At 47.3% G+C, this 144,179-nt stretch overlaps 2 protein-coding genes across 11 annotated transcripts; both read right to left on the bottom strand.

The window, feature by feature from the left end:
• Positions 1-83,765: 83,765 nt before the first annotated feature.
• COPRS (coordinator of PRMT5 and differentiation stimulator) lies at positions 83,766-113,524 on the bottom strand. Of its 7 annotated transcripts, none has more exons than XR_004972865.1 (8): positions 113,349-113,524; positions 109,723-109,789; positions 107,702-107,752; positions 107,394-107,615; positions 106,204-106,440; positions 105,494-105,577; positions 105,025-105,238; positions 83,766-83,784 (listed from the first exon to the last, which is right to left on the bottom strand). XR_004972865.1 is itself a non-coding variant. In XM_036340593.1 (5 exons), exons 1-5 carry the CDS (start codon positions 113,445-113,447, stop codon positions 106,271-106,273), a joined length of 609 nt encoding a protein of 202 aa, XP_036196486.1. In that variant the 5' UTR covers positions 113,448-113,523; the 3' UTR covers positions 106,004-106,270. The 7 variants fall into 7 exon arrangements, 3 of the variants coding, with proteins under 3 accessions (XP_036196486.1, XP_036196487.1, XP_036196488.1); XR_004972864.1 differs by lacking the exon at positions 83,766-83,784 and adding an exon at positions 103,602-104,088; XR_004972862.1 differs by lacking the exon at positions 83,766-83,784 and having other exon boundaries at positions 104,040-105,238.
• Positions 113,525-115,723: 2,199 nt separating this feature from the next.
• Positions 115,724-142,258, bottom strand: UTP6 (UTP6 small subunit processome component). 4 transcript variants are annotated; one of them, XR_004972895.1, is made up of 20 exons: positions 142,072-142,258; positions 140,506-140,590; positions 137,364-137,405; positions 137,032-137,124; positions 134,209-134,256; positions 133,531-133,594; positions 131,953-132,071; positions 128,282-128,359; positions 127,256-127,337; positions 126,696-126,777; positions 125,413-125,597; positions 124,789-124,868; positions 124,354-124,431; positions 121,199-121,378; positions 119,993-120,073; positions 119,688-119,797; positions 118,857-118,923; positions 118,554-118,714; positions 117,856-117,928; positions 116,861-116,930 (listed from the first exon to the last, which is right to left on the bottom strand). XR_004972895.1 is itself a non-coding variant. In XM_036340872.1 (19 exons), exons 1-19 carry the CDS (start codon positions 142,161-142,163, stop codon positions 116,773-116,775), a joined length of 1,797 nt encoding a protein of 598 aa, XP_036196765.1. In that variant the 5' UTR covers positions 142,164-142,257; the 3' UTR covers positions 115,724-116,772. The 4 variants fall into 4 exon arrangements, 3 of the variants coding, with proteins under 3 accessions (XP_036196765.1, XP_036196766.1, XP_036196767.1); XM_036340872.1 differs by lacking the exon at positions 118,554-118,714 and having other exon boundaries at positions 115,724-116,930; positions 142,072-142,257; XM_036340874.1 differs by lacking the exons at positions 118,554-118,714; positions 118,857-118,923 and having other exon boundaries at positions 116,849-116,930.
• Positions 142,259-144,179: the final 1,921 nt, after the last annotated feature.

Below are 144,179 nucleotides of genomic sequence, written 5' to 3'. Positions count from 1 at the left end.
CCCTGAAGGGTGTCCTGGATCAGGGTGGGGGTTCCCACTGGGGTGCCTGGCCAGCCTGGGTGAGGGGATGATGGCTGTTTGCAGCTGGTCACACACCCTTCAGGGTGGGGGGTCCCCACTGGGGTGCCTGGCCAGCCTGGGTGAGGGGCTGAGGGCTGTTTTCAGGCTGGGGGTGACTGAAGCTCCCAACTGCTCCTTTTTTTCTTCTTCTTTTTTTTTTTTAATTCTGGGCCAGCTTTAGCTTTGAGGCTTGGCTCCAGCTCTTAGGCCTCAGCTGCTGAAAGTAGGTTTCTGGCCTTTGCTTACAATGTTGCAATCCTGCTGGCTGAAGCCCGGTGGACTAAAGCAGGTTTCTGGGGTTTTGTTTAGCTTCTATATTTGTTACACAGTTGCTTAGAGTTGCAGCTCAGAGGCCTGCAGTGGCAGGCGGGGAACGTTGGAGTCCTCCGTCACTGAAGCAAGCAAGCCTCATGTTAGTTTCAAGCTGCCAGGCTGCCGGCCGCCATCTTGGCTGGCAGTTAATTTGCATATTGCCCTGATTAGCCAATGGGAAGGGTAGCGGTCGTACGCCAATTACCATGTTTCTCTTTTATTAGATAGGATGGGACCAGTATCATATATACGGTCCATTGTTGGCCGAAACGTCATTGTGTAGCACATGACTTTACTGAGGCGGGCTGGTGGGGGGGAGGGGGGCGTGGAGAAACCTTGTGAACTCAGAATTTTATATCCAGTGAAAATACCTTTCAAGAATGAAAGTGAAACAAAAACATTTTGAGATCAATGAAAACTAAGAGAACTGCTCATCAGTGGACCCACCTGAAAGAAACCTTAAAGGAAGATCTTCAGAAAAGAAGATGGAAACTCCAAATGGAAACTCAGATGATCAGGAAGGAACCAAGAACATGAGAAATGGCAAATGATGAGTAAATAGAAAAGATTGCTGCCCTTTAATTTTTTAAAAAAATGAATATGACTAATGCACAATTATAACAGTACATTGTGGGGTTCGTAGTGTACATAGATGAGATATATTTAACAATATATCACATAATGAATGGGGGGAGGTTATGGTTACGGGCCTGTAACATTGCAAGGTTTTTACATGTTATAAGAAGTACAGTAGCTCACCAGTGTGCTGCAGTCAGGAAGTGGCGGAACAAAGCATGACTCATGTCCAAATCCCATTCTCTTTCTTCTGCTTCAGACAAGAAAAGTGAGTGCTAGGAGGAGAAAGCAAGACAGAGGAGAGAGTGTGACAGCTCCAAGTAGCCTCAGGGGCCCGCAGCTGCTGAACCCAGACGATTCCCAGGCCTCGGAGTCTGGCCCAGGGAATGACAGGGCCTGACGTGCCAGGGCAAGGCCGGCCGCAGGGAGGGAGGGGAGCGAAGCCCCACCCTCTCATCAAAGCTTGGAGTCAGGCCTTGCTCTGAGCAGCCGAGCCTGTGCGAACGTGACCTCCAGAGGCCTTAGGAAGGTGCCTATTGCCACAGCGAATCCTGCCCCTGCCCCCTGGCCAGGGAGCGGCCAGTTCTCTATGGACACTGTCTCGCCAGCTGTCCAGGCTCGCCAAGGCCTCTGAAGAAGATCTGGACAAAGCAGGTCGGAATGTGCACGGGAGGGAGCTGGGGCAGGGCAAGGGTGCTCTTCCAGCACCCAGCGCCTGTCTCAGACCCGCAAGTCTGTCCCCTCACGCCATCCACGCAATGTACCTAGATGGAGCCCCAGGAGCAGCCCTGCCATCCCTGCTCAGCTGCACCTTCAGAGCTGGGTGACACCCCTCCTCCATGTCTGAGCTCCAGGGGCCTCTCTGAGCTTCTTGGTTCTGATACCCCCAACCTCGTCCTCCCACCTAGGTGAGAGCTACTTTCTACAGTTATTTTCTCTGGGTTTGCCTCAGTATTCCCTCGTTTCTTTCTCTGCCCTGTGGAAGCAAATCCTTGTATGAAGTGTCCTCTGTTGAAATCCTGGCATGATTGCTGTTTCCCTGACAGGCTACTGCTGAGATAGAAAGAGACAGAGGGGCTTCCCCCAGGGGCTGCCATGGCTTCCGAGAGACAGAGTGGAACAGAGGGAAGGGCATGGGCTGTGGTGGTTCTGAGTCCAAATCCCAGCTCTGCCTTTCCTCCCTGAGTGACTTTGGGCAAGCCTCAGTTTCCCCACTTGACAATAGGGTTGATAACAACCCTGACTAGTCAGTCTCTTTGGGTACAAGAGACAAAAACAGAGTTTGAGCTAGATTATGCAAAAGGGTGGAATTATTCTGGAAAGTTTCCAGAATAATAATTATTAAGTACAAAGGGTAAGAAGGCAGGAGTAGAGAGCTTGCCTCACATGTAGCTGGAGCCAGACCTCAAGTCCATTCGGGACCTTGATCTGCTCCTCAGTCTGTGGACCTGGTTCTTACCCAAGACCCATCTGCCCATGTGGCAGAGGAAAATGGCCTCCAGTAGCTTCCAGACTCTTGCCCACAGAAAGGAACAGTTCCTCCTGGACAGACCCAGCTCGGGAGTTTCCAGGGGAAGGCTCGGACTGGCCAGGACGGGTCACTGTGGCCTGCAAGCAGGGACACATGAGGGATGACAGCCATGAGTCAGCTATGCCATTTCCGGGATGACTATCCCCATTTTACAGATGAGCAAGCTGAGGCCCAGAGTGGGAGGGGCCTGACCAGTCACATGGCTTTTATCTAAGTAACAAAGCTGGGTACTGTGTCATTCACAACCAGATCATTAGCAGTTCTGCCCGTTTGGCAGAGAGCAGCTGGCTGTGGGTGCGGGTAGTTCTGCAGAAGGGAAGGAGGGAAGGAGGCCACAGCTGCCTCATGCTCACAGTGTGCCAGGTACTGGCCAGATGACCACGGGAGAGCCCCGGGGAAGGAGCTGTGGGGCCGACCCCGTTTGAAAAAGAGAAGAAAATGGGAGTCCAGGTGTCACAGCTCAGCGACAGGGCTGGGATTCCAACTCGGGCCTCGAGGGTTCTCTGTGTTATCCATCACAGTGTCAGCGTGCCAGTCCCCTCGGGAAATGTCTTGCTCAGGATTGGATGACCTCCCCGGGCTCCACTTGCCCTGTTCTTGGATGCTGGCAGAGCATAAAGCCCCTGTGGGGTCGTGGCATTTGAAAAAATGTTGGGAAGAGTACAGAGAAGCTAAAAAGGATGACGAAGGGACCAACAGGGTCCTCCGAGGAAGGGTGAAGACAAATGAGTTGTTGAGTTGCTAGGAGAGAAGGCGCGGAGAGACCGGAGCTGAGGTCAGACTTCACTGGCAAAGGTTGGTGCCGTGGAGGGAGGGCTCCCAAAGGCCCAGCGAGCTGCCCCTGGACAGGCCTTCCCCAGCATTGCCAGGCCGCCCACGCACTTGATGCGGCTGCTGTTTCAGGTTCAAAGTGGTGTGACCCTGAAAGAGGCGGGCTGGGCCCTCCGGGTGGCCCTCGCTGAGAGCTGGTGCCTCCACCCCCTGGCCCACTGGCCTAAAGTCACATTCAGTCTGTGACCTGAGGGGAGGTGAAAGGCCCCCCCTGTTTTTCCGTCACCTCTCAAGCCCCTGCAGTTGCTTCCCGGGTCAATCCTTTGCACAGACGTAAGAGGCCAGTATTAAAACCCAAGTGCACAGGTCATCCTCGGCCAACAGTGAGCAGCCTGGCTCCAGTCTGGGCTTCACGCCAGGTTTTCTGAGGGGCCCTGATTAGTCGCTGTCCCTTCCTGAGCCTCAGTTTCCTCATCTGTCAAGTGAGTACACCAGCGACGTGATGGTGAGAGTGAACGGTGGAAATGAAGACGGACTAAAATCCATGTGACCTTGAGCAAAGAGGAATGAAAAGCTCAGGTGTATCCCAGGTGGAGAAACCAGTGCCCAACAGAGGGTGAGAGCGAAGGAAATGACAGGCAGAATAGGAATGGAAAGTGTCAGAGTTCATAAAGCAGGTAGGCCCCATTGGCCCGGAGAAGAAAGAGGGCCCCCTGGAGAGAATATCTCAGTCTGGACACCTCGCCTTCTGCAAGATCAAGTCCAGACCACCCTTCTGATCTGCTGACCTGGCCCTGGCACTTCCCCTGACCTACCTTCAGCCACACTAAATTACAGCTCCCTGAACATGACACTATTTCCTGCCTCCATACCTTTGCATAAACTGTTCCCTTTACCTAAAATACCTCCCTATCCTAATCCCATGTCTTCCTGGAAAACTCCTACACAGCCCTCAGAACCCGTTTCAGTCATCTCCTCTGTGAAGTCCTGTTTCTTAGCAGAGGCCCCTCCCTGATCTATTCACCAGGGTTGATTGTTCCCTTTTCTTTGTGTACCAACCCACCTAATATTTCCTCCAAGACAGCAGCAGTTCTCAGCCCTCAGCTGTCAATCGGTTGCATCAAAATCTTCTAGGAGTTTTTTTTTTAATGTTCAAGCCCAGCTCCCACCCCAGAGTTCAACTTAGGGAGTCTGGGCTGGGTCCAGGTGCCAGAAATTTAAGTAGATGCCCCAGATGCTTGTGATGTGTCCCTTAAAAGCAGGGCCTTCTCCTCTCTGCCAGGGCCTGGCTCAGAGGAGAGCTCAGTGAATGTGGAGGCAAGCAGAGAAGGGAGGAAAGGAAGGAGGGAGGAGAAGAGGGAAGGTGAGAGGAGAAAGAAGAGGGAGGATGAAAATGAGCATAATCCAGTGACAGGCAGAAAGTGCCCCTGTGCTGAGCATTCTGTGTGTCAGGCGCAGTGCTAGGCCCCCCACACCCCCGAACTGAGCAAAGGGAGGCCCCTGCTTCCTCAGAACTTGAGCATCAATGACTGTCCCTTCCTTAAACCACACGGGATGAGTTTCCCGTGGCTGCTGTAACCAATTTAACCACAAACGTAGTGGATCAAAACAACACTCACGATCGCACTGTCCTGGAGGTCAGAGGAATAACATGAGTTTTAGGGGCTCGCATGGAGGCATTTGACAGAGCTGGTTCCTTCGGAGGATCCCAGGGAGAATATGTTCTTGGACTCTTCCAGCTTCTGGGGGCTGCTGGCATTCCTCGGCTTGTGGCAGCGCCACTCCAATCTTCGTTTCTAGCGTCACCTCACCTTTTCCTCTCGCTGACCTCCCTTCTCCTTCTTAGGAGGACCCTCGTGATCACACTGAGCTCACCAGGACCATCCAGGAAAATCTTGCACGTCAACACCTTTAACTTGATCAAACCTGCGAAGTGCATTTACCATGTTGGTAACATTCACAGGTTCTGGGGGCCGGGAGGTGGACATCTTGGCGGTGGGCGCATTATTCTGCCTTAAACAACTGTCAGACCTCCTCAGTCACACCCCCACAGCAGCTCTGAGGCTTCTCGGCGTCTCCAGAGACCAGGTCTCCCATGGCCGTCCCTGCAAAGCCCAGGCTGTGACCTGCCAGCAGTGGCCAGTGACTTCTCCCACTGGCCATTCCTCAGCATGACCTTCAAGGCCCCATGATTAATCCTCCCAGTGTCAGGGGATGAAGGAACAGGGCCAAGGTCAAGCTGCTCCCTCCAGCCCGGAGCACATGCTCACCATAAAACTCACTGCTCATAAAAGCCAGGCCAGAGGTGACCGCTTGGTGGCAAGAGAAACCTGGCAGGGCGGCCAGACAGACGTGGACAGAGCACTGGCCAGGCAGGCAGAGTGGGTAGTCATTGCAAAGGAAAAGAAAGCTGGAAAAAAAACAAAAAACAAAAAACCCAGCCAGCTTTCTCCGAAAACAGTTCTTCCCTTGGCCCCGAGGACCTGCCACCCTGCTGCGAGCTGAGGCCGCCTCGATGGATGGTCACATGTTCTGAGCCTGTCAGTGGCTTGTTGGAGCAAGCTGAGTGACAGAGGTCTATTCCTGCAGGTGTCCAGGTCAGAGGGTGAGCCCCCAGGGCAAATGGAGCCGCCCTTGACCTGCCCATCATCTCTATCAATGCAAAGACTGAGCTTTGGACATGCAGGTAGGGGGAGACCAACCTTCTGGGTCTTCCTGGGACTAAGGCCCTCCCTGAGGAAACTGGGACAAGTTGGTCGCCCTGCTTGTAGGCAACCATACAAACCCCAGCAGTGGGCTTGGCTACCGTCCACCCTCCAGCCCTGGCCGAGTTGGCGGGCTTCCTAACCCCATCAGCTGGCAGGGTTCACAGTTGAGAAAGACTATCCATGTGAAGCAATGCCTGTGGGTGACAGTTGGTGCAAAGGGGCCCTCTCCATCGGGGCTGCTGAGTCACTGGTTCAAGATCTGAGTGATTCGGGAGCTTGATTTTTCTCAAGCCACTGGAGGTTGGGGAGTGGCGGTGGGGCTCAGGCTGGAAGGAGAGAAGGAAGGAACAACTCCCCAAAGTTAAGATCCCACTGCCCATTCAGAAGCCTACAACGGGAGCATCCCTTTCCAGGGTCAAGGACACACGTGGGAGAGCCCAGGACGTGCTGCTGGAGGGAGTGTGGTGTGGCAAACATGGGATGCTGGGCGCAGACAGACCCTGGAGTCCCTGCTTCCCAGCCTAGCGGCCGTGAACAAGCCCCCTGGCATTTCTAAAATTCTGTTTCCTCATTGGCTAAAAGAGGCTAATTAGACCTCCATGCAGCGTTCAGATCAACAATAAACAACCAACATCTGAACTTGCCTAATACCCGGGAGGTGGTTCCTGTCCCCTGGCCCAGACCTGGGTCAATAGGAAAACACGTTAGCAACCAGAGGCTGCCTGGTGAGCCTTAAATTAGAACAAAGGGAGCAGGACAAATGCAGCGCTGGGCCTAGCGCCCTTCCTGCCCCGGCCAAGTTCTCTGCTTGTCCTTCTCCAGTACCCTCACCGGTCCCTGGCGCTCCCATCCTTCCGGCATTACCTCATGTTGGCTGTGTGACAGATGATTAGACGCTCGTTCCATTATATGACACACAGACACTCTGCTAGGCATGTGGTTTTTTAACACAATTGATCTCATTTTACCATCCCAGCAACCCTTTAGAAAGGGTAGGTGTTACCACCCCCATTTCACAGATGTGGAAACCGAGGCTTGGAGCGGTTGAGGAAGTTACTTAGGGTCCCATGGGTTCAGACCCAAGTTCAATGCTTTCCCCACTGAAGCAGACTTGTGACACTGGTCATGATCGTGGGGAGTCCCCCTGCAGAGAATGTATAGGAGCAGCCCAACCTAGCTGACTGGCCATATTCACATAGCACCGAGAAGGCACTCCCATCCTTTGGGCAACTTCCTGATTGACAATCCCAATTACTCGACTGGTAGAAGGTTCTTTTCAGAAGAATATGGGCCTCACTCCCAGTCTCCTCTCAGCTGCTGAAAGATAACGTGCTGGTTCCCATGTCTGACTTACCCTCCCACATCCCTCACCCCTGGCACTGTGGGCCAACTCCCCTCAGCTGCTAAATATGGAAGTGACAACTCCAGCTTCCTTTTATGAGAGAAGAGGAAATTTATTCGACTGGGCAGAATAGGATAAACTCTGGTAGGAGTATGACACGTGTAAACTACCGTCAGGGGAAAGTCCCAGACACATGGCTGGCTGTGCAGGACTAAACCACACAGCCCAGCTCTGTACTATGGTACCGCCCCCGCAGGCTGGGCATCCTGTGGGATCCAGCCAGAGAAGGGTTCATGGTCAGGCTCTGGACTTGTCCCCCCATGGAGGGCTCCAGAACTATATATACTGACTTTTGTAAAGTGGGAATTTTGAAGCCCAGAATTGACCAGCACTTTGGTCCATGAAGAAAGCACCAAAGCATGTGTCACTGGATGTGGTTGCACATCTGACCAGTGTCACCGCAAAGGAAGGGAGGAAGGTAGGGAGCAAAGCAAAGCAGGGGCAAAGGTAATCCCCCAAACTCAAAGGGTACGTCAGTGATGCTCACGGCAGCGTCCCTGGTAGGTCCTGGGAACAGCCTGCCTGCCCATCAGTGAAGGACCCATGAGATGGACTATAACGGCCACACCCATTTCATAGAACTCTCTGCAGTATTAAAAAAAAATGACAGTCCAGGCTGGTGTTCTCAGTGGTTAGAGCATCAGCCCACAGACCTCAGGGTCATGGGCTCGATTCCCAGTCAAGGGCATGTACCTGGGTTGCCGGTTTGGGACACAGGCAAGAGGCAACCAAGTGATGTGTCTCTCACATCAATGTTCCTTTCTCTCCCCCGCCCCCCCCCCCACCTTCTTCCCTTCCACTCTCTCTAAAAATCAATGAACAAAATATCCTCAGGTGAGGATTACCAAAAAGAATAAAAATAAAAGAGAATAGTATGGAGACTCCTCAAAAAATTAAAAATAGAACTAGCATATGATCTAGCAATTCCACTTTGGGAATTTATCTGAAGAAAATGAAAACACTAACTCAAAAAGAGATCTGCACTCCCGTGTTCATTGCAGCGTTACTCACAATAGCCAAGATGTGGAAACAACCTAAGTGCCCATCGGTGGATGGATGGGTAAAGATGTGGTACATACACAATGGAATATTAGCCATACAGAAGAAGAAAATGTTGCCATTGTGACAACATAGAAGGTATGTTATGCGAAGTGAAGTAAGTCAGACAGAGAAAGACAAACACCATATGATCTCACTTATATGTGGAATCTAAGAACACAAAACAACCCAAAACACAAGCTCAGAGATACAGAAAACAGATTGGTGGTTGCTAGAGGCAGGGGTGAGGGGTGGGTAAAATGGATTGAAGGTGGTCAAAAGTTACAAACTTACAGTTATAAATTAAGTAAGCCCTGGGGATGTAATGTATAGCACAGGTAACTATACCATATACTGTATGTATTTATATATGGTATAGTCACCATATATATATTGTTATCCTATATAATAAAAGGCTAATATGCAAATTGTCCCCTCACTGGGAATTCCACCAGGAATTCGACCAGGGGGCGGGGCCGGCCCACCAACAGCCTGCAGCCCCTGCCCCTGTCTGGCCCCCGCCGATTGTCCCCCCACCCTGATCAGGGCGGGCTGGCCAGACCCCTTCCATGCACGAATTCATGCACCAGGCCTCTAGTATATATATATAACAATACTGTATTGCATATTTGAAAGTTGCTAAGAGTAAATAGGTCTTAAAAGTTCTCATCACAAGAAAAATTTTTGTAATTACGTATGATGATGGATGTTGACTAGATTTATCATGGTAAGCATTTCAATATACAAATATTGATTATGTTGTACACCTGAAACTAATATAATGCTATGTGTCAATTATAACTCAATTAAAAAAAAAAGAATGAACATGATTACATGGATGGGAATGATCTCTAAGACCCATTTATTCTTTAAAGCAGCTTGCAAACCAATATGTACAGTGTATAATTTATATTTAACAAATTAGACAAAGCAATTATATGTACATATTCAAAAGGATTTGGGAAAATACAGCAGAATGATAATAGAACCCCTATTATATCTCTGGAGAGGGAAGTGAAATTGGAGTGGTGGTCAAGGGGGAATTCATCTGTAATATTTGGATTTGGATTCATGTATTAAGCAATTAAAATAAATGACTTTAAAGAAAGACAAGTGTGATCTCCTGCTGGCTAAGTGCATTTCCAGCAGAAAAGAGCTGGGAGTGGGAATGGGGCAGGTGCCTTGGGATGGACCTCAAAGAGCTGGCTTCCTTCTGTCCTGGGGCCTGGGCTGAACACAGCTCCCGGAGCCTGAGACCTTGCCTACCCCTGGGTCAAGTGGCAAGTGCTTCACACCAGGGTGTGCCAAAAAGGAGAGAGAGTTCCCCTCTACTAACACATTCCCCTTGTCCCTGTCCGATTCCAGTGTTGTCTAGTCCGTCACGCACACCAGGGCAATGGTGTCTGTGAGCACGCACTGAGCTGGTTTGAGTTCTTGTGCAACGTGAATTTCTGTATTACAGGAGGTAGAGGGTGCCTCGTCCATTCTCTGCTTCAGCCAGCTTGGCCTCTGCCTGGTAGTACTGTACCCTGGGAGCAGGACGAAGAAAGCCAGGCATAGAGAAGAGAAAGGAGGGTCAAAGAGCTATCCTACTTTGCAGCCTTGCAATTGTAGCAAAGCAAGAGACAGAGAAAGGAACAATCACTTGGAGTCAACATTTACCTGGTTGAGGAGTGAAGACCCATAGCAGGGGGCACAGGGCAAGGAGCTGAAACTGTGAGGTCTGGAGTGCTGGGACTGGAAACAGCAGTCGAGCTGGATTTCAACTTCCATGGGAGAACAGGGTCTCATTGATCCCTCTCTCATGGCGGGGAGGGGACCCACGACCAGATTCCCTTTGTGACGTGGGGAACCGGAACTGAGGTCTCCCACTAAAGAATAGAAATTGAGCCCAGCCGGTGTGGTTCAGTGGTTGAGTGTCAGCCTATGAACCAGGAGGTCATGGTTCGATTCCCGTTGGGGCACATGCCCGGTTTTCAGGCTCCATTCCCAGTGTGTGGGCAAACAGGAGGCAGCTGATCAATGATTCTCTCTCATCATTGATGCTTCTCTTTCTCTCTCTCTCCCTTTCCCTTCCTTTCTGAAATCAATAAACAAAAAGGGGGGGTGGGGTGGGCAGGAATAGAGACTGAAATTCTTAATAAGAGAGGCAGGAATCCGTGGATCCCAACCGCAAAATAACCAGGAGTGCCAACAGAGAAGAAAGCGCCGAAGCTGGCCCAGGGTCTCTGCTGAGCTATGGGGACTGTGACCTTCCACTCTGACAACTGCGTGGGTACAGGGGACACAAGATAAAGCGTAGGACCCACCAAGGTAGGGAGTTTAATAGGACACCCCACATAAAGCTGGGTCTGCATGGGTTTTCTCCGGGGACTCCAGTTCCTCCCATATTCCAAAGATGTGCGGTCAGTTAGGTGAATTGGTGTCTCCACTGTCCCAGCCTGGGTGAATGTGTGTGGGGGGGGGCCAGGGGGAGAGGGGTGTGTGAGTGTGCACTGTGATGGAAATGTGTCCTGTCCGGGGTTGGGTCTCGCCTTGTACCCTGAGCTGCTGGATAAGAGCTGGCCACCCGCCACACTGAACTGGAATAAGTGGGTTGCAAACTAATTATCTTACTCGTTTTTATTAATCTTTCTTAAATGTATGTACAGTTCACATTTATTTCAGTGCTTACTATTGTGAAGTGTGTGGGGTCTTTATTTAGAAGTTTGGGGATGCTTTTGTGACCAGAGTGGAGCTATGGAAACTTAAATCTTAGTTTATGTCGATCGGCCTATGGCAGCATTGGTTTCATTCTAAGTTGTTTCTCTCAGTCACAGTTTCCAAGAACCTATGGATGACGTTAAGTGAGGACTTACTGTATCTGATAAAGGAGTTGTGTTCAGAAAAGTCATGGGCTAAATAACAATGTTTCCGTCAACCACAGACTGTATATTTTGACTGTGTTTATATCTATATATATAAAAGGCTAATATGCAAAGTGTACCCTCAGGAGTTCGACTGGGAGTTCAATCACTCGCTATGATGTGCGCTGATCACCAGGTGGTGGCGCAGAACGAAGGAAGGCCCCGGCCGGCAACCGGAAGGCCCCGATCAGCCCTGATTGCCAGCCAGGCCTAGGGACCCTACCCGTGCACGAATTTCATGTGCTGGACCTCTAGTCCTATATAATAAAAGGATAATATGCAAATTGTCCCCTCGAGAGTTCAACCGGGAGACCAGGAGTTCGATCACTTGCTGTGACGTGTGCTGACCACCAGGGGATGGCACAGAACATGATGGGCAACCAGTGCTAGTGGCAGGCACTGAGGGAGCAAGGGAAGGAGGAGGCAGGGAAGTGGGGAACCTGATTGGCCCTGATCGCTGGCGAGGCTTAGGGACCCTATCCATGCACAATTTTGTGCACCGGGCCTCTAGTAAGATTCTAAAAGAGCTGAAAAATTCTTATCGCTTAGTGACATCGCGGCTGTCAGAATGTCAGAGCACAACACATTATTCGTGTGTTCATGGTGATGCTGATCAAACCTACTGCACTCCCAGCTGGATACAAGTATAGTGCATACAATTTGGTACAGTACATCATACGCGATAATGATAATAACCAACTGGTTTCTGTATTTTCTCTGCTATACTTTCTTATTGCTATTTTATTGTACACTCTTTCTAGTTAAGAAAAGAAGTTTGGCCCTAACCGGTTTGGCTCAGCGGATAGAGCGTTGGCCTGCGGACTCAAGGGTCCCAGGTTCGATTCTGGTCAAGGGCATGTACCTTGGTTGCGGGCACATCCCCAGTGGGGAGTGTGCAGGAGGCAGCTGATCGATGTTTCTCTCTCATCGATGTTTCCAACTCTCTATCCCTCTCCCTTCTCTCTGTAAAAAATCAATAAAATATATTTAAATAAAAAAGAAGGAAAGAAAAGAAGTTTGCTGCAAAACAGTGAGCTGCGTTACCCGGGCAGCAGCCGCATACATCTGATGTTCGACATGTCTCCTGATGGCATCACTTTCTCTTCTGCCTGAGTTAACCTCGTGCTGTCTGTACAGGAGCCTGCTGTACAGGCTTGGAGCCTAGGAGCTAGGCTGCACCGTACAGTCCAGGTGTGTGTAAGCTACGCCATCTGGGTTTGTGTAGGTGCACGCTATGTTGTTCGCACAAGGACAAAATTGCTTAGCGACGCATTTCTCAGGATGTGTTCCCGTCGTTAAATGGCGCATGACGATATAGTAAGAAAACAGCTCAGTGAAAAAGGAGCAAGAGATTTGAACAGACACTTCCCCAAACAAGATCTACAGATGGAAAAGAAGCCCATGAAAAGCAGCGCACCATCCCTATGGAGGGGAGGTCGGAAGAAGGGCTGGGGGAGGGATTACCAAGGGGAATGTGGGGCTGATGGATTTGTTCATTATCTTGTTTGCAGTGTTGGTTTCATGGGTGTTAAAGATGTCAGAACTTATCAAAATGTACAGTGCAAATATGTGCAGTTCACTGTATGTCAATCATACTTCAAAATAATGCTTTTTTTTAAAAAAAAGGCTTCAATTAAAGCAGACATATATCATGTCTGTGGGCTGGCAAACTCAACAGTCTACACGACTTGATTTATAAATTCAATGCAAGCCCAATAAAAATCCCAGCTGCTTTTTTTTTTTTCTTTTGTGGAATTTGATGAGCTAATTCTAAACTTTATATGGAAAAGCAAAGAGCCAAGAATAATCAGGACAAATATAATTTTCCCCACAGTGTGGGAAAATTTGGTCAATGAAATATAAAGATTATTGTAAATCTGTAGTAATTAAGACAGTGTGGTGTTGGCTCAGGGACAGAACAATAGACCAAAGGAACAGAAGAGACAGTCAAGAAATAGGCTGTTGCTTTTATGGACACTTGAGGTGGATCTCAGAGCCAGAGGGAAAGGACAGACTTTGCAATAGATGGTGCTGGAACAGCTGAGCATTCTTATGTGGGGATGGGGGAGGGGGAGTGAACCCCTATCTCACACCATATGCAAAAATCAATTTCAGATGGAGTCAAAACCCAAATGTCAGAGACAACAATTTCAGAAGATAATATAGAATAATGTCTTCAAGATGTCAGGATAGAGAAGAAATTCTTAAGCATGCTCACAAAAAGCACAAATCATAAGGAAAAATATTAATAATCTCGACTACATTAAAATTTAAAACTTCTGTTCTTAAGAGAGCAAAAGGACAGTTGAAAGAGTGAGAGGTTTTACAACTCATAGAACAGATAAAAAAATAATATCAAAATTATACAAATAACAGACAACCCAATAGAAAATCGGCAAAAATTTTTCTAGGCATTTCATAAAAGAGGAAATCCAAATGACTAATAAACATATGAAAAGATGCCCAATGTCCTTAATAATCAGGAAAATGCACACTGGAACCACAAAAAGATATGACTACATATATACCGTAAAGACCATCAAATTCTAACACTACAGTCCTTTGGGAGTATGCAGAGCTACAGGAACTCTCCTACACTGCTTACAAGACAAATGTATTGGTGCACTATTTGGTGAACAGTTTGGCATCCTACATAATAAAAGGCTAATATGCAAATCAACCTAACGGTGTAATGACTGGACTGGTCGCTATGATGTGCACTGACCACCAGGGGGCAGACACTCAATGCAGGAGCTGCCCCCTGGTGGTCAGTGCGCTCCCACAGGGGGAGCGCCACTCAGTCAGAAGCCCTGAGCCAGCTCATGGCTGGCGAACACAGAGGCAGTGGCGGAAGCCTCTCCCGCCTCCTTAGCGACTGACGGCTTAGGCCTGCTCCCTGAGGGGAGTGGGCTGAGGCCATCAGTTGGACATGCCCCAAGGGCTCCCGGACTGCAAGATGGCACAGGCCAGGCTGAGGGAGGCCCCTGAATGCACGAATTTCATGCACCGGGCCTCTAGTTTTCTGATAAAGTTAAATATCATGATACCTAGAGACTTTCACATATATCTGCACCAAGAATAAAAAAAAAAATGTCCACAGAAGAGGAATACTATACAGCAATGGAAATGAACTAAGTAAAATTCTATGCAACATAGATGAAGCATACAAATACAACGCTGAGCAAGCAATGACTACAAAAGGACACATTTAGTATAATTCAATTTTTTAAAATGTATGTCTATGTCAAAATATGCAAAATAAATTGATATATATTTTTTACTTTTTATTGAATTTATTGGGGTGACATTGGTTAATACAATTATATAGGTTTCAGATGTACGATTCTATAATATACCATCTGTATATTGTATTGTGTTCACCACCCCAAGTCAAGTCTCCTTCCATCATCATTTATTCCCCCTATACCCTTAAATTTATATTGCTTTGGGATGAATACAAAGGTGTTAAAATCAAATGAAAAGCATTAGAAATATTACCCTAAAAGTCAGGATAGTAATTACTTCTGGGAGGAAGGAGGATGTTATCAATGGAAAGGGTGCACACACATTGGAGTTCTGCCAATATTCTAGGCGTTCAAGCCCAGCAAGCCTCTTCCCTAATCACGGAATCAAAATCCTTCCATTTGGTCCAGCGGTTCTCAGCCTTCCTGACGCCGCGGCCCTTTAATACAGTTCCTCACGTTGCGGTGACCCCCAATGTCATTGTTACAAATTGAACATAATTAAAGCATGGTGATTAGTCACAAAAACAATATGTAATTATATACGTGTTTTCCGATGGTCTTAGGCGACCCCTGTGAAAGGGTCGTTCGAACCCCAAAGGGGTCACGACCCACAGGTTGAGAACCGCTGATTTAGTCTGACTGGCCCAACCCACGCCATGTTCCGGGCACTGACAAACGCAACACTGACAAATGGAGGCAGAGCAGTTTTCTCCCCTCCCTCCGCCTGGAGGCACTTCTTCTACTCGCTCGCACTGAGACTGCTTCGGCTGGGTTTTGCCTCTGTGGTGCTCACTTCATTCCACCGGGTTTTCCAGGCCCCTGTCCTGGCTGGGCCCTGCGGCTCTTGGGGGAGCAGCATCAAGAACAGCTCTTCCTCCACCTGGAAGGCTGCCCAATGCCCAGGCACAGGCTCCCGTCCGCCAGGCCTGTGGCACACCTCCTGCCCCACCCGGGCTCACCTGTTTGGACTGCATGACACCTGCTGGCCCTCCCTTCTCCCGCTGACCTGTGTTCACAGGTGCCTCCTCCTATCCTGGGCCCCACACTCAGACCCCCAGCTTCAGCCTCGGCCCCACTGCTTGGAATCTCCGTGTCCTGGCCCTGACCTTGCCCAGCCCCTCCCGGCCCCCATGGGCCTCATGGGGACACCTATGCAGAAAAAGAAGAAGGAGAGGCACGGTTCCTTTGAGAAGCCAGCAGTTTGGCGTTTGGGAAGGTAGCTGTTGGAGACACACTTTGGATTCCTTTCCGCAGCTTCTGACAGAAACATCTAGTAGGGGAAAACCTTGCATCTACATGGGAGGCTGAGAAGCACCATCCATGTGCCAGAAATGACCAGGACTGTCTGGCAAACACAGAGCATGGAAGAGTAGATTAGAAAAGGACTTTGGGGACCATCCCCTAAGCCCCCTCGCCTGGGGGAAGCCCAGCTCTCCAAAAGGGGGAAGAATAATCAGACTGAATCCTCGGGAAGCAGGGTGTAAAACGGCCGAACGTAGCCAAGAAGTGGGCCCCTGCTCCCCGCCCCAGCCTTCTGAGGCACAGTGTGACCCTAAGAGAACCATTTCTGAACGCCATGGCGCGGCCGCGGGCCCACCAGCACCCATAAATATTTTTCTATTGACTTTTGTTTTAGTCCTTAATGCTATCCTGTGAACTATTTCAATAAACAGTGCGAGGCAAAGGAAGAGAAGTTTCAGAGAGCAGAATAAATCTTTGAAATGTTAACACAAACTCCCAGCCAGCTCTGCCTTGGGCTGCCAAGGAGGAGCTTGGGGCACCGAGGGAAACATGGGGCACAGACCAGGCACGGATGTGGCCAGCTGGGCTCTGCCAGCACCTCCCGCAGCACAGCCAAGTGGAGAGGAAAGGAAGGTTCCAGAACTAGGAGAGAAGGCCAGCTGGCGAGAGGAGGGGAAGAAGGGAGGCCCAGCCAATCGCAGAGTTGTGACTTGCCTCTGAGAACCCCTGATCCTCCTCCTCTGTGATATGGGCTGAAGCCCTCAGGCTGTGGAACCCAAGTGCCTGGGTTCAAATCCTGGCTCGACCACGTACTAGCTGTGCACCCTCAGGCCCCAATTTATCTGTAACGTGGGGGTAAAAACAGCATCTGCCCCGTGGGGCCCGATGTCGGCATTAAATGAGACAATCCGCGCAGTCACTTGGCGCAGGGCCTGGCGTGTGGGGAAACTGCGCCTGACATCACTTCGCAGGCCAGGCCTTGGGGGCTCTGAAAAGTCTCAAGGACATGCCACCAGCCAGCCTCCAATTTCAGCGCGTCTTTCATTTCCCTTTTCCCCAGTTCCCTCAGGGGTGATCAGGTTCTGGGAAACAGGGTGCCCACAAAACAGCACCGTGTTTCCACTCTCGGCTGTGTAAGATGGCGATGAGTACCTGGCCCCAGGCAGTCAATCCTGCTCCCGGGAGGGCAGGCCTTTCAGAACCAAGCCGTGGGCGGGGCGGCTGGGGACTGTGGGGTCAGGCGGCAGCGTCCTGTGGTGGAAGCAGCACAGCTCTGGGACAGAACCTGGGTCCCAGCTGCACCCTGTGTGGGCCCTGGGTGTGTCACGTCACCTCTCAGGGCCTCGATTTTCTCATTCATACAATAGACATGCTCATACCATGGCCAGGATGACTGCAAAAAGCCAACGCGAAAGGCAGTGCGAGGAGTCTGGCGTGAGCAGGTCCAACTCCAGCCTTGAGGAACCAGATGAATGGTGTCCTCACTGAAGTCGGAAGATCCACTGGGATTCCCAGCTCAGCTGGAACCTCCGGTAAACCCCTTCTCTGTCACGATCCAACTGAATAACATGCCTGAAAAGACTATCATAATGACAACAGTTTGCTGAGCAGCCTATGGTTTCCCAAGCACGCTTCCATGCTAGGCCTCACTGAAACCTCGGAAGCTCAGAGAGGTGACGTGATTTGTCCCGGGCCACACAGCAAGGAACTGGGGCTCACCCCACACCATCCCCAGGCCCCGGCATGGAGAGCTTGGCTGGGTCCTGCTGACCAGCTCCTTCCCCACCGGTGAGAGGGCCCAGGGGGTCCCTGCTGTTGCCACCCCAGTGTCTGTCACGGTGGGGCTGGGATTTGCGCCCTGGTCCGTCTGACTTTATCTACAAGCGTCAAGAATGGGATGGTACTCGTAAGTGCCAAGCACAGGGGTTCACCCCTGCCCGTCCTCAATGGCAGTCGGCAGAGTCTTGTCCGACTAGACACTCTTGTGGCCACGGGGCGTGTTTTCTGTGCCCGTAAACTTCGGTGACTGAGACGCACAAGACTCCACAGAAGACAGCTTTCGGACTGCAGCTAAGAAAGAACACTGAGTAAGATAGAGCAGAAATGGCCAGTGGCCCGGGAGGGGGACCCAGGGGCGACTGTAGCCCAGAAGTGGAGGGAGGAGAGTGCGCAGGAAGGAGTGGCCTTGGTGCCACACGCTGCAGAGAAGGCCTGGAGCAGCGGTTCTCAACCTGTGGGTCGCCAACCTGTGGGTCGCGACCCCCTTGGGGGTCGAATGACTCTTTCACAGGGTCACCTAAGACCATCGGGAAACACAGGTTGGCGACCCACAGGTTGAGAACCACTTGCCTAGAGGGTTAGAATGAAGATTTTGCAATTGGGAAATGCAGGAGCCATTGCTCCTGGCTGGCATGGCTCACTGGTTTGAGCATTGACCTATGAACCAGGAGGGTGTGGTTTGATTCCCAGTCACGGCACGTGCACGGGTTGTGGGCTCAATCTCCAATGGGGGAGGGTGAGCAAGAGGCAGCCAATCAATGATTCTCTCATCACTGGTGTTTCCATCTCTCTCCCTCTCCCTTCCTCTCTGAAATCAATAACAATATTTTTTCAAAAAGGAGCAGTATCCATGGGGTGTCGAACAGCAGTTCCCTGTGGGCTGAGGGAGAAGAGATGGGGGTGGGGTGCTCATCCCAGCACAGCAGGAATAGCTAACATTTGCGAAGCAGTTAACGCATGTCACCCACTGTTACATGTATGTTTGTTGATTATTTCAGTAAGTTTTCCCCACAATCCTGTACGATGTTCTATTGCCCTCATCCCACATGTGTTAAGAACAGGGGGGGTGAAATGATTTCCCCAAAGTTGCACAGCTAGGAAGAAGGAGAGCCAGGAGCTGAAGGCAATTCTCTTTGACTTCTTAACCCAAGTCTTCACCAACGGGAGGGAGGTGAGACTAGAGGAGAGGAGGCTAAGGCGGTGGGACCCGGGACCCAGGCCACAGGGCTGAGGACACCCCTCTCTGGTTTCTACCCAGAGGAACCCCTTAGTCTGAACCAAGACTTTCTTTGAGGGCTCGGACATAGTTTGACAGACTGAACACAGTTCTCTGTCTCCTGGTTCTACAAAGAGCCCTTTGGCAGTGTGCACTGTAAAGAAGCTTCTGGAAGAGAGAGGAGCCCAGAATACATTAATGACAAAACACACCCCCCTTTTATATGAGTATGGCGTTCAGATTTCCATCACAGCTGCGGGCCTTCCAACCCGCCCGGTGGACACGCATGGAGTCCTCCCCACTTGGCAGCTATGGACGCTGAAGCTCGGGGATTTTGTCGGGGACCGAGGCATCAATCAGAGGCCACACTGCTCTGCCAAGGGTAGGTTTTCATCTTGTTCTCGCTGATCACTCATCTTGGTCTCCCTGCCAAGAGGCCACGGAGAATGAGATCAGAGGGAAAAGTCCAGGATGAGTCATTCATTCTACATTCATGTGTTGCCCACCTACTAGGAGCAGACCCTGATCCAGGCGGAGATTTAGAGACAGAAAGACAACAGTCCCCGCCTCCAGGCTGTGAGACAGAGGAGGACACAGACAATGACTTGTTCTCCCACAAGTGCCGGGGGAAGCCAGGGGCTTGGAGGAAGGACGCTGGGAGGAAAGGGGACTTCCTTCGGGGAAGGAAGGCTGCTCTCTCCCTGGGGCTGGAGCAGGCACCCTCACCCCCTGACCATGAGCGGCATCTTCCCCACTCCTGGTGCTTTTGTCACAACAGGCGGCCTAACACCCAAGACGCTGTGGGTGTACTGAGGCCCCATACAGCCCGGGTCAGCAGGCCCTATGCTTTCCCCGGTCTTCCTGGCAACCTCAAGGGCAAACCCTGTCCAGACACTGCTAATGGCCTGAGCTTTGAGGAAGAACCTCCACCCAGCACGCGTCAGGTCCCTGCTACCAGCTCTCTGTGACCTGGGGCCGCTCCACTCCCACCCCTGAACCCCGATTTCCTCATCTGTCCAACACAGTCTGGTCCACCCCACGAAGCTGGGGTGACAATGCAATGAGATGGTGTCGGGGGCTTTTCTAAGACTTCTGGTGAATTCCTACCCTTGAGGCTCAAGACGGTCATCGCCTCTCCCCAAAGGCAGCGGACGAGTTAATTCTTAAGCTCCGGGCCGTGGGGAGCAGCAGAGCAAAGGGCAGGTCTGGAGGCCTCTTTTGGAAATGACAAGACCCATTTAGCAATCAATTAGCACAGTCCCCAGGCTCCGGGCCTGCAGCTCGGCAGAAAGAATGCGCGGCACCGCGCTGATTGGAAACAGATGCGCTGGCAAACAGACCTGGCCGAGCGGGGCCGGGATTCCTGGGCACCCGGCTCCCGGCTGGGAGACGGGCTCCGATATTACATTCTGGGCATCGACATGGGGAGGGAGGCCAAGGAAACCAAGCTGAGCGAGCAGCCTGCCTGGGGAATGTGTACCTTTGAGGGGATTCAGAGGCGGGAGAGGGAAGAATGTTGACTCTGTCAGAAATTATCGGGGATAAAATTAGTCCAACCAAACTCAGACTATGACTTCTGAACAGCAGATGCCGATGCCAATGCCGATCGTGACATGGCTGACACATGAGGACGTGAGTGACTCGGGAGCCGAGCAAGTTTGCTGGGGGCCTGGGAGCTCTGGGGCCCTGGAAAATCCCCCGCGGCCAGCAATCTCATTTATGGAGCTCTTACTGCACACAAGGCTCTGCGCCAAGCCCTTTATATACCCTCTTACTTATCACAGCTACCCTGCTGTGATGCCCATTGTGCAGATGGGGAAACTGAGGTGCTAAGAGGTTCAGTAGCTCACCCAAGATGGCACAGCGAGTCAGCAGTGGATCCAGGACTTGTCTGACTGGATCTCTAAGTCCAACTTTGTCTTCTTTAATAAATGGAAGGGGAGTTTGAGCTCCTCCCCCGCAATCTCAGCACCACAGAAAAGCTCACTGCCATGTCCCTGACAGTGGTCAACAGCCCTGTCAATCCTGCCCAATGACCAAGCGCTTACCACCGCCCAAGGCGGTTGGCTCTAAGCGTGGACCACTCACAAGGCCAGCCATACTTAGGTCTGTGCGGCCCAAAGCTGGGTGCCTGCAAGCGTGGCGTTCCCCCCAGCGGTCCTGCTTCTGCCCCCCGGATTCCCTCAGTCGGTATCCCTTTCCCTGGGCCCGTGTAAGGCCTGGCCATGACCCCGTGCTTGTTTTTCTCAGCTGTGCATTCTCTGACAGCCACTCCTTGCAGTCAGCTGTGCAGCTCCCACCTCATCGCCAACACCCCCCCCCTTCCAGCCCACAATGGCCCTGGTGGCCCCAGATGTGGACCTGGGTCAATCGGGTCTCCCATCCCCTTGCAGCACAAAATGAAATACCCTCTAAAATATTGCTTTAATACGGCTCGTCTGCCATTGTAAGAGTGATACAGTCTCGCCATAGGAAATATTAGAAATGCAGTGAGCAGAGCAAATGTACTTCCCTGGAGAGAGGGAAACCACCTATTGTTTCACCTCTAGCCTTCCTTGCTGTGCGTAATTGTTCCCTGGCTCCATCTACAACCTTTGCGTCCTGCATTCTCTCTTACCGTGAGAGCACGAGCAGTTTGCTGTGTTATTAGAAAGTCTTTTAAAATGTCATGTGTAATAGTCTCGTAACAGTTAGTGGAATGGACAGAGCTACTTTACTGTTTCTCTCGCTTGGGACGCGGCTATACATCTACGCCTCCTGGTCTTCCCCACTCCAGAACCTCGGCTTTGCTCGAGGTCTCCACAAGATGTCACCTACATACTAGGGGACAGGGCCCTTGGTCCTAAACCTGCAATCATGTCATGCCCCCACCCCCGTGTTTGCACCAGCAGGCAAACCTCGCATCAGGTCGGAGCAGAGTGTGCCACTAACTCACAGACCAGCGCCCAGCCCTGCGCCCTTTCCAGTACCTTGTTTGGTTGTCTGACCTCATCATGCTACAGCTGGAGATTCTTTTAAAGATCAAGCTCTCTAGTTTCAGATCGTAAACCTCAGTCCAGAGAGGGCAAGTGAGTTCCCCAAGGTCACACAGGGGCCACCCTGGACCAGGAACTACGGGCTCCTGACTCACAGCTCAGGGCTCTCTCCACAGCCACCCCACGCTACCCAGGTGTGCAATTCCCAGACAGCTAGGGAAGGGACAAGTTGGGGCGAGGTTTGTGATTCTTGGACACGAAGAAGAAGAGATCAAGAAGGCCATTTTCAGCTATAGCAGCTGGCCTCTTCCCAAGAGTTCAAACGTAACCAAAGAGAGAAAGTGGAAATCAACAATGGCACAGAGGCCACAGATGAGGCCATGTGGACGCACACAAGCATTTCCACTTCCCTCGCTCACCACCCTTCATCTCCAGCTTCCTCTCTCCCTCTCCCACCATCTCCGCCACCACCAAGACCCCCCTGGGATCATCACACGTGCAGCTCTTGGGCTGGGATATTGGTGTCCCGAACCCCGGAGAAGGGAATGACAGGGCAGGACCACACTCCCCAATAAGGTAAGATCCAGAAGGCAGGGCCAGAGGACTTCTCATGACTGCAGGGATGGATTCCTTTGTGGAAAACACAAGCATGTGAATGAACACAGCAGCTGGAAATCACCTCTGCCCATAGTGAACTTCCAGAGCCTTAAGTCACTTCACTCCTCTGGTCTCAGGGTCCTCATCAGTAAAATTTATTTTTTTCAGTTCATTCCACAAACATTTCTTTATTATTTTATATGATTTTCAGAGGTAAGGAGGGATGGGAGAAAGGGAGGGAGAAAGATCAATTTGTTGTCCCACTTGTTTATGCATTCATTGTTTGCTTCTTGCGTGTGCCCTGACTGGAGACCACACTGCAACCTTGGTTACTGGAATGACGCTCCAACCGACTGAGCAACCCGGCCATAGTCCTGGGATGTAGCTCTGTGGATAATTTACTTATTGTTTCTTTTTGCAACAAGTTTTGAATAATATTGGGTTGTTATAAGTTGCAATATTATTTTCAGACTAATTATTCAAAGGATAAATAAAAAGATTATTTTAAATATAGATGTGGTGAGCTTTTTAACATTAACTGTCAAACACGCCTCTATCTTACTTTTTAACAGACTAGCTCCTGGCACCATACATTTCTCCTTCAATAACAATATGCTTCCAATATGAACATCATAAAACCTGTTATCATAGTACAACCTCTGACCCAGAGTGGTCTGACGCAGCGGGCAGCGGTATTATTCCTGGAAGCCACTCCCAAACCAGGATGGCTATGCATACCTTACCTATACGTGGACATGACCACAAACCACATAAATCTATGCCATCAGGCTGCATGGTCTGTTGTCTACATAGGACCACCCATCACTTCTTTGAGTCAGAGAATTACTTTTCTCAGTATGGCTCCAGGTTAGAGTTTGTCAATTCGAGAAACTTGAACAAGATCGGAAGGTGGATGGCAAATAGGGTAAAATAATAGCCTTTGTTGTGGATGATGATGTTGTTTGTTAATCCTCACCCAAGGATATTTTTTCCATTGCTTCTTAGAGAGAGTGGAAGCAAGGGAGGGAGGGTGGAGGGAGAGAGAGAGAAACATCAATTGGTTGCCTCCCGCATGTACGCCCTGACCAGGGCCAGGATACAGCCTGCAATCTAAGTAACTGCCCTTGATGGGAATCAAACCCACAACCCCTCAGTGAGTGGGCCAACGCTCTAACCACTGAGCCCACACCAGCCAGAGCACCGCCCCCCGAAGGTTGCAGTGGTCAAATATGTCTTCAAAACTTCTCACAAGCCACCACTTTGAGGTGCAGTAGTTCACAGCCTTTCCACAGACTCTTACTTCACAATCATAGAGTAAGACATGGTGGTTTCTCAGGTTGCCCCACACTCAGTGGCATCGCCCAGCCTCCCTGCCTGCCCTCCCCCACTCCAGGCCAGAGGTATAGATAGTTCTTGATTGATAGAGAGAGGCTAAGAGTCTGGCTGGATGGAAGGAACCTTGAAAGAATAACATTGGAAAGTTGGTGGCAAAGGTATAACAGGTGTGAGATCTGAGCTCTCCAAATGGGCATGTCTGTGTGGGGTTGCGTAGCAGAAGAGGCTCCAAAAATCAGAGAAGATAACTCATCCTGTGGATGTTAGTCAGCCTTTCCCCCGCCACCCCTGTGCTTGCTCACGGTGCTCATTGGCGACATGGCCATGGTGGGAGGGATGGAGATCATCCATGGGCTCGGCAATAGGGGCCCCCACTCACCAAGGCTGATCTGCCTGGAGCCCCTGCTGTGTCCAACCTGTGGACCTCAAAGGCCAACACTGAGCCCTGAATGCGGCACCATTTCCCTCAGGGACCAGCCCAGCTATTTGATGAAACACTGACGACATGGAACACATTCCATCAGAGAGAAACTGACAAGCTGATTCTAATCATCTGTATCGAAGACTACAGAACCTAGAGCAGGGGTGGGCAAACTTTTTGACTCGAGGGCCACAATGGGTTCTTAAACTGGACCGGAGGGCCGGAACAAGAGCATGGATGGAGTGTTTGTGTGAACTAATATAAATTCAAAGTAAACATCATTACATAAAAGGGTACGGTCTTTTTTTTTTTTTTAGTTTTTTTCATTTCAAACGGGCCAGATCAGGCCCGCGGGCTGTAGTTTGCCCACGGCTGACCTAGAGGTATATCCATAAAAATGTAAATTAGGAGAAGAAAATGAAAATTAATGGAGTAAGCACCATATTCAAAATGCTATATAAAGTACAGAGTAAATCCAAAGAAAATAGAAGGAAATCAAAGAATGAACCCAGTATTAACAAAATGAAAACCCAAGAAACAGTAGAAGAGGTCATCAGTTTTGGTTCTTTGAAAATACCAATAAAATAGACAAAAATCTGACCAGATTGATCAAAATATGAAAATAAATAATACTAGGAACAAAAGAGGGACATAACTAGATACAGCAGAAAATTTAAAAATAAGAGGATACCATGAATGAAATTATGCCAATAAGTTGAAAAAAATTAGATGAAATAGAAATTATCCCAGAAAAAAAGCTTACCAAAACTGGTTGAATAAGAAATAGAACATCTGAATATACAAATAATCATTAAAGAAACTGAATTTATGTTTTAAAACTCTACCCCCATATACACAAACATAAAACCTGGCCCAGGTGATTTTACAAGTCAGTTCTACCAGATATTCAAGGAATAGATAATCCAACCTCATCCAAACTACTCCACAGGCCAGGAAGAGAAGGAAAATTCCCCAAACTATTTTATGAGGTAAGTATAACCTCAATACCAAAAGGAAACAAGGGAAATACAAGAAGGGAAAATTATATCACAATCTCACTTTTCAGCAAAAATCTTAAAATGTTCACAACCCGCATACAGTATTATGTACAATAACCACCACCAACATACACCAACTTGGTTTATTTCAGGAATTAAAGGATGGTTTAACATTAGAAAATCTGTTAATATAATTCACAGGAATAGACCAAAGGAGGCAATTATATGACTATTCATTATACACAGAAAAATCCTTTGAAAGAATTCAGCATCCATTTATTTTTTAAAATATATTTTTTATTGATTTTAGAGAGAAAGGGAAAAGGAGACATAAAAACATCAATGATGAGAGAAAACCGTTGATTGGCTGCCTCCTGCACACCCCATACTGGGGATCGAGCCTGCAACCCGGGCATGTGCCCTGACCAGGAATCAAAACGTGACCTCCTGGTCCCTGGGTTGACGTTCAACCACTGAGCCACGCCGGCTGGGCCGCCATCCATTTATAATACAAATTTGAAAAATTCTTAGCAAACTAGGATTTGAAGGGAACTTTATAACTTAAATAAAGTGTATCTACAGAACCTTAGTGTGAACACCATACTTCATGGGTAATTATTAAAAGCATTCCCTTCAATGTCAGGATCAAGACCAGGCTGTCCATTATCTCCCCTTCTACTCACCATTATTCCAGAGGCCCTTGCCAGTGCCCAAGACAAGAAAGAAAATTAAAGCGTAAAGATTTGAAAGAAGTGAAACCTTCATTCTCTGCAGCTTATAGGATTGTCCACATAGAAAATCCAAGAGGAGCTACTACCAAACCATGGGAACAAAGAAAAGGGTCCATAAAGGTGCTGGATAAGCTACTAGTGAGCAAAAATCAACAGTGCTTCTACAACCAGCAATAAAGGATTTAAAATGTAATTTTTAAAATATTCCATTTACAATAACCCCAAATGTAAGATACTTCAAATAAAGCCAATAAAAATACGCAAAGACCTTTACAGAGAAAAGCATATAACTTTATGGAGAAACATTAGGAAAACAAAAAAAAATGCGAAATAAACTGTGGGAAGACTGAGGGTCATGAAGATGGTGAGCCTCCCTCCAGACAATCGGTAAATATGAAAAAGTGCAAACAAAATTTCAACTCTGTGTGTGCACACACCCACGTACCTGCAGCCTGACAAACTGATCCTGAAATTGTTGTGGAAGAGCAAGGACCCTAAATAGCTGGTTTTAAAGAACAGGTAGCATAGCTTACCCCACTGGATAGACAGACATTGTACGAATTAGAGTGATTAGCACAGTGTGGGATTGACTTGGAGATAGACAAATAAACCGACAGCCCAGAACGGAGCCCCACACAAGTCCAAGGCGATTGGAAGCCTCATGTGTGGCAGAGGTTACAGCTGGGGGAAGGGGTGATGTCTAGTCAATGGCAGTGTGGGAACACTGATTACCCAAATGGGGGGAGGTTTGGGGAGGGAACAGATTCTTATCTCACACAGTAGACAAAAGTCAATGTCAGACGAATTAAAGACCCAAATGTGAAAAAGCAAAATTAAAAACCTGCAGCAGGAAACAGGAGAAACACTGTATGAGCTCAGAAAAATATGTATGAGAGCAAGCATAACACATGAAGGAAAAGATTGTTAAATCTGACAATAGATAACGTCCTTCATGGAGTTAAAAGGTAAAACGGTGCTTCTTATAAAGTTAAACATACACCTTTCCCCACACGCCAGCAATCCCACTCTGAGGTATGTACCCACGAGAAATGAAAACATATGCCCACAAAAACACAGGTACAAGCCATTTTGTTCATAGTAGCCCAATGGAAATCTACTTGGCAATAAAAAAGAGAAATATATGCAACAACATAGATGAATCTTAAAATATTATGCGGAGCAAAAGAAGCCAGACACACTTACTATATGACTTCATTTATATGAAGTTTTAAATCAAGCTCAATTAACAGATGGTAAGAGAAGTCAGACAATGGTTGCCTGGGAGGGAGCATGAAGGATCTTACTGGGGTGATGGACATATTCTGTACATTGATGGACGAGTGGGTTATGTGCCTATATGCATTTTTCAATATACATCAAACTGCAGCAATTAAGATTTAGTATTTCACTGCATTAAAAAAAAAAAAACAACACTCCCAATTCCTCCTCTCCCTAACCCCCACCCCTTCCAAAAGACAAACTAGAGCCTGGGAGAAAATATTTGTCTGCCGGGGGATTCATGTGCAAAATCCATGAAGAACTACCACAAATCCATTCCGGAGAAATTCACCAAATAGAATAGGCAAAAGATATGAATAGGCAACTCACAGAAAACATGAAAATACGCTCAACCTCACCGGCAGCCCAGGAAAATCACAGGAGAGCACTTTCTCCCCGTGAGGGGCACAAGGCTTTTGAGTCCGGGGACACCGTGCGCTGGCGGAGCGTGAAACAGCCGGGATTCGGAGACACTGGGTGTGGGAATCAGGCCGGCGATCTCTAGGAAGAGTGAAGCTGCACATACCTCATAGTCCAGCAGTCCCACGCCAGGTGCGCGCCTGGTGGTCTTCAACTGGAGAACGCTGGCCGCTCCCGCGTGTGGGCAGAGGGGGTCCTCGCTGCAGCACTGTTTGTAACGGGGAAGAAAGGCGGGTGGATTAGGAGGGGGAAGGCAAACTAAAAGTCTATCATCTCTGCTAAGAAGAGAATGGATAGAGTCCGTGCAATGGAATAAAAATCATCACTGAAAAGAAATGATCCCAGGGTGCACATATCCGAATAAAATATTAAACAAAAAAGCATGTCACAGAAGAACACAAACTGTAGGTTTCCATTTATATAAAGTTTAAAAAAAAAAAACAACACAGGGAAAATAAACCACCTATAGTTTATGGATACAAATATATTTTGTATAAGTATTTTTTAAAATCAAGGAAATCACACGTGCAATTTGGGATAATGATTACTTCTGAGAAGGAAGGAAGGGGTGGGATGAGAGGGCTTCAGAGGGACTTTATTTTTATTTTTTTTAAATATATTTTTATTGATTTCAGACAGGAAGGGAGAGTGAGAGAGAAATAGAAACATCAGTGATGAGAGAGAATCATTGATTGGCTGCCTCTTACACACCCCCTACTGGGGATTGAGTCCACAACCCGGGCATGTGCCCTTGACTGGAATCAAACTCGGGACCCTTGAGTCCACAGGCCAACGCTCTATCCACCCAGCCAAGCTGGCTACGGTCAGAGGGACTGGAAAAGTAATGGTTACTTTCTTTTTCCTAAGTTGGGTGGTGGGTACACAGGTGTCCACTGTGTCATTAATCCTTGACATTACACATATTTATAAATATTAGCACCTGCTAAATATTTAAACATTTAATAAAAGCAAGTTTTTATAGAATGCATTAAAACTTAGAGGCCTTCAATCATTTTTATAATCTTATCTTTTAAAAAGCTTCTGAAGGAAATACGACAGGTGGTGAGATTGGACAAAGCTGGATATGGGTACACAGGTGTTCATCAGTCTCTTAAAATATAGCAGGCCCTCCAATGATGTCATTTTGTTCAAGGTCATTCCGTTGTAACATTGATGAGGGGCCCTAGGAGCTTAACTCCGGTTTCCATCAATTAGCCTACGGTACAACTGGTTTCCTTAGACATCATTTGCTTAGAGTCACAGAACCCATCAACAACATTAAGTGAGGACTTACTGTATTTAATACTAAATGTTCTCTAAAAAGAAAAATAACGCCCCTATTTAACAATAAGGATATTTCTGTTGTTGCATAGCCTCCCGTCTGGTGGAAGAGACAGGCGTTAATCAGATACTTGCTTTTGCCATATGTATAACTACCAACTAAGCTAAGTGCTCAAAGGGAAAGGAAATCCCTCCGTGGGAACATAAATAAAGGAATTTGGACCCAGACTGGAGTGTCGGGTTGGTAGTCAGAGTGGCAATTGGGGCAGACACGCAGACAGATGGGTTGGTGCAGGGGATGAGCCACGGCCACCTGAGCCACAAGGAAGACACTAACCTAGCTAGGAGGGGCAGGGCTGGGAGGGGCAGGGCTGGGCCCAGAAGCCTGCCCGCTGGAGCGGGTGAGTCAGCAGAGCTATGTCCTAGGATTTAGCCAAAGGAAGACGTCAGTAAGAGACTTCTGGGCTGTAGACAGAGAGATGTGAGGAAGGAAAGGTACTCTGGGAGCCTTTGACTAACTCAGGATGGCTGAAAGTAGGGTTCAGGGTGGTGGTATGAAGATGTGGCAGGAGACAAGTCCAAGAGACAGGAAGGACTGATCATGGGGCCTTGTATGCCACGCAAAGAGGGGATTTAAGGAGGAGTGTGGCATCATCTGAGGCATCGCCTGGCTGATAGAGAACTGAAGCGGGGGTGCCTGAAGGCAGAGCTCCCAGCTGGTGGCTGTGGCCGTGATAGGGGGGTGGGGGTGGGGGCGGGGCGCTGGAGGCCTGAAGTAAGATGATGAGAAGGGAATGAAGACCAGGCTGTCTGAGTACCGGGAGAGGGTGGTGCGTCGGAAGCCAGGGAGGTGGAGCTTAAGGATGTCATAAGCTACACAGACCAGTGGGACTTAGGGATTGCCCTGGACACGTCAACTAGGAGAGGAGAGCAGTTACTGTGGAATGAGGTTGGGGTGGGGAGGCGGGCAGAATCAGCCTGCAGTGACCTAGAGGTAACAGGGTGACAGGTAAAGACAATGAGCAGAGAGAAGGGCTAGCCCAAGGTGATGCTGGGGGCGACTCAGTGCCAATGGAGGCCGAATTCCAGACTGACCATCATTCATCAATGAACCATGATGGGGTCAGGGAGGATTTGAGAACGGGGAGCATGGGACAGAGTGGCCCTTCTATCTCTAAGAAGAAAGGGCTGGAGGCAGGGAGGGCAGGGGATGTGAAAAGCTTATAGGGAGGGACATGGACAGGAAGCCAAGGGGCCCCACTGGGGGCCTCTATTATATTTTCTTTTTTAAAACAATTCCAAATATATGTATATTGATTTCAGAGAGGAAGGGAGAAAAAGATATAGACATCAATGATGAGAGAGAATCATTAATCAGCTTCCCCCTGCAAGCCCCACACTGGGGATTGAGCCTACAACCCAGACATGTGCCATGATCTCCTGGTCCATAGGTTGACACTCAACCACTGAGCCACACCGGCCGGGCTCTAGTATATTTGCTTTATGACGTAAGCAACCAGAGCATCTGCTGACAAACTGTGGGTACCCGTGAAGGCTGGGGTCCTGAGAGAGACAGCTGGAGAAGGCAGCCTCAGGCTGAGGGTCGGGGCTCAGGGCTGTCTTCTAGACTCATCCATTCCCTGCCCCACTTGAGCTCATTCCCAAGCAAACAATATGAAAACAAAGGGCAATCACCCAGCAGAGGCCTCCCCATCTGCAGAGTAAGGAAGTCTCGGTCTCAAGGTTAATGGCGAAGAGGAACTTGCCCGCTGCGCAGGTCACGGGGTCAGCAGGATTCTTGGTAAACAAGAGGGGACAGTGGCACCGGAGCAGGGGATCGCTGAGTGATCTGGCCACAGGGTCAAGAGGAGGCCAAGGGTGGACAGGCCCTGGGAAATGACATGGGGATCATGTACCAGTGCAGATTGTTTTTGCATTCCAGGGGAGCTGGCGCCTAAGCCAAACTCTTCCTGCAGAAGGTTAGGTGGTGGGTGAGTCATTGTTATAAATAGACCAGCGATCAGAATGTCATCGGAAAGGACAGGGTCCCATAGGCGTAACCTTGGAGGGAGTGGGAGGCGCTGCGTGAATTGAGAGCTCGGATCTGCGAGCAGCGCAGAGGGAGAACTCGGGGGGCTGCCGTGGAAGAGGAAGCAGGCACTGGAGGAGGGGGCCTAGCCAGGGACACGCCTTCTGCGTGGCTGAGCAGAGCCCAGATCACAGCCCACCAACCCCTCGATCAACTGAGCTCTCTCACCTTCTAGAAATTCTTCCAAAGAATTCAAACTCTTTTAGGATTCCAAAATAGCCCTTCCACCGAGGCACCAGAGAACAAAATTCCTCAGCTGGCACCAGCTCACTCCTTCACCCACTGTTGACGTGCCAGGCCCTGGGCACACAGAGGGTCCCTGGCCTCCAATTCACAGTGACTCCGACACACATGCTCAGAGCTGTTGGGAAACCTGTTCAGGGAGAACATCTTCGTCTCAAGTCCTGTGCTCTCGGGGAATCTGAGTCCATCCACAAGGGGGTCGGGGGTGCCCAGAAGCCTTTCCGGACCCCACTGGCCAGGCTGGGTGCCCTCCTCGTTGCTTCCACAGGTCCCTGTATGTCACCTTATCAGGCCAGGACTGAGCTAAAGGCCCAAAGCTAAGAACAACAGGGGCTAAGAACCTGCTCCTGCCAGGCCCATAAACCACCACCCCCAGAAGGGACCCGGGAGCTATGGAATCTGCCCAAATTGCGTCAAGGGACCGGAAAAGGGGTTCGACCTAGTGTAATGGAGAGCAATGTGAGAAAATAAAAACATTTCCTGCGAATTGACATTTCCCAAGAAAACACACATCACGGGTTTACCACGTTGTTTCCACAATGGGCTTGTGGGCTCCTGGAGGGGAGGGGACGCCACCCCCTCTGTCCCCGGCACCCAGGTGGTTGCAGGCAGTGATGCTTGGAGGGCAGAACCGAAGCCCCAGGCCCTCTGTTCTCACTGCAGGGGTCCCCTGGGCTCCTCATGCTGCATTTCTTGTCTGTTGGACAAGCCAGTCCCTCAGAACCAGACGGGGGTCATCTCACACCTGGCACCCACCCCTGGGCCCCTGCTGTGGGCCTGTCCTGAGCTTCCCCCAGGCTCACCACTCTTTTCTTTTCTGGTGAGAGGTCCCGGGCCTGCAGAGCCTGGCCCGGATTGTGGAGCGGACATTCCAGATCTCCTCTGGGAAAGGGAGGGAGGGAAGCCCCCCTAAGGCCCACCGGCCGGAGGTCAACAGGAAGTGGCCAAGAGGCTCTGGACGACCAGCTGCGTGGACAAGCCCAAGTGTGTCTACTTTGGCAGGAGGAGGAGCGGGTGGCGGTCGCTGTGAGCGCACAGCCCTGGCCCTGGCAGGATGATGAAGAGGTCGGACTTGGACAGACAGGCTGTTGGCTGACCCACTGACACTCGGGGCTTTCCCAGGGCTTCCTTCTGACACTGCCCCACAGGGGGCAGGGCCGGGCCGGGCAGGGAGGTCCTGAGGCACCGGCCCAGTCACCACAGTGAGTAGGGGCTGGAGACCCAGGCCCCGCTCATGGCTCAGGACACCGAGGGGAGGCCTCGGGTTACCTGCATGCAGCCCTAGAAAGGCCCCCAAAGCCCCCCAACCTCATGGTCATCCTGGGGCCCCAGAAGGCCCCAGGACACAGCAGGAGGGCAGCACAGCCAGGCCGTGGCCCCTCCTCCCTTGTGGGAGCTTAGCTTAGATCTGTTTTCCAGATGAGTAGGAAATCCATGTTCCCCCGGCAGGGTCTTGTTCCACAGCTGGGAAAACAGGGCCAGAAAGGGGGAGGATGGGCCCAAGGCGACACAGGGAGTCAGTGCCAGGCTCAGGGGCTGGTCCTCAGGATGGCAGGTGAGGGGGTTCAGAGCATGTCACCCCAAGATGTGGCTCTGTGATATGCAGGTTGTTTTGAGCTAAAGGCAACTTTAGCCAGGGGCTCAAGAGAAACTTCTGCCTGTCCCTTAACCACCTGGAAGAATGATCAGCGATAACCTCTCTGACCTACCCACAGGGCAGGACAAACTCCTATTTACCAAGCACCTGCTCTTATCAGCCTTTTGACGCCCCCATGTTCCCAGTCTCTCTCTGATCCTCTTGTCCGAGTCGGCTCTCCGACTCTCAGGTTCCCATGCAGAGGTACGCATCCAATCTGGTTATTTTTCCTTGTTAACCTGTCTCATGTCTGTTTGCTTATTAGACCAGGCAAAGGGACCTTGAGGGTAGAGGAAAGGTTGTTCCTCCCCCACACGGGCTTGGGGGGGCCAGTGGAAGTTTCAGGAAGGGAGTGGCATGCCTGCAGCGGGCAGGGAAGAGACCAGCTAGGGGTGGCTGAAATGGGCTGCGTAGGTGGAGTGGGGAATGAGGCAGGAGCCGTGGGAGGGCTGGGGGAAGAAGAGGAAGGAACAGATATGCATTGAGCAGATGTAGATGTGGGTCTTGGCTGCTGCTGGCATGGTACCACCAAGCATGACATGGAAGGATGTGGTCTGATGAGCAGAGCGGCTAGAGATGATCCTGAATTTCTGATGGGGGTTCCTGAGAGGTTGGTGGGGTCATTACGAGGAACAGAAATGTCAGGGGGCTCAAATCCAGGCAGGTTCGCTTTGAGGAAGAGGAAGGCCAGACCCACATCCTATGGGGATAAGGAGGGATTGCGGAGTTAAGTCGACCCTGGGCTTTGAAGTCCACTAGACCTGAGCTCCAGTCCAAGCTCTGTCAGTCATGCTGTGTGGCCCTGAACACACCGCTTCCCTCTCTGAGCTCAGTTCCATCCCCTGTAAACTGAGGACGATAGTGCCCACCCACAGGGTGGTGAGGATTGAGGTGCCTCAGGTGAAGTGCTCGGTGCATTTTACGTGCTGATACAGATTTACTGTTATTCTATTGCTAAATGCCCAGTGCTTACTGTATATAACCTGATGTAATCCTCCCAGCAACCTGCAGAGCTGGCATTGCTTGTCCCCCGTTTACAAATAAGAATACTGAGGCTCAGAGGGTTTAAAGAAATTGCTCAGGGTCACAGGGCAAGCATTAGGGTCGGGACGGGGATTTGAACCCAGATTTTTCTGGCCCGAAGCACAAACTTTTCAGCATCAGAATGCACCTCCACTGCCTTCCTGGGGCTACAGGGCTGTCTCCTACCTCCAGGAAGGGGGAGTCAAAAGGCTCAGAAAACAGGCCATAGGCTCAAACTCACAGGCTACGAACCCCAGAATCCATGGTTCAGACAATTTCATTGGTCTCCAATGGGCCTGGTGACATTTTCCTTTTTTCTCTCCCCACTTTTTCTTTTCTCGTTAATGAGACTGTGCTCTCAACTCCCGTGAGTCACCGGAAAATATAAACTTCAAAAAAATTAAGAGGAACATTGCTCCTACGTAAGCCCCTATGAATCACTCACGACAGGTATAATGGACATAATTGCAGCTCACCCACAAGCTGGACCCAGAATCAGTCCTAAAGGCTGATTTCCACAGCGGAGCCTGGGGCAACTGAAACCAGGCTGGGGCAAGGGGCAGGGGGAATGGGGGGTGGGAGGGAAGGGAAGGGGGACTCAAACCTGAACCCGCACTCAGGCCCTGGGTCATCTCACTGGAGGCGCAGGGTGGGAGGAACCCGGGGACTATGCCCTGACACCAGAGACCCAGTCCCTTCAGAATTTTCCTCTCACCCACCCTCACCACTATCTCCTCCCCCTTCCCTGCTCTCATCCCACTCACTCAGGGCCCCTCCCTCCACTTGAACTCAACCTCCTTTAAACGCCTTGCTTCTGCACGCCCCACACTGGGGATCAAGCCTACAACCTGGGCATGTGCCCTGACTGTGAATTGAACCGTGACCTCCTGGTTCATAGGTTGATGCTCAACCACTGAGCCACACCAGCGGGGCACCACTTGCTTCTTAAAGAAGCCAGACCTAGCCCTGACCGGTTTGGCTCAGTGGATAGAGCGTCGGCCTGCGAACTCAAGGGTCCCAGGTTCGATTCCAGTCAAGGGCATGTACCTTGGTTGCAGGCACATCCCCAGGAAGGGGTGTGCAGGAGGCAGCTGATCAACGTTTCTCTCTCATCGATGTTTCTAACTCTCTATCCCTCTCCCTTCCTCTCTGTAAAAAATCAATGAAGTATATATATTTTTTAAAAAGCCAGACCTTTATTCCTTTAAGCCATCCAACCTAACAATACGTAGGGGGATATTCAATTCATAACAGTACAAATTGGGTGGTCCCTGTGTGCAGGGACAGCTGGGAGCTGACTAACCCCTCTCTGCTTCTCCTTCCTCGTCTGTAAAGTGGGACGGTAATAGCCTCTTCCTCACAGGGGCCGTGTGGCAATTAAGAGCGATGACGCATGCAAGGCCCTCGGTGCAATGCCTGTGTCCGGAAGTGCCAGCTATTATTAACACCATGTCCTCTTCGTCTTGGGAGAAGGGAGGGTCAGGAGCTCCCACGTAAGGCGGCAGCTTTCTCCCAGGAATCCCAGGGCACAACAGCTAAAATGTCAGAGCCGGCAGGTCATCCAGTCCCCGTAGGGAAACTGGGCCCCAAGAAAGGCAGAGACCAGCCCCCAGCCACCCCGTTGGCCAGTGGCCGAGTCAGGACAGGAACCCAGGCCTCCTGCTCCCAGGCCACTTCTCATTCCGCTCCAGCACATGCGCCCTCAGAGTCCCAGCGGTCAAGGGACAAGCTTCGTGCATCTCTGTAACCGGGGAGGGGAGGGGGGATCCTGGGAAACGGGATGCGCTGTGCACTCAGCTAATTCACTCCACGGTTCTCTAGCTCCAGGCCAAGGGCCGGGGCTGGTGGTCAGTGGATGTCAATGCCACTGGCAAAGGAAAAGAAAAGACCCCAAGGCTTCTCAGGGGAAGGCCTCTTCCTGGAATGGCTCGGAATTGTCACCAGGAAGCAGGGTTGGAAGACCTCCCTTCCAGCCTGTCCTCCCAGACCCCTCCACGTGTCCTGCATCCCTCCCTGCAAACCCATCAACACCCCTGGCCTGGAGACGACCCACCCCTGCCCTGAGGGCCTCACATTTCCTATAGCCTCATCCTTTCCCCCAGCGGTGATTCAGCAAATGCCCGCTGCACACTAGTCAGAGATGAAGGCATCACCCCTCGCCTCCTGGAGCTCCCAGGCTGGCTGGCTGGCTGGGAGACAGGCAGATGGAGAGGAGGAGGTGGGGACAAACACAGTGCAGCCGGGCTGCACACAAGTCGAAGGAGATGTCACCAGGAGAGGCCTGTTGTCCTCCCTGCTGTTCTCTCCTCCCCAAGCAAATCGGGCACATCCTTCAAGGCCCTGACCAAGGCCTGCTCTCCAGGAACACATCACACTCTCTATGACCATTTCACACCCCGTCCCCTCCCCTCCTCACAGCAGGGGAGGGGGGGGCCTGGACCTGCTGCAGGACCTACCCTGCCCTGAGCACAGAGCCATTGCTGACCTGAGGCAGGAGTTAACAGAGCCTGGGTCCCAGGCTGCCTTTGCCTGCTCCCTCCCACCCGTGATCCGATGCAGCAAGAAACTTTTAAAAAGCTTCCCCAGCCTTAGGCAGCGTGGGCTCCTGGGACACAGTAGAGGCCGCAGTTCTGTGTCTATGGGAAAACGTGTACCAGAAGCGTCCTAACCCCACCTGCCCCACTTACTGGGGAAGGCGCGTCCCGCCCCCATCAGTCAGGATTCCACCCCCTTGGCTGTAAACAGCAAAAACCTCAGTTAACATGGACTTTAACACATACGGGCTCACTTTCCTCACGTAGTATGTCTGGGGACACATAGTGTGAGCTGTTCCGGGTTGTCACCGAGGCCCTAGCCTCAGTCTAAGTTCCTGTCACCCTTAGAGTTTGAGTTCACCCCACCCTGGAAAGACAGGGGCGATGTATCCACATTGCTGTGAGGGGCTGTCCCTCAGGGACTCCTCACACCAGCAGACTCTCAGACCTGTAACAGGACAGGGCCAGGAGCCTTGGCCGGAATGGGACAGACCTCTGGGCTTCCTGCTGCCACTGGCAGGAAGGTGGCCACGCGTGGGCACTCTGGGGGTTGGCCTGGGGCTCGGTCGGGGTGCACTGACCGAGGCAAAGGGTGAAGAGGAAATAAAACCCACCCCAATGCAAGGCCGGTCTGCAAAGCCTGCTCTTTCCACTCGTCCACTCAGCTAAGCATTAACAGAGCCAGACGCAAGCTGTTCTAATGCTGGAGTCTTTCTCACTCCCCCTGGCTGCCTGGCGATTCCCTTCAGCCAGCGATCCGATCCGATCCAATCCGAGACAGCCGGACTCCACAGCGAGAGCAGGGAGGTTGGGCTCTGAAGCCAGGTGGGGCCGATCCCAGCCTGGACTCCTGGGGACTTTCCCAGAACTTCTTTGGTTCCAGGGCAGCTGCCACAGGGCCACCTGCCCAGAAAGTAGGCTGTGGGGGCCAGGGCAGGCCATGAGGGCCCCTTGCCACAGCTCCACGGCAGGGCTCTGGGACATACGTCAAAGGGAGAAAAGCAATTCAAGGAGTCCTGGGGCCAAGGCAAAGCAGCACCATTGGACTTGCCTTGAAACTGCCCTCAAGAAAATCTGATTAGCCCACCAGCAAGGCTCAGTGGTTGAGCGTTGACCTATGAACCAGGAGGTCACACTTCAATTCCCGGTCAGGGCACAGGCCCGGGTTGCAGGCTTGATTCCCAGTGTGGGACAGGCAGGAGGCAGCTGATCAATGATTCTCTTTCATCACTGATGGTTCTCTCTCTCTCTCTCCCTCTCCCTTCCTCTCTGAAATCAATAAAAATATATTTAAAAAGAAACGAAAATCTGACTAATACCCTCTTGGGGAATTGGAACCCACTGAGGGAGTTGGCTGGGCAGGGCTGGACCAAGGGAGATGTGCCCAGCTGACCTGCACCCGGAGCCCCCAGGCAGCCAGGCCTCTGGCTTCCCCCTCAGCGTCCCTTTCCCCAGCCCCCACCCCGCAATCATGCACGTGCTCTGGTGTCGGTACCGGCAGCATGGGAATGGACAAAAGAAGTTGTCATGTGATTGACAAATAAAGTTCCACTTCTTATACACTTAACGTCTACAGGCAGACATTCAAAGGGCATCTCAGTGTCTGCCCCCAATAGGCAGCAGCTTTTATGCCGTGTGACCATAGCCTGCCCCAACCTGCAGCAATTGGCATGTGACCCAGGTCAGTGAATAGACTGGCAAGCAACATGCCCTGGGGTAGACACAGGAGCTAAACCAACCAGACTCCTAACTAGAAAGAGTGCACTCTAAAATGACAATAAAAAGTATAATGTAGTAAATACATAAACCAGTCACAGTCGTTTATTATCATGACCAAGTACTGTGTACCGCACATGACTGTGTGTGTACTTCTATGATTGACAGCACAGCGGGTTTGCTGACACCAGCATCCCCCCCCACACACACACGTGGGTCATGGGTCGCACTGCAACACGATGACAGCTACGACGTCACCAGGCCATAGGAATTTTTCGGCTCCGTTATAATCTTATAAGAGCATTATTGTACACTCGGTCTGGCATTGACTGAAACAATTATGCAGGCCATGACTGCACTGGCTTTCTCTCTTCTTCCCATCTGAAAACTATTTTCAAAATCAGACACAAGTTGAATATTTGCAACAGCTCCAACCTGCCCTATGAGGAAGCTGTAGTGACAGCTACCATTGTCACCCCCAGGAGCTACTTCAATGCCTCAGGTGGGTCTTTTTCTATAGAAACTGAGGTTTTTAAAAAAGTTTATACATATGTAATATTTATAAATGTTAAAATATATTAAGCCCTGGCCGGTTTGGGTCAGTGGGTAGAGCATCAGCCTGCAGACTGAAGGGTCCCGGGTTCGATTCCGGTCAGGGACACGTACTTTGGTTGCAGTCTCCTCCCCAGCCCGGGCCTGGTCAGGGCTCATGCGGGAGGCAACCAATCGATGTGTCTCTCTTACACCGATGTTTCTCTCTGTCTTTCCTTCTCTCTGCCGTTCTCCCTAAAAATCAATGGAAAAATATCCTCGGGTGAGGATTAAAAATAAATATATATATATATATATATATATATATATATATATATATATATAATATATTAAATATTACATTTTAAATTATGTGTTCAACACAACATTATTTATAATGGAAGCCACCTGAGTGCCCAGCCACAGCGAAATAGCTACAGTAAAAAGGACATACACTGATGAATCATTTACTACATTTGAGCTGTCTTGCTCAAAGCCGACGGGGAAAGGGAAGTGGCCAGAGCTTCGACCTCTCACCCTCCGAACAGCCTGCAGACCATCCACGGCTCCCAATCGCAGGCTTGAGAAGAAAGGAAGGTAAAGAGCATGAGGATGTGAAACAAGCGCAGGACAAACCCCCGGGAGGGCTGCCAGGCAGCTGACCGTGACCTTCAAGGCTTCAGACCGTTTCTTTACGGGTGGAGAGTGGTCAAAACCTGAGCCTAGCTGCCACCTGCACCCGGAGTCCCCAGGACAGCCAGGCCTCTGGCTTCCCCCTCAGCGTCCCCTTCCCCAGCCCCCACCCCACATTCATGCATGTGCTCTGAGTGGCTGCAGCCAAAGGTTTGGACTTTACTTCCAGGTGCACGAGGGAGAGCCACCTGTTCTCTACCAAGGGAGCTAGTTTCCCATCCCAGCCAACACACCTTCTCCAAACCCATTTTAACCCGCTCTCAAATGGCACAGGGAAGACCTCGGGACCCTCAAGGACTCAGACAGAGACCCAGACAGGCAAAGCTAAAACATTCACTGACCCCAGGAGATTCCAGCCTCGACTCTCACCTAGGCCTCCTGAAACCCTTGCCAAGTACAGATGGCCATTCACCTGTGACAGGTGACAACGACTGTGGCCACCAGAACATGGCAGAGCTGGGATTTTAAACCAGGTCACATGGCAAGGACCCTTCTCTTCTCCCTGTGGCAGCTCAGCCACTTAGGCTTGGACTCCACCTCTCCCTCCCACACCGCAAAACCGGTGCGTGAGACTTTCCTGAAAGTTTCAAGGGAGAAAGAAGTGGCAATATGGTTGCTCTGCCCAAGAATTCAACAAGATGCGGTAATTTACTCAAACATGCGCGTCCCGGAGGAAAACCCTGCCTGGTTTTATAAAGCCCTTCCTCAGATACACCACTTGTACCTCGTGCTCCACATGCTTGGAATTTTAAGAAGAAAAAATATTTCTCACACCCAAAAAAAGAAAAATATGAGAGGTGATAGGTGTATTAATTAATGGTGGGAATGCTTTTACAATGTATTTCAAGTCACCAAGATGTACACTTTAAATATCTTACAATTTTGTCAATTATGCCTCAGTAAAGCTGAAAAACATGATACCCGAGAAGAAAAGATGAAAACTGAGATACTGTTCTGTGTGTTTGTTTGTTTTGGGGTGGGGTTGTTTTTGTTTTTCTCACAGAAGGAAGAGACAGCATGCACTGGGCAGTTACTCCGTGCCAGTTATTCACTGACGTAGGCCTTTTAAATGAATTACCTCATTTCAACCCAACTGCCAGATGGGAACACTGAGGCTGGGAGGCCCTCTCAAAGCTTCATGACATAAGTGGCAGGGCTGGTACTCAAGCCAGCCGAGGCCCCCTGTGTTAGAAAGCCTCTCTCTTCGCTCATTAACCAGCCATTCGATGGACCAGTTCATCTGGTCTGCCTGGGACTGACCTTCAGTCCTGGGCCAAGGCGTGTGGGTGGTCACTCTACAGGCAGTGGCCAGAGGCGGGGGGAAATGTCCTCAGGCCTGCTGGTCTTCACAGCGTTTGGGCTTAAATAAAACATTTTTCTTTTTGGTTCATCTGACAATGAAGCGAGAATAGCGTCAACACAGCCCGATTTCCCCATTTCTGGATTTTCTTTCTTCTTTTCTAACGGCCCTGAAGACACAAACCTCATCCTGAAGGCTCCTGAACTCCACCCAGGACGGAGGAGGGCTGGAAGAGGATACAGGATTGGTTGACCGCCCCATACTCCTTCTCAGAGAGAATGGGGTTTCTAGGGAAGTAGAGGGGGCTCCCAGAAACAGACCCCCTGGGATGGTTGTGCCCATTAATGAGCTGTGTGCCCTTTGGCGAGTCCCTGCCCCTCTCTGAGCCTTCATTTGAAATGGGGGAGTTTTATTTTTATTATTTTTTAATGTTTTATTTATTTATTTATATTTCAGAGAGAGAGAGAGGAAGGGAGAGGGAGATAGAAATATTGATCAGCCCAACAGGGAATCAAACCTGCAACCTTTTGGTGCACAGGACAACACTCAGACAACTGAGCCACCCTGGCCAGGGCTGAAATATGGGAATTTTAAATCATCGCCTTCCCTCAAGGAGTACACAGGCCTTGATGACCAGCCCCCTCATTCTACTTGAGGGCAGGGAGGCCAGAGAAGTCAGGAGGCGTGGCCTAGGGCACTCAGCAAGCTGAAGTGGGACAAGACATGTGTCAGCCTCCAGGGGTTTGTCACCCCCTCCACACTCCCCAGAGAAAAAGCAGAGTAGGCTAAGAAACAGAGTCTCTTCAACGTTGCTTTCTAAGCCGGTAAGGAAAATGAGCCAAATGCTAAAAGATTACAAATTCTGACCTGTAAAACAAAGCAGGGTATAATTCTGGTTTCCTTAGAACCTCATAAAAAGGGAGAGCTGAATCCTTGACCAAATATTCAGCAGTCCAAACCGAGAGGATGAGACCGATGTTAATCCCCTGCGTGAGGAGCAGGCAGACTGGAGGATGCGTGTTTCCACTGGCCTGCATGTTTCTCAGATGTGTGACTGGCAGGCAGCCTGGAGAAGAGGCCTGTGCCTCAGAGCAAAGCCATAACGAGGGCTCACTGCACGCGGATGGTGTGATGAGGTTAATTTGCTTAAAGTCATTCTGTTAGTGGGTGGTGGTCAAGAATTGAACCCAGATCTCAATTCAAACCCAAGTGCTCACTTGTTTTGCTATATAACCTCAGGAGCCAGGATTTGAAGGAGAAATCAGGGTGCCCTTTGATTATCCAGGAGTCTGCTCTGGACTCTCGAGGCTCCCTTCTGTGTCTTTCTCCTGCTACAGTCTTCCAGGCTGTTTCTTTAGCTTCTCCGTATTGGATCAAAACTTATTCATTCAGTCATTCATTCAAAAAATATTTAATAAGAATTTACTGTGACTCAGCTGGCGTGGCTCAGTGATTGAGCGTCGACCTATGAACCAGGAGGTCACAGTCCAATTCCCAGTCAGGGCACATGTCTGGGTTTCAGGCTCAATCCCCAGTGTGGGGCATGCAAAAGGCAGCCCATCAATGATTCTTTGTCCTCATTAATGTTTCTATCTCTCTCTCCCTCTCCCTTCCTCTCTGAAATCAATAAAATAATATTTTTTAAAAAGAGAATCTACTGTGTGCTGACTTCAAGACACAAGAGTGTGGTAGCTGTCACTCCCCATCAGGGAACTAAGCCAAACAAGCTAGCCTGGAGATGTGTCCACGGGCTGTGGGGTTAAGGAAGACTTCCTAGGGGAGGCAACGTTTGCAGTGGGACTTGAGTTGGACTTGGGCCCATCAATTACATTGTCAAGATAAAACACAGCTGAATTGTTTAGTCCTTACTAGCAGTTTGGGTCCCCTTTGCGGGGAGGATTCTGGGTCAGTACCACTGACTGAAACAAACTTGGGGGTTGTCTAAATATCCCAAAACCTTGCCCTGGCCGGGTTGGCTCAGTGGATAGAGCATCGGCCTATGAACTGAAGGGCCCCAGGTTCAATTCCAGTCAGTGACACATGACTGGGTTTCAGGCTTGATCCCAGTGTGGAGCATGCAGGAGGTAAGCTGATCAATGATTCTCTCTCATCATTGATGTTTCTAGCTCTCTATCCCTCTCCCTTCCTCTCTGAAGTCAATAAAAATGTATTTTAAAAAATAAAATAAATATTCCAAAACCCAATGTATCAGTCTCTCAATGGTCTCTGTGTCTCACATGTGTGACACCTGCCTCCACCAGAATTGGGAAAGCAGGGGAGAGAACACCCACCTCCCTACACCTCTGTACCAGCGATTACGCTTGGTACATGGGCCTGCGTGGGAAGTAATGCGGCTTCATGTGATAGCTGAAGAAACAGAAGCTGAGAGAACTTAGGTAACTTGCCCAAGGTCACAGTATACACAGGGCCGTGCCAGGATAGTAACCTAAAGCCCATTTTGTTTTTACAGCTCTACCTGCCTTCTGTGTGACAGACACTGTTAGATGCTTCAGAAACAAAAATCTCTGCAAAAAGACAACAACAAAAACAGTCCCATTCAGACATAAAACAGGAAATGATTCTAGCCCCACACTAGCTACCAGAGGTTCACAGAGGCCTAACATCAAAGACCTACTCACAAAGACCTACTAGACCACAGAGGCCCCTATGCAGCCAGGGTTGGAGTTGTGTGGCATCTCTGGTATTCTGGGTGGCGGGTGCCAATGAGGGCTGGCGAGTGTCCCAGAGGAGGTGACTTTATGCTACTGAAAAGGTCAGGAAGGGTATTGATAAGGAGTGGAGACATTGGAACCCTTACGTATTGGTAGAGGCGGTGTATGGAAAACCTGACAGTTCTTCAAAAAATTAAAAATATAATTCAACAATTCCACTTCTAGGTGGGTATCCGAAAGCATTCAAAGCAGGGTCTTGAAGAGCTATGTGGACACCCATATTCGTAATAGCGTCACTATCCACAATAGCTCAAAGGTGGAAACAGCCCAAAGGTCCACTTATGGATGAAAAGATAAAAGAAAATGTGGTGTCTACACACAATGGGATATTAGTCAGCCTCAAAAAGAAAAGGAATCCTGACACATTACAACATGGATGAACCTTAAAGACATTACGCTAAATGAAATAAGCCAGATGCAAAAGGACAAATACTGTATGATTCCACTTGTAGGAGGTGGTACATACTGGAGTAGCCAAACTCCTAGAGACAGGAAGTAGAATGGCGGATGCCAGGAGCTCGGGGGCCGAGGAAATGGGGAGTTGTTTGATGAGGATGGAGTTGCAGATTTGCAAAATGAAAGAGTCCTGGAGGTTGGCTGCACAACAATGTAAATGCATTTAACGCGACTGAACTGCATACATTAAAATGGCTATGATGGTAAGTTTTATGTGATATGTATTTTACCACAATTTTTTTTTTTTTCAATCGAAAGAGAGACAAGGAGGAAAAGTCGAGAAGGATTTGCACAAAGAGAAGGGAGAAGGAAGCCAACCTGTGGTCATTCCAGGTAGGGGAAATGGTCCTCCACTACTAACCGGGACCAAGTTTCTTCCTCCCCAGCTCAGCTTCACTCCCTCAGTTTCAGGCCTGATCCTCAAGCTCAGACTGCTGCACTCACATCCTTCCAGATTCAGAGTCAGCTGAAAAGAGCAAGTGTCAGTCCCAGCATCCCCCGCAGAAGTCCTGAGTTTCACTCTGATCGGACCAGCGTAGGTCCCCTGCCCATCCAGAAAGCCATCAAGGAGCATGGAGGCTTGGGATGTATTGTGTAGCTTCAGACTAGATTACAGGTTGAACTTCTGAAGCAGGGAGCAGAACTAACTCCACCCAGAGACCCAAAAGGGGAGCAGGGATGTTCCCGAAGAACATTAGGGTACCAAAGAGGTAGCATGGATGCAAACGGATACAGAGGTTCCAGAACTCAGTCAGCACCCACCAGTTCCATCTGCCTAAAGAGAACCTGAGGTTCAGAATGGTTATAGGGCTTTGCCCAAGGACACAGAGCAGTAAGAAGCCGACTGAGAACCCAAGTTCAGACCTTCTGCTCAAATCCAATGAAATAAACTGTGTGTTTGGGGAGGGTAAAAGGAAAACTAAAGCTAAGAGTTGGGTTGGGTGGTGATCGTGATGAAGGTATTCTTGGTAGGATGCACCAAGACAATGGAGTTTTGCAAGTCGGGAGGAGGAGGTTGAGTTTAATGAAGAAGGAAATAGGAAACTTCTGTGGATTTGAATAGAGAAAGTGACAAGATGAGAGCTAAGACCCTGTCAAGGCCGCAGTCCGGGGGCCTGGACTCCTATCAGATGGACACTCCCAGTTACGCCTTGAGGATATTTTCAAGGGAGAGGTTCTGCGTAGCATGCCCACTCCCCACCCCCATGCCTGGCTCTGGCCTGTCCTTGGAGGCTCTGAGGGCCCCTCCTCCCCCCAATGCTGTGGCTTTGGCAGCCACTTTGGAAACTGCAAGTTTTAAATGAATTTCCACCCCAGAGGAAGGGGAGAAGCAGGCATGTTCCACCAGCCACTTCTGAGCTCCCAACATTCATCTTACGCCTTCAGAAAAAGGATGAAACGCTCTTTCACAATGGAAGGGGGAGAGGGGGTGGGGGGGGGAGGAGGGAAGAGGACAGAAGAGGAGCAAAGGGAAAAAAGAACAAATAAGAGAACCTCATTTGATCTTAATCAGGCAAAGTTTATGTCTGAATTACACATTTTTCTCTTCCACGCTGAGAAAACCAATACATAAGGGAAAACAAATCACATGTTATTTATTTACTTCCCTTGAATTTCCTCTGATTGATTCCAAGAGGATTTAGCAGGCTCCCAAGACTAAACATCATGGTGACTGGGATAATTAGAGACAAAAAAAGGGAGGAAGACCATAAAGGTAGCCGAGAGCCGATAGAGCAGTGGTTCTCAACCTTCCTAATGCCGCGACCCTTTAATACAGTTCCTCATGTTGTGGTAACCCCCAATTTCATTGTTACAAATTGAATATAATTAAAGCATAGTGATTAATCACAAAAACAATATGTAATTATATATGTGTTTTTCGATGGTCTTAGGCGACCCCTGTGAAAGGGTCGTTCAACCCCCAAAGGGGTCGCGACCCACAGGTTGAGAACCGCTGCGATAGAGGCAGGCACCTGAGGAATGCCGATTTATACCCTGGGTACTCTGCTGGGCCCCATGTGGAAAAAATACCGGGTTTATATTCATGTTGTCTTCTGATGACATGAAGCATTCACATGTAACTGTGGCCACAAACTCTTTCTGGGACTAAACTCAAACTGAAATATATCACATGGGCTGACAAATTATATTTGAGTTAGAGAGAATAACAAGGGCAGTAAGCCCAAAGGAGTTTTGAAGGAGGCATTGTCCTGCCTGGCAATGAATGTCCTAAACAGCATTTTTATTGCCAGAAGAATAAGCACACTGGTTGACTGAATCCTGTGTCCATTGAGTAGGAAGATGTCGACCCCATCGCAGGCCTGGAAGAGTTAACCACAGCAGGATGGCAGCTGGGAGGTGCTGAGATTCGGAGCTAGCGGACCTGAACCTGGAGCTGCAATCTGAGTTGGAGCAGACATGGAGAGGACCACAGCCAGGTGGTCCTGTTCCTGACCCTTGAAGCCAGCCTGACCCAGTCACATATCACATCCCGGAAGGTCAAACACCCCCTTCTTCTCCATCCCTTGATTCTTTTTTTTTTTTAAATATATTTTATTGATTTTTTACAGAGAGGAAGGGAGAGAGATAGAGAGTTAGAAACATCGATAAGAGAGAAACATCGATCAGCTGCCTCCTGCACACCTCCTACTGGGGATGTGCCTGCAACCCAGGTACATGCCCTTGACCAGAATCGAACCTGGGACCTTTCAGTCCACAGGCCGACGCTCTATCCACTGAGCCAAACCGGTTCCGGCCATCCCTTGATTCTTGCATGTTTTCTACCAATTTTAAGATCCTGGCATCACCGTAAGTCTTCAGCGGTGGCCTCCAAGTTTAACCTCCAATGATTAGAGTGAACCTCTGTAGGTTGCCTTCCCACATCCACTCCCTAGTTCTCCCACCAGGAGTGGCCCTAAGTGCCCTTTGAGAGCACTCTAACCCATTCTCAGCCATGTGGTTTGGATGGAATCGACTCTACCGCAAATTCTAGGGTTGAGTCCTGTGATCCAACCCTCAACCAATCAGGGCATCACACTACCCTGACTCTGGTGGTTGGTCTCAGGGAAGGACAATGAGCCAAATGGCTGTTGGTCGGAATTAGGCTCTTCCACGAGATCATTTCAAGGATTCACACACAGGAGGCTGTGGTATGACTCGGATTATTCGTGATACAAAATCAAAAGAGTTCCCCTCCTGGGTTCTCATTGTCCCATCTCCATCCAGCCAGCCATGGAAAAAGTCCAAGCTTGTCTTCAGCAAGGTCAAGGCCAAGACCGGTGTCCAGAGCTTCTGCTTCATATTAAAGCTTAGTCCTGGGAACCCAGCACAGTCCGCATGGGCCAGGGTAGCTGCGAGACCCGCATGGTCGGGTGCTCCACACATGAGAGTGAGTACCAGTGCGTTACTGGACAGTAGGGTGGGAGAGACGGAGGGACAGACAGAGACAGACAGACAGACAAGAGCGTGCACACGCTCTTTGTTCCCCTGGGGTTTTAACCAGGAGTTTTTCAAAATAAGCAATCAACTTCCCAAGCTTGCATTGAGTCCAGCCCCCAGCCAATGATCTTCTTCCCAGGTCAGAGTGACAGGCCTGGGCCATTTTGACTTCTATTGCACCTGTGCTTACCTCCCCCTGCTCCCTCCCCCTTCCCGACAGCCCAGTACCAGAGGGGAAGGGAGGGGTGGTCATCCTTGGTGGGGCAAGCAAACAGGCTCATGCTCCCCAGCCCATGAGGCTCAAGAATGTCTGGCTTCCTTTGCTTCTTTTCTTTTATTAATATTTCGGCTAACTACAGTGACAAAATCAGGCCATTCAGGGCTAACAAAGCCCAGGCCTGGGATATTTGTCCGTGCTATCAGGGAAGTGGATTTTCTCTTTCTCCTCTGGCAAGAAAGTGGGAAGGATGTCAACCCCAGAGCTGCAGGCAGCCATCCTGTGACCATGAGGCTGGAGCCAGCTGGAGAAAGACGTGAACCCAGAACAAACAGAACTGTCAGGGGGGACGACTGGATGGAAGCAGTAACAACTCAACCGATGCAACGAGCCATGCTTGAAGGCTGCCTTAGCCCGGGACACCCTGATTCGTGTTCTTATTTAAACCAGTTTGGGTCCTAGCAGATAAGCCACCTTTGACCCCTCTGGATTAGGGTTACCATATTCTCCCCTCCTCTGTGACCTGGGCACTTTCTTACAGACACTGCCTTAGCCCCCCACCCACCCGTGTAAGCCTTTAGTATTTATTCCCTATTGCCTGAGGTAGAAACTTCCTGCTCTCAATTCCCACTTCAGATGGTGCTGGTTGAGCCACCCCTGGTCCTCCGAAGAAAGTAGGAAACAGCCCAGCCGGGGTGGCTCAGTGGTTGGGCATCGACCTATGAACCAGGAGGTCACGGTTTGATTCCCGGTCAGGGCACATGCCCAGGTTTCCGGTTGATCCCCAGTAGGGGGCGTGCAGGAGGCAGCCCAGCAATGATTCTCTATAGATGATAAGAGACAGTTGGATCAACAGGTAAAACACAGCAGCTAGCCCATCTAAGCAAGCCTCCGGAGCTTGGATTCGCTGATCTCAGAGCCTTAGACAGCCGGGCTGAGGGATGTCTCTGCGAATCCAGGCAGGTGGCACAGGGTATGCCTGTCAACAGGTAGTAAGGTGCCACAGCACCCGACTGGAATTTGCATGTGCCCCAGAGACTTCTGACTAGGAGAACAACTGGCAGAAGCAAGCAAAGGTTCCCCTCCTCTCCCCGCATCTTAGAGAGATGTAGGCCAATTATTTAGCAAGGAATTTAGGCAAGAAATCATCCAAATATCAGAACAGGGGCCCAGTCCAGCTTTTGTATCAGAAACAAGGCAGAAGTCCAGTGTGAAGCGGAGAGCAGAACCAGCCTGCAGGCCACGCTGACCCGATTCTGGGTCCTCAAAGGCATCCTGACGGAGCACCGTCCCTGGCCTGCAGCTGAGGGACAAGGGCCTGAACTATTCACTTCTCCACTCAGTGCAGGAAAGCTCCCAAACCAGAGACTATCTCCTGCCCCAAATCCACCCTCTCTTCTTACTGGATGTTGGCTTACAAGCTTCGGTCAAAGAGGCAATGTGCCCAGCCCTTAAGAGGAAAGCTTTTTTCCATCTTCCCTTTTCTTCCTGCTTGGAATGCTGGTGTAAGTGGGAACTGCCTGGAGCTATGGCCGCCTTCTCACAATCCTGAGGAAAAGGCCAACAGAAAGTCAAGACATGGCATAGAACAGCGGTTCTCAACCTGTGGGTCGCGACCCCTTTGGGGGTCGCACGACCCTTTCACAGGGGTCGCCTCAGACCATTGGGAAACACATATGTAATTACATATTATTTCTGTGATTAATCACTATGCTTTAATTATGTTCAATTTGTAACAATGAAAATACATCCTGCATATCAGATATTTACATGACGATTCATAACAGTAGCAAAATTACAGTTATGAAGTAGCAACGAAAATAATCTTATGGTTGGGGGTCACCACAACATGAGGAACTGTATGTATTAAAGGGTCGCGGCATTAGGAAGGTTGAGAGCCACTGGCATAGAACCTGATACCACTGAGCTGTTAAACTAAGCCTGGTGCCACCCTCTTCTGGACTTTTTGTTCCATAAGGTAATTTATGTCTCGCTTGTTTAAGCCAGTGGTTCTCAAAGTGTGCGCGCCCTTGGCCAACGGTGTCAGCACCATCTGGGAATGTGCTAAAAATGCACATTCCCAGGCCCCACCCCAGACCTACAGAACCTAGAGTTCTATCGGTGGGGCCCTGCTATCTGAGTTCTACCACGCCCCCCATGTGACTCTGATGTGTGCTAACGTCTGAGAACCACTGTTTATCGGATGTTCTGTGCAGTTCAGCTGAAAGCATTTAGAATCTACACATTTCTCCCGGCAATGGTTCTCAACCTTCCTAATGCCGCGACCCTTTAATACAGTTCCTCATGTTGTGGTGACCCCCAACCATAAAATTATTTTCGTTGCTACTTCATAACTGTAATTTTGCTACTGTTATGAATCGTAATGTAAATATCTGATATGCAGGATGTATTTTCAGGGGTCACGACCCACAGGTTGAGAACCGCTGCTCCACAGCATCCCGGAACTGTCACTGATGGGATATCGGGAGGCTGAGAGCAAAGAAGAGGAGCTGATATTCCCAAAACCAAAAGGGAAAGTTGCAAGGAGGAAAGGGAGCTCACAAAGGAAAAGATAAATAAAAATTAAGCACTTCTATCCATCAACATAATCATAAATACAATTAAAAGGCAACAGAAAACTCTGGGGAAAAATCATTGCAACAAAGATGACAACCCTTAAAATCCTTTCTTTGTCAAAAAGTCATGCAGAGTCCAAAAGAAAAACAGTAAGATCCCTCCCAAAAAGACAATTTAAAAAACCACACTTTACAGAATGGGAAATACAAACGGATAATTAAGGGGAAGAAATGCTCAATCTATTAGCAATCAAAACAATGTGAATTAAAAATGAGATATTCTCATCTATTGTATTAGCAAAGGTTGAGTAAAAGAAACGTCTCCTGCAGTGAAGGTAGAAGAGGACAGGCGTGTTCTGCAGGGCTAGGGAGGGGGGGGGGGGGGGAGAGAGTTCAGGTTAGGGTGGGGGGGTTGTACATTGGAAGGGTCACCATTTGGAAAGCAATCAGGCCACTCTCATCAAGAGACTTAAAGGTTCATACTGTCTGAACCAGGAATCCAACCTCTCTTCATCCAGTCCAGGGGTCCACAAAGGCCTGTTTTTGTATGGTCTACAAGCTAAGGGTGGGTTTTGCATTCTTAAAAGGTTGGAAGACAAAGAAGGAGGAGGGGGAAAAAAGAAGAAAAACTGAGGAAGGGGGCAGAGGGAGGAGGAAGAGAAGGTAGGGGGGAGGTTGAGCGGGGAGGGAAGGGGAAAAGAAACCGCAACAGAGATTGTATTGAACACAACTAAATAGATTTTCTCTCCACCTTTCATTGAAAAAATTTGCCAATCCTTGACTGCTTCTAGTCTAAAGCAGGGTCAGCATACTATGGCCCATAGACCAAATCCAACCAGCCACCTGTTTTTGTAAATAGGAATTTATTGGAATGCATTCAGACTCATTTGTTTGCCTAGCTTGTGGCTGCTTTTGCTCTCCAACTGAAGAGTAGTTGTGACAGACACTGTGTGGTCCACTAGACATAAAATATTTATTACCCGGCCCTTACAAAGAGTTTGCCAACTCCTGGTCTAAAGAAATAAATCGAAAAGATAGATAAAAATGTGTGTACAAAGACATTCATCATGGCATTTTTATATAGAAGACCGATTAAACAAATGATTACTTAACTGAGACGAAGAACATGCATGTGCCCCAGGGACTCAATAAACATTAGCCATTATTAGTACCTATGGAATATTTAGTCATTTTTATGTTTTCCAAGCACCAGTAATAACACAGGAAAGCAGGCTATAGCAATGCCCATGTTTGTTTGATTTGTATTATTTTAGTTAATTTTTTAAATCTATAGATATACAAGAAAAAAAAAGAGAGACAACTGAGGAAAATGACTCAAAACCTCATCAATAGTTTGATTTGGGCTATAGGATTCCGGATGAATTTTTGTATGCTCCCATATACTTTTCAGTAATTTCCAAGTTTCCTGTAACGGCTGAATATTGCTCTTATTAAATTTAAATGCCTTATTTCTCAGAAAGTAATTGAGTTTGGAAACACAGCTGAGGGCCAGCAGCAAGGCTTTGGGGGGTAGTTGCTACAGAAACCTGAATCAGGCCTCGGAACAGTGAGGGGAAGGGTGAGAGGAGGGAATGAAATTCGGGAAGAGGAGCCGGGGTTAGCGTGAGACTGGGCCCAAGGCGGAACCCGCAGCCCGTAGAAAGCTGAGGGGCCACAGAACTCCGAGAAGCAGGCAGATGTAACCTGGTGGGCCCTCAGTGTGGCCCCCGGACCGGCAGCACTGGCCCCTGGGAGCTGGGCAGCAAGGTGGAGTCTAGGCCCCACCAGGACCTACTGAATCAGCATTTGCATTTTAAAGAATCCGCAGGTGATTCTCTGGCACGCTCAAGTTACAGAAGCACTAGCTAGTCTCCGGTAACCCCCCTCCAGCCCCCTCCCCCCACTTCTAATATTTTTCAGTAATATTTGCTACACTTAAAATGCTTTCTGAGCCCTGGCCGGTGTGGCTCAGTCATCCCGAGCACAAGGGGATTGATTGCTGGTTCAAGTCCCAGTCAAGGGCACATGCCCCAGTTGTGGTCTGGATCCCCCATAGGGGGCCATGCAGGAGGCAGCCAATGGATGTTTTGCTCTCACATGAATGTTTCTCTCTCTCTCCCGCCTCCCTCTTCTTCTTCGCTCTCTAAAAATCAATATATTCTTTTTTTTAAAAAATGCTTTGTAAAAGATTTGTGTCTCACAGATGAAAGGGAGGCTTAAAAGGAGGGACAAATATATGGGCAAGCCACTGCCCCTGCACACACCCACACGCACATGCACACACGTCAGACTTGAGTATCGGGCCTAGAAGACCCCTGAAGGGCAGCAGTAGGGCCTTCCAGAGGCCGGGAGAGGCCTGACAAGCCATCGCACAGTAGCTGTTGCACTTGGGTCCAGTCTGCAAGTTCGTGCTGCAATTCGGAGTGTGTTCCCAAGGCGATGCCTTTGCCAATCTCCCAGAAGAGATTTTACTCCCAGAAGAGATTTTACTCCCAGATGAGCCACTTCAGAGCTTGAAAGATCAGAAACAGGACGAGAAGGGCAGAGAGACAGGGCTGTGAACAAGACTTGGCCAGGGGTCTTTGGATGCATTGTCCCTGCCAGCTTCCTGAGCTGTCACCAAGGAGGGTAACCTTGACCCATCAGTAGGGCTAAGCAGTGCACGTGCGTCATGGTCCTGTATGTGCACAACCCACTGAGGTGGGGACTGCTGTCATTCCCTCTTGGTGGGTGTGGAAGCTGAGGCTCAGGGAGGTTGAATAGTTTACTGAGAGATGGCACCAGGAAGAGGCAGAGCAGGGATTCAAAGTGAGGTATCTGACTCCCAAGGCCAAGTTTCTTCCCAGACTGCGGGCTGTCTTATGGAAGAATCACCATGGAGTCTAACTGGTGGTAGAGGAGGTGGCTGCTGAGGGATCAAGCCGTCAGTTTGAGCGGCTCTGCTCAGAGACACACAGCTCTCTCCAGCCTCCCCGAGTCACAGGCAATAAGCACCCTCAGTCATATAGAAAGTCCTGCTTCTCACCTTCAGGGAGGAGCCCCCTGTGCCCACGGAGCAGAGCTGCTCTAACAGCCACCGGCTTCCCTGTCCCAGAAAGATGGGCTCCAGGTCATGGAGAAGCTGACCCGCTCTGGCCCAGGAGGGGCCTGGAGAGAGGGAGGCAGGTCTAGGCTGCTAGCTTCCCAAGTTGCCACCTAGCAAAGACAAACCAGGTCAAGAAGAAATAACACTCTCTAAGGGGACTTCCTAGCATGAAGGTCAATGCTAAGAGCTGGGCAGGCACAGAGCGGGATGTATGTGTGTGTGTGTGTGTGTGTGTGTGTGTGTGTGAGTGTGTGTAAGAAGGGAGAGGCATTAAACAGAGTTACCACTTGATCCAGCAATTCCACTCCTGTGTGTATATCCAAAAGAATTGAAAGCAGGGACTAGAATTGATACTTGTACACCCATGTCCACTGCAGCATTATTCACAATAGCCAAAAAGTGAGAGCAGCCCGAGTGTCCCTCAGTGGACAAATGGGTAAACAAAATGTGGAACATATATGCAATAGGATGTTATTCAGCCTTTACAAGGGGGGAAATTCTGATACATGCTACAACATGGATAAACTTGGAAGACATGCTAAGTGAAATAAGCCAGATACTAAAGGATAAATATTGTATAGGGTGTCCCAAAATTCACGCAAGCAGTAATTTTGATAGAAAACATAGGTTTATAATTAAAAATTGTAAATTTTTTATTGATTCATAAAGTATACAGTATAGGGTTATGTATGGAATAGCACTTCGGGTAAATGGCTTCCATGGCTTTGCTGGCACATATGCAAAGCCGTGGTCTTCATTGGTCTTCATTGTCCCTGCTCCTGGGCCATAATTGGTACTTTGTAATGCTTATCAAATTGAAGGGATTGAAATCAAAGAGCAACAGATATTAGAATCTGATTCAATAAACCAAGTAAAATTAGGCTTTTATTTTGTTGTTGTTGTTGTTAATGCTCACGCAAAATTCAAATCTTGCGTGAATTTTGGGACACCCTATATAATTCCACTTACATGGAGTCCTTAAAAACCACAAATTCACTGAGAAAGAAAGTAGAACCGTGGTTACCAAGGGCTAAGGGGAGTTATTGTTAAAAGGTACATTTTCCATTTCAGATGATGGAAACGTTCTGTGAATGGGTAGAGATGGGTGTACCTCATATACTTAATGCCACTGACCTAAATTTCTAAAAATTATTTAAATGATCAGTTTTATGTTGTGTCTATTTCACCACAATTTTTTAAAAAGAAGAAAGGGGGTGGGGGGGGACAGAAGGGAAAGGAAGGAGAGCCCTTTGGTCCTGGGAAGAGAAGGGAATTACACTGAGCACCTGTGAGATGCTAAACCCTGTGTGAGGCTCTGCACACGTCGTTTCATTTAATCCTCAAAACGACCCTTTCAAGTCGGAACTCAGTTTTCAAACTGAGGTTCACAGAGTCCCTTGTGCAGTGCCACCAAGCCAGATGGTGACAGATGGGGACTCCTCCCCAGCTCGGCAGCCTCCAGGGCACCAGCCACTCAAACACCCTCAGAGCCCGCAGGCCTGGGAAAGGCCTGGTCCCCCATCACATGCTCACTAGCATCACCAAGCACCTCCTCCAGGCTGGACAGCGGAGATGGCGGCAGAGGGGACACCGCCCCTGACAGACAGACAGGAAGCTGAAGAGTGTGGCACCTCAGCAGCCACGCCCCATCTGTTTCTCATCCTCAGAATCCAAACACTGACCTTCTGCCCCGATGTCTACTGAGTTGGGGGCTACAACAAGCTCGGGTGAAGGTAGCCAGGACCAGGGTCAAGGTGAGACTAGAACTTAACTGTGAGCATCTCGGGGAAACAGCTCCCAGACTTCCCACAGGAGCGGAGGGACACGGTTGCACCCCTGCCCGGGGGGGGGGGGGGGGCAGCTTGGTGGAATAGGAAATGCATGGGCTTTAGAGTCAGGTGGCCCTCCCGGGGTTTTATTCAGACTCTGATACTGTGGGATCTAGACTTGGCCTTACCCAAGCCTCGTACCGACTTTATGAGGGGCCATTATAAACCCTGTTTCCCCATCTTTTATGAGGTGTGGGAACTTGAATAAATTCCTTAACCTCTCTGTGACTCAGTTCTCCTCATCTACAAATAAATGGTGATCGTTCTTACCTCACTGAGTTATTGTAAGGATGAAAGGAGTTAACACAGACAACATGCTGAGCACAGGACCTGGCTCACACATAAAGCTCTTTTATATGTATAATATTCTTATAACTATTATTTTTGTATGTATAATATTTTTCATAAGTATTCTCATGAGATGTATGAGATAGGGGGCTCACAAATGTAGTCCCCCCTCCTTTCTCCCTCCAGTTCCCTCTGTGTGAGATTCAAAGAAGCTGTTCATGGTATTTGTCCTGGGTCTTTCTCTAAATATCTGAGATTGGCAGGACCTCCTGCCTTTCCCGTGCCTCCCCTCTCCCTCAAACTTGATGGGGGGGGCCATCAAGTCACATCCTCCAGAAAGGAGACTAAAGCAGAGTCATTCCAAAAATGTGCCTCTTTTTGGCCGCCTGTGCCCATCCCACCCCATCTGTCCTTGGTGGGGGTTCCCAGGTCCTGAAGCAGCCCTGGGCACTCACGGACCCTCTGGGGCGGAGGACTGGGAGCAAGGAGAGATCCTTGTCCAAATGAGCATCACTGATCCGCTCCAGCACCCAACAGGAGCTGTGTTACTTTCTCCATTTTACCGTTGAGGACACAGGGAGCTCGAGACACTTGGCCTAAGTCACTCAGCAAGTAAATGCAAGGGCAAAATTTAAACCCGGGCCTTTCTCAACCCAAAGCGTAGGGGCTTTCCACGGTCACATTCCCTCCCCACTGAGCCACATCACCAGCAGCTCTGGTTGTATAAACTTGGGTAAGTCCCTTCTCCTCTCTGAACATCCACAGCCTCAGCTGTAAATGGAGAAACTACCTTACAAGGTTATTTGTTCATTCAACAACCACCGACTAAGCTCAGAGCCATATTTCCAGGGGAGCTACTGAAGCTTGTTCCACTGCCCCGTCCGGCACAGGCTCCTAAGATCCAAGGAAGGGCCTCATCATGTTAAGTCCTTTTCTTAGAGAGTGCCCAGCCCCACAGAACCTGGCCCCACCCCTGCCAACCTGTGTCCCAGCACCATGCCGAGCCCTAGACACCAGGTAGGAGAGACACAACAGGGACACAGGAGCTGCTGAGCGCATGGGAGCTGCACCTTACAGTTCATTTACTGTCTGTTCCCCATTAGAACGTCAGCTCTCGGAGGAAGAGGAGCTTGGTCAGTTTTGTCCCTCGATAGAACCCAAGAGCCCAGGACCGTGCCAGGCGCCTGGTCAGAACCCAGTTAATATTCTCTGACCTTTCAGATGCTTTTAGTTCAACTCTCCAATTCACAGATGAGAGAGCTGTGGCCAGGGGAGCTTTCTCTCCCCCACATCAGGGCCAGGCACCAGGGCCTCCCAACCCCCAACAAGGCTCACTCTTACTTCTTGCTGCTTCCGCTGGTGACTCCAAAAATTTTAGAATTCTGATCTATGGATCAACGTTCTGAGTAAGAAAAGCAGGAGAAATAGCAGAACGGGGGAGGTAAAGAGCACAGACGTTGGAGTAAGGTTTCCGGATTTAATAATAATGACACAAGGCAACCAGTTAATTCTGAAACTTAGATAAACAACAAATCACATTGTAGTATAAGTACATCCCATGCCATATATGGGGCACACTTATACTGCGGCGTTAAGATGTATTGTTTTGCCGTAACTGGTTTGGCTCAGTGGATGGAGCATCGGCCTGTGGACTCAAGGGTCCCGGGTTTGATTCCAGTCAAGGGCATGTACATTGGTTGCGGGCACATACCCAGTAGGGAGTGTGCAGGAGGCAGCTGATCGATGTTTCTCTCTCATCGATGTTTCTAACTCTCTATCCCTCTCCCTTCCTCTCTGTAAAAAAAGTCAATAAAATATATATATTTTTTAAAAAGATGTATTGTTTATCTGAAATTCAAACTTCCCTGGGCATCTGGTATTTGATCTGGCCACTCTGCCTTGTTTTCCCATCGTAGTTCAAAGGTCTTCTCTGCTAGGTATTTACTGTGTGATCTTCACCAAATGTCCTAACCCTGCTAAGCCTCGGTTTCCTAATAGAGCTGCTGTGAGGATTAGAGAAAATGATGTCTCTTCCATCTGCGTACACGGCCGGTGGATGCTCGCTCACAATGTGGGTTTTCCTCCCGTTTTTACACACCCCTAACGAACTCAGTGGGGACACGGACTTGCCAATTGTAAGATGGCAGGGTAACTCCAGTATCAAAGTTCTTGGCGCACTTATATAGACTAAGACGATATGGGTCCTGCCTTAAGAAGGCCAACAGTGAACCTGGTATTTCTCAGCCCTATCAGACCCAACCATCCCTTTTCACAGACATTTTTAGTGCCCGCTTTACCCTTCTTACATGAAACTTGCTGATAAGATGGCCCGTTTACATGTAAATTCAAAAGAATATAATGTTCCACCTGTAACTTAAATGAAAAAAATAAAAGAAATGTAATAAAAAGTACTTCTACATGTGAATGCTCAGGCCTGTGGTTGTGCGAGGCTTGCACAGATTAAGTGGGAATAAGTTTGGAAGTGAGACATTTTTCCATATTAAGTAGAATTAAATGAAACTGCTGATAGGAACTATTTTTGATGGATGAAAATAGGCATTTCACGTGATTCAACTTAATATTTGACATTCAAAATACAAGCAAACTAAATCTATCTGTGTGTGTGTGTATGTGTGTGTGTGTGTGTGTGTGTGAGAGAGAGAGAGAGAGAGAGAGAGAGAGAGAGAGAGAGAAAGAGAGAGAGAGAGACCATGCATCAACAGCTACAAATACAAGCAGATACAGATGTGCTGGTGACTCAAAAACCATAAGCATCATCACCATTCAGGCTGTGATTTTCCAAAATAATGGCCCATTCCTGTTAAATCTGCAACCCAAGTACAGTCTTTCTTGTTTTGCCCAGTTGTTGCACTTCGAAGAAATTAAGCTTGTGTATTACCAGAGGGAAGAGTGTTGGAGGAGGTAAGAGCGGGTAAAAGGTGGGTAATGATGACGGAAGGAGACTTGACTTAGGTGGTGAGCACACAATACAACATACTGATGGTGTATTATAGAACTGTACACCTGAAACCTATATAATTTTATTAACCCAATGCCACCCCAATAAATTCCATAAAAAAATAAAACTGCAAAAACAAAACATTGCATTTCTACATAAAACAGCATTAGGTTCTAGGCTCAGAAAATGATAAGCAGGGTGTGTGTGTTCATACATGAATTTCTTGCAGGACATTGGAACATTGGGAAGAAGAAAGCTTCTTATTGTAGAAACTACCCCCCATTGTAGACTTGCCCTCTAAATGGAAGCAGTTCACCCCCAAATCATGGCGGCAACCCAAACTAACCCCCAACCCCTCCAAAATGACCAATAAGGGGATGGTTGTGTCCCCACTGAGAACCGTCAGTCCCATAATCTGTGCTTGAACACGTTCAGTGATGAGAAACTTACTACATCCACAGACTATAGTCACAGGACCTGGGGTCACCATCTCATTGACTCATCTGCCGGGGACTCTGCTTCCATTCAGTCAAAGGTTTCAAAATCCTTGACCCAATAATTCCACTTATAAGAAGCAGCTTCTAAGAATTCCACTTCTAAGAATATATCAAAGTAAACCATCCCAATCGTCTTTAAAATCCCCGTGCACAGAAAGAGCTAACGATGGAACTCATTGATCCCGCGCAAACAATAGGGAAATGGTTACTAAGCTATGGGACGGCCTCCCTGTGGACGAGGAAGCGGCCATCAAACACAATGCTGGCCGCCGCTGTGGGCCCCGGCGCGGAGGGCTTTTCTCCTCTGCTCTGCTCATTTTCTGTAACGATGTTCATTCCTGTGATAATTGGAGGAAAATAAACTCCGTGGAAAAGAAAACAAAAAAGCCATGAGGCCCACGGCGGGACTCTCTTCCTGTGGAAATGAAGACACAGAGGAGAAGGAGCCTCTGGTTACCATCCCTGGGGAGGGCCGGTCACTCAGGCCACCACTGGAACCTTAATCATACGGGGGTCCCCAGTGCCACCCCAAGGGCTCCAGGAGCAAAACCTGGGGTCACACACACGGCCCAGCCTGTGGCCTGCAGAGTCACCACGAAGCCCATTCCAAGGAAGCTGCTCTCTAGAATTTTCCACTGTGACTCGTGTTCCAAGCTACGCTGGGGCACAGAGGCCTGGGAGGCTCTGCCTGGATGCGGTCGGGAGGGGGGTGAGATGGGGTCAGGACGGAGACCATCTATTTTGCTCTTCCTGCACCTTCTTTTTCTTTTGTTTCCTTGCCCCTTCTTAAAGCGAGTTAGTGAGAAAAGAAAACTACAAAACAGCATATGTGATGCTATTTCAGTATGATAACAAATTGCATATGACAGAGGTGGCGGTGAGGGAGGCCCGTGTGGGGGTGGGGATGGCGCAGGGGCACACACCCCAAACGGTGCTGTTGGTCATCTGCAGGGAGAAGAAGAGGCCACCCAGCTCAGCAGAGAGCCCTGGGCTCCAGTCCCAGCTTTGCCACTTATTCAGGCATAACACTGGGGAAATCAACCACTCGGAGACCCAGTTTCCCAGTCTAAAAGGTGGGGGTGAGAAGAGCACCTTCACAGGGGTAAATGAAGCACGCATGTAAGCACTCAGCAGAAGGCTTGGCACCCAGCAATGTTGGCTTCTGTTACTTTTCACTACTAGCGGACAGGAGAATACCTTTTTCCGGGCCCAAACCCACACATACAGAATTAGCCCAGTGGTCCCCTTGGCCCCACCTGGATGGCTGAGCACAGGCTGAGCCCCAGTCCCTGCAGGGACCCTGGACAGTGACAGTCAGACTGGAGGCGACCACACTAAGGAGGTCTGTAGAGAAGGCCCTGCGGCAAAGGACAGCCCGGGCTCAGCCCACACGTGTGCAAAAGACTCAGCTCATTCGCACAGCGTTGTGGTGGAACAGAGTGAATGCAAGGAGTCAGAAGGCAGATTCCTGGAGGCTACGAAACAAAGCACATTAGGGAAAGGACAGTCAAGAGAAACCCTTTGTAACTGCTGTCACGCATGGAGACCAAGTAGAGCATGTAGAGCAATGCACGGCACATAGTAGGAGCCTGTAAATGTTATGCAATGGAAGCGTGAAGTTAGGATTTCTCCCTTCATGGAGCTCACAGCTTAGTGGGGAAAGACAGACACTGAATATATATTTAGAAATGTCATTAGCGATTAAAAAAAAAAAAAAAGCAGGGGGAGTAGGCCCTGGCCAGCTATTCAGTTGGCCCGCACACCAGAGGGTCTTGGGTTCAATTGGGTTCATTTCCCGGTCAAGGGCATGTACCTGGGTTGCAAGTCCGATCCCTGCCCCTAGTCAGGATATCTGTGGGAGGCAACCCATCAGTGTCTCTGTCACATCTCTGTTTCTCACTCTGCCCCCTCCCTTCCACTCTCCCTTAAATCAATGGGAAAAATATCCTCACTCCTTCGGTGAGGATTTTTTTTAAAAAATGAGAATTCAATAAACCAAGAGGAAAGATTTATTTATTTGTGAAGAAACTGGAGCCCCAAAATATTAGGTGCCTTTCCCTAAGTCACACTCTTAGCCAAGTGGTAGAGCTGTCACTCCGCACCCTTGCACTCAGGGCTACGTGCTGACACTCCCAGGAAGACGACAGTCAACGAACACTGGAGAAGGCAGGAGACAGAAAACCCAATGAAGCAGGGCTTTCTCAAATGTACTTGAGCAGGTCTTCTGAAAGAAGACAAAATTTGCCTGCCCATCCTTCACACAGCTGCTCGCCCTGGTACCAGTTACCACAAGCAAACCAGCCCCCGGGGGTAGCTGAATGCTTCATTGGAGTATAGTTGGGAAAGGGTTATTATCTTCACACAAGGGTTGAGACCAAAACAAAAAACCTTCTGTCAATGTTTCATGGAATCAATTTGCATTTCACTAGCATTCATCGATCTGTAACTTTTGATAAAAATACCCACTATATCCTATTTCAAGATATAATATGTTGACATTCATCTTCATAAATACTACATATTTACTTTCTCAAGCTGTTTTATTTATTTATTTACGGGTTTTTTTCCATTCTCCAGTTCTCATGAGAGTTTGTTAAAATTATTACCTGAATTTCTCTAAAACCCCAAGCTTCCATATGTGTTTAAAAAATATTGTATTTGTGGTCATATTAATTTGGATGTCGCTTCTTATATTTTGAAGATCCAGCAAAACTGCAAAAACAAAAGCCTGAACACACAGCACTGTTATCCCCCTCAATGCCTTTTCAAGTCGGCACTCCGAGTTATTGACGGAGAGGACTCACAGTCTCCCGGTCGGAAGTCGCTGCCTTGGGGCCGGCCATTAGGATGCCTTCCTAGGTGGATGGGGCGGCTCCACTTTCCTTTCCATCTGCCTGACTGTAATTCTACTTCAAGCCTCGAGAAAACATTCTTCCCGGTTACGATGTGCAGTGCTTCAAATAATCACCCACTTACTGAGGCACAGATTTCAGCCTGTCCTGGGAGGAACAGTCCCTAGCTGTCCTTCTGCAGCTACTTGGCAGCTGCTGCGGAAGGACAGCAAGGGACTGTTCTTCCGCAGCAGCTGCCAAGTAGCTGCAGTTCCCTGTCACGAGCTGATGTTAAGAGACATGGGGTGACCTGTGGGCCCATCTGTCAGCTGGGGGTGCTGTTCTTTCCACTTCTAATTCCTCCTCCCAAGCAAACTGGAAAGCCTATGTCAGTAATGACGTAGCATGATGCCATTTAAAACGAATCGAAGCTTACCGTTACAGTAAAATTAATAAATGTACAATGGAAAGGATAATTCGAGCCATGTGCCGATGCTTAGGTGAATGGATTGGCAACAGCATGGCCTAGTGGTGGCTGGAGGCAGAGCCTCAAAGGTTTGTGTTGCGGTTTTTTTAAAAATACGTTTTTGTTAATTTTTAGAGAGAGGAAGGGAGAGGGATAGAGAGAGAAACATCGATGAGGGAGGAACATCATTGATCAGCTGCCTCCTGTATGCCCCCTACTGGGGATCGAGCTCACAACCCTGGGCATGTGCCCTGAGTGGAAACTGAACTATGACCTCCTGGTTCATAGGTCGATGCTCAACCACTGAGCCACACCGGCTGGGCAGATCCTCTAAGGTTTTAAGGACTAGATAGGTGGGAACTAAAGTTTTCCCCACAGCTTTCTTACCTTTTCAGAACGCGTCTTTGTTAAGCAATGTTTTCTTAAACACACACACGTTCCTACAGTGGTTCAGGGATGTCGTGCATTACAAATAGAAATTTGTTTTTAACACGGAAGTGAAATGAGGTTGATGCTTGCCCACGTTAATGTTTGTTACCCCAAAATGTACTGAAAGAAACTGCATATGTAAATCTGAGATCTACTGCCAACTTTTAAAAATTTTTAAGTTTTTTTAAATCAAAATATTTAGAAGTGAATCCATTCATGTAAAAATGTATACCTATGTACAGAGAAAAATGTGGAAGAAAATATTCCAAATACTACCAGATAGTTGGATTATATGACTATGGAGAATATTTTTTTATACTTTTCTGTAATATCTGAATATTTTTTATAGTGATTATAAATTGCTTATATAATCGGGGATGGGGGAAATCAATCATTCCTTTTTTTTTTTATGATAAAAGAGGGCCCAGCCAGCATGGCTCAGTGTTTGAGCATTGACCTGTAAACCAGGAGGTCATGGTTCAATTCCCCCCAGTCAGGGCACATGCTGGGGTTGTGGGCTCGATCCCCAGTGTAGGGCACGCAGGAGGCAGCCAATCAATGATTCTCTCTCATCACTGATGGGTCTATATCTCTCTCCCTCTCCCTTCCTCTATGAAATCAATAAAAAGAATTTTTTTTAATGATAAAGGAGGGAAGATGTCTAGTAAAATGAAAGTGGGTGAGAGTTGCTCACAGCCAAGGAGGCTGGGACAAACCAGGACTAACTGGAAAATGGCCCAGGCCCAGGCAGCCATGGCTCCCAAACAGCCCCTTAAGGAGAAGTCAGGCAGGCACATGAGCAACTGTGGAGGCACATGATTCCAGAAAGAGCCAGACATGGGCACCAGGGGCTGGCGGTCCCAGGAGGAGGGCTCTCCACTAGACACAGAAGGCCCCTGGCCCCTGTCCTTGGGGAAGCATCTAGTCTAGATGAGCCAAGAAAAACGTGGGGACATCAACCACCACTAGTTTAACAAACCACTAGTAACATTTTCTAACTCTCTAGAAATCACAGGAATACACAATAAACAATAAGTCATCACTCTTCACCCAGCAAAAGAGGAGTTTTAAAACACTGGTGAGCCCAGCCAGCGTGGCTCAGTGGTTGAGTATCAACCTATGAACCAGGAGGTCACGGTTCGATTCCTGGTCAGGGCACATGCCCAGGCTGTGGGCTTGATCACCAGTGTGGATCGTGCAGGAGGCAGCCGAACAGTGATTCTCTCTCATCATTGATGTTTCTCTCTCTTTCTCTTTCTCTCTCTCTCTCTCTCTCTCTCTCTCTCTCTCTCTCTCTCTCCCCCCCCCCCCTCCCTTCCTCTCTGAAATCAATAAAAATATATTAAAAAAATAAAATGCTGGTGAGGGTGTGCCCAGACTAGCGCTCTCTCACTGCTGCTGGGATTTATTTTATTACCAAACTGCTTTGCAAGGCAATGTGGTGGTATGCGCCCATCGTTTTAAAATATTCAGATCCTTCCATAATTCCATTTCTAGAAATCTACCCTAAGACAAATAAACACAAAAGTCTTTATTATCAAAGATATTCGTTGCAATGTGACTTATAAGTTTCTTAAAAGGAAAAACCTGAGTGCTGTCCAACAATAGTTAGGATAGTAAGTTTAGATACAACCTCTCCATAGGGCATTATGTGGCCATTAAAAACAATGTTTATAATAACACCCGGGGAAATGTTTATGCTACCATGTTAAGTGATACAGTGGGATATATAGTTGTACATAGAACACAATTTAACTACATGAAAATTCAGAGAAAAGAAAACTGGGAAGAAATGCTCTAAAAAATTATATAGTTCCCTGTGGATTAGTCAGGCTATGAGTGGGGTTTTTTTAATCTTTTAAAAACATAATTCTGAAATAATTTCAGGTTTATAGAAAAGTTATAAGAAAAATACTACCAGGGTTTCCCAGCTGTTAACACTTTTCCATATGGGCTTCACTGCATGCATGTGTCACTCTTTTTTTACAAACATGTGGTACATATAATCATTAGTCTTTTCCCGAACCATTGGAGAGCAAGCTGCAGACACGATATCCCATTACCCCTGAATACACCGGAGTATACTTCCTAAACACAGGTCCCTCTCCAACATAACCTTCCAGGATCAGGAAGCCAACATCGGCACAGCATCTCCATCCAATCCACACCCCATTCAAATTTCATCAACTGCCCCAACAATGTCTCTTTTTCCTTTCTGGTCCAGGATCCAGTCTAGAAATACACATTGCATTTATTTTTGTAATATATTTTTATTAATTTCAGACAAGAAGGGAGATGGAGAGAAAATCATTGATTGACTGCCTCCTACACACCCCCTACTGGGTATCAAGTCTGCAACCCGGGCATGTGCTCTGACCGGAAATCAAACCGAGACCTCCTGGTTCATAGGTCAACACTCAACCACTGAGCCACACTAGCCAGGCGACATCTTGTATTTAGCTGTCATGTCTCTCCAGGCTCTTTCAAACTGCAACATTCCCCACTCCCCGCCCCCCCCCCCCCGCTCATCTTTCATGTCTTTCCTCAACAGCCATGTTTTTATTTGAGAGTAAAGGCCTTTCATTGTGTAGGGTAACCCTCAACGTGAGGCTGTTTCCTTATGAGGAGACAGGCCATGCACTCTTAGCAGAAATTGGGGTTCATTCGCATCAGGAGGCCCATGAGGTCAACCTGCCCATGCCTAGTTAGGTTAATTTTGATCACCTGCTCTACTCGAAGTCTGCCAGGTTTTTCTCCCAGAAAGTCACTATCTTTCCCTTTGTAGTTGAAAAATATTTTCTGGAGATACATTCCAGTACTTTACCAATATCCTCCTCTTCAAACATTCACCTGTCAGTCTTAGCACCATTGGCAACTCCAGCCTGAATCAACAATTACCAGGATGGTTGACTAATGTTGATTTTTCTTATATGTCCATCATTCCTTCTACAGTTATTAATTGGCAACCTCTTGCAAGAAAGAGCTTTCCCATCTCTCCTATTAATGTATTCATTCACTTAATTATGTCTATATGGACTCATGGAATCCTATTTTACTCAATGCCTTTTACCCAGTTATTTACATATTGATGCTCAGCTTGCCCAGGTTTGAGAAATGAGAGTCCCTTCTAGCTGAGCCCTGTGCCTGTCTATGTCTTCATCATTCCTTGAGCACTTCCTTGCTTTCTGGCACAAGATGCTCCAGACTCATCTTGTCCTTTCCCTGCTCCCTCTCTGGAAGCAGCCACTTCTCCAAGAAGCCTTGGTTCACTTTAGTGGAGAATGGTGCTTAGAAACCGAGATCTGGGAGCTTGGTGTGTTCCTCATGACTAGAATTGTATTGCCCCTAGCCCAGGGGTGGGCAAACTTTTTGACTCGAGGGCCACAATGGGTTCTTAAACTGGACCGGAGGGCCGGAACAAAAGCATGGATGGAGTGATTGTGTGAACTAATATAAATTCAAAGTAAACATCATTACAGAAAAGGGTACGGTCTTTTTTTTTTTTAGTTTTATTCATTTCAAACGGGCCGGATCTGGCCCGCGGGCCGTAGTTTGCCCACGGCTGCCCTAGCCCCTCTAGAAACTAAGAAATGCATGTACATATATAATGTACACACGCCCACAGCTACACATATTTCCACATATGTACTTAAATGCATGGTTTTGATGTGTGTGCAAATACATGTATATCAATGAGGTCAGCACCTCAGGTTCGTGCTCGCTTTCCCCCTTTCCATGTTTGCAGCTCACTTCTCTAACAGCAGGAAACCTGGCTCCCAATGGCCTCAGTTTATTCATTTATTCGCTCACGGTAGCCAATCTCCCAACGGCCCTCTCTGCTCACCACACCTGTACTCATCCCACCTCCGCTACCACCCAGCCCACTAATGCCTCTGTAAAGCCCCAACACCCCCCTGCCTCAAACACCAGGCATGGCAACACCGCTGCAAAATGCTCTTTCTGTATTGTCCCTTCCTGCATCTTCCCTTCCTTTTGTATTAATTGTAAAAGCCGTTTAAGGCATAACACCTGTTCTCCTAAGGAAGGTGCCTACCAGCATCTCACGCGGCCATAGCACGAATCCCCAGCAGGTGCGGGAATGCTAACGGGTTACATCGACCCCTTCTGTGTGCCTCCTTTGCACCTACCCCCGACCCCTGGCTGCAGCTTCCAGGGAAGTGGCCTTGGCAAGGGCCCCTCTGCCTCTTAGGCGCATCTTTCTAGAAGGCAGCCAGCCCCTCCCAGGCACCCCGAGGCCTCTCACAGCTCACCCCCAGGGGGCCTAATCTTCAGCCACAGGAGCACCTCCTAACTGAAGGGGAGCCCCACAACCCAATCCTCCTCTTTCTCATCCTCACAGACCCAGCACCAAATTTTGTCAAACCCAGAGAGAGACGGCATGGGAGCAAACATAAGAAACACACAGGCCTGCTTTGACCAAAGCGGCTTTTATCTTAGAAAGCTGGACTTATAGGTGAGCAGAAAAGCCACAGAAGGATGGTAGCAGCAAGAAATGACAGGTTCTGGGGTCAGAACCCAAGGGTGGGGGGCCCTACGCAGAAGTAGCCAGAGTGGTCCTTAATCCCCGCCCCTACAAGCTACCCCGGAGAACAGAGGTCACCCAGCCCCGGGGCTAGTCCACAAATGAAGTTCAGGGTTATGAGTTCTCTCCCTTCCTCTTTTAACTTCTCCGCCTCCAGTAGAAAACTGGTGCCGGGGGAAGTGGGCCCCCCTCAACCCTTCACGGCCAGCCAGGGGCCTCCGGGAACATCCATCCCACCCTCTCCTTCCTTCTCCTCCAAAGCACTCACAGAACCACCTTCTCTTGTTCACCCCTCAGTGCCCACTGGCCTAGGGCCCAACCTGGCCCACCTCAGAAGGGACCAAGGCCGGCGCCCCTCCCCCGATCCTCAAACCGCTCCAGCTCCTCACATTTTACCAGAATTAAAATGTTTGAGGGCCACGGACTCACCAAGATTCCTAGAGCTTAAGAGGCCCTTCAGAGAAGAGGTTGTCCCAACGCTCAGAGAAGGATGTGACCAGTCCAGGATCAGATGCTGGCTGAGCTGGAACCAGATCCTGGCTCCACAAGTTCAAGAGCAGAAGCTGGGGGGACCCAAGACCAGGACCTCCTCCAACTGGCTTCTCAGGAGACGTGGGCTGAGCCAGGGAACCTGCGCCTGCTCAGGAGCATCACCTGCGTGCTTGTTAGAAATGCAAATTCGCAGACTCCACCCAGCCCTGCGGAATCAAAGTGTGGGTCCATCAAGGGTCATTTACCAAGCCCCTGAGGTGATTGAACCACTGCCCTAGGCTAGGCCAATGGTTCTTAACCCCCATGTCCATTAAAATCGCCTAAAGGGGCTTTGAAACATACCAGTGTCAGGGCCCAAAGTGCAAATTTAACTGGTCTGTCCCCGCGTAGGCATCTATAGTTTTAAAAGCATCCCAGCCTCGTTGGTGTGGTTTCAATGGTTGAACGTCGACCTATGAACCAGACGTTCACGGTTCGATTCCCTGTCAAGGCACATGCCTGGGTTGTGGGCTCAATCCCCAGTATGGGGCATGCAGGAGGTAGCAATCAATGATTCTCTCTCGTCATTGATGTTTCTACCTCTCTCTCCCTTTCTCTTCCTCTCTGAAATAAATAAATATTTTTTAAAGAATTGTTTAAAAGTAATAAATAAATACATAAGTAAATAAATAAATAATAAAAGCATCCCAGGTGAGTCTAAGTTGCAGCCGGATTGAGGACCCTGGAACATACCACTGCATGTTGGTCCCTCCTCAGCTGTTTCTAAAGCTGGGGAGCAGCTGCCTATAGTGGGAAGCAAAGCAGAACTCATTTCCAGCTAAATTCCCTGGTGCTTGGAAAGCATAGTCACTCCCCAGAGCTTTTTCATCTTAATAATAAGAACTAGGATTTATCAGCACGTCCTGTCTGCCAGAAATGGTGTGGAGAGCACTTTATAAGCATCATCTCATTTAATCCTCACAATCGTCCTCTGAAGTTAGAGTTATTATCCCCATTTTTCAAAGCAGAAAGTCTCAGAAAGGTTAGGAAAGTCGCCAGCTACTGAATTTGAAGAGCTTGAACTCTTAACCATTAAGTTAAACTGTCTCTCCTTAAATATAACCTATTTCCCCTTCCACTAGCCTCCTGACTCCCCATCAGGCAGAGACAAGCCGGATGTCCCATCACTAGGCACTAGGATTAGTCAGGGGTGAAGGGTGTGGAGCACATTGAAAAGGCTGGGCGTTTGACCTTACGGAGGAGGTTTGTCTTTCTGTGGGAAAGTTTGGGGATGAATGAGGATGATTAAAAGAATATTAAGCAACCTGGAGAACAATAATGCAATGCTGAAAGCATTAGCTATTAATGGCAGCTGCCACAACAGACACATCTTGAAATCTCAGTGGCTTAGCCCAGAAAGGCTTATATTTCATCCACATCACAGGCCTGGCTCTCCTCCAAGTGGTGACTCAGGAACCCAGGCCGCTTCCATCTTGCAACTCCACCACCTCAGAGTCCCTCACTCCACCTGCCTGGAGGGGAGAGTCAGAGTGTGGAGAAGGCCTCGGGCTGCCTTGGACTGAAAGGGCCGTAACACCTTCACTTGCAAAACTTAGTCACATGGTCCCAGATGAATTGCAAAGGAGGCTGGGAAATGTAATCTCCCATGTTCGCAAGAATAGACAGGGGGATGAACTACATAGCATTTTTCCCTACCACCTTATATAAGAAATGAAATGTAATCATTGTACCGCACATGATTCAGCTTAGGATAATATTTACATAGTCATAATAAGGCAAACACTGGCTGTTGGTTCAACCAAAAATCACAATAAAGCCTGGCTGGTATGGCTCAGTGGTTGAGCGTTGACCTATGAACCAGGAGGTCACAGTTCGATTCCCCATCGGGGCACATGCCCAGGGTTTGAGTTCGATCCCCAGTAGAGGGTGTGCAGGAGGCAGCCGATCAATGGTTCTCTCTCATCATTGATGTTTCTGTCTCTCCCTCTCTCTTCCTCTCTGAAATCAATAAAAATATATTTTTTAAAAAAGAAAAAAATAATAAAATAAAAAGAAAGGGGAAAAAATCACAATGTAACTGTATTAGGAGGACGAAGAGAACATGAGTGAGGCAGGCCGCAGTGCAGGGAGCGGGACTCAGGCAGAGCCAGGTGGACTCCCTGATTGAGGAAACTGAGGCAGGTGGATTTCACTGGGCAGAGTCCCAGAGAGCAGAGAGCTACACAAAGGGAGAAGTCCAGAGACCCGAAGTGTCTCTTGACTTCATCGACTTCTCTCCATTCTCTCTGCCATGCCGAGCTCAGACCTCTGTCATCTCCCACGAAGATTCCTCAACACCCCTGCAATCCAATCTCACCGCACAAATAAACACGCGTGTGCTGGGCAAACACTGCGGTAGCTCCCCACTGCCATCAGGATGAAGTACAGACTCCACACCTCTGCTAATAAGGCCTCTGAGGATCTGGCCCTTGACTCTTTTGCCAGCTTCTCTCTTCTTCCTCTCCCAGATCACGTTTCAGATCCCAGCCAGAATGAATACTCCCAGAATGCATCAGACTCACTCTTGCCTCTGGCCTTTGCCCATACTGTTTTCTCTGCCCATGCTTTCATCTCCTCCCTCCTCCCCTTTGCCTGGCCAATTCATTCAGATATCTCCTTAAGGTCACTTCCCTGGGGAAACTCCCTAACCCCGCAGGCTGCACTAGGGACCCCTCCTGGAGGCTCCCCCCGGCTCCGTGTCCCTACTCCTAACTCCGCATTAGAAATGTGTTGTCTGTCTTCTCCGCTAGGCAGTGAGCTCCCGGAGACCACGGACTTGGCCTTATTCACAGCTGGCTTCCAGCTCCCAGCACAGAGCAGGCACGCAGTAAACACTTGTCGAATTATTAGCTGCCTTAATAAATGAACGGCGGTCACACAGCTCTCTTACAGCGGCCAGCACGTCACCTGTCTGCCTCCAAAGTCCCCTCCCTTTCATTTCTCTGGGACACTCGAGACGGGCTAGAGAGAAGTTTCGGGACTGGCGATGTGTGGAAGGTGGCCTGCAAGGCTGTTTTTTTGTTTTGTCTTTACATTTTTAGGTGACTTCCACTTCCGTTCTCCTTGGTTTCTAACGTTGGCGGCACTTTGCAATCACCTCGGGAATTTTAAAACCTGCTCATGCCCAGGTCTCACTCATCCCGGGAGGTTCTTATTGGATGGACTCTGGAGCAAGCACGTCACACTCGCAGCCTGCAGGCCGCAGGCCTTGTTTATTTGGCCCCTGTTGGCCTTTGAGTTTGACATGCTTGGTCTGGAGTGTAGCCTGGCTCCCCTGGGGACTCTAGTCACCTGGCTGGGTTGGCGACTGCCCCAGGGTTTGCTCCCTTTCAATGTGGCTCCTATCTACCCTTCAAAACCCAGGGCAGGGGGCTCCTCCTTGGAGAAGGCTTCCCAAGTCACACCACACACACACACACACACACACACACCAGAAACAGTCACTTCTTAGTTCTTTAGTGTTGTAAACATATCTCCAAAGTGGCACTTGTCACATTTTATCTCTAACACCACCCCACCCTGCCCCGCCCCCAGCACAGGGGTGCTCGACAGGCTCATGGAATGAATGCACAAATGCACGGGTGAGCCAGTTCCTAAACTGCACGTCCTCCTTGAGGTCCCAAATCCCGGGCAGACGCCCGGCATGAGCACGCAGTGGGCGGCGGTGCCGGAGAACGTTGGTCCCTCTAAACCAGCTGGAAGGACGCTGCCCGCGGAGGAAGCACAGCGAGACACAGGGTAATGGTTGTTCCCCAGAAATTAGGTCTAAAAAGCCAAAGGGATGCACAATCATTAAACAGGGTTTTCTCTTTGGCACTTTCACAGCGGGGCTGAGCAGCAGTTATGAAAAATACCGAGTCACTAATGAAAGGATGGCCCAGGGAGGCCTCTGCCTAGGAGAGCTCACGTGGTCGTTTGTACCAGCAGGGCCGCAGGTTCATCGAATCTGGCAGGTGTGCTAGGTCCTGCTCTCAGCTGAGGCCCTGGACAAGCCGCTTCCCGCAGAACACTGGGGGTTCCGAAGGCTTCGGCGCTGCTCAACTTGCCTGCACGCAGCCATGTTCCCGGGGCCTCACCCCTTACCTGTCAGAAACACCGGAGAAGACTTTTGAAAATAACCACCCCAGTCTCTCCACTCCCCCACCCATGTAGTTCTGGTTTCATTGGTCTCCGTGTCAGCTTGGGGGGCTGGGAGTGTAGAAGCTCCCCCTGCCCAGGTGACTCTCACACACAGCGGGATGTGAGAAACATGGATGGACACGTTGTGACCTAAGGGGCGCTGGGAATCGCACCTGGCCCAGCACACCCACTCGGTGCCAGGAGGGCCCTCATCAGAGGTCCTCACAGCGGTTCTCAGCCCGAAAGCCCGACCAGAATTATCTGGTAGCTTTGAGGAAAAATGGATAATGGAGCCCAACACCAGATTTTTTGTTGTTGTTAATCCTCACCCGAGGATATTTTTTTCTATTGCTGAGAGAGAGAAAGAGAGACATCGATATGAAAGAAACACATCGGTTGGTATTGATTAGTTGCCTCTGGCACCTGCCCAGATCAGCTGGGCGTTGAACCTGCAAGCCAGGTACATGCCCTTGACTGGGAATTGAACCCGAGACCCTTCGGTGCACGGGCTGACGCTCTGACCACTTAGCACACTGGTCAGGGTTAACTCCAGATTACTTTAAAGCCCCAAGTGATTCTAATGAGCAGCCAGAGTTGAGGCTCACTGGCCTAAAGCAGAACATCCCCCACCTTGTTTGAGAGTGAGACTCCCCTGGGGGGCTTGTTAAACATACCAGATTCTGCCCTAAAGATTCTACAAGAGGTCTTTCTGGATGGGTTCAAAGTAGATATTGTTTAAATAAGCACCTTCTTGCCCTAGCTGGTTTGGCTCAGTGGATAGAACATCGGCCTGCGGACTGAAGGGTCCCGGGTTGTGGGCTCAATCCCCAGTAAGGCGTATGCAGGAGGGAGCTGATTAATGATCCTCTCTCATCATTGGTGTTTCTATCTCTCTCCCCCTCTCCCTTCCTCTCTGGAATCAATAAAAACATATTTTAAAAAAGAAATGAATAAGTACCTTCTTTGTTCTTTCTTTCCTGCTAGTAGCAGTCTCCCACGACCTGGGCTGGTCTGCCTCGCCTGGAAGACCATCTCCAGGAACTCCCCAAGAATCTAACACTCTCCCGGCCAGCATGGCTCAGTGGTTGAGCATCGACCTATGAACCAGGAGGTCACGGTTCGATTCCTGGTCAGGGCACATGCCCGGGTTGCAGGCTCTATCCCCAATGTGGCAGCCAATCAATGATTCTCTCTCATCATTGATGTTTCTCTGTCTCTCTCTCCCTCTCCCTTCCTCTCTGAAATCAATAAAAATATATTTTTTAAAAGAATCCCACCCTCCCATAACTCTCCTTCTCCTTTAAGACCTGCCCTGAGCTAATGTTGCTGAGGAGCAGAACTGACCTCCACCCTCTGTTCTACCCCCCATCCCTGGACACACGTCTGCCAGCCCTTTTACAATAATAATGGCAGATATCTGTCGGACGGAGACTAGCTCTCCTAGGGGACGGAGACTGTGGCTGGTTTATCTTTGTAACCCTAGTAGCTTGTATCTGGGGGGCACATGGTGGAGGCTTACCGTTTCTCAGGGCTGAAAGACACGCAGGCAGATACACAGCAAGAAGTGCTATGAGAGGTAAATAGTTACAGTGAAAACACCAGCACCGGGGCCAGACTTGGAGCTTGTCTCTGTGGGGGACAGAGAGAGGAATAAAGCAAAATCCTGTCCCCAGAAGGCCCCCCCACCCCAGGCTAGGAGAAGAGGTGGGGAAGGGACATTTCATTTCTGGTTATTAACCCAGGGATGCTTCAAGGAGAAGTAGTATTTTTTTCTTAATTTTTCAACTACAGTTGACAGTCAACATTATTTTATTGAATAACTAGAGGCCTCGTGCATGAATTCGTGCACAGGTAGGGTCCCTTGGCCTGGCCACCAATCAGGGCTGTCTCGCCCAGTCCTGATTGGGGCCAATTGGGGCCAGCCGGCCAGGGGGAGGGACCATGAGAGGTTGACTGGTCGCAGGAGGTTGGCTGTGGGAGTGTACTGACTGCCCAGCTGGCCAGGGGGAGGGACCGCAGGAGGTTGGCTAGCTGTGGAAGATTGGCTGTGGGAGTGCACTGACCACCAGGGGGAGCAGCTCCTGTGTTGAGCATCCGCCCCCTGGTGGTCAGTGCACATCATAGAGACCGGTCATTCAGTAGAACAGTTGTAATGGTCACGTAGGCTTTTATATAGAGAGATAGTTTCAGGTGTATAGCATAGTGGTTAGACACTCGTGTACTTTACAAAGTGTTCCCCCAGAATTTCTAGTACCCACCTGCCACCATATGCGAGAAGTGGTATTTGAACTTGGACTGAAAGAGAGGATTGTAGATTTGAAACAGCAGACACGGGAGGGCAGGGCACGCCAGGAGGAGGGGACAGTGGGAGCGACGGTCTAGCAGCAGGAGTCCGGAGGTTATATCTGGGAGGGTCTCAGGAGACGTATGACCCGGAGCAGAGCATCTGGGAATTGGAAAGTCAGAGGCAGGAGTCTGAAGGGACCCCACGCCTCTCTCATCTTCGTGGCTCCCCAGAGTCGCCTGTTCTCCCTTTGTTATTTCCACACTTGCTAGATTTATACCTCTTAATTAAGTCCATTTCCTCAATTCCCACATTCTCAGTATTTGCAACATTTCCCCGGGGCCTCCGAAGAGCATGAACGCTGGCTTATCCATGTTGCACAGCAGCGGGTGGGGCTGCCTAGGCAGGGTCCGGAGGTGGCCAAGTAGAGTCTCATTGGGGAGACTGGACCTGCGTCGGTTTTGTTCATAGGATGAATTCAAAATAGATCACAGGTTCCGTGAAGGAAGAGGCTGGCCTTCTCTCCTGATTTCCAGGGCTGAGGCTAAGGTCACATACCTGGGTCAGAGCCCAGTGAGCACCAGGGGACCTGGGCCCAGACCCCAGGGTCCTGAGTGACTCGCATGGGGAGCCATGAGGGTGTTGGGCAACCCTGGGCCCAGGAGTGGCTGGAGGGAAGGAACCAGAAGTCTATTCTTGAAATCCCTGAGCTGAAGGAGAAAGTGGCAAGAGCACTAACCAGAATGGAGCCGGGCCAGAGGTCTGAATAGCTAATGATTGCAGCAACACAAGAGGACAAAAGTATTAAGGGCAGAGGTTAGAGATCATCACTAAGTGAGGATAAGATACAAGCTGTGCACTCACCAGGATTCCCTGCAACAGGGGCTAGAGACTCAGATTCCTCTCATCTTCAGTCTATGCCCTAAATATGTTGTGACCGCCTATGACCACGGGAGAGCTGGCTAGTAGCAGGTGGCTGGGTCCATGCAGCACTGTCCACAAGACATTCAGTGCAAGCCACCTATGCAATTTTCAGTTGTCCAGTGGCCACATTAAAAAGTAAAATTAAATTTAAAAGTTCCGGCCAATGTGGCTCAGCAGTTGAGCGTCGACCCAGGAACCAAGAGGTCGCCAGCTGATTCCCGGTCAGGGCACCTACCTGGGCTGCGGGCTCGATCCCCAGCATGGTTCGTGCACATTGATGTATCTATCTCTCTATCCCTCTCCCTTCGTCCCTTTCTAAAAATCAATCAAAATATTTTTTTAGCCCTAACCGGTTTGGCTCAGTGGATAGAGCGTCGGCCTGTGGACTGAGGGGTCCCGGGTTCGATTCCGGCCAAGGGCATGTGCCTTGGTTGCAGGCACATCCCCAGTGGGAGGTGTGCAGGAGGCAGCTGATCAATGTTCCTTTCTCATCGATGTTTCTAACTCTCTATCTCTCTCCCTTCCTCTCTGTGAAAAATCAATAAAATATATTTTAAAAGTATATATTTTTTTAAAAGAAATAACTTATTTTTTTAAAGTAAAATAGCAGATGGAATTATTTTTATAGATGTATTTTATTTAACCCAAGCGATCCAAAAAATTTAAATATGTAATCTGTATTAAAGTTATTAATAATATTTTTGCATATTTTTCCAACTAAGTTGTTATTATTTTACTTTTCCAGCACATCTCAGTTCAGACAAGTCACATGTCAAGGGCTCGAGGGCCCCATGGGGCTGGTGACTCCCTTATTGGACAGGGCAGCTTGAAAGTGTCAGACTGGAGGCCTGTCTTGCAGATGTGAAAGAGATAAGCATCCTTGCCTTGCCCAGGACCAGAGTGGGAGTAGTGTTCATGGCTGGCTAGAATGGTGTTCCCTCTGTCCTCACTGATCCTTCACGTCCCTCCTGAACACAAAGGACAAAGATGCCCTTGCAGACAGAGGTGGATACAGACGTGGTGTGCTCCCTTCTAGACTCTCCAAACCATGGCAGCATGAGTTAGGTCCCATGACTTGATCGGCATTAAAAGAGGAAAGGCTTTTTGCAAGGACAGCAAAAGGCAAGGGTATAGTCATCTACTCAGACTGCCATAACCAAGAGCCACAGGCTGGGTGGCTTCAACAGCAGAAGTGTGTTTTCTCACGATTCTGGAGGCTAGAAGTCCAAGATCCAGGTGTTGGCAGGGTTGGTTCCTTCTGAGGCCTCTCCCCTGGACTTGTAGACGGCGGTCTTCTTCCTGTGTCTTCACAGGGTCTTCCCTGCTTGTGTGTGTCTGTGTGCTGATCTTCTATTCTTTTTAATTTAATTTAATTTTTTTTAATCCTCACCAGACGATACTTTTTCCATTGCTTTTCTAAGAGAGTGGGAGGGAAGGAGAGGGAGAGGGGGAGAGAGAAAGAAACATAAATATAAGAGAGACACATCCACTGGTTGCCTCTCACACTCGCCCCAACCAGGGCTGGGGATTGAACCTGCAACTCAGGTATATGCCCTTGACCGGGAATTGAACCTGCGACCCTTTGGTGCATGGGCCAATGCTCTAACCACTTGCCACACTGGCCAGGGCTGATCTTCTATTCTTATAAGGATAAGAATCATATTGAGTTAGTGGGCCACCCTACTGGCCTCATTCTAACTTAATCACTTCTTTAAAAACCCTATCTCCAAATACTATTGTCATATTCTGAGATATTATAAGTTGGGACTTCAACATATTCTGAAAGTTCCCAAGATCCTGGAGATCTCCACGGAAAGGCAGAAGCTGAAGGGGTGGAGGAGAATCCATTTTTTAAAAGCTTCAAGCAGGTCTCTATTTCCCCAGAGTGGAATTCATCTCTGGCGAAGATGGCCTTTTCTTGGAGGACAAATCCACTCCTATGTGTTTCACAGCCGCTAAGATGTAAAGCAAGTGCTCCTGCAGCTACAGTGACAGTGAGACAGCCGTGGCTCCCGGGAACCAAGCGAGTCCCTGAGACGCTGGGGAAGGGTATCTGTGGAGCGGAGCAGTGCCCTGCAGACGGCATGTCCTTCAGGGAAATGGGAAGTGGTCCTTGCGCTGGGCATGGGTGTGGACTATCCTGTCCCATAAAACCATTTCTTACCCGGAGGAAGTTGTGTGGTCATATGCAGGCAACGCACAGAGGGGATTAGTAAGTGGGGCCGGCCTGGCCTTCACCTGGACCTGGAGAAGAAGCTGGAGAGAGAACCTGGACTCAGCTGTTAGTGCTCCCCTCCTGCTGCTGTTCAGGGCTGAGGTGGCTGAGACTGGGGCCGGGTCACTGAGTTTCCAGGTGTAAGGCACAGTGAGCTCTCAGTGCAGAAGGGGGTGGAGTCATTCCCCTACTACAGCGGTCCTCAACCTTCTGGCCCTTTAAATACAGCTCCTCATGTTGTGACCCAACCATAAAATTATTTTCGTTGCTACTTCACAACTGTAATGTTGCTACTGTTATGAATCGTAATGTAAATATCTGATATGCAGGATGGTCTTAGGCGACCCCTGTGAAAGGGTCCTTCGACTGCCAAAGGGGTCGCGACCCACAGGTTGAGAACCGCTGCCCTACCAGGAGTAGACATCCCCACTGTCAGTCATCCTGGGAAGAGGTCATCCTGCAATACAAAATAAAGACGGGGGGCACAGGCAGTCACTAATCCTATATAATAAAACCCTAATATGCAAATTGATCAAACAGCCGAACAACTGCTTGCCATGATGCACACTGACCACTAGGGGGTAGATGCTCAATGCAGGAGCTGCCCTCTGGTGGTCAGTGCTCTCCCACAGGTCAGTGGAGCCTCTCCCGCCTCCACTGCAGATGGGTGGTATGGAGCGAGGGGTCCCGGACTGTGAGAGGGCGCAGGCAGGGTTGAGGGGACCCCCCCTCGCCAGTGCATGAATTTTGTGCAATGGGCCTCTAGTATAATAATAAAGACAAAGAAACTAATGTCCTCTGTGAACCTGCAAAAGTACAGGACAAAAGCTGGGCAGACGATGACCAGGCTCTGTGACATGCCCACTGACCCATGTCCTGTCCAGGACGGCTGAGGTGGCAAGTGACGACCAGGACAGAAGAGTTGAACACAAAAGTACACACACACACACACACACACACACACACACCCCTCAGAGAGAAAGCAACCAAGACCAGACTGGTGTGACTATATGGATATTAAATGATAAAGTGACCTCTTTCTGTAGCTACTGTCTGAGGCTTGGACCTGATTGCTCACTTCCGCTGAGCTGCAAGTTCCTGAAGGCCACACCCCTTACTTATCTTTGTATTTCCAGAATGGTCCTGGCACAGAGAAGGGCTTCCCTCATAACATAATGCAGGACATCGGAAGCCAAGCCCAGTCCTGCAGCCAGGAAGGCTGAGGCACGGGGGTGTCAGGCTGTCAAGGGTCGGAGAGGAACCTGGGAAATCTGGGATGGTGTTTTTTCTCTCTGCTTCCCAACAGAATCAGGCAGCCTGCCCCCCATCCTCGAATATGCCTTTGAACAGAAGTCGCCTCTGACAGAAACAGTATGGAAAAGCCAGCAGAAAATTGTAACAGAAAAGAAAGAGGAATGGTTAGCAGTAAGCCTGCGTCCAGGCAAACATTCTTTGGATGAGGAAGAAAAATAATCAGGAGCAAACCCCTGGACAGGGCCAGACCACCAGGGCCTCCCTTTCCTGGCAGTGACCAGTTTCTGAAAGTAATTTCTCTCCCAGGAACCCCAACAAGGGGGAGGAGCGATAGCATCCCAGAGCTTACCCGGCCTGGACTAAAGCCAAGGAGAGACGAGGAAAGAGCTGGGGCCTGACCCGTTCGTTAGAAAAGAGCTCAAGAGTGAGGCAGCTTGCCAACAGCACCCAAAAGCAAGATGGCAGGCAACCTTGGTCTCACCATGCTCTGGGGCCCTTCCGATGAAAACGACCAGCAGGGCTCTAGCACCCGCTGGTTAAACAAACAAAACAAAAACAGAAATGTGTTCAAGAGCAGACCTGCCCTAGCCAGTTTCACTCAGTGGATAGAGCGTCAGCCTGCGGACCGAGGGGTCCCCGGTTCAATGCCAGTCAAGGGCATCTACCTCGGTTGCAGGCTCCTCCCAGGCCCTGGTCAGCGCATGCAGGAGGCAACACATCGATGTGTTTCTCTCACCTCAATATTTCTCTCAGTCTTTCCCTCTCCCTAAAAATTAATGGGAAAATCTCCTCAGGTGATATTTAAAAAAAAAAAAAAGAGTAGACTTGAGGCCCAGCTGGTATGGCTCAGTGGTTGAGCTTCGTCCCATGGAACAGGAGGTCCCCAGTTTGACTCCTTGTCAGGGCACATGCCCCGGTTGCAGGCTCAACCCCCAGCAGGGGGCGTGCAAGAGGCAACCAATGAATGTTGATACATTGAGGTTTCTATCTCTCCCTCTCCCTTCCTCTCTCTAAAATCAATAAAAACATTTTTTTAAAGAGTAGACTTGAGACAAAACACCCAGAAGTAATACCCCAAGCCATGGCCTCATAAAGAAACTATGGCCAATGCCAAGCTCTAAGGGTCAGGAACCCGTCCCCCTGTCCATAGCGCAATCATGGAGCAGCCAGCGCTATTTCCCTTCTGCCTCAGAAACTTGACCTTGCTACCTCTGGGAACCACCACCACTGCACTTTGTACTTCCTGCTAGCGTAGATCATGCCACATAGGGTGACTGTTGTTTATAAAATTACAGCTAATTTGTAGAAGCATTTCCAATGTGTCTGGTGCTCACACACGTTATCTCAGTCTCTCCCTGCACTAACCTGTGGGGCAGGGGATGGGTGACTGTACTGCTCGGAAGTAACCATTTATTACACTGGAGGCGGGGGGGGGGGGCGCAGTATGAGAATAAATCAACAGAAATAAAAAGCGAAGTCGGTGAACTCAGAATAACGTAAAGATCCAGAAGAACTCGTAGAGAATCAGAGAAAATAAGAAGAGAGGAACTTCGACATGTTTATGTTTTTGTGACCACAAACGTGAGGAGCCCAGAAGAGTCTGGAACACAGGGGAAGTATAACCAGTGGAGTCAGGACTCAGCAAAGGCTAAACTGGGTATACCTACATCCGGTAACCCCGGCAACAGGCCCCCCACTTTACGCTATGACGTTATACTGAGAAAAAGCCATGTGCAAATGAAGTCCAGGATCACTCCAGACAGGCGCAGAGAATCCTTAGGGAACGTTCTGGGGAGGAGTTTGAGAGGAGGTTGTGCCACAGTATACATGGAGGTTGTGGGAGATTATCATCTGAATTGTGCATAATAGAGGAGTATCTTGGACCTGCACACTAAAAGGAACCTGTGGGTTCAGCCCACACCTGCTGCCTGTCCCACTGAGGGCGGTCAAAGTCAGCTGTGTGCTCACGTATCCAGGTGGTCTCAGGTGCTCTTCTCCCCAGCACCTCTGCCTGGAGGGAGCCCAGACTGGAAAAGGGGAGAAGTTCACGCCCCCAGTTTGGATTGGACGGCTGTAGTAACCTGTTGCCTACACTGCTATCTTGACCCCTACCACCCAGCCAGAGCCTGCCCAGAAGAGATCTGGGAGCAGAAAATTCTTAGGATTCCCTTAGGAATGGAAGGTTAGACTGGTTAATTACCATGCTCAAGATTCCCCAGCTAGCAAGAGATGAAGCAGGGCCTGGCATAGCTCAGTGGTTGAGCATCGATGAACCAGGAGGTCACAGTTCGATTCCGGGTCAGGGCACATGCCCGGTTGAGGGCTCGATCCCCAGTGTGGGGCGAGCAGGAGACAGCCAATGATTCTCTCTCCTCGCTGATGTTTCTGTCTCTCCCTCTTCCTTCCTCTCTGAAACCAATAAAAATATTTTATTTTTTAAAAAGAAGTGAAGTGGGGATTTGAACTTAGTCTAATTCCAAAGCCCATCCCCTTAATCACCAGGAACGGTGGCAGATGCCTGTCCAGGCGGTAATTAGCTGTGTGACCCTAACAAGTTCCTTTAGCTGAGTCTGTTTTCCCAACAGTAAAAAAGTAACAGAAAGCTTTACCTAGTGGGGTGTTGAGAGGATTGGAAACCATGTATGTCAAGCCTTAGCTCTTTGCCAGGCTCTCAACAAAGGAGAATCAGGGAGCAAGAGTACCATTCTCATTTTCAGGTGTAAGAATCTCAGCCTCATAGCGTTAAAGAACATGACCAGGGCCACATGTCCATTTGCTATCAAAGACAGATCTTGATCCTGGGTTTTTACCCCAAGTTCCACACCCATCTGGCTCATTTGAGGGTTCAGGTGGGAGTGTGGGGAGAACTACATCTAAGAGCCCTCTGTAAGAAACTCAATGTTGTTTCATTGAGGCCAAGACTGTGTGCATCTACTCTGTGTAAAGAGCTATGAACGGCCCAGCCAGCGTGGCTCAGTGGTTGACCGTTGACCTGTCACGGTTCAATTCCCGGTCAGGGCAGATGCCCAGGTTCTGGACTCGATTCCCAGTGTGGGGCATGCAGGAGGCAGCCAATCAATGATTCTCTCTCATCATTAATATTTCTATCTCTCTCTTCCTCTCCCTTCCTCTCTGAAATCAATAAAAATATATATTAAAAAAGAGAGAGCTATGGCGGGCACTGCAGAACGGAACAAGGCGAGGGTGACCCAGCTCTGTCCTCAAGGGCAGTGGTGCGTGTGGCCAGTGAAATGGGCCTGGTGAAAGGTTACAGAAGCGTGCTTTTCCTTTCTCCTTGCATCGGGGAAATGGCTGTAACTATGCCAGTGATTCTTAGCCTTGGCTGCACATTGTTATCACCTGGGAAGCTTTAAACATGCTGCTGCCTGGTCCCGGAGGTTCCGATGAAGTGGTTAGGCGTGCAGCCTGGGCATTGGTGAATGGGCAGCCAGGTTGAGAACCCCCAAGCTAGGCAAAGATGAAGTTCCAGGACCAACTGGGACATGGGGGAGGAGGGAGCATGAGGGCGTGGCCCAGGGCTGTGACCTCTAGGGCCCCAGACACAAGACCCAGGTACTCAAGACAGGAGCAGGATGGGGCCTCTGCCTCCCAGTGGGCAGCTGCGAAATCACAGGCGAGACCTCAGACCTGCGGTCAGGATGCAGCCTGAGACTCCGCCTTCATTACAGGAGCTGTCTGTCACTAGGCCACATGGAAAGGAAAGGTGTGGCTACAGGTACGGACTGGCCTTCCTGGGGGGGGGTGGGGGGGGGGGGCCGAGAAGCATGGCCACCTGGAAACAGTACGTTACATCTCCAAACACAAAGTCAGATAAATAAAATGCATGACTATTTTATTAGCAACTCTTAGTAGCTCCCGCAGTGGTGTGAGTTACAGCAGACACCACTAGTTTTATAAATTTACTTTATGTGTTTAGTACTTAATTCCACCAACTTGCATTACAAGACGCTCAGCTGTAACACATTTTTACCATGTTATGTTCTTGCACATTAATCAGACTTTATTGATTAGTCGCAGCTGGGATTTTCAGAGAGCAGTTGTCCTGGTTCCCACAATTCCCCTCATTTTTTAGTGTTATCTGGCCACCTTTGTTATGCAGGGTTTGGTTTCCAGGTTACATTCTCGCTCATTTCCAGTCTTTCATTAGTGTTTTTTCTATGGTTTCTCGGAGTTCTTACATACTATTCTACTGCTACCAATTCAAGGTTTGTGTGCCCAATGCTTCAAAAAAATGCCAATATCCAAATGTCAGAGTTTGGCCCTAGCCGGTTTGGCTCAGTGGATAGAGTGCTGGCCTGCAGACTGGAGGGTCCCAGGTTCGATTCAGGTCAAGGGCACACGCCTGGGTTGCAGGCTCAATCCCCAGTAGGGGGCGTGCAGGAGGCAGCCGATCAATGATTCTCTCTCATCATTAATGTTTCTATCTCTCCCTTTCCCTTCCTCTCTGAAATCAATTTTTTTTTTAATGTTTTTAATGTCAGAGTTTGGAGTATGGAAAGGTCTATTGATCGAGAAGGCACCAGCTTGTAAAAATGGGAGCAGATGGGGTGCATAAAGCTTCGGCAAATGCATCTTGAGAGCCCAGAATTCAGGCGTCTTTTATGTCAAGGGAGGGAGGAGGCAGGCCAAGAGGTACGTGACACCTAGGCGCCAAGCAGGATACAAGGAAGTGCAGGGAAATTTCTAAATCTCTTTGTTCCCCAGTTTGTTGACCCCTGCTGATTTGAGTCTGGTCTTGATGCTCCTGCAAATTTTTACCAAAAACTCAAGCCTCAAGCAGAATTCCTCTAATAATTATATCTATAGCAGGAGCTATTTGCTTGGGGCCACAGGAGAGATGCAGGCTAGAATTAAGATAGAGAGTCCAGCCAGTGTTGCTCAAAGCCTGGTTGAGCGTCAACCTATGAACCAGGCGGTCATGGTTCCATTCCCAGTCAGGGCACATGCCCAGGATGCGGGCTTGATCCCCAGTACAGGGTGTGCAGGAGGCAGTCAATCAATGATTCTCTCTCATCATTGATGTTTCTCTCTCTTCCCCTCCCTTCCTCTCTAAAATCAATAAAGACATATTTAAAAGTAAAAAAGAGACAGAGAGTGAGAATTTCACTCTTACACTACTATGCTCTACTTCTTAAAATACTAAAGCATAAGGTTATTTGAGTCAGGAAAGTGGAAAACACAATTTTTGTAAGTGCTTTTATGTTCTGTACTAAGTCCAAAATTGGTGGCATGTTGAACATTACCTGATGTAGAAATTCCAACGTTGGCTTTTCAAACACTAAACAAAAACTCAGAAACCTGCCTGGATCTTCTCATTAACTAACAGTCACCGCCTGTGCGGGTTTGGGTGCTCCAGGAAGCAGCTGGTGGAGTCAGCAGTTAGTAGACGCAGAGTTGGAATTAGGAGTGAGAGGTTTATCGCAGGACAATAACTACAAAAAATAAAGGCGGTGGAGGCAGGACTGGGCATGGAAAGCCCTCAGAGTGCGGTGCAGATCCAATCCTGTGAAGAGAGGAGGGAGAAAAATAGAGCAGGAAATGTCTCGGGCCACAGTGCAAATTATGCCCCAAGTCTTGGACAACCCGGTGGGGAGTGGAGCAACGTTGGCCATTCAAGAAGTCCCCCATGGGGCAGACGTGGTGGGTGCTGGTGCCTCCACCAAGTTCAGTCACTGGCTTGGGAGCTGCCTGGGAAAAGCATGAAGCTGGCTCAAATGGGGCAGCTGTAGGCTGTGGGCTAACACATCCTCTCAGCTGAAAGCCCTTCACAAGTTCTGTCTTGCTCTCTGCAGCTGCCATGCCCATGACATCTCCTGACAATATGAACCTTCATAAACAAAAAGACACAGCTTCACTCAGGTGACTAAACGCTTCTCTTCTGGGCCTGGAGTGATCAAATGAATGCCCTGCCCAGTTGAACTGTGAAGGAAATGCAATTAAACACGTTATACAGGGATACACCTGATAGACAGTCAGGGGTAGAAACATGGGTAACTGTTTTTCTTTCTGCTTTTCTCTAATATTCCAAATTTTAGACAAATGATCATTATTTTCCTTTTGATTGGAAAAATGTATAATGAATATTCTAAAACCTATCTCCACAATCATACCTTTTTGATCCAAAATGGTATTCTGCCCTAGCTGGTTTGGCTCAGTGGATAGAGTGTCGGCTTGTGGACTCAAGGGTCCCAGGTTTGGATTCTGGCCAAGGGCACATGCCCAGGTTGCAGGCTCAATCCCCAGTAGGGGGTGTGCAGGAGGCAGCCGATCAGTGACTCTCTCTCATCATTGATGTTTCTCTCTCTCCCTCCCCCTTCCTCTCTGAAATCAATAAAAATATATTTTTTAAAAATGGTATTCCCCAATTTGGTAGCTCAACAATTGCTTCAAAGTAGGAGAACATCGTAGGAGACCAAGCGTGGCTTTGAGCTAAAACAGATCTGAGCTTGAACCCAGGCCCTCACATGACCACCTGCATACTGGGCAGGCTCTTACCTTCTCTCAGCCTCAGTTCCCTCACCTGGAAAGGAAGTCACCTGTCCTTACTTCCCAGCATTGCTTTATTAGCACCAGATCAACGCCTAGTAAGAAACCAATCCGTTTTAGTGCCCCTCAAAAATTGCTGGAAGTTTCTAAAAATCAAGTCCACGTTCAAAGGACAAAGAGCAGCCTTAGCTGAGGAATTTCAAAATAAGGTCATAGGAAAGTCCCAAAAACAAATTCTAAAAATCTCCTTGGCAGCAATTCCACGTCTAGGTACATACCCCAAAAAGCCCGAGAGCTTTTAAGGAGACATCTGTACACCCATGTTCATAGCAGCATTATCACAACAGCCAAAAGGTAGAAACAACCCAAATGTCCAAGCATGGATGAATAGATAAACTAAATGCGGTGTATGCATACTGTGGAATATTAGTCTTAAAAAGGAAGGAAATGGGAAATTCTGACATATGCTACAACATGGAAGAATATTGAAGACATTATGCTAAGTGAATAAAGCAGACACAAAATACTGTGTGCTTCCACTAATATGAGGTACCTAGAACAGTCAAATTCACAGAGATAGCAGGTAGAATAGGGTTACCAGGAGCTGAGGGGAGGGGGAATGGGGAGTTATTGTTTAATGGGGACAGAGTGTCAGTTTGGGAAGATGAAAAAGTACTGGAGATGGATGATGGTGATGGTGGCACAACAATGTGAATGCACTGAATGCCACTGAGCTGCATACTAAAAAAAGATAAATGTTACATTATGTATATTTTACCACAGTAAAAAAGTAAATATTTTTAAAAACCTCCTTGGCAATATGATATTACCACTTCGTATAAAGCAAAGCTACGCAACCGGCAGAGCAAAGCAACATCGAGCTTGTGCAACTCATTGCATTTTTTATAACTTTTCATTATAAAAATCACATTATAGAAAATTTTGAAAGTAAAGAAAAACTCATAACCCCATCTCTTTAATATGATTTTTAATATGATTTTTTATTGATTTCAGAGAGAGGAAGGGAGAGGGAGAGAGGGATAGAAACATCAATGATGAGAGAGAATCATTAAACGGCTGCCTCTTGCACACCCACTACTGGGGATCAAGCCTGCAACCCGGGCATGTGCCCTGACTGGGAATCAAACCATGACCTCCTGGTTCATGGGTCGACGCTCAACCACTGCGCCACACTGGCCAGGCTGCATGACTTTTTAAAAACCTAGTTATAACCATAGTGTTTGGACATTATGGGCTCTGAAGACAATTCCAAAAATGGTTTCCAGAAACCTCGTTGGCAATTCACAGAGCAAAATGCACACTATGATTTCTCTTGGGCCCTCAGCCGTGCTTCCCACAGGATGGGAAGCATCCATACCTCTGGCACATGTAAAGGTAGAGCTGTGGGCCAGGGAGGGTGAAGACAGGAAGAATGAAGGCTAATGGCTAGTTTCCCTTATAGTGGCGCCAGGTCTTAGGCACACACGCACATGCACACACGTGCACACACACATACACAAACACACACATACATTCCTACCTCCCCATTTTTCATGTTTTTATTATATTCATTTAAACATGGCTGGCCCAGTACAGAGCATTCAGACAGAAACAATTATGATTAAACTCAGTCATGTTTACTATTTTGTCAATTTCAGCACTAGGAATTACAGAGCTATACACATTATTTGTACACATACTTCCACATATTTTTAATGTTGTCATTTCAATGGCATGTTTGTCCAGGTAGGAGGATGGAACACATTTAACACTTTGATAGCTTGATTCATAACTTTTAAATATTTGGCTACATGGTACATGGGCCTCCTTTTGTGTTTTTGTCCTGAGTTTGTCTGGAGTAGGGGCAGGTCTGATGAGAGGCATTGTGGTGGCCCTGGCTGTGGGCAGGGGACCAATTTCTGGCTCCAGGAAACTCCTGCAGGCAGAGGGCACCAGGCAGGTGAGTCAGGATGTCCTATTTGAAAATGTCAGTCCAGCCCCATAAAGTTGGTTCCTGGGAAGAAGGTGCTGGGCCTTAAACGCAAACCTACTCAAGCTGCCGAGGGAAACTTAGGCATCAGCGGCCTCTCACTCGTGGCTGTCTATGTTGAGTCAGGGCTGGAAGATGGGTAGGTTCGACAGGAGGTTCTAGAGAGGAGGCTGGGGATCACGGAGAAGGGAAAGCCACTGCTCCTTGCTGGCTGTGCATGAGCCAAGTCTGAGATTCACTCAACAAACCTTTCCAGAGTGCTAACCATTCATCACCATCACCATCATCATCACCATCACCATCACCATCACCATCTCATCAAAACCAGCAAGCACTGACATCGCAGGTCCTGGTGAGGTGACTTTTACACAGAACTACACACAATACATGTTATACACAACTGCCATACGAATTAGGTACTATTATTCCCCCAATTTTGCAGATGAGGAAACTGAGGCTTGATGTTGGGCAACGTGTCCAGGTCAGATAGTGTGTACGTGTCGGAGCCAGAGTTTGAATCGGGATAAACATCGGCTTATCTGGGTCTACACATTGCACTGTGTGCGAGTGTCTAAGTTATAGAAGTGCGTCAGCCAGTCCTTACCTGCAGGGATATCATGGTCCAGCGGGAAAGTCAAATATGCACGTAGATATGTTTGGATAAAACTAGATAATCAAGAAGGACATCTAGATAAAGCAAAGTTAATGGGCTGGGGTGGCAGGTATGTCACTGGAAGACAGTGAGAGGCCTACCAGATTCTAGAAAAGGTTCATATAGAAAGACAGTAGGCAAGTGTTTACCAAGTTAGGACGGGAAGACTTCTAATTGGAAGTCCTCTTGAATTGTGGAAGACTTCTAACGCCTACTGTAAGAGTTTGGACTTGACCATTCAATTCATGTTAAGGTAGAGAAGTTACGGGAAAAGCTCAGCCTTAACATGTACTGTCTCCTCTGGTTGGGTGTTGCATAGATGAAATGGCAGGGCGACCTATGGACCAGTGAGGAGGGCCCTGGCATGTGATGACCTGGGCTTATGGCAGGGTGATAACAGTCAGGTAAGGAGAAAGGAATGGTTACAATGAGCATAGCAAAGGAAAAGTGGACAGGGCTTGCAGCTGATAGGCCATCCAAGAGAAACTAGTTAAGATAAAGACCAAGAAGAATGCTAGGGTACCTACAACCAGGAATGCAATCGGCGTTTTAAAATTATAATTACGAGCACTACACAGCAGTATTGAGAAATGCTTATGATATAATGATTAGTGAAAAGAACAGAATTGCTTCAAATCACAATGACTACAAATACCTTTTTAAAGCACAGGGAAAAATAAACCCAAACAAATTAAGTGACTCATCCCACCCCCAAAGACTTATTTCTTCTTGGTTAGTGTTATGGGCTGAATTGTGCCCCACTCCCTCAAATTAATATGTTGAAGCCCTAACTCCCCGTATAACTGTATTTGGATACAGGACCTTTAAGGAAATAAAGTTACATTAAGTCATAAAGATAGGGCCCTAATCCAATAGGACTGGTTGTCCTTATAAAAGGAGGAAAAGAGTGCGCTCTGTCCGCCCTCCCACAAAGAAAAGGCCATGTGAGCACGCAGCAAGGAGGCCCTATGTCCAGGCCTCGCCAGGAACCAATGCTGCTGGCACCTTGATCTTGGATGTCCCGCTTCCAGAACTGTGAGGAAATGCGTTTCTAAACCACGTAGCCTGTGCTATTTTGTTATGCAGCCCGACAGACTAACACAGTTAACCAGTCACCAAGTCCTGTGGGTTCTTCCTTCACAATTCTTGCAGCCACTGCCCCTTTCTTCCCATTCCCACTGCCAACATGGCTCAAGGCCACCTTGTTCCCTGGTGAATGTAAAACACCCCCTCATCTCTGACTAGCTTCTCATACTCCCAGCCACCAGTTCTTACCTTGCTCCATCCTATCATCTCAAACATCTGAGATGTCTGAACCTGACAACTGACATTTTCCTCTAGTACCAGACCTCAGCTCCCTCTTTCTAGAACTCTCTGGGCTCACCCCTCAGATGCAAGCTCTCTGACCTCCCCAGGTGAACTACAGTTTTTCTGTTGTAATTGCAAAAATTAGCCCAGTTCAGACAAGTGGGCATGAGGACGGGCTCTTTCCCCTCTGGCCTCATCTCTGTGTGTCTCCTTTGAGCCATATTCCCAGGCTTCTGTTGCAGGGAAGGAAAGAGAACTACCAGCAGCCTTAAGCCCAAGTCATCCCAGTTTACCAGGCTTCCTGGGAAAACAAAGTCTCTTTCTCCCAGTGTCCATATATCAAATTGCAGGAAGGACTGCAACTGGTCCTTCTTGGGCCACAGGCCGGCTCATGAGTCCATCCCTCTGGCCAAGAGAAAAGGGGATTCTATTGGGCCAGGGCAAGGTCATGATACAATACTTTGCAAGAGCAAACGAAGCCCCTATTTTGCCAGAAGAGGAGAGAGATGTTGAGCAGATAAAAACAGAAGTCTCCTCTCCCAGGTGACACCTTCCCCAGGGTCACCTCACTGACTTGCCACATCCCAGCAAGAGTGCATCGGACGGCACCTCCCCAGACAGAGCCGGACGTGCTGAGCTGCCCACACCTCGGGGCCGTGGGTAATCCATTCCGATTAGTAATCCAGCAGAGAAGCATCCATGTCAGCACTTCTTGGGACAGCAAGGCTTTTCTTCTACAATGACTCGTAACCACCTGGCCATGGGGTTTTACAAGGAAAGGAAAACTGACATCTCTGATGCAGAACTCTAAGTCCTCCCAGAACAGATCTGAGCCTTGGTGTGACAGGAAGGATTTGGTTTGCCATACAAACAGGGACAGTCCCCTGGCTTTAAGGGTTCGGCTTACACTGGGTCAGAGCACAAAATAACTGCAGGAGCAGAGCCTGGGAGAGCCTTTACATGCGCAAGCCGGTGCTGGCACTGGGACAGTGAGCTGGGCACATGGGCGCGTCGCAGTGGGGTTGTAAACTAGTATGAGCTTTTCCAAGAGCATTTGGCAATCATGTCATTAAAATGCCAGTACCCTTTGACCCACAGATTTCATTTCCAAGAATCTACTCCAAGAAAACAAAACAAAATGCTGACGATGCTTTATGCAAAAAATAAAGATGTTCACTGTGGTATCCTATATAATAAAAGGCCAATGACCATAAGCGTAATGACTGGAATGACTGCTCGACCAGTCACTATGAGGTGGGGGGCTGGCGAGGGGAACCTGATGGCTGGCAGCAGCGGCGGGGTGGGGCAGGACTGGGCACTGGCGAGCGAGCAGAAGATGGGCCTGATCACAGGCTAGGCCTAGGGACCCTACCTATGCACAATTTTGTGCACTGGGCCTCTAGTCTATAACAATAAAAGCGTAATATGCTAATTAGACAGGACACCCTTCTGGACAACCTTCGGGATGAAGCCTGGGCTGTGAGGGAAGCCCGGGTCCCAGGTGCCAGAGGGAAGCTGGTGCTGGCAGCCAGCAGAAGGAAGGCCTACTCTTGCATGAATTTTGTGCGTTGGGCCTCTAGTTATTTATAACAGTAAAAGTTTACATACAACACAGAAATGGTTAGCTTACATTATGGTAAATCCTCTCCACGGGATAGTTTTCAGCAATTAAAAATAATGTCTAGCCCTAACCGGTTTGGCTCAGTGGATGGAGCGTCAGCCTACAGACTGAGGGGTCCCGGGTTCGATTCCGGTCAAGGGCATGTGCCTTGGTTGCGGGCACATCCACGGTGTGCAGGAGGCAGCTAAATCAATGTTTCTCTCTCTTCGATGTTTCTAGCTCTCTATGCCTCTCCCTTCCTCTCTGTAAAAAATCAATAAAATATATTTTTTTAAAAAATAATGTCTAGTGAGTTTGCAGAAAACAAAGCATAAGTAGCTCTACCCCGCCGGTGTGGCTCAGTGGTTGAGTTGGTCAACCAATGAACCAGGAGGTCACAGTTCAATTCCCAGTCAGCACATGCCCGGCTTGTGGGCTTGATCCGCAGTGGAGGGCGTGCAGGAGGCAGCCGATAATGTTTCTCTCATAGATGTTTCTTTCTATCCCTCTCCCACTCTCTTTAAAATCAATAAAAATCATTTAATATATACATACATATATACATATATATATGCAGCTTGAAAGGTTATTAAGCTTTCTTATAAGAAAAATGTATATTAAAACAAAATTGGAATACTATTTTTACCTTTCAGTTTGTCATGGGTCAAAGACATTGTTAACACTCTGTGTTAGAAATGGAATAGGGCAGTGGTCGGCAAACTCATTAGTCAACAGAGCTATTTATCAACAGTACAACGACTGAAATTTCTTTTGAGAGCCAAATTTTTTAAACTTAAACTACATAGGTAGGTACGTTGTTATTAACTTAATTAGGGTATTCCTAAGGCTTAGGAAGAGCCACACTCAAGGGGCCAAAGAGCCGCATGTGGCTCGCGAGCCGCAGTTTGCTGACCGCGGGTATAGGGAAACAGGTACTTTTATGTTATTGAGTTTAAATCCGTACAACTCCTATGGAAGGCAATCTGACAAAATCTATCAAAATTTAAAGTGTACTATTTTTTTATTTTAATGTTTTTATTGATTTTAGAGAGAGAGGGAGAGAGCATGCCTCCTACGGGGCTTGACACAACATGTGTCCTGACCCAGAATTGAACCAACAACTTCTCAGTACGTGGGCTGACACCCAACTAACTGAGCCACACCAGCCAGGGCTCAAGTGTACATTTTCAAATGCATCTGTTGACCAAGCACAATTTCACTGCTAGGGATTTATCCTCCAGATATTACTAACACGTGTGCACGAAGGGCAAGCCTGTTGCCTGACACACTGTCTACAGAAACAAAAGAAAGGAATTGTCTTCCCCAGGAGTCTGTAAAACACATTATGGTACATGCATGCAATATATACTGTTAGCTGTTAAAAAGAGGAAAGACCATGTCAAAAGCACACGTGCTTCTGTGGGATGATTTCCAAGACATAGTAAGTGAAAAGGACAAGAGAGCAAGGTGCAAAACAATATGTCTGCTATTCTAGTATTGGTGTAGAAAAGCTTATTTATGTTTAATATGCACAGAAGTTCTCTGAATACATAAAATATTGACAGTGGCTCCTCTGGGGAGGAGACTGAGGTCAAGGGTTGGAACACCACCCTTCATTGTATATGCTGCACTATTTGAATTTTTTAAAATCATGAGTATGTGTTTTCTTTAAAAAAAAAAAAAAGGCCAATAAAAATAAAATGCATGGGCTATAAAAGCATTTATTTACAGTAATATGAATACTCATATTATACTCTTAAGAGAAAAATGTAACTTTAAAATTGCTCAGACAGGCCGAAGCCGGTTTGGCTCAGTGGATAGAGCGTCGGCCTGCGGACTGAAAGGTCCCAGGTTCGATTCCGGTCAAGGGCATGTACCTGGGTTGCGGGCATATCCCCAGTGGGAGGTGTGCAGGAGGCAGCTGATCGATGTTTCTCTCTCATCGATGTTTCTGACTCTCTATCTCTCTCCCTTCCTCTCTGTAAAAAATCAATAAAATATATTTTTAAAAAAAATGATTTAAAATTGCTCAGACAGTACTATAGTCACAATTACATAAAATGAAAAAAAAAGTGAAACATCTACCAAAATATTAACCTTGGGACTAAGAGTGGTTTGTCTTTCAATTTTTTCTGTCGTTTCCAAAATGACTTTAATAATCACATTTTATCCTAGTGACAGAAAAAATAAGCTTCTGTTAAAATAAAAATTTTAAATTATATTAAATTAAAATATGTGCAGAAGGGGAGGCAAGAAGTTAATACACCACTCAAGTTCTTTTCAGCTCCATGATTCTGCATTAATGAAATTTGTTACGGTTTCTGAACTCCTTTTTACTTTTTTCCGGCTTGGCAACTGATGCCGATCAGGACAAGCCCAGGTCATAAATCAGCCGAGAGAAAACTGCATTCATCATACCCAATCCCAATGAATACGCTGTTGGATGAGCTTTATCAGACATTTTTGCATTGCAAATTGATACACCTTTTTGGAAAGCAGTCTGGCTGTACAATCTGACGCTATAAAAAGTGTTTATGCCCTATGACCCAGTTACTTGCCTTCCGGAATCCTAAGGGGAAAACCTGAAATACTGGAGAACTTTCTGCATAAAGGTCTTAATTAAGAGTGGTATGCAGTCATAAAAATTACAATTATGAGTAGCACGTAGCGACTTGGGAAAATGTTTATGATGCAGTGCTAAGTAAAGGAAGGAGAATACAGAGATGTGTGTATCCCACAATTACAACCATTTAAATGCTGTGGAAAAAAACCAACATGTTCACAGTGCTTGTGTTCAGGCGGTGGGATCTCAGGGGAGTTTTGGGTTTCTTTTCTCCAAAATAATTTTTTAATTTATCTTTATTGTTGAAAGTATTACAGATGTCCCCTTTGTGTTTTTTCCCCATTGACCCCCTCCACCCCGCTCCCAGGCCTTCACTGTGTCCATGGGTTAATCACTCCCCGCCCACTCCAACCCAACCCACCCACCCCCGCCTTCCCTCTGAAATTCCTCAGTCTGTTCCATGCTTCTACATCTCTGGCTCTATTTTATTCATCAGTTTGTTTTGTTCATTCAATTCCACATATGAGTGAGATCATGTGATACTTGTCTTTCTCTGACTGGCTTATTTCACTTAGCATCATACTCTCCAGGTCCATCCATGCTGTTGCAAACGGTAAGAGTTTCCAAAACATTTATAATATATTCCTTTTTAAAATAAGTTTATAAATACTTGAAAATCTGACACCTGGGCTGTTGTGCAGGAAATTATTACTTTCTATGTCAATATTTCCCTTTGGTGAAAGTAAGTCCCCTTCATCTCATGTAATAACAGTCACTGATACTTACTGAGCAATCATTTTGTGCCAAGCTCTTTACTTCCCTTATTTTAATGAAGCCAATGAAGGAGAAATTCCTATTACCATTTTGCAGATGGGGAAAACTGAGGCTCAAACAGGCTAAATGACCCAACTAAGAGGTGACAGCGTCGGGATTCGAAGCCAGATCCTTCTAGCTTCAAGCCCAGTTCTCTCCACTGTATCACAATGACTTCCCATGACAAGGAAAATCCAGACACTCTGAGCCTGGGAAGCTGGGCAACGTTTCTGGCACTGCCACTGTCAGAAAAGAAGCCTCTGGCAAGAAGGTGAATGCAATAGGAAGTGGGCTCCCAGAACTGCCCGGGCTGGATGGGGTCAGCTCCGTGCACTCTCACACACCTGAGGCCCCGGCTGGATGAGCTAGCTGGCTCTGTGCTCAGAGATGTACACGGGGCCTGGCCTACGGCCAGCACAGATGTCACGTCCTCCTGCCAGCGCTGACAGTGCTGGTGTTAACCTGCCAAAAGGCCTTTTAAAAAAAGCCATTAAAGCTCTCTTTAAGGATTCCTGGTTCTGGGGTGTGGGGCACAACACTGCCTCCAATGCCACCTGGCTTGGCAAGAGAAGGGGATATCTAACCACACTGACCCGCCCCCCCCACTCCCCCCCGCCCGAGCCCCAGGGCCCCAGGGAACAAATCTGGAGCTACGGCTGAAGCTCTGTGCCGAGAGCTCCCAGAGGCTGCGCCAACAACACGAGCAACAGCTCAAACTCTCAGGAAAGCAGGAAGTCCAGGTCAGCCTGGCGGTGACCAAGCCAGAGAGACTCAGGCCAGAGGTCAAGTGAGACCTGAGTACAGCCAAGGGGCCCCTGAGATGTGGACACAGCTGAGTGGAAGACAAACCAGCATCAAAGAGAGCTTAGGATGTGAAGTGTTGAGGACCCCCACGCACTGTTGACCAGAGTGTCAACGGACCCACGCCTTCAGGAAACATGTTGGCATTATCTGGTCCACACACAGTCCGTGACCCGGCAGTTCTACTCATCATCGTGTTACCTAGAGAAACCCTCCCACCTCGTGGGCCCCAGGTGTTCACAAAAACAAAAACTGCAGCCCTGGACCGTGCGGCTCAGTCGGTTGAGTGCTGTCCCATGCACCAAAAGGTCGCCAGTTTGATTCCTGGTCAGGGCACATGCCCGGGTTGCAGGCTCAGTCTCTAATAGGGGATGTGCAGGAGGCAGCCGATCAATGATTCTTTCCCATCACTGATGTTTCTCTCTCTCTCCGAGGAAAAAAAAACAAAAACAAAACAAAACAAAAAAACTGCCAACAGCCCAAACACTCATGGACATGAGAATGGATCAGAAAATATATCATCATTCGATGGAATACTATCTAGCCATGAAAATAAATAAGCTATAACTTCATGAAAGAATCCCATAAACACAATGTTGAATGGATGAAGCAAATCGCAATTTAATGTATAGAGTGTGGTTTCACTTCATAGAAATCCAAAAACTCTCCAGACTAAACAGCGTATTGACCAGGAACATGTGCCTCTGTGGTAAAACTGTACAAGCCAGAGAATGAAGAACACAAAATTCAGGATGATGATTATTTAAAGGGGTGAGGAGGACGGGTGGGATTTGAAGGGAGCACGCGGGAGAGGAGGGTGAAAAGTACTGAAACGTTGGAAACACTGTCTTTGTTAAGTTAGGTGCTGGGTCCAAGGGTTTTATTTGTATTATTACTCTGACCCCATCCATGCATTATATACACTCCTATGTATATAAAAAATATTTCAACTTGGAAAAAAACTTAAGAGAATCTAAGTGGGGGGCTGCTGCTTGCTCAGTGGAGGAGGCCCAGCAGCTGGCAGCCTGCCCAGCTCTGAGCAGCCCCTCTGATGCCAATGCCCAGGGAAAAGGGTAGGGGCACAGACTCCGCTTGGCCTAGAGAAAGGATATGTGACTTAGAGAGCACAGGTCTGAAGTCAGGGGGACAAATTCAGATCCCATCTTTGCCTTTGACCGACTGCATGACTCTGGGCAACTAATTAAAATTCTCTGAGATCAAATGGCTGGCATCTGTAAAATGAGCATAAACTAAGCCTCTAGGCTTTTATTACTGAAGCCTCAGCACCCGGCATCTTGTTTGACAGAGAGTGAGTGATAAATACACATCAAAAACCAAATCTTATCATAAAAAAAAACATCAGATAAATTCCAACAGCAGGCCATCCTACAAAATACCTGACCAGTAACTCACTCCTCAAAACTGCCAAGGTCAACGAAAAAAAAGAAAAGTCACAAAAGGACAAATACTGTACAATTCCACTTCTATGAGGAACCTAGGATAGTCGAATTCCTAGAGAAAGTGGAGGCTATCAAGGCCTGGGGGAAGATCCTGAGCAATGGAACGTCCCACACTCCTGGGAAGTGAAAACTGGCACCACCTCGGAAAACCCTTTGGTGGTAAAGCTCAGCATGTGCATCATCTATGACCCCGACATCCCCTTTCTAGGTCTATGTCTAACAGCAATCGGTGTGTTCACCAAAAGACATAAACAACAACGTTCAGCCCGGCCGCGGGGGCTCCGTGGTTGAGCATCGACCTATGAACCAGGAGGTCACGGTTCGACTCCTGGTCAGGGCACATGGCCGGGTTGCAGGCTCGATCCCCGATCGTGCAGGAGGCAGCCGAGCAATGATTCTCTCTCATCACTGATGTTTCTATCTCTCCCTCTCCCTTCCTCTCTGAAATCAATAAAAATACCTTTTTTTAAAAAAGAACTTTCAGAGCAGCATTCTTTTTATTTTTTATTTTTTAGCAGCATTCTTCATAATAGCCTCAAACTGGACATAAGCCGTCAACAATAGGTAAGTGGTGGTATATTCACACAATGACACACTATTCAGCAATGCAAATGAGCAAGTTACTGCTATGCAGTAATGTGGATGGATGTCACGTTATAGAACATAACCTGCCTAGAGTATAAAGTCAGACGGAAAAACAATATAAATCATGTGGCCAACTTAGAGTTCAGAAACAGGTAAAACTGGTGTGCAAGCGAGACTTGCGTGCGGTTTTTCATAGCAGCAGCATTCGTGATAGCCCAGAGGTGGAGACGACCCAACGTCCATCAGCTGATGGATGGATGAAGAAACGTGCTATGGCAATACAATGGAAGGTTACTCAGCCATATAGAGGAATGAAGTTCTGATACGTGCTACCATGTGAATGAACCCTGAGAACATCATGATGCGTAAAAGATGTCAGGCACCAAAGGCCACATCCTGTCCGATTCCATCCGTCTGAAATATCCACAACAGGCAAGTCCATAGAAACAAAAAGCAGACTGCTGGTTGCCGGGGACCGAGGAGAAGGGGGATGGGGAGTGACTGCGAATGGGATGGGTTCCCTTTGCAGTGATGAAAATATTCTGCAGCCGGGTCATGGTTACGGTTGCACAACACTGTGCGCGTCCTCAATGCCACTGAACTGTACGCTTTCAGACGCTTAAAATGAATTTTATGTGACATGTATTTTAGCATGATAAAGGCAAAAATATAAAACTAATTGGTGGTGTTGTCAGGACAGGGGTTACCCTGGAGTGTGGAGAGGGGTGAGTGGCTGGGAGGAGCACGGGGCTTCTGGGGTGCTGGTAATACTCCCTTTCTTTGTCCACCTGGTGGCGGTTTCATGAGTGAGTTCATTTTGTAAAGATTCGCTGAACTAGGAGAGACAAGTATAGACAATTCTTACAGCGAGTTTTGCTACACAGTGCAGCTGTGAGAGTGGATGGGAGCTAGAGGGGGAAGTGAAATCTAGAGAGGGTTGTCTTTAGATGGGAGGAGTGATAGTGGTTTTCATGCACATGACAATGATCAGGTGGAGAGGGGGAAACAGACAATGAAGAAGTAGGAGAGAACTGCTTGCGTGGTCCTTGAGTGAGGGAGAGGTGACGAGATGCCATGCGTGGGGGGGAAGCTGCAGTTCATCCATCCACAGTAACAAGCAGGCAGCTGATCACATGGGTGTCAGTGCTGCTGGGCGGGTGGGTGGACAGTGGTTAGTCTGTGGAAGTTTGCTCCTGGTTTAGTACCAGGCTTCCTGTTCCGTTTCCCAGTGAGCAATCTGAGATCCAGGGAGAAGAGAGGAGCGGAGCCTAGGTCTTCCCGACTCCAGGGGCACGACCCCGAGCTGCCCAGGAGCCTCGAGTCCACCTCTGCACTGCACAAAAGAGCACTTTCCGTTCTTTACCCTGAAACAGCTTCTCAAGCTTTCGGGAGTAGCTCCCTAGGCTTCTAAGGATTCTGGGAGTTGATGAGCAAGTCTGTCCCACCTCACTGATAACGCCTTTCACATAAAGGTCTTTAATTACGTCCCTCCTCAGCCTCCATCTTCCCAGGCTGAAGAATCCTCACTGGGGAGCCTGCCCTGATGGTAAAAGCCCTTCCTCACTCCACCGTCTGGCTCTTTTCCAGCTCTATTGCGTCTTTCTTGGAATGCAGAGGCCATAGCAGCACAAACCACAGTGGCTTCCATTTTGAAAAGCGTTCTGCAGGGACAAGGGCCCCATTTATATATTCAAACTGATGGTCCCCAAGGCTGCGTCTTGCCCAAGGTCACAGAGTAACAACAATAGAGCCCAGCAGAGGAGAATTCCAACTGCCACGATCTCTGCCCCCACCCAACGGCCTGCCTGCGCGCAGGGCTCCAGATGGGCACACGCATCAGGCAGGGCACATTCCGCAGCAAGAGGCAGGGGAACAGTCACGTCAAACCGGCTTAAACCAACAAGGGGGTTGGCTGAGTTAAATAACTGGAGGTCCCCACGCAGGCAGGCTTCCAGGTTGGCAGGCAGGAGTCCAATGATGTCATCATGGTCCCCATTTCATTGTCTTGCCATCCACAGAAGCGGTAGTGCAGGGGTGGGGAACCTCTTCCCTGCCCAGGGCCACTTGGATATGTATAACATCATTCAAGGGCCATGAAAATCATTACCTTAAAAATTATCCTGCTATATCTGGTCAAACATTTAATTAACTCACCCTTAGTGCCTTGGCAGGGCCAAACCAAATGATTTCTCAAGCCTTAGATGGCCCAAGGGCCAGACGTTCCCCACCCCTGCTGTGGTGGGTTGAACGGCAGCCTCAAAAAAGATATGTTTCCCTCCTAACCCTCAGAACCTGTGAATGTGGCCTTATTTGGAAAAAGAGTCTTTGTAGATGCAATTAAGTTAAGGATCTGGAGATGAGATCATCCTGACTGCCCCGGATGAGCCCTAAACCCAATGACAAGTATCCTTCTGAGAGAGAGAAGGTGGACGTGGAAAGGAGAGGCTGTGGAGACAGGCAGTGACTCGTGTGAGCAGCCACAAGGTAAGGTCGGCCGGGAGTCACCAGAAGCTGAAGTAGTCAAGGCACGGACTCCCCCCCACCCCCGCCTCGGGAGGGAGCAGAGCCTGGCTGATAATAGGATTTTGCACTTCTAGACTTCGGAACTGTGAGAAAACAACTGTTGTCTTAAGTTGATGGTAATTTGTTAGGCAGACCCAGGAGACTAACACAGAGGACAAGACATACAATTATTCAGGTCGCCTTAGGCTTGAACCTCATGCCCTGCCTGTGCGTCCAGGCCAGGGTTAGCTTTCCCCAAGGTCCACCAGCTGCACAAGAGGCGGAGAGGCTCCCCGAGTGTCCACAGCAGACACCTGACTGGAAAGGTCCCATAGCCCGAGCATCCGCTGAGAGAGAGCAAAGGAAAGACGAAGGCTGCCCTAAAGGTGTGACCTGCACATGTTCAAGGTGCAGGGCTAACACCGCCCAGGGGCGTCCTCCAAACCCTGGAAACACAGTTGAACTGGAAGATGAAGCACCTTCCTCTTAAAACAGCGGGTGTGGAAGTGTTCATGGATCGTAAAGATCACTCTGACTGAAGAAACCATTCCATCCACCTGGCTGCCCAAGCCAGGACGGACCTCAAGGTCACCCAGACTCTTTCTCTCACCCTTCCCTCACAGGCAATCTGCCCCCACTCCTGTCAGCTCTCCCTTCTATAAATAGTTCCAGCTCCCTCCATCTCCATAGCTATAATGCCAGTTTAGGTCACCAGCCTCTCTTATTACAACCCTCAACTGGCCTCCCTGGCCTCGGTCTCAGCCTCCTCCCACCACTCTCCACCAGGAACTGGGCGGATCTTCTAAAAATGTCACATTCCTGCCAAAACCTCCTCAAACCTCTTCATCGCTTCCAAGGCCCCTTGCTTACCTGACTTCACCCCTCACCTTGAACCTCGTCAGTTCCCCAAATATACAAATCCTGTCACATGAGGAGAGGAGGGGCTGGGGGCGCTTTGCAAGAGGCAGGGGAAGTAGCTCGCTTGTGAATAGGATTTGCTTCTGACTCTATAGATGAATTTTCTCAGAAAAAGTTACTATGAGATCTGGGGTCAGGGCTGTCATTGTGACCACTCAGTGTGTACCCGAGTCTGACACATAGTAAGTGCTTAATAGACGCTTGCTGACTTCCACCAAAGTGTGCGTACGTCCAAAGGAAAGTAAATGCATTGTGTTGTACCTCTGCCAGGTGATATGTTAGGTGACTTTTCTTATGAAGTAAGGCTTCTCTGCCTGGAATATCCTCCCCCACCTCTTGCCTGGCCAAGTCCTCCAGGACGCAGCTTTGAGCTTGTCTCCTTTGAGGGATTTCCTTGGCCTCCCACCCCTTCTTTGGGGTTCCCATGGCACCCCGAGCTTGTGTAGTTCTCCTGCGGTGCTCCGCACGTGTGCCATCACCTCCCCACTAACAGGAACCAGGTCCTCCACCTCTCCCTCCTGAGTACACAGTACACAGCAGATATTCAGAAACAAACTGATGAATCAAGATCAAAGCTACACTGGCCCAGCCGGCACAGCTCAGTGCTTGAACGTCGAACTATGAACGAGGAGACTGCAGTTTGATTCCCAGTCAGGGCACATGCCCGGGTTGCAGGCTCGATTCCCAGTATGGGGGGCATGAGGGGGCAGCCGATCAATAATCCTCTATCATCATTGATGTTTCTGTCTCTTCCCACCTCCCCCTTCCTCTCTGAAATCAATAAAAATATACTTTTTAAAAGCTATACTGGATTCCCTTACTTTTTCTGAAACAAAATTCATCCTAGACTTTTGCTAAATCTAGATCTCTCCCACCCCAATAGAGCAAACCTGCAAGCCCAAAAGCTTCAGTCAGATGACCTGGGTCACATCTGTGTGAACTTTGGCCAATTATCTTACTTCCCTGGGCCTCAATTTCTCTTTCTGTAAAATGAGAATTAGAAGCCTTATTTCATAAGAAAAGTCACCTAACATATCACCTGGCAGAGGTGCAACACAATGCATTTACTTTCCTTTGGACGTACGCACACTTTGGTGGAAGTCAGCAAGCGTCTATTAAGCACTGACTATGTGTCAGACTCTGGGGTACACACTGAGTGGTCACAATGACAGCCCTGACCCCAGATCTCATAGTAACCTTTTCTGAGAAAATTCATCTATAGAGTCAGAAGCAAATCCTATTCACAAGTGTGCCAACCGGCAGGAAGTCCACTAACAAGAAGGTCACCCTGAGCCAGCTCTACTTCTCCTGGAGTGCCCCCCCGCCCCCACCCCCCCGCACCCCGCCCCCTGCCCCAGCTCATGCAAAAGAGAGCAGAATCACTAGGTCTTTACTGCCACCTGCTGGAGGAACAGAAGAAGGCCACAGGCCGCAGCCAGAAATTCAGATGCCTGCCTGGAGTTGCCAAACATATGGCGCTAACTTCTATCTGCCACATTTGTTCACTAGCTAACGAGAAGCTGTCAGAGGAAATTGCTTTTGAAATCGAAATCACCTCAACAGCACCTGTAATGGTCAGAAAGTGGAAGCAGGCCTCCTGGGGAAGTTAACTCAAAGGGAGGCCAGACAACCCCGTACGGTGGAGAGAAATGTCACCTTCTGAAACCACGGTTGTGTTTTACCTCCCAGGACATCATCGAGCACAAGTCCTGCTAGAGTTCTCCAAACCCTGGTGCCCTGGAACCCCACTGAACTGCCCTCCTGCCCACAAACACCTGCACAATCTCGCTCAGTCCCTCAGTCCCGCAACAGCTCGGTGGACACGGCCGGAAGCAGGGAGGCCATTCTTTCCAAAGGCCTTGGCTGTGCAGCCAGACTCACTAAGTCAACAAAGCAGGAGCCAGCCCTGCCGCTTGCCTTCCTGTTACACCCTCCAACTTCTTCTCCCTGGCCTGCCACACTCACACACGTGTTCTCTCTCTCCTCTCTCCCTCTCTCTCTCCTCCCACCCCCCCCCCCCCACACACACACACACACAGTCCTCCAGCTCCAGCATCCTCGGCTATTTGGGTGGGAATCTGTTCTGGGAAGACTGGGAAGCAGAAGCCAGACGGGCTGCAGCCAGGGTTGGGTTTGTTTTTGTTTTCCCTCTTCTCCATGTTCCAACCACTCTGTGAGAAGTTGGGCCCCAGAAAGCAAACTCTGGGACGCCAAGGGCGGCAGTGCCAAGGCATTTCCTTCGCCAGTGAGTGTGCTTCTGGCACTGGAAGACGGGCTCAGTGCCCGCGGCACCGCGGGGCCTGGCTGAGTCCAGCCACTTGCTCCTGGACATGGAGACAGTGAGTGGTCTCCGCAGACCCTACACTCAACCCACCAGCCACGCTAGCGTCTGAGAGCGAAGTCTGAAGAAGTGCTGCCCACCAGACCCACCTCGGGTCTCACGGTGACCAAGCTACCCCCACCATCAACAGCACCAAGCGAATTGGGGGGGAGGGGGGTAAAAAGGTTTGTTCCCCACAATTTCCCAAAGGGAAGAAAGTCCTAACAGACAGAAACATGCTACAGCCATCAAAAACACACAAAACTGCCCACAGGAACTTGAATGGCAATTCTGCCACAGAACAAAAACTGCAAGTTTTTTGTCCAGATAGAAAAGCAAAAGAAAAAATCAGCAACCATGATGATACTTAAAACACACCATCGTTACCTAGCTGATCTGTCCCCTGGCCCCGGCAGGAACTGGTTCCCATCCTTGCTTGATAACGGGGCATCTCTTCTACCTTGGAGGTTCAAGAAACAGAAGTGTGTTTCCCTCTGACCATCCTAGTTCCTGACCCCACACTTCCATCCAGGCGGCCTTCGGGGTTCTCCTCGCTTCCGCATGCAGAGCCAAGGCAGGTGGGGTGGACACCAGTTCGCCCAGTGTCCATCTTCAGGGTCTGCCAGGCTCTCTGCAGGCTCAGGGCTTGGGCATCTTTTGCGAGACGGTCCCGACTGCCTGGAAGCTCCAACTTCTATCCGTCTTAGGACTCCACCCCCAGGGACACACCAGGAAGCAGGGCTCACACTGGTTCTGCTCTTAGCATCCCCAGGTGTCTCCTTCTTCAAATCTTTCTTCTCCTACCGGGTTTTGTGTGTTTGTTTGGGGGGGGGGGGGAGGATGGGGAGTTGACCTGGGGAACTTTCTTTCCCTCCAAATGTCTTCAAGACACATAATCTGATGGCATAAAACTCATTGCTTCCTTATTTAAAATATATATATATATATATATTTTTTTAAACAAAAGCTAGAAAGACTTCTTAACTGTTTTCGACCCTGTCGCTTGCCTCCACGAATGCAATGAGCAGAGGGCCCCAGCCACACTGGATAAACACATTTTTAATCTTTTACAGTCACCCAAGATTTTTGCTGTGGTCTGTTGTGACCTCCTGGTTCACAGGTCGATGCTCAACCACTGAGCCACGCTGGCTAGGCTACACACACTCTATTTTGTAGAGAACAATCCACTTGGTCATTGAATAAAGGCTTTCAGATTAAAGCACGGTTGCAAAGCTCACTGCTTCCAGACATTTCTTCCTCTTCTATTCCTACACAATTTTCAAAAATAATAACTTAATAGAAAAGGAATCCTAAATAAATCCCAGTCAGATGTAACAGAGACTTCTTAAAGGTTCTTCAAATACTTTATTCATCACCGGCCTGGGATGTTCAACCGAAAATATGAGGGTGTGCCAAAGTAGGCTTATAGTTCTTCGTACGGAAAATACAATAATTAATAATACAGGAATAAACTCTGTGTTTCGAGTCCTCACCACTGTAAACCTACTTTTGCTCACCCCGTGCAGCAAGGCAAATGGTGCACCATTACTGCAGGTTTGTGCCAGCAGTTACCGAACAGTGTCCTGCTGGGCTCCATCCATGTCCTGAAACAGGGATGCTGAGGAGTAAGACGTGGCCCTACGTGCAGAGCTCTTGCCCTGAAGAGGGAGGCAGACGCTTAAACCGTGACAGCAGCAGAGTGGGAAGGCGAGTGGGATGCCTGTCAGAGAGCAGGGAAGACCAGGCAGAGGAGGCAGCTCTATGGATGACTAACATCTTGCCTTTATTTTAAATACCTCCTTGCAAAATCTGTATTAAAATAACAAAAATATAAAAGCAAACTGCCTCCACCTCCACCATTTAACCAAATTGTTTCATCTGTCCGTATCTGCAACATTATCAGAGTTCTACGATCTGTATTTTCATTTATCATGTCATTAATATTTTCCCATTTCACCGCCTTTTCTCCTTACTCCTACCTTACCCCCTTCAGATAACCAATGTTCACAGCCTGGGCAATTATTTTTCTATATATTTCTCTATGCTTGATTAATCCTACTGGGGACACTAGAACAATAGCGATATCAGAATAATTGACTAACCTCCCCCCTCTCCCACCTTTTCTTGTTCTCCTGACATACTCAATGTTCAGCCATAAAAGCCCTTGTTTTTATTATTTTATTATTTTTTAATCTTCACTCAAGGATATATTTCCACTTATTCTTAGAGATGGGTGAAGGCAGAGAGAGAGAGAAAACATTGATCAGTTTCCTCTCACATATGCCCTGACAGATCGAACACACAACCTAGGCATGTGCCTTGACCAAGAATCGAACCACCTTTTGGTGTACGGGACGACACTACAACCAACGGAGCCACCCAGTCAGGGTTGCTTTTATTTTTAACTCTTAAAAGAATAGTTTCCTAGGTCCTTGCTCCAGTAGACCCCACTTCCCTCCCACTTGCTTTGCTGAAAATAACCAGGAAGAGAAACCACAAAGACTCATTTCTAAAAAGGAAGAGAGTTCTAGACCCACTTCTGCTCCGTGGACCAGCAGCAGCAGCTTGTGCACACTCTCTGCCGTTACTTACGCACGGGCGATTTTCAGACTATTTTCTTCCCTCCCTCTTCTCCTCACCGCGTGACTCCTGCTTTTTTACTGTTTCAGTTTACACATGGGCCAAAGGAACCCATCAATAACACAACCTTTCCATTTAGCAATTCTATCAGTTTCTCAAGGTCACCTTGTCACGCCAGACATCCTCCTATTCACACCCGTCTCGCCAGCTCGGCACTGGGAGGAGAGCAGAGTGGGGACAGGGTCTGCGATGGTCCCTTCAGCAAGGCCAGTGGGAGGAACGCTTCGTCTCCCTGGGACAGCCTTGGCCGTGAGTCCCCTCAGTCAAAACCACTGCCTTTCCTCATAAGGTCCTGCTCTGTTCGTACTTTGTGGCGCCTCTGAAAAAAATAGGTGAAATGGTTGAATGTTCATTTGACTGCTGTGGAGTGGACTCAGACTTCAGATCTGAAACTTTTTCTTGATTCAGCTTCAGTAGGAAGGCAGGGAGGTGAGAAGCAATCCCTCAGCCTGCCAAAAAGGCAAAGGTGCCTTAGTCCCATGCATCGCGGACCGGCCATGGCATGGCCCAGGCCCCGCCCCTGGGCTCTCACACACACAGGGCCACCCAGAGAACAGGCTTCCCGTCACGTCACCCGTGGGGTTAGGTCCCAGCTCCGCCAGTTCCTGCTTGTGTGATAATGACGAGGTCAACATTTTGAGTCTTATTTTCTTCATCTCTAAAAGGAAGTGAATTTTTTTTTTTAAATAGTGACTTCGTTTAGTAATTGTAAGCAATGAACATGACATGGAAAACAATTTTAAAATCCTTTAGGCCAATTGAGGGTTATACAAGTGCTGGTTTAATTTGCCATTTAATTTTCCAGCCTACAGAAAGTCCTTGTTGACTAAGTAAATGGTCAATTTTCCATCAGGAGGAAAAGAAATCAGCCACAAAGTCACCAATGTTTCTTGGATTCCAATCCCTGGCCAATGTGCCAGATCTACAGAAGCAAACCTGAAAGAGTATTTTCTTTCACAGAGCAGTTTTAAGGCTCCAAGTACTCCCATCCTTAAATGGGGTTTTACATGAAGGAATAAGACTTTTCTCAGAAGTATCTAATTAAATGGGGGGTTGCGAGGGGCGAAAAGTAGACAAAAGCACATTGATTTTTTTTTTCTACCTTTATTTATAAAGAACACAACTCCTCCTCCTAACGCAGAAACAAACACACATCTAAAGAGGTAACACATTCATGAAAAACAACAACAACAGAACGAGGGGGCAGTGGGACCTTATTTAACACCAGTCTGTGTGCCTGGCTCAGGAATCACTGGGAATGTCTCCTCAGATATGACATCTCACCTCAAAGAAAAGAAGAAAGACCTTCATCTTGAAGACCCATGTACTTGGCAGGCAAAAAGCTGTACCCTCAGTCTTCAGCGTCATCGAACTGTCCAGTTTCAAAGACCATCTTGGAATAATGGGGTATCAGTGGAGGTGGATGATGCCAACTGGGGTCATAGATCATGTCTCCTTGCGGGGCACAGCACACCCAAGGTTTGACCTCTTGAGAAATGCAGCCCTGGATGTCATCAGCATCTGCAGGAATTTTTAAAAGACAGATTAAAGCAGTGGTTCCCAACTGCTTTTGGCCATGCCCCACCTAAGCATCTCTTAAAATCCTGATGCCCGCCTCCCCAGGACATATAATTCTTATCATTCAAAAAGTGAACGCCTATTCACATGGAGGAGGCCTAAAAGGTCATTAACTTGGTATAAAAAGGCTTCCCAAGAACATGGCATCCATGAAAGAGAAAAATAAAAGAACAAAAGGACAGTTGAAGAACTGAGGAAAAAATCACTAAGTTGTTAAAAATAATAATAATATGAAGTGATATGAAAAAAAGCAAATAAAGTTTCAAAAAACTGAAATGCATAAATGTCAAAATATGTATTTCTATACTGTATAGGAGGCCCCCTATAACCATAAGAAATGAAAAAAAATTCACATTAATAACTCATTCTCGAATTGCCCCCCTGTGGGGCATGTGCCCCATTTTGGGAACCACCGGATTAAAGGAAGAAGGGAAGGAAAAAAGAATAGCCAAGAAATGTCTAGGAGAACCATACTTGCACTCTGTTTAAACACACACACACAGTCCTCCTTTCCTGAGGAATTGCAAGCATGTTCTTTCTGAGGCAACCCATGGTTGTGCTGTTCAGCTAAGAGTTCTTGACAGTGCCGAGGAAGCAAATGGATAAGGCACTTCTGTCTGCAGCTGCTCAGTACATACTAGGATATTTGGAGAGAGTAACATTGTTTCAATGTTAAAGGTAAATGACCATTATGGAATCAAATGTAAAATTTGCATGTGTGTGGGGTTTTTTCCCAATATGAAAAAGAAGCTGTCACAGAAACTGTAGATCTGTAACAGGTTATCAGGCTAAGCTAGCCAATGTGAGTCCCTCTTCCAAACTCTGCCTGCCTTTAAGGGTAATCTGGTAGGAGGGTCTCAAACCCTGGCCTAGGACCCCAGACACTCCACACCTACCATACGGATTCCCTTGATCCGATTTCAACTCCAAGTCCCAGTCCTCACTAAAAAGATCAGCAGCCTGTTCCCTAGGCAGGCGGCTGGACACCCCTTCTGGCAGCTCCCAGGTATTCAGTTCCCCATCAGAATCTTCATCCTCCATAGCAAAGCCTTCCTCTTCAGAATGGGTGCCCTCATCACCGGCAGGACCACCATTAGGGATGCTCTGTGCTCCACTGGCTAAGAAATCAACAAAAGGAAGGTCTTAAAACAACCAGCAAACCAGAGCACCTACTCCTGTGCTTGGAAATTTTTGGCAGACTTACTAAGAAGGCAGCAGTAAAACAAGTGTGCAGAGTTCTTTAGCCACCTGAGCACTTAAAAAAAAAAAAAAAAAAAAAGAAAATGTTCTATTGACATTTTTAGAAGTAGGGCTGATCAATTATTTACAATAGGATGTTTTGCCTTAAACCAGGCCATTAATTGCCTGGTCTGGCAATTCACACAGGGAATCGGGCACAATTTACATTGTAGGTAACTTACATGTCATTAAAACAAATGATCAACTTTCACAATACAGGTGCGAATTGAGTTTTTGCTCCTCTATTCCTCGTCCCTTCATCCTCAAAGAGCATGTGAGAAGTGAGCACAGGACAAGCGGGATGAGAATAAAGGCTGACAGCAGGGCAGAACCCATCTGGTCACAATGGACCGCCACCACGTCTCCTCCCCCCAACATTGAGAGGGCTGGAAGGTACATTTTCAAAAGGTCTCAACATAATGGAGGGACGTTTGGGAAGGATAATGAACCTCCAAGCATATAGGGCTATGGTGATGCCCGGTCAGAGCTAGCAAATGAATCAGCCGATTAACACTGCACAATAATGACAGCTATAAGCAATAAAGTCGTACTTTCAGGTTATGGGCTCTGAAGGTAAAGTGCCTGAGTCCAAATCCCAGTTCTGCCAATTACCAAATGTGTTACTGAGCTGAAATGTACTCAACTGATTCCCTCAATAGCTTAAATATAGAATTAACATACAACCCACTCCTCAATGGATACCCAAAAGAATTAAAAACAGGTGTTCAAACAAAACTTGTACAAAAATGTTCACAGCAGGACTACTCACAATCACCAAGAGGTGGAAACCACCCGAATGCCTATCAACTGATGAATGGGTAAGCAAAATTGGGTTTATACAAATGAGGGGATTTATTCAGCCATCAAAAGGAATGAAGTATAGGCATACTTCATTTTATGGCATTTTGCTTTATTGCACTTCACAGATGTGGTGTGTTTTGTAATAAATTGAAGGCAAAACCCTCTATCAGCACAAAGATTACAACTAGCTTTATTGCAAGAGTAGCTTTATTGCCATGGTCTGGAACTAAACCTGTAACGTCTCCGAAGTATGCCTGTCCAAGGTATACAGGCTACGTGAATTAATCTTGAAAATATTATGCTGAAAGAAGCCAGACAGAAAAGGCCACATAGCGGATGATTCATTTGCATGCAACTCACATCTGCCTGCTGAGCAGAGGTCAATCCAGAGACAGAAAGCAGACTAGTGGTCGCCAAGGGCACAAGGAAGGGGAGGCTGGGGAGTGGCTCCTCACTGGATACATTCCTTTTGGGGTGATGAAAATGTTCTGGAACTAAATAGCGGTGGTGGTCACATAACACTGTGACTGTGCCGAATGCCACTGAGCTGCATGCTTCAAATTTGTTAAATAGTAAATTTTATGTTGTGTCTTTTACCAGAACCAATTTTTTTTTTTTTTACTCTGTGCCTCAGTTTCCTCACCTGCAAAATGGAGATATGATTGTTGTGAGAGTTTTTAAAAACAAAAAAAGGAGCTCACCCTGCATGGCTCAGTGGTGGAGCGTTGACCTACGAACCAGGAGGTCGAGGTTCGATTCCTGGTCAGAGTACGTACCCTGATTGCGGGCTTGATCCCAAATGGGGGGGCGCACAGGAGGCAGCCATCCATGATTCTCCCTCATCATTCATGTTTCTATCTTTCTCCCTCTCCCTTCATCTCTGAAATCAGTAAAAACATATTGAAAGTGGAAACAATTTTACCTCCAAAGCCTATATTCTTCCTGCTTCCCTAAGCTGTCTTTCTCAGTAGAAGGGACGGGTTTGGACACAAGTTCAGAACTTCCCTTAAGAAAGCTTGAGTAGGGCTTCCAAACAGGGCACTATGGAAACACCCGCAGAAAAAAGGTGACGTGGCAGCCAAGAGGAGGACCGGCTGGAAGGAGAAGGTAAACAAGACAGAGCGACTGTCCTGTCGCTCCCCCAGTCTCTCCCAACGTTCGCCCCAGCCTCTGCCGTCTACTTGCCTAGTCGATCCGTGGCTTTCTCAGTCTCTCTCGCCTGACCGGAGTGGTCATGCGGGGCAAAGCCAGCCTGCCAGGAGAAGAAACAATTATTCAGGACTTGGACACCTGGGGCATCCCGTTGTCAGCTTTCTCTCAGCTGAAACCCCCCATCCCTCCTCCCCTTTGTGTGGGGGGCTGAGACTCTGCAACCCCCACTTCTGCTCTGCCTGGTTAGACTCAGCAAGGATGGAGGGGGAAGAGCTTTGCGCCTCCTTACTCCTGAGGCATCATTCCAGCGACACTTCAACCTGGAAGCAGGAGCAACCTTCCTATAGCGGCCTAGGAACCCAGCTTACAGCTTGCCAACACTCGCAAAGCCAGCCTCATCACCCTGCCCTACCTACAGAGGTCTGACTCCCAGGCCCTCAGGACCCTCCAAGCTAAGAGACACCCCCACCCCCACCCCCACCCCCCGCCGCCCTAACTGGGGCCACGCCCCCTCCTCTAAGGCTGGAATTCCAGCTCTGCAAAGTCTCTCCTCTGAGCTTGTACATTTTAACCATTCCAACCTCATCCCTTTGTTCCCTCAGCCAGAGGGCTGGTAGCTGTTTCCTGCAGCTTCCACCACCATGTTCATTTTTAACTTTTTGGTTACTTTAACAACTTCTTATCTAGTTTACATATGTTGATTTCAGAGAGAGAGCAAGAGATAGATAGAAACATCAATGATGAGAGAGAATCATTGATCAGCTGCCTCATACACACCCCCTACTGGGGACTGAGCCCGCAACCCAGGCATGTGCCCTGACCGGGACTTGAAACGTGACCTCCTGGTTCATAGGTCAACACTCAACTACTGAGTCACACAGGCTGGGCAGCTAACAACTTTTTCTATCAAATTCTTTCTCCTGACTGATACACGGGTGCAATGCTGAGGGAAATCTTTCCCCACAGCCAACCACATGCCTCTCTGCTCTCACCACTCAAAAGTTCCTGAAGTCTTGCCCTGGCCAGACGGCTGTTGATTGGAGCAAAATTGCATACATCAAAAGGCTGAGGGTGGGCCCGGCTGGTGTGGCTCAGTGGTTGGGCTTCAACTTATAAACCAGGAGGTCACAGTTCGATTCCTGGCCAGGGCACATGCCCGGGTTGCAGGCTTGATCCCCAGTAGAGGGTGCACAGTAGGAAGGAGATCATGATTCTCTCTCATCATTGATGTTACTATCCCTCTCTCCCTCTCCCTTCCTCTCTCTGAAATCAATAAAAAAACATTTTAAACAGGGTTGTAGGTTTGATTCCCATCAGGGCACATACCTTGGTTGTAGGTTCAGTCCCAGTTTGGGGCGTACCAGAGGCAATGGATCAATGTTTCTCTCTCGCATCAACATTTCTTCTTTCTTCCCCCCTCCCCCACCTTCCTCTCTCTCTAAAATCAATAAAAACATACCCTTGGTGAGGATTTTTAAAAAGTTCCTAAAGTCCTACCACCTCTAAAACCTCTTTCTCACTGGAACAAGAAACGTGAAGCCTGCTGAAGACCTCATTTCAATCCCAGTTCTGCCATTCATTCAGTGTGAACACTCTGCCTGGGTTTCCTTCTCTGGAAACTGAGGGTGATGGTTCTGACCCTGCCAGGGACTTATAATGACCTAACATTTATGAAAACACCTAGCATAGCAGGAATGTAACATTTGTTGACTCTAAGCCCAACCTTCTTTGCCCTTGGCACCTGCCCCACGTAGCTCACGATCTAGTCACACCTGGATTTAAAGCATCAATTCCACCTCCTGTGGTCAGTGACAACCCTTGGTCACCAGTATGGGCCAGCTGGTGGGACCTCTCACTTCGACCACTGCCCTGACTCCATAGCTGCCTCCCCATTCACCCACCCTGCCCACCATACGCTATTAATCACTCCTCTCCTCAAAAATCTTCAACTCGCCCTAGCCAGTTTGGCTCACTGAATAGAGCATCCGCCTGCAGACTGAAGGGTCCTGGGTTCGAGTCCAGTCAAGGGCACGCTCCTCAGTAGCAGGCTCCTCCCTTGGCTGGACCCTGGTCAGGGCTTATGCAGGAGGCAACCAATCGATGTGTCTCTCTCACATCGATATTTCTGTCCTTCCCTCTCTCTTCCACTCTCTAAAAATCAATGGAAAAAATCAATGGGTGAGGATTAAAAAAATAATCTTCAACTCCACAAGGGAAGCATAACATTACCCATGGCATTCACAACCCTCCCTCAGCCCCTCAACCTGTTGGGCATAGTTCTCTCCCAGCTCTGCGACCCAGGCTCACAGGGGTCTGCCCTGCATTTCGGCGCCTCCCCTCACCTTGGAGAGGAAGCGCACAGCCCTTGCTGCTATGCCCTGACAAAATTAATCTCATCCCACCTGCACTCTAAAGTAATTTTCTTTGTAAGTCTTAACACTACATTTTTCTTACTTTGGTTACGTACTACCTTTCATGCTTAAACACGCCATGCCATTCCTCCAACCAATTAATAAATGTGTCTATCGTGTCGGGCACCATGCTAGACGCCAGGCTTAACAGCAGTTAACAAGGTTTCTATCCTCCAGGAGGTCGCCATCTCGCAGAGGTTACTGACTGCAAACAAGGGCAGGTTGTGGCTGTAATAACGGCCTTGGGAAAACCAGGAGCTGTCGCGCGCGCCAATGGAAACAAGTTTCTGGAAACCCTGCGTCAAAACAAGCCTTTGCTTTTCGTTGAATAGGAGAGCGAGCGCATGAGACATCACCTGGTGCTGTCGGCGGAGCATCCCCACCAGTGGACGCAGGTCCTTCGGGAAAAGTCTCTTCCCCTCGCCACCCTCACCTGGCCCCGGGCAGGCCCCGCCACCCTCACCTGGCCCCGCGCAGGCCCCGCCACCCTCACCTGGCCCCGCGCAGGCCCCGCCACCCTCACCTGGCCCCGCGCAGGCCCCGCCACCCTCACCTGGCCACCTGCGGGCCCCGCCACCCTCACCTGGCCCCGCGCAGGCCCCGCCACCCTCACCTGGCCCCGCGCAGGCCCCGCCAACCTCACCTGGCCCCCGCGCAGGCCCCGCCACCCTCACCTGGCCCCCTGCGGGCCCCGCCACCCTCACCTGGCCCCGCGCAGGCCCCGCCACCCTCACCTGGCCCCCGCGCAGGCCCCGCCACCCTCACCTGGCCCCGCGCAGGCCCCGCCACCCTCACCTGGCCCCCGCGCAGGCCCCGCCACCCTCACCTGGCCCCGCGCAGGCCCCGCCACCCTCACCTGGCCCCCTGCGGGCCCCGTCACCCTCATCTGGCCCCCTGCGGGCCCCGTCACCCTCATCTGGCCTCCGTGCAGGCCCTCCACGGCCGCCCCCAGCTCTCGGCCATCAGCATCACCTCCCATGTAGCGAGGACGCGGGGGCGACTAGGAGACCGAGGCCTTGCTTCCCCGCCCCGCGCGCCCACCCAGGCATTCGGGGTGCCTCCAGCCCCGCACGCCCACCCACGCATTGGGGTGTCTCCAGCCCCGCGGCCCGCCGGCCCGGCCGTTTCCACCTCGAGCGCGCGCTCAACGTTCGCGCGGCGGCCCGAGGCGCTTCCCCCGCTCCGCGGCCCCGCAGCTCCCGCCCCGGACGCAGGTGGTGGCCGCGCCCGGCCCGGCGCCGCGCTCACCTCGGGGCTGGGGGGCGACTCCCGCGCGCTCGCCAGCGGCAGACCCCGAGGCGGCTCCGCGGCCCCCAGCGCCAGGGCCCGGGCGGTCTGAGGGTCCATGCCCGGCGGCCCGCGGCTCCGCGCCCTGGACGCCGCGCGGCCACGTGACGCGCCAGCCTGGCTGCGAGCCCGAGGATACGCCGCGGAGGGCCAATCAGCCGGGGGTGCCCCGGCCGAGGGGGCGGGACCCGGGGTCACGAGGGACCCGGGGGCGGGGCGGGGCGGCGCGGGGCGGCGCGGGAGGGGCGGGGCGCGCCCGGGGCGAAAGCCCACCTACCCGCCCCAAGTCTGACTTTGGAAGCTCGGCCCATGGGGGTCCCAGGACTGAGTCTGGAATATCAAGGGTCATCCCTACCAGCTTCCCAACCTCCCATCCCTGCCACCCGGGTCCACTCGGCAACTGTAGCTCCAACCGCATTTCACTTCTGATCTTACAGACTTCTCGGAGCTCAGGCTGGATTCGGCTGTCACTCGCCTACAGATGGGGGAGTCCACTGAGCAGCCCTGTGGTGATTCTCCACCTTGAGTTAATGACAGTTAAAGTTAGGCCATTAGAAACCGGGACAAATGATAAAAACAAACTCCGACAATGCACTGGACACAGCCTATGGGCTACGGCAGTCACAGTAACCCTAAACATTCAGGGCTGACCCTAGTCTAACCTGAGAGCAGCTCTTTTTAACGCTCCGGCCTGGCCCTGCACACCCCGAAGGCTGCAGAAGATAGGCAAGGTCAGCCTTCAGTGCTCTTCCCCACCCACACTGCTAAACTCTAACAGACCAATCCCGTTAACATCTAGGTGGCAGGAAAGCTATAAACTGGGATTCCTTCCTTACCAGGACACCTAATCAATCTTTGAGAGATCAGAGAGCCCATTCCCTCATCTCCTTCAAAGGAGGTACTGTTTGTAAACTGCGCAAGGCATTTCAATTAGTGTAACAGCTGATATGTATTTTTCTTTCCCACAGGGAAGAGAATGTGGCAGATTAATATGTACTCTGTTCTGACCCATGACTCAGTTTCCTCAAATCTAACTGGATTTATTTACCTCAACTCTATCCCAAAGAACCTGCTGTGATGGTGGGAATGAAAAAGTTCTATTATCCATGCTGTCCAATATGGTAAACATATGGCTATTAAGCACTTGAAATGTTGCCAGTGTGAGAAACTGAATTAAATTTAATAAATTTAAAGTGCCAATAAATAAATAAATAAATTTAAAGTGCCATCTGTAGCTAGAAACTACCATATCTAACAGTACAACTCCAAGTGAACTAGCTAAATGCATTTCCATAACCTGCAATGGTGAGAACCAGACATAGGGCTATAATAACCCCGGGGAAACCACCTTCATAGCCTTGCTATAAGAAGCCAACCACCACCCTCTTACATGCAACATATATCTCTTTCCTAAAATAAAACTGCCACGCAAGGATTTAGAATGATAAACATCCCCAAACTTAATAAGAGGGAAAAAGAAATTTTTTCTTATTTTAAAACAAATGACAAGTAAACATATACAGTGCAAAAGCTCAAAATGAAAATGCCCTAAAACAGATGCTAATATTCATAGGAATTTAATACATGATAAAGGTATTACCACACATCAACTGAGAAAAATGGCCACAAATAAAAAGGGTTATCACCCTAGCCAGTTTGGCTCAATGGATAGAGCACCAGCCCACAGACTGAAGGGTCCTGGATTCTACTCCAGTCAAGGGCACATACCTCGGCTGCAGGCTCAATCCCCAGCCCTGGTCAGGGCTTGTGCAGGAGGCAACCAATCATTGTGTTTCTCTCACATCAATGTTTCTCTCTGTCTCTCCCTCTTCCTTCCACTCTCTCTAAAAATCAATGGAAAAATATCCTCTCATGAGGATTAACAAAACAAAAAAGTTAACAGAAATCACACACTTAAAAACACATCTCTGGATGTCAAAAAAAAAACACACCACACACACACACACACACTAAAAAAAACAGCTGGGGTAAATTATTTGCAATAAAGGAGAAACAAACTAAAGGTTAATGTTCTTAATATATAAATAACTCTTACAGATTAGGAAGAAAAAAGTTCAAAAAACTGTCAAAAACTGTAAGATGAGAACCAGGAAAAACACACTTTCATTAATGTCAAAGAAATGCACATGTCATTTTTCACCTATTAAAATAAAAAATATAAAATATCCACTGCAGCCGAAAGTGCTGACATTTTCATACATTGCTTGAAGTATTTTCATAAATTGCAAATTGGCAATTCATAATATTCCTTTAAAAAGTTATATCCTTTAATAATTCTGTCAGATGTCAATCTACTAAACAAATAACCAGAGATATAAAAAGATAAGAATCTTTATTAACAGCATTTATAATTTTAAAAAAATTGCAAATGACAAGGGCCAGCCACAGGGGATTAATAAAATAAGTAATGGCTCATCTATTTGAAGGAATACTATAAATTCAATGTTTTTAAGGCTATTTTAAAACCATTAAGTGAAACAAGTAAACTATACTGAATGCTTTTCCCAGTGACATTATGATAAAAATATAAAATACCAACTGCCTCCCCTGCTCCCAGAATGCCCTTCTCTGCTCCAAGCCATCCTCCATCATCGCCTTTGAAGTCCTTCTGAAGCTCTAATCTACTCCCTTTGGCCTGCCCTTTGGTTGCCAGGCCTTCCCCACAGTAAACATTTCTCTGCAGATCAGTCCCAGTGACAGAAGACAGTTTTATAATGTCTTAATCTTCTTCAAGGACTTTTCCTCAATACCCAGCATCCTTCTCTGCTACTTCAGCCAGCTCTCAGGACATCCAGCTCTGTTCCTCCAACCCCTACCTCCATCCCAAAGAGCTTCCCTTCTTTCCTGCTTAGGAATGACTGAATGAGTGATCCAAGAGAATAAATCCAATTCTGATCAAAGAAATCAAATTACTAAGTTTAACTCCAAATGATATGGCAGGATACTTTTATTTTCTTTCCATTATTCTATTCTCACCATATTTTCTGCAAGAGATGCATACCATGTATACTTTTATAAAAGGAGAGAATAAACAAACAGAACTGAACTTTTTCCAAATTTCAACCCACCCCAAGGTTGAGATTAGAGATACTCTAATCAGTGTGTGATTTCCACATATTTTGGAAAACATTTAGACCCTACAGTAGATCCAGCCTCAACAAGTAGCCTCTGACCACGAAACAGCAGTTCTCTTTCCTGGAATTAAAGATTAACACAAAATTAAAACATATCTCAAAATCCTGTCTGCAAATTGCAGACGAATTCCTAACAAATCCTGTCTGCAAATTGCAGACGAATTCCTAACAAAACCTGCCCAGAGGGCTCACAATACTATTTTACAAGGTTGGCTGTGGTCTTCCTCTTTTCACAAATGGCCAGCTTGATGCATAGCATGTTTAGCTACAAACGCCTCTGCTGACTCTCCCTGCAACATTTTCATGGCTCGCCAATAGATCTGTCCGCAGTTCTCAGGTCTACCAAGGGGGTGGTTCAATTCTTCTTTGATGTAATCCATCCAAAGATCTTGAAAGGGAACCAAAAACTTACTATAAACATATAATTAGATAAAGGACACGGCTCTATTAGGTAAACTTAATTATTTAATATCAATGTACCACAAGATTTCTAAGAAATTTAACTTCTTGTGATTTCCATAGAACCCTATGTGAAACAATACCTCTCTCATCATCTTTACACTAGATATAACAAAACTATTTTTTTAAGTAGAAAACTTCACTTTAATCATAGTAATCTATATATTTTACAAACTCAAATAGACTAAATATTTTGGAGGCAGAATTTTGTTGAGTCTCTTTCAAGGTGAAACTGACCTCAATGAGTTCACTATAACCCTGTTACCATGCTTAACAAAACTTGTTTGGGTTAGTAAACAAGTTTTTTCATGCACTCCATCAGAAGGTCTGTTGAAACCTCTTAAGAACTAATGCATTTTTTAAAATGTGGATTTAACAACTATACATGTCAGTTTTTGAGTGCGAATTTACATGCCATACCTACACCCAGAAGTATGGTTTGCAAGTCCTATACATGAGGACAATGCGGCAACAGTCATTGACAACTAACGTCAATTAGCGTGCCACCACCCCTTTACTATAACTCCCATTCCTATTTGTTCTGACCACATTATTAACCTTTCCCTTACAAATGCCACATTTTTAAAAGAACAAACCAATCAAATCTTCCTCTATTCAAGAATTAATAGAAGACCTATGGACTCTTGAGCTTGTGAACTTGAAATTATAAGTAAAGTTTTATCTGCAGTACTTATGTACCAAGTGAGGGAACAGGCAGGGCAAGGATGCAAGTTTTATTCTCAAAGAGGGCCATGACCCAAAAGTTAAAAAACACTGTTTGTTCTAACCACACTGATAGGTTACATATCACACATGCAAACAGACTTTTGTGTCTATAGCTAAAGTTTACTTACCAGAATCTACAGATCCAAACTCTCTCAAAGCCCTCTCATAATATTCTCTCAAGTTCGCCATTTTGCAGGATTCCTAACAAAAATAATCAGACAGTCTTGCCTCAAAACCTTAACTTATGATGTCACAAATTCATTTCAAACACATTGTTAAACTGCTACCATCTATTAGGTACTTGAAGGAGAGGAGGGTTGGGGCTTAAGATGAGCATAGCCTGGCTTTCAACTTATTCAGAGAAAAGTCATACGCATTTACTTCCAGAGTGAAGTAAAAGTTAGTGATAGAAAGCACTTTGCCCTGGTAGCATGGAAAAAGCCTTAGTTCTCAGTGAGAGGAATATGGAAGCTTCACAGCAAAGTATATTTGAAAGCCCTGGGGGAGGAGTAGGATTGAAATAAATAAATGCAGAAGGTTCTACTCCCTATGGCTAGGGATGTCTTCCTTTTGAATACCTGGCCTCTAGCACAGTGGTTCTCAACCTTGGCTGCACATTAGAATCACCTGGGAATCTTTTTTAAATCCTGATTTCTGGGCCTCATCCTCCGGAAATTCTGTTTCTTTGTTATGGGGTGGGGCCACAACATTAGTAACAAATATGTGTGTGTGTGTGTGTGTGTGTGTGTGTGTGTGTGTGTATATATATATGTATGTATGTATATATATATGTATCAGAAGCAGTTACTGGGTGCCTACTCTTTACCTCATAACCCAATACAAGAGACAAACAGGATGCTGTGGAGGCAGAAACAGTGCCTCGCCCAGCCTGGTAGGGAGGGCTTCCTATAAGCGGTGACATCTAAGTATTCAATTTCCCGAGAGGTACTTTCTCTTCTTTGCCTGATTACCATTTCTAAACCATCTCTATGAAAAAAAGGGATTAGACAAAGGGACAAGAAATTTATATTGTATTATAATGAGCTTTTTAAATATTAAAATGCTGCCATAAATTAGTAACCACTAATCCGTTTTCCCAGACAAGAAATGAATAGATAAGAACACTTACTTGCTCTTTTTCAAATTGGATTACTTTCCTGAAAAAAGCAACTGAAAATGGACGGCTTTCCTGTAAACTAAAAAGTAGAGGGGACACCGTTATCCTCCATAATGATAGCCACCGCCACCACAAAACGTGGTTCAATAAGAATCTGCCCACAATTCAATGCAAGGACTGGACTTAACCACCAGTCACTCAATGCTTCAATCTCCAATGATACTCTTCACCACCACCAAATTCTTTCCTCTCCGGCTTTCTTCCCGTTCTTTCTCACTTTCAGAGTCTTAAGTTCCCTCTTCTACTACATCCCAAGGTCTTTTGAAAGAGACCGATAATTCTACTTCTAAGAATATCTTACAGGGTAATGGTTTCCAACATGGATATATTTGTGCAGAAATGTTCATCAAAGCAGTATTATTGTGCCAAATAACTTACGGCACATCTACAGAGTGGAATATCATATAGCTATTTTTAATAAATAATGTCTATGAAGAATTATTAATGATAGGGAAAAGGCCAGGCTTAATGTTCACCAATAAAAGTGATAAATAAAATGTAATTATAGTATAATTTCAAATATGTGACAAATTTTAAGATGATATAGCAACATGAGTTTTTCTCTTGATGGAGGGATTAGAATGAATACTTAGTTATCTCTTTTTTCTTCTTTTTCATAATAGGTATGACTTGCTTTTACTGTTCAAAAAAACAAATAAATAAAACTTGTTGAAAAGCCTCTGGGACTACTTCCTCAGATACTATCTGTGACACATGTAATCCGTGTATGAGGAGCTGCGTGCGGAGTGGAGAACCAGTACAGCTATGGACATCTGTGAGTACCTTTTAAACACAGCTCTGGCCTTTTTGTTGCCACCGCTTCGATAAGCCCAATCCAGGTACTTTTCCTTCAAAGTGACTGAGTCAGCACCCGTGACAGCTAAGATAGCTTTCTACAATTCAAAAAAAAGACACAGCCGTGTGAGGAAATTTATAAATATCAAAACCCATTTTCCCAGAGCCATCCCAGGTTGCTCAATAAATAGTGCTTTAGGAAGAGCTGCTATAGAAATAACCCTAAAGCTAGCCAACCAGTAATCCTATCTGCTCATTCCCTACCCACTACAAAACTCAGAGCAGGCCTATACCTTATAGATGGCTTCAGTGTCTTCTTGGCTTTTGGCACCTTCACACCACTCTGCCCAAGAAATCCACAATGGCAGACAAACCTGCTCATAATAAAAAAAAGTTAGGAAATGAGAGCTTAGCACTACACTCTGAAAACTAGTCACTATAAAGACACGTTCCTCCTAAGACAATCATGGATTCATTCCCACTCTGTCCTCGCTTTGATAGAAGCCTCTGTGACCAGGAATGACATGCCAGAATACAGCCTTCTAAACAAGTCACCCAAAGCAATACTCTCCTGTTAACTCTAGTTCCCTTATGTTGGGGAATGTTGCCTATCTATATATATAAAAGCCTAAGCTGCCGAACAACCAGTTGACCAATCGCTATGATGCACACTGACCGCCAGGGGGCAGATGCTCAGCAGCTGCCCCCTGGTGGTCAATGTGCTCCCACAGCCAACCTCCCACAGCTGGCCAACCTCCCATGGACCCCTTCCCCTGGCCAGCCGGCCCCGATCAGCCCTGATTGGGACTGGGCGAGATGGCCTCTATCCGCCCGATCACTGGTCAGGCCGAGGGACCCTACCTGTGCACTAATTCGTGCACTGGGCCTCTAGTAGTTATTATAATTGATTATCTGTTAGTTAATTAACAGCCGATAGCTAGTCATACCTATACCTACCGAGGTCTCTGCTCTTTAGGGCCCACAACACAAGTACTAATTATCTAGGCTGAACTATTTAACCTTCACTCATGTCTCAGAGGCACACGCATATGAGCAATAAAATAAGTAAGATTTTTTTCCCACTTTAACTTCTGGAATACTTTTTTCCTACTAATATAAAAGATTCACTGCAAAGCTTTAAGGTTTAGTCCGTTAAACTTTAAAGTTTAGAAATATACACGTGTTTTAAAAATCAGGCTTAAGCTCAGCTTTTGTAGCAAGTGAGAATATACTATTAATATTTCTCACTTGTAGGGTATCTAGATGGAATATAAAATTTTACATAGTCAATTTCCAAATAAAGAATTAGAAATAGGCCATTAAATGGAAGTAAATTTTTCTACTCTTGACCCTTAAATCACAAACGTACTCTAGGGCCAGCCCTCATGAGACAAGTACAAACATACTCTAGGGCCAGCTCTCACGAGACAAGTACACTCCAACTATGCTTTGGCTGAAATCTTGTAAGGTTTCCCAAACAGAATGAAACACTCACAGACCTGGGGTTTCAGGGACGCAAAGCCTTCTTTAAAAAGACTGGCTATGTCAGGGCTCTTGGAATCAATCAGCACCTGCAGCTTCATCTGCCACATCATCACAGAGTCTCTAAACAATTCAATCCCGGCCACTGCCACCTGCAGAGCTTCCTTAAGGAAGTCATGCTGCCGCAACAGCTCAATCTAGATAAAACAAAGGATCAGTGGAAAATTAATACTGAGAGCTAAATTATCTATGTAATGGGGGGGAAAGGAGGCAATAGTTTCAACAGCCTTGCCACTAAGCCTTTTACTATGGCTGCCAAACACGCACAAAGTGAACAATTTGCAAGTCCTCCTCCATTCCCTGCTCCTACTCCCAAGTGGTATCCAAAAATAGGGAAGAGGTGAAAATTAGAAGGCCTAAATAATTTAGATTGAAAGTTAAGTTTTTAATAAAATAGTTCACTATAATAAAACCCATATCCACCAAACAGAATATAAAAATCAATAAAGAGCTGGGCTGGTATGGCTTAGTGGTTGAGTGTCAACCCATGAACCAGGAGGTCACCCCTCCATTCCCCCGTCAGGGTACATGCCCAGATTGTGGGCTGGTCCCCAGTAGGGGGCATGCAGGAGGCAGCCGATCAATGATTCTCTGTCATCATTGAAGTTTCTCTCTCTCTCTCCCTTTTCTTTCCTCTCTGAAATCAATAAAAATCTATTTTTTTAAAAATCAGTAAAGATAAAACCAGTATTTGTGGGTTGGTAAGGAAACTAAAAGTTTATTCATTCAACCAGAGCTGAGCACACTATAAACTGGTACAATTTTTCTAAAATATAATTTGGCATTATGTAGCAAGAGTCATAAAAGTGTTTGTAACTTATACTTGGGAATTATATATATATATTTTTTATATATATTTTATTGATTTTTTACAGAGAGGAAGGGAGAGAGATAGAGAGTTAGAAACATTGATGAGAGAGAAACATCGATCAGCTGCCTCCTGCATATCTCCTACTGGGGATGTGCCCACAACCCAGGTACATGCCCTTGGCCGGAATCGAACCCGGGACCCTTCAGTCCGCAAGCCGACGCTCTATCCACTGAGCCAAACCGGTTTCGGCGGGAATTATATTTTAACAAATATAGCCCAAAAGTATATCAATAGAAGGAAATCTAATCTGTTCAAAAATGCTTGTATCCACACTATTTTATTTTTTAAAATATATTTTTATTGATTTCAGAGAGGAAGGGAGAGAGAGACAGAGATAGAAACATCAATGATGAGAGAGAATCATTGATCAGCTGCCTCCTGCAAACCCCACAATGGGGATTGAGCCCACAATTAGGGCATGTGCCCTGACCAGGAATCGAACCATCACCTCCTGACTCATAGGTCGACGCTCAACCACTGAGCCACGCCAGCCAGGCAACACACTATTTTAACAAGGGGAAAAAACCTAAATCCAATTCAATTTTATAAAACTGTGAAACAGCAAATAAAAGGGGAGTATATAATCCATTCACTCAGCAAGATTTTTATTGCATGCTGTATTTGCTAAATTCAATCATGAGAATATCAGGTGCATTCTCTACCACCCACAGAGCCTCTAGTCTAGCAATTTGATATGTGCCATGACAGAAAAAGCATCATTGCTATCGAAGTATAAAGCATGGTTTATGGCAGTGATGAGAAAGGCCTCCAACCAATAAAGAAGCACCATTTAGACTTAAGAAAAAGCAGGCATTAGTCAAGTGAAAGCAGAGATTCCAGGCAGCATATGCAAGAGGTTGAAGGTGAGAGACAGCTTGGATACAAAAGGAAATCCAAGTTTAGAATGGCTGGAGGAGTAGGATGTAAACTGCAGGGCTGGCAAAAGAGGCTGGAAATACAGGCAGGGGCCAAATTAATGACACTGAGCAGCTTTACCCAAAGGACAGTGGAAAGCCACAGAATAATCTGATAATCAATTTTAAAAGAACATTCGGTGGGGATTCATCTGGACAAAGGATGGATGTAGAAATCAGCAAAGCATTTTAGTTCAGCGGCAGTATGTTGAGGCACTCTCATTAAAGGCAAGGTCACTGAATGAGCGATGAAGTGATAGGGTTAGGAAGAACAAAATGAGAGATTTGGAGAGCAGAGGATGTTTAAAATAGCCAGAGTGGTGAATGGCAAAATAAGCAATAAGGACAGAGTGTGACTGCCAAGACAATACTCAAAGCAAAGCCCATCTGGATATACAGGGTGGGACTGTTGTCCAGCATTCAATAACTCGAATTGGGGCAGCTGAACTCACCCAGGTCTGGGCTTTTTGCCAGATAGATGCTATAGCGGGAGAAGGGCACCTCAGTAGTGGTATAATATAATAGTCTACTGTACAGGATATGCACCATGTAAGTATACGTAGAAAGTATTTTTGAATGTTAATGTAAAAATAATAGAATACAAAATAGCAAAACATTAGTTGTAATTATATAAAAATTGTATGCTGATATGAAACAGGAGTTATACAAATCAAAGGCACTAAACAAATATAAAGATTTTGGTCCTTTTGTTCCCTCCAAAGGTATTTAAATACACTAACACATTCATTATCTCATGTTATGCTCGCAACAACTCTGTGACATGGCAAAAACAAGGAATGCTATCACTATTTTAAAATCAAACTCAGAAAGGTTAAGTGATTTGCCCAAGTCACCTCGCTCTTAAGTGGCAAAACCTGATCTAGAACTATGTACTCCTAAGCACATGACTCTGGTCTCTGTAATAATCCTTACCCACCCGGGGGTAGGAATGGGTTAATATGCCTCCTACTAGAATGTCAGCTTCTGAAACAGAGGGAACACATCGAATGTGTTTTAACCTGGGCCAGGCATTTAGACTAAAGCTAGGAAAGGCATGTTCAGTAAAAGATGGAAGTGTGGACAAACCAACCCAAACAGTGACTCCTGGTTCTGAGTGTTTCCCGCTCTATAACATTCTTCCCTTTACTGGTACAGGTTTCATTTTATCATACAACCAACACTGAGAGCCAAATGTAAATACTCTCTACATCCACATACCAAACTTCCAAATGGCCTTAGTCACATACCATGTGTATCACAATGGCACCAGCACGAACCCACTGGAACTGAACACATATGATTGCAGTGAATGTGTTGGTGTCCTTACCCACTGCTTGTAGAGGAATTCTGGTAGAAGTTTGAGTTCCTGTGCCTTCTTGAATGCAGTCATGGTCCTTTCCAGCCTCTGGAACCAGAAAAATGCCTCACTTCATCACAAAGATCCCAGCAGAGGTTGCTGGCCTCTGATAGGAACAAATGCAGTTTCGCACATTTATGAGAGCTGGGAGAAGGGACCGAGGTGGTTTCACTTATGATCAGATGAGCTGGACAGCTGCCCCAAGCACAGCCCAGCAAGAGAGCACCTCCCGACCCAGGGACCAGGATAAGGGCAAAGCAGACTCAGACCTTCAGAATGACAGGTCACTCAAGGAGAAAGAGCAATAAGCATGAGCTTCTTGGAAGCTGTCCCAGGCCCCAAAACAGTCTGTCCTTCTGTCAAAAGGTAGTCACTTTCTCCTCAGCCCTGTGACCATGTCCTTACCTGCCCTCTGAGGGACCGATTACTTGTCTTCTTAGCAAATCTTTCCAAGCAAAAGCTGATGTAACACTTCCACATGGCCTCTGAAAACGTCAGAAAGATTCCACTGATCAATCACCAATTCTTAGTTTAACAATCATCATACATCTTTCCTTTGAAGGGAAAACTCCTCTGAAGAAGGGATTAAACTAATCTCATGGGGGAGCGGAGGGGAATAGCTATTCTGATTACAGCCAATAAACCATCTCAAACACTGGGGAAAAAACAACTGAGTAATGACATAAATATAAAAATCGAAAACCATGTTATATATGCCCTCTTAATACTTCAATATTACAAAATTAGGAAGTAATCTATATTAAAAGATAATTAAGGAATTATAATTAAACAATCTTCCTATTATCACTTCCCCAAATAAGTGAATACATACATATATATATCACTACTGTCAAGGAAGGTCATAAAACCTTCATCTTTCACCACCAGAGAAAGAACAGGTTGGAAAGCCAAGTACACTGTAGACTACCGGAGATTCCTGAAAGCGACCTGGTCACGGGAACGGGAGCTTGGGTCTCCCGTCATGAACGCCACCGCTTCCACACCGCACCGTGGTTTGGTGCGGCTCACCTGTAGGGAGAGTCTGGACTGCCTCTTCGTACACAGCGCAGCAGCGCTCCTCCCTCCGGCCCATCTCCAGGGCTCGGGCTTGCTTTGTCGCAGGCGGCTCTTCTCCTGGCTGTGGCTGGATCTCTAATTCTCGCCGTGCCACGTAATCCCAAGTGAGAGGGTCATCTGTGTGCAGAGCCTGAAGGCTGGAAAACAGCTTACTGGCATGAATCCTATGGCAGGAGACTGATTCAGATATCCAAGACAGTTCCCTATGCTCTATAAATGTACCCAAGGCAGCCCTTTAACAATCCGATACCATAAACAGGCTCTTCAGGTTACCTTCACACTCACGGTATAAATTTTGTCTATGGATGATCAGAGTTGTCGCCATTTATTAGGTTTCAGTGTTAACTTTCAAGTTAGCTCTCAAAGTCAAATCAGCAGGGAGATATGAGGACACAATCCTCCTTGAGCCCTGGAGAACCTTAGTATATATAGCCAGGCTCTTGCATTTTTAAAATAAAGGCAGAGAAAAAGCAATATCTAATCCTTTACCAAAACCCTGAGGCTGTCTAAAGAGAAAACAGATCCACATTCTACTTTATCTCCTGTAAAGGAAGGGGTACTACCTCAGAGTGAAGTACCCACAGGTAGGCTCCAAGTAATTCACAACCATATAACCAGAATTAAAGAATAAAGTGCCCTAGCTGTTTTGACTCAGTGGATAGAGCGTTGGCCTGTGGACCAAAGGGTACTGGGTTCGATTCTGGTCAAGAGCACATATCTTGGTTGCAGGCTCCTCCCCGGCCCGGGCCCTGGTCTGGGCTTGTGCAAGAGGCAACCAACCAATGTGTTTCTCTCACATCAATATTTCTCTGTCTTCCCCTCTCTCTTCTACTCTCTCTAAAAATCAATGGAAAAATATTCTCAGGTGAGGATTAAAAATAAATAAATAAAGTCACCTGCAGAACTCAACAATAAACATTCATGAGTACAACTCTCATTTTACACACACAAGACATGCCAGGAAAGCAGAAATACAGATTTTTATAAAAATTATAGGATTTACTTATTTTTGAATAAAGGCAAAGTATTTTCCAAGGGAAGCCAGTAGTGAGTCAAACAACTTCTTCAGGAATATATATTTTTAATATGATTTACTATGGTACAATGGTCCTACAACGAGGCTTCCCTCCAAAGATTTAGTGTGGTATCTTCTTCCCCACTTTGTAAATATCCAACCACAAACCCTTACCACAAAATAAGAACAACCATATCCACCTTTCCACTATTTTACTTACTCATCATAAATTTCCTTTTGCAGATTTTTAGCAAAATCGAATAGCTGTGCAATTGAAAGCAGTGACACATGAAATTCTGCACCTAAAATTTAAAAAGTGGGAGAGAAATTAAGACTCTGAAGTATCACCTTACTCTAAAAGTACCACCTTCCTGATGTATTGAAGTTAGTTTGTTTTAAATTGAGAAATAGGACAAAGCAGAAAAAAAAGATCACCCATAGTATCATTACACAAGCAAAGCCATTATTTATATTTTGGAGTATTTATAAGTACTTGTAGCTTTATTCTAAACTTCTTAAGGGCATAAAGAAATGTATTAAATCATCTATTTCAACTCCCCACATGAATTAAGTACTAAATAAAAACTTATTGAAATGTTCAAGTATATCCTAGGGGCAATAAGTTTTCTGAAAGAAATAGGACACTATTCCTACAATCAGAGTTTTATACATATTCTAATAGAATTTTTAACAAATTTTCAAAATTAGCTAAAGGTCTTCCTCATTATAAGTAAACTGTTTCACTTTCCCATCATAAAGAGATTTTCAAAACATACCTACCTTTAATTATGTTTATGGAATTTTTGTAGATGATCCGTGCCAACTCACCCGTAAGGATTTCTTCAGGATAATCAAGATTTCCCTAAAGAGTGTTATATTGAACGTAACTTAACAGGTAGTTGAAGTAAGTAGAAAAAGAATAGGATAAAAATGAACTGTCCTAGACTACCTGTGCCATATAATCTCTGGCAAATCACATCTCTCTCTGACAATTCCCTCACTTAGAAAATGTGTAGTTGAATAAGACCGCTAATCTTCGAACTCCTGGAGTGGTGCGGGATCATTTGGCTTAAGGCCTCACTCCCCATTTAGACCAGAATAGGTCAAATTTTACATGCCCTATTGACCCTTCTATGTACAACTCTATTTGGATGAAAAATTTTAGAACCCTGGCCAAGTAGCTCAGTTGGTTAGAGCATCGTCCCAATACACCAAGTTTGTTGGTTCGATCCCCGGTCAGGGCACATACAAGAATCAGCCAATGAATATATAAATAAGTGGAACAACAGATGGATGTTTCTCTCGCTCTCTTTCTCCCTTCCTCTCTCTCTCTCTAAAAATCAATTAATTTTTTTTTAATTTCAGAGTTCAAAACCGCAACAATAGATGATAGCAAAGTTCCTTTTTCAGTTCTAACATTCTGAAACTTCTTTCTTTAAAACTATTCTGTCACATAAAAAATTATATAAAAAAGGAGACCGGAAACCACACATTTCATAACCTTTTTCAAGCTCCATTAATATGTCACTTCATGAAATCATAAAGTATTAAAAAGTAGCATTTGGCCATTCCATCAGTAATAATTTTGAGGATCACTACAATTAGTCCAAATGTCTATTTTTATAGCATAAAATTCCATTTTTATTACTAAGCCCACTTTACCAGGTCAACTCCAGACTCATCTCAAAGTTTCCAAATATGACATTAAATTGGAAAGAAAAATACATTCCAAAGATTTTTCTCTTACACCTAAGCAGCTCAAAACACTATACATTTTTAATAAGTTACAACACATTAGGCTCTTACCAAATCCATTTTGGCTTTCTCAAATTCTTCCTTTTCCTTCCCCAATTTCTCAGCATGCATCAGCTCCATCCTGAAGTACTACGGAAGGGAAATGATGAACTGAAAAGCTTTGGAGATAACTTTTTTTAATTAGAAACATAGAAGACGCCCTTTTTTTAGCCATAATAATTGGATCTGGGAAAGCCTGGGGGAGTGGTATATCTGCTATGAAACTAGCTGGCACTGATAAGGAGGGAGATTCTGAGATGGTGGAATAGTTCTGTATCTTGATTGCAATGGCTACACAAATCTACACAGGCGAGGAGAAAAAGAAATATATGCACATTATACCAATAATAATTTCTTGGCTTTGATGTTATACTACTTTGCTATTATAAAATGTAACCATCAGGGAAAACTAAGTAGTATATGGTACACAGGACCTCACTGTATTATCTTTGTAACTTGCTGAGAATCTGTAATTATTTTGAAGTAAAAATCAATGGCAAACATATAATATCAGGTATACAAAGAGAAACTAATGCATGATTAACATGATTTGCTAATGATGTACTACAATCCTAATGTAGGGGTTCTCGATACTCTTTTAGGTGGTCTGCAAGATGTAAATTACTTTCATAATAATACTAACATATTCCTTGCCTTTTACTCTTACTATATTAAGAGTTTAAAGTTTTTCAGAGACTATATAATGGGCCCTATCACCTAGACCAGTGGTCAGCAAAGTGCGGCTCGGCAAACCGTGGCTTGCGAGCCACATGCAGCTCTTTGGCCCCTTCAGTGTGGCTCTTCCACAAAATACTGGCACTTCCACAAAATACCGACTTCTGTGCATGGGCCACAAAGTTTCAATCGCACTGTACGTGCGTGCCCGCACGTGGTATTTTGTGCAAGAGCCACACTGAAGGGGCCAAAGAGCTGCATATGGCTCGAGAGCCGTGGTTTGCCGACCACAGACCTAGACCAGTGGTTCTCAACCTTGGCTGCACATTAGAATCACCTGGGAATCTTGTTAAAATCCTGATTTCTGGGCCTCATCATTAGTAACAAAGAAACAGAAGTTCTGGAGGATGAGGCCCAGAAATCAGGATTTTAACAAGGTTCCCAGGTGATTCTAATGTGCAGCCAAGGCTGAGAACCACTGCCCTAGGCTGAATGCCAAAGGCGATCTGAGAATCCAGCTGTCCTCTATTAAGTCAGGTATCCGAGGCATTAACAAAAATGTGTAATGCCATTCTTCTTTTTCAACTTTGTTTTAGAAGAGGTTTCATCTAAAAATAATTAATCTGTATTAACATATCATGAATTTATTTTTAAATAACTATTGTTAGATTTCTTGGTTTTAATTTTCAATGAAGTAAAAACTGATAGCTATAACCCATATAAACAAAGACCTTTGAGGTCCTCAGTAATTTAAGATTGAAAGAAGACCAAAATGTTTGAACACCACTACTTATAGATCAATATAGACTAACATGGAACTATATTCATTATATCCTCCTATATAATAAAAGGCTAATATGCAAATTGTCCCCTTGGGAGTTCAACCAACTGGGAGTTCGACCTCTCACTATGACGGGCGCTGACCACCAGGGGGCGGCACAGAATGAAGAAAGGCCCTGGCCAGCAGCCAGCAGCCAGGGGAAGGAAGGCCTCAGCCGGCAGCCAGCAGCTGGCAGCCTGGGGAAGGAAGGCCCCAATCTACCCTGATCGCCGGCCAGGCCTAGGGACCCTACCCATGCACAAATTTTGTGCACCGGGCCTCTAGTATTTGATAAAAATACAGAACACAAGAATGTTATAGTCCTACTTTTCAGAAATAAAACCTGTTTTAAATATCTGTAATTGGCATAAAGTATGGGTGATAAGAATACTTTTCCTGTTACTTTTTCATAGAACTGTTTTCTATGAAATAATAAATTCTAATTATTTTTGATAAGAATAAACAATAAATCTATTCCCATTTTAGAAAATACAAGTATGAACATTTATTGAAAGCCTCCAAAAAACATGTAAAATAATAACACGGGGGTGGGGGTGGGGAGGGGTGGGATAGAGGCGGAAGAGAGGGGAAATAAATGGTGATGGGGAAAAAATAAAAATACCATACAATAACCCTCTAACAGCAGGGAAGACTGATTCTTACAAATAGTTTTTCAATAAAAATAATCAAGGCAGCAAAGGAATGTCTAGTAGAATATGAAAAACAAAGGAAATCAAGAGTACAATATAAGCCCTAACCAGTTTGGCTCAGTGAATAGAGCGACGGCCTACGGACTCAAGGGCAGGTTCGATTCTGGTCAAAGGCATGTACCTTGGTTTCGGGCACATTCCCAGGAGGGAGTGTGCAGAAGGCAGCTGATCAATGTTTCTCTCTCATCAATGTTTCTACCTCTCTATCCCTCTCCCTTCCTCTCTGTAAAAAAAAATCAATGAAATGTATTTTAAAAAAAAGAGTACAATATAAAACATCATTAAATTACTGTAAGACAAAAAAAAATATGGTTGGGACAGCTACAATACCTATTAGCATGAAAACCCATTATCTTTTTCCCCTCAGCATGGAGGTCTAATTTTCATTTGAAGACTAAATACCTCAGAAAAGGGTGCAAAGTTTCTAATAATGCACCATTTCCAACATTTGTTTGGTTTTCTCTCATCAAAAGTACAGCAGCCATCATTGTCCCAGTGTACCCCTCCAAGGGGAAGTAAGTCTACCAAGGAGGGAAGAAAGTACCTACCTCAAGAAAAAGAGACAAAGAGAATGAGAAGAAAATGGAAAAGAAAGGGGAAGAGAAGGCAAAAGGGGGTAAGTGGGTGGAGGTGGAAGAGAAGTGGAAGAAAAGGACAGGAAGGAGGGAGAGAGGCTAAGAGAAGTGAGTGGGAGGAAGGGCAGGAGGGAAGGAGGGAGAGAGGGAAGAAAAAAATAAGAACAAAGGTATAAACATGGCTGAACCCCTGCCCCCCAACTGAAAAAGGTAAGGTCCAGTTCCCTACCCCTCCCAACCATAATGGGCAGGTAGCAGCTTTAATGTCTCACTAACAACCTAGAACAGCGGTTCTCAACCTGTGGGTCGCGACCCCTTTGGCGGACGCACAACCCTTTCACAGGGATCGCCTAAGACAGCCGTGGGCAAACTACGGCCCGCAGGCCGGATCGGCCCGTTTGAAATGAGTAAAATTTAAAAAAAAAAAAAGACCGTACCCTTTTATGTAATGCCGTTTACTTTGAATTTATATTAGTTCACACAAACACTCCATCCATGCTTTTGTTCCGGCCCTCCGGTCCAGTTTAAGAACCCATTGTGGCCCTCGAGTCAAAAAGTTTGCCCACCCCTGGCCTAAGACCATCCTGCATATCAGATATTTACATTAAGATTCATAACATTAACAACATTACAGTTATGTAGCAACGAAAATAATTATATGGTTGGGTCACAACATGAGGAACTGTATTTAAAGGGCCAGAAGGTTGAGAACCACTGACCTAGAGGATGCACAGGGTCAAAACCTACTACTGGCCAAAATATACCCTCCTAGCCCCCTTTCTCCAGCAACTCCCTACTAACCCCTAGCCTCTGTAATTCCAAGTTTTTTTTAACTTAAAGAATGTGTGTCTCCAGAGGACCAAAGTGAGACATCTCTCTCATGGAATGAACACACACACTCACTTCTTGATAAAGTTTTGCAGACTGGGGATGAAAGCGCAGAGCTCGAAGAAAGAGTTGTCTTGCACTTTCTGAAGACAAGCGATCTTCCATTTCCCATTTGGCCGCCATAATCCACAAAGCTATAAATGAAAACATCAGACTTCATTTTAATAAAGTAACTAACTTAGGCACACACACAAAAAATGAATGCTCCAATTTTAATACTGAAAGAATTTTTTAATCCTATCAAAAGAGGAAGGAAAAGGAGAGAGGGAGTTTGTAATGGTTATCTGTATTGTTGCTTTATCTAAAATTACAAAGAATAAAATTACAAAGAATATCCTAAAGAAAACAGGTAAATATTAACATCTAAAAGTAGTTATTATGGTTCTATTACTATTTCATCAGATCTAAAGTCAACATCATTTGAAGTCACATACAAATTTTAAAAGTGATAAAATGCTGGAAAAAAATTGTGCATCTTAGAATCAATGAAATAAAATTATTTTCCTCTTTTCTCTAATTAAAACAGTCCATAATTTTCTTAAATGGCTCATAATTTTTAAAATAAATTTTTATCATACCTGCTAGGAATAAAGGCTTAAAAAGCAAAACTTTTGTCCTTCTAGATGGGAAATTAAACTTGAGTTTGCATTCTAACCATTTCCCTATAAACTTAATAAAGGTTAACAAGATTACCTTTGGTAAAAGTGACCTATGGCCCTAACCGGTTTGGCTCAGTGGCTAGAGCATCAGCCTGCGGACTGAAGGGTCCCAGGTTCGATTCCAGTCAAGGGCATGTACCTTGGTTGCGGGCACATCCCCAGTAGGGGGTGTGCAGGAGGCAGCTGATCGATGTTTCTCTCTCATCGATGTTTCTCTCTATCCCTCTCCCTTCCTCTGTGTAGAAAATCAATAAAGTACATTTAAAAAAAAAAGTGACCTATGCTTGGTAACCACATCTGGACTAGGCTAGGGTCCTGAAGCTATGCCCATCCATGGGTCTTCTAAGCCAGAGTGGCTCCTCTACCCACTCATCCCCTCACACCTGAACCGTTACTAGCCTCTGAAGTGCCAGCAGCACTCTACTGAAGAAAGGCACCTACGCTGTCCTGCTGTATTCTTCTGAATAAACTCGTCCCAAATGTAGCCTAATTGAGACTCATGTGTTGTAAAATATCTAGGGGAGCCTAATACTTGAGAACAGGCACAGGAGCAGCTCCACTGTAAAATAATGTACCATCACACAGTATACACAAGAGAAGTGTTTCTCTTACAAAACATGAGCACCTACTCTGTGCCAGTCATTCTTATAAATCTGTATTAATCTTTTCCCCTGGAAGTTTCTGAAAACCCTTAAATAAGACTGCCTTCAAACAGAATGTCCCTCAAAGGACCAAAGAGTTTCTTTTACAGATATAATGCCTGACACAGTACACAGCAGGCAGAGATGAACGAAGAAGCAGTTATTCAGGAACCAAGTCTCCTGAGGCCGAGTACCTAAGCTCACATTCTCAAAATAAGTTTTTCGATTTATCAGGAAAATAGTATGCATCTACATAAAAGGTATAAAAAGAATTGACAAGGATTTCACCATACCTGGCTTGTTTGAATGAATGGCCAACATGGCAGAGAATACCTTGCTAAGTTGAGCTTTGGTAGCCTGAAAAGAGGAAGAAAAATTAAACTTCCTACACAGCAAAATCGCTGCTACTAATCTCTAAGTGATCTGTCCTGTACCCCTACCATCTATAAAATCCAGTGGGGCTATCATTAGGGGCATGTAAGCATACAAAGGCACTCATAGTTTTCTTCTACTTAAACCACTGTACCTAAATATCCTAAATATAAAATAAATTTTAAAAAATTCAGACCCCGGCTGGGTAGCTCAGTTGGTTGGAGAGTTGTCCCGATGCACTCGGGTTATGGGTTCGATCTCCAAGCAGGACACATACAAGACTCTCTCTCACTCTCTCCCTTTCTCTCTCTTTCCCCTTCCCTCCCTCCCTCTCTCAAAAATAAATAAAATTTAAAAAATTTGTTTTCAACTTTAATGAACATAAAGATCATTTTCTTTTCAACTGAATTGAAAGCCACTGAATCATTCAGATATGCAAATGTTACACTGAAGTTCAGCCTTCTTGGGTTCTTTTCCCATTTGTTCACCCTAACACCTTTGGAGAAAACATGGAATTCAGTAGTCAAGTATGGGGCTTAAAAGGCCAACTAACTAAAAGAAGGAAAGAGGGAGCAAGACACGCTGTCCAAAATACTCACCCATTTCTTACAGAAGACTACATAGGATAGCCAAAGTTGAACATCATCCTGCAAGAAAAGCAATGTAATAAGCTGCCTGAATTTGAACTTTATATTTAAAACAACTTTGAAATAATGGCAGATTTCAGAAAATCTCATCAGTTATGACACCCTTTAGTGCAGTGGTCGGCAAACTGCAGCCCCTTGAGTGTGGCTCTTCCACAAAATACCACGTGCAGGCGCGCACGTACAGTGCGATTGAAACTTCGCGGCCACACTGAAGGGGCAAAGAGCCGCATGTGGCTCACGAGCCGCGGTTGGCAAACCGCCTTTAGTATATTAGGCTCTTCCTCATCAAGGCCTTAGATCTCTTAACCACAATAACTCAATCTGTTCCCTACTACCACCTACCATGCTCCAAGACAAAATTTGTTGTCTATCCAATTTGTTCAATGCAGTTTTTAAATGGTCTCAATCAAGAATAACAACCCAGCCCAAGCTGGTTTGGCTCAGTGGATAGAGCGTCAGCCCAAGGACTAAAGGGTCTCAGGTTCAATTCCGGTCAAGGGCACATTCCTCGACTGTAGGCTCAATCTCGAGCCTGGGGTGCGTGCAGCGGTTGGGGCATGTGTGGGAGGCGACCAATCTATGTGTTTCTCTCACATAGATGTTTCTCTTTCTGTCTCTCCCCCTTCCTTCCACACTCTAAAAATCAATGGAGCCCTGGCTAGTTTGGCTCAGCAGATAGAGCATAGGAAAGAGGACTGAAGGTCCCTGGGTTCAATTCCAGTCAAGGGTACATGCCTGGATTGTGGGCCCGATCCCCAGTGGGGGGCGTGCAGGAGGCAGCCAATCAATGATTCCCTCTCATCATTGATGTTTCTCTCTCTCCCTCTCCCTTCCATCTCTGAAATCAATAAAAATGTATATATTAAAAAATAATAAAATAAAAATCAATGGAAAAATAGCCCTGGGTTTGGATTACCAAAAAAATTAAAAAGAATAGCAAACCAAAATTTGTCATTCCAAGGAATCCAAAGTACTTCCCATATAACCTATAATAAAAGCATACTATGCTAATTAGACCAGACAGCCAAATGACCTTCTGGGCGACCTTCTGGACGAAGCCAGGGCTGCGAGGGCCGATGTCAGCCGCCGCAGCTGTGAGGGCCAAGCCCCTTTGCACAAATTTCATGCATTGGGCCTCTAGTGTATATAATATGTCCCAGTCCCAGAGCTGAACTTGAAGAAAATCAAGTTACTGAGATACTGTCCCTACTCTAAGCATTTACCTTCCCACATCTAAGTCTTTCCTTAGAGATATCAAAACAACTTTCTGATCCTTAATTATGTATCAAATCCACTGCTTGAAGCACCATCCTCACAGAATAACTATAAAGTAATGAGACCAACTTTTTTTATACATATACTAGGGGCCCGGTGCACAAAATTCGTGCACTGGGGGGGGGGGGGAGTGTCCCTCAGCCCAGCCTGCCCCCTCTCACATATTGGGAGCCCTCAGGCGTTGACCCCCATCACCCTCCAATCGCAGGATCAGCCCCTTGCCCAGGCCTGACGCCTCTGACAGAGGCAGGGGACCCTCATTTCCCCCCATCACTGGTTCTGCCCCCAGCCCAGGCCTGATGCCTCTGGCCCAGGAATCAGGCCTGGGCAGGGGACCCCCAGACTCCTCCGATTGCTGGCTCTGCCCCTTGCCCAGGCCTGATGCCTCAGCCAGAGGAGTTGACCCTCATCACCCTCCGATCACCAATCACCGGATCGGCCCCTTGACCAGGCCTGAGGCCTCTGGCAGAGGTGTCAGGCCTGGGCAGGGGACCCCCAGCTCCCCGCGGTTGCACGCTCCGCCCCTGCCCAGGCCTAACGCCTCTGGCCTAGGCATCCGGCCCGGGCAGCAGGGACCTGCAGTGGCAGCGGGGGGCGCCGCGATCGCGCGGGCTCTGCCCCTGCCCCTGCAGGACGCCTCTGGCTGAGGCGTCCGTCCCGGGCAGCGGGGACCCGCAGCTGCAGCGGCCCCGCGATCGTGGGCTTCGCTTTAGGCCCAGGCAAGGGACCCCTAGCTCCTGGGACTGCCAGCTTCGACCGTGCCCAGCTCCCATCGCTGGCTCCACCCCTACTTCCTGCTATCACTGGCCAGGGCGGAAAAGGCACCTGATTCTCCAATCATGGCTGGGGGGCAGGGCAAAGGCGCCTTTGCCCTGCCCCCCAGCTCTTAGCTACCCCCTGGGTTTCTGATCACTGTCAGTGGCAGGGAGCTTCTTCCTGCTTTCCCTTTCGCCTCCCTGCATTGTGCCTACATATGTAAATTAACCACCATCTTGTTGGCAGTTTTAACTGCCAATCTTAGTTGGCAGTTAATTTGCATATAGCCCTGATTAGCCAATGAAAAGGGTAGCGTCATACACCAATTACCATTTTTCTCTTTTATTAGTGTAGATATTTCTTTATTGATTTCAGAGAGGAAGGGAGAGGGAGAGAGAGATAGAAACATCAATGATGAGAGAGAATCATTGATCAGCTGCCCACTGCACACCTCCTACTGGGGATCGAGCCCACAACCCGAGCACGTGCCCTTGGCCGGAATCTAACCTGGAACCCTTCAGTCTGCAGGCCGACACTCTATCCACTGAGCCAAACCAGCCAGGGTGAGATCAATTTTCTTAATGGTTTAATAAGTGGTTTCAAGTAATGATACCATCATTAGAACAAGTACTGAGACACCCAAGGTAAGAATAGAAATAGACAATACATTGGAATATCCACGTCATAATATGTATAATACATATCTTCACATCTCTTACAGTTAAGCAAGCTCTGATCACTTACTTTCCACTTTGCTGAAGCTCGTCGGAATATGCCTTGTACCCGGTGTACAATAGAATTCTCAATCTCATCCTTCTTAAATGAATACCCGATGCGCTAAAAAGAACATAAAAAAAAAACCAAAGCCTCAGTTTAATTACATTAATCCAAAGCTGCATTCCTACTTGGTCATTCAACAGTACTGACAGAGAAAGCAAATAGTTACAAACATCCATTATGAGTACATCATCATGCAACTTACCAATGCCAACCGCTTCCCAAACCCAAGTTCTAGCTATAGAGCCACCCTATTTCATTCGATATTTTTTCAAACTTCCAGAAAATCATCTACTTACAGCTCTTCTTCTCTGGATCAGCTCCAGAAAATTAATTTCATACTGTGGAAGAAAAACATACCAAAAAAGACAAAAATAAGAAAAATTATAACATTTTACATATGTAGGAAATACATTTAGCTAAAATCAGGAATAGAAAGTAGAAGGTAATTTGCTATCAAAAAGCATCATCTACAGTAAATGTCTAGCATTCACTGAAAATTCACCTTACTTCTACAAAACTGAAAAATACACATATGCCCTAGCTGTTATGGCTCAGGTGGACAGAGCACAGACCCTCAAACTCAAGGGTCTCGGGCTCAATTCCAGGCAAGGGCATGTAGCTCGGTTGCAGGGAGCATGTGGGAGGCAACCCATTGATGTGTCTCTCACATCAATGTTTCTTTCTCCCCCCGCCCCCCCCCTTCCTCCCTCCTTTCCACTCTCTCTAGCAATCAGTGGAAAAAATATCCTCAGGTGAGGATTAAAAAATACTAAAAATAAAATGCCTCTTATACCTCATAGCAAGTTTATATGGTTGTGTGCAAATGGGGGATGTGGAAATATATGTAAGTGTGTGTTTATATGTTTTTAATCTACTTATTTAAGTCATACACTCTTGTAAAACTAAACAAATCAATCTAATCCACACACAATTCTTTTTTTTCATATTCCTCTATTTGTACTGCCTTTATTATTGTTTTTATTAAGTTATTACATATGTGTCCTTATCCCCACATTACCCCCCAACCCCTTACCCCCCTGACGTCTGTGTCCATTGGTTAGGCCTATATGCTTGCATATAAGTCCTTTGGTTGATCTCTCCCCCTTTCCCCCACCCTCCCCTACCTTCCCTCTGAGGTTTGATGGTCTGATTGATGCTTCTCTGTCTCTGGATCTGTTTTTGTTCACCAGTTTATGTTGTTCTCACACAATTCTTAAATATTTGAAGAGTGAAGTGATTTGCCACTTCTTAAGTCTCCTGACAGTTAAACACCTCTACTTCCTTCAATAAATCCTCCTAGAAGGAGGTTTCCATCCTGGCTGCCTTCCAACCAACCTTTCAAAGTCCTTCTTAAATGTAGTCTTGAGCTTAACACACTGCTTGCTCCACACTTTTTTTCAAACCAACATCTTCTGAGTGCCTACTACTTGCAATATCCTCTGTTCAACTTACCCTACACCCTACTTTCATTAACATAATCCATTAAATTCTGTTTTTTGACACAATATGCTCTTGGCTGATTTTAAGTTAGCAACTTACTATGAGCCCTAGAACCCCTTTCAAATAGAAGACTCTTAGCCAGGTTGGATATATCATTAGGATTTTGTTGTGATTTTTTAATATGTTTATGATTTTAGAAAACGAGAAAAGGAGAGGGAGAAAAACATCAATAAGCGAGACACATCAATCAGCTGCCTCCTGCACACTCCCTCCTGGGAATCAAGCCCACAACCTGGGCATGTGCCCTGACCAGGAATCGACCCTGCAACCCCTTGGTGCACAGGATGATATTCAACCAACTGAGCCACACCAGCCAGGGCCCATTAGTTTTATTTAATTCAAGCTCAGAACCTTTAGTCTTATAACATTTCATCTTGTTATTGGGTTCTTTCTGAATCCTGATTTTGTCATCCAACATAGTAGCTATTCTCCCCCATCTGAAAATTAGTCTAGCATGTATATATATATACTTTTTAAATATATTTTTATTCATTTCAGAAAGGAAGGGAGAGGGAGACATAGAAACATCAATGATGAAAGAGAATCATTGATTGGCTGCTTCCTGCACACCACCTACTGGGGATCGAGCCCACAAACCAGGCATGTGCCCTTGACTGGGAATCGAACCATGATCTCCTGGTTCATAGGTCAACACTCAACCACTGAGCCACTCCAGCCGGGCTAGCATATATATTTTATCCTCACTCAAATCTTCTATTCATTTACAGGACTGAAGAATTTTGTGGCAACCTCTTTCTAAATTGACACTTACAGACACATAAGCATAGACTTTCCAACCAGCTACTATCATCAAACTCACTCTCCTTTTTTCCCCCCATAAGAGACAGTTGGTCAGAAATTAATGAAAGATCTTATATGCATACCAGAGGCCTGGTGCACGGATTCTTGCACCAGTGGGGTCCCTCGGCCTGGCCTGCACTCTCTCACAATCCAGGACCCCTCGGGAGATATCGGATAGCCAGTTTCGGCCCGATCCCCGCAGGCCCAATCCAGAAAGGAGGGAGCCCGATCCTGTGCGTTGAGCTTCTGTCCCCCGATGGTCAGTGAGCATCATAGCAACCGGTCGACCGGTCATTTGGTCATTTAGGATTTTATATGTATAGATACTAGAGGCCCAGCGCACGACATTGGTGCAGGGCGGGGGAGGGAGGGGAGAAGAAGGGGGTCCTTTAGCCCAGCCTATGTCCTCTCACAGTCCGGGACCCCTCAGGGTATGTCTGACTGCTGGCTTAGGCCCCTAAGTCAGACATACCTCTCACAGTCCGGGCCTCTTGCAGTCCAGCACCCCTCACTCCTTACCGCCCATCTGCTGCGGAGGCGGGAGAAGGCTCCCACCACCGCCACTGTGCTCGCCAGCCATTAGCCCAGCTTCTGGCTCAGCAGCACTCCCCCACTTTGGGAGCACATTGACCACCAGGGGGCAGCTCCTGCATTGAGTGTCTGCCCCCTGGTGGTCATAGCATGTCATAGCAACCGGTCATTCCACCATTCAGTCAACTTGCATATTCGGGTTTCATTATATAGGATGCAACACCTATGGATACAGATAACAGGTGGTAAAGGCCTGGGGTGGGGCGGGAATAGGTGGAAGGGAGTAATGGGGACGGGGGACATCTGTAATACTCTCAACAATAAAGGCTTTTTTAAAAGAGTCTGTCAAGTCGCTTGCTGAAATCCTGATACACAATGTGGTGTCTTTGGCAGTCTCTGATCTACTAACTCCATAAAAAATAAATAAATGTTGTTTGCCAAGAACTAAAGCTTTAGTGGAGCAATGCTGTTCTCAAACCACCTGTTTTGTTCATAAGTTACCTGTCTAATCATCAGTTCTAGAACTTCATTGAAAATTGACATCAAGCTGGCCGTTCAATTAATTTAAAATGTGTGAGATTAAAAGTCATGAAATTATTCACTTACTTGAACATAATTGATAAAGTCTTCCTTACAAAGAGCTCTTCGCTGTATTTTGTATTCTAGATCTGAAGCCTTCTTAATGATAGCCCTGAGGAGAAAGCCATTTAAAATGTAACACTTGAAAAGAGCAAAGCTTAGCCCTAGCCGGTTTCGCTCAATGGATAGAGGGTCAGCCTGCGGACTGAAGGGTCCCAGGTTCGATTCCGGTCAAGAGCACATGCCTGGTTGCCAGCTCGATCCCCAGTGGGGGGCATGCAGGAGGCAGCGAATCAATGATTCTCTCTCATCGTTGATGTTTCAATCTTTCTCTCCCTCTCCCTTCCTCTCTCTGCAATCAATAAAAAAGTATTTTTTTAAAAAGCAAAGGTTAAATAACTATGGGTTTTGTTAAGTCTCTTAATTTTTTATATATTTAAAACATATTTACCAAAACATATAATTCCCAATTACCCTTCATAAGCAAGTATTCTCTTACATGATTACTTCTGTGTTCTTAAGGGCATCAGGATATATTTTTAAACTTTCATGAAAATCATCTTAATTGCCAGAACCACTAACATTCCCACCAGCAAAAAACTAAAACAAAATAAAAATCTTAAATATTTTGCATCATTTATATTTGCCATTAATAAAGATTCCTTTTACTCCAAATTCAGGTCACTTAAGTTTTAATAATAATCAACTCTTTCCTAAATTCCTCTTACTTCTGAGTTCCCAACATGCAGACTAAACACACACACACACACACACACACACACACACACTCCAAAACCTAGATTGTCTCAACATAGAAAGGTTTATTATTTCTACAAGGACTTACGAGAGAAGACTCTGTATTCAGCTAAGGAATACACACACAAAATGTGCATTTTAGGAGAATACAAGATATGCAAGACCAATAATTGTCTCTAGTTAATAACAACATTCACTGAGCCCTTATTCAGAGTCCACACTGATACGTTACATTTCATTAACGATGTTTACTTTAAGGGTCCCCGTAATCACATTAGTACATTCACAGTCATTGTAAAATGAAGAAACAGAGGCAGAAAACCATTTAAAACTATTAGACTTAATGTTAACCAATTACTGAGTGCCCATTTTATACCAGACATTGTTGGCTAAGCCCTGGGGCAGAACAGGAAATTGAATTAAATGGGCCCCGTCCTCAAGTCTTGTTGGAAAGACTTATCTGCTCCTCCGGGGTGCCCTCGTGCCCTCTCCGCATCCCCAGAGCATCTCCGGTCACCGCACAGTACACACCGCACTGCGATCCGAGCGCGTCTCCCCCACCACCGGCGCCTGATGGGCAGAGACCCTGGTCTTATCACCTTTACAGCCCCAAGACCCGGCTCCCTGAAGGGCTGTCAGTATGTCTTGCGGGACGGGTCCCCTTGCAGTAAAATGAGAAGTTAATTCTAGGCATCGTCAACATCTAGAGACGGGCTTCCGCCACGATAGGAAAATAAACACCAGCCAGGTGCTCCCATCCCTGCCCCCGGCACACAGGCACGCTCGCGCCGCAACCTCCCCTCGGCCCGCCCCAGCGCTTCTCCGTCCTCAGCTCACTTTATCTCCGCATGACTGAACAGTCCGATGCGCTCCAGCTGCTCCAACTCCGGGAGCCGGTCCTCTATGCGTTCCTGGATGATCTCCGCCATGAGGTCCGAACCCTAGAACCCCACCAAGCGCCTCTCAACTTCCGGCACGCGCTGGAAGGGCCCACCTATTCCGGAGACCCCGCCCGGACGCTCGCACGTGCTGACGTAACGTGCGCTCTAGGTCCCGCCTTTTCCGTTTCCGCCGCCTCCGCCGTCGGAGAGGCCCTCGGGCACTTGCGGCCGCTGTCTCCTCCCTGTGGCCGACTGCAGTATTGCAGCGAGGGCCCCTCTTTCGAAGGACGGCCCCAGGGGACCGGCGTGGAGGGGCGGGGCTAGCGTGGGGCGGGGTTTAGAAAAAGCGCCTCCCGGTCTGTAGGAGCTACCTGAAAGAGAGGTGAGATGCATTTTCTACAGAATATTGTCTCCTTTAATTCTGCTCTCATCCCACGTCCTTGCTTTCCAACACCAAGAAAAATAACAACAACAAAACAAAGGATAAAGCGTATTGTACAGGGTGAGACAAAAATAATACAATAAATAATAATACAAGAGCGAACTCTTTCGAGTAAACATTTCAAAAAGTTAGTAATGAGTCCTAGCTGGTTTGGCTCAGTGGCTAGAGCATTGGCCTTCGGACCAGAGGGTCCTGGGTTTCATTCCGATCAAGGGCACATGCCCTGGTTGTGGGCTCCATCCCCAATAGGGGGCATGCAGGAGACAGCCAATCAATGATTCTCTCTCATCATTGATGTTTTTATCTCTCTCTCTCTCCCTCTCCTTTCCTCTCTGAAATCAATAAAAATATATATAAAACAAAACAAAACAAAAGTTAGTAATGAAAATCGTAGGGGGCGCTAAAGCTGATCAGGCTATCCAAAGCACTATGTCTTTTTCAGCTAGATTTAGAAACCAGTGTGATAACACTGGTTGTTCACGTGCCAATTAGAATCAATAATTGGCTGATTACCTTTTTTGGGGAGAGATTTTTATTATTTAAATAATGATCCTGGCTGTGTAGGACAAGGTCTTTCAAAAACTTATGGCCATGGGTGGACATCAGAAACATTTTTTAGAAGACGAGATCTTGTTATTGAAAAGTTTGTTTGTTATCGAATAAAATCAGTAAGGTATAGACACTCCTAAACCATAAAGCAACTTAGCATTTCTAAGAAAACCATCAGACAAACCAGCTGGGATGCGACATTGTTGGTATAATTACTAAACTCAAAATAACTATACAGCTCAGTTCTTTTTTAGGAGGATACAGAACCAAAGCTGGAGTTCTTGCTAGACCTGTTTATTTCAACATTCACATGAGCACCTTGATCCTCTGTGTGATTTATGAAAGAGGAATAGGGTTAGCATTCACCATGCTCCCACCTCTGTGCTTTTCTTTTTTTCCTTTCACATTTTACCCCACTGGTTTTGTCTGTTCTTGTCTCCTTAAAGGAAAGATTACAATCAAGAGACAAAGTGTAGAAAAACAAGCAAGAATGTATTGACTGCAGCAAAGAATATACTTAGGACTGTGAAACAAGGAAGAACTTAGAACAGCAGTTCTCAACCTGTGGGTCGAGACCCCTTTGGGGGTCGAACGACCCTTTCACAGGGGTCGCCTAAGACCATTGGAAAACACATATATAACTACATATTGTTTTTGTGATTAATCACTATGCTTTAACTATGTTCAATTTATAACAATGAAAATACATCCTGCATATCAGATATTTACATGACGATTCATAACAGTACCAAAATTACAGTTATGAAGTAGCAACGAAAATAACCTTATGGTTGGGGGTCACCACAACATGAGGAACTGTATTAAAGGGTCGCGGCATTAGGAAGGTTGAGAATCACTGACTTAGAAGAAGCAACAGGACACCTAGGTTGTGCTGCTTTGGCTCACTGAGAAGTGAGCGAAAAGGGGACCTCAGAGACAAGTTCAGGGGGTTAGCTTGGGACAAGCTGCCACTGCCCATTGCTCCCCTGGTTACAAGTCTTGTGGGGTCCCGAGGAGTTTAGGAGATGCATGCCTGGGGGGGGGGAGGGAATGGCAAGGGCATGCTCTCTGGA

The sequence above is a fragment of the Myotis myotis genome, unplaced genomic scaffold (genome assembly GCF_014108235.1).
Source record: "Myotis myotis isolate mMyoMyo1 unplaced genomic scaffold, mMyoMyo1.p scaffold_m19_p_17, whole genome shotgun sequence".
In the NCBI taxonomy this organism is placed as follows: Eukaryota; Metazoa; Chordata; class Mammalia; order Chiroptera; family Vespertilionidae; genus Myotis; species Myotis myotis.
The sequence above is the reverse complement of the archived record's forward strand: the minus strand, read 5'-3'. Positions and strand labels throughout refer to the sequence as shown.

Excerpts from the sequence above, each read along its gene's own strand:
- UTP6 (XM_036340872.1), bottom strand. The coding sequence starts at position 142,163 with ATGGCGGAGATCATCCAGGAACGCATAGAGGACCGGCTCCCGGAGTTG. Across the intron at positions 134,257-137,031 it reads GAGCTTCAGCAAAGTGGAAA|GATGATGTTCAACTTTGGCT; the intron begins GTAAGTGATCAG and ends CTTTTCTTGCAG. Across the intron at positions 121,379-124,353 it reads AATTCCTCTACAAGCAGTGG|ATTGAGCTGTTGCGGCAGCA; the intron begins GTAAGGACACCA and ends TGTTTTATCTAG.
- COPRS (XM_036340593.1), bottom strand. The coding sequence starts at position 113,447 with ATGGACCCTCAGACCGCCCGGGCCCTGGCGCTGGGGGCCGCGGAGCCG. Across the intron at positions 109,790-113,348 it reads AGTCGCCCCCCAGCCCCGAG|GCTGGCTTTGCCCCGCATGA; the intron begins GTGAGCGCGGCG and ends TTCTCCTGGCAG. Across the intron at positions 106,441-107,393 it reads GGATCAAGGGAATCCGTATG|ATGCTGATGACATCCAGGGC; the intron begins GTAGGTGTGGAG and ends AAATTCCTGCAG.